Source organism: Calonectris borealis, chromosome 10 (genome assembly GCF_964195595.1).
Source record: "Calonectris borealis chromosome 10, bCalBor7.hap1.2, whole genome shotgun sequence".
NCBI classification, from domain to species: domain Eukaryota; kingdom Metazoa; phylum Chordata; class Aves; order Procellariiformes; family Procellariidae; genus Calonectris; species Calonectris borealis.
The window spans coordinates 6489245-6622336 of NC_134321.1; the positions used below are offsets into that span (position 1 = coordinate 6489245).

Consider the following 133092-nt stretch of genomic DNA (forward strand, 5'->3'; position numbering starts at 1 on the left):
CAGATACTTCTCCATGGTACAACGTTGAAGAGAGACCTGAGTTCAGGACTCGAGACCAGTGCTATCAGTGTTGGAATAGGAATTAAGTTATCCCCAGCTCAGACAGTGCTGTGTACAGTGCAGGTGCACCCTGTGTGATGGTCAGTTCTTCTGTCCAGCATGAGGTTGCCAAACCATAGAAAAGAAAATTCAATTTTGAGATTGGTTCTGAATATGCTTTTGTTCATTTAACTAGGATAAAGATGGAACAAAATTGTGTTCTCCTTTACAGTGCGATTGGTTTTTGACCCAACTCCAAGTCCTCATGCCATACAAATGCCTTGCTAGCTTATTAGCAGTATTTTTCTTCTGTTGTTCAATTACAGAATGAGGAATGATATTACACTTTTTTTTTTTTTTTTTTTTAGTAATAGTTCCTGAACTGATGGGTCAGGAACCCAGTTATGGAATTTTCCTATTCAGTAGAGCAATGATTTTCTAAAATGACTTGAGGAGCAGGCTCCGATAGGTAAAAAATGTTTTCTAACACTGAGTAAAAAGCTTGTCCCATAGCATGGAAGTCACGTGACAAAACAAGATCAAGAAGTTATGTTATAGCTCTTTGGTCTGTGCCTCTCCTCTCCTGTGCAAGTTTTGTTCTTCACTGTTGCCGCAAGAGATTTTCTATGCTAGGGGCAGAATTTTCAACCAATCCCAAGCTGACTGTGCTATCTTTGTACAAAAATGGGAATATCAAAAATGTTACTTTTTAATTTGCTAGTAGTTATCCTACGTACTATCCCGAGACTGACAGATAACACACCACAAGATATTTTGCTATTGACTTGTGTAGTTGATAACACAGGTGCTAAAAATGTGCATTCAGCCCATAATTACATTTCTGGAAGTTTAGTGCTGTATTTATGAAATGCTTTTCATTAGAAACTTTTAACAATTAGCTAATGAGTCCCAAGTGGAACAATTATGCCGTGTACCCAGACAGTTGGGATTCTTCATCAGCCAATGTGCATCCACTGCTCATAAAGCATGTTTGTGTTCTAAAAGCAAAACTAGCTATTCTGTGCTTTCCTCTTGGAGCGTTCCATGAACTGAAACAAAAGCAAAGACCAGATTACATTGGTGACACAGAAATGGACAGACCCTGTTGGAGTCAGGGCCTAATACAGCTTGAGGAAGCATGAGTGGACATGCTGTAACTATTTACTGTGAATGAGGTGTTTTGGGGAATAACAAGAGAATATAGTATTCTAATGCAGTAGAATCAGAAAGAACCAAATTTGGTTGCATAAGGACACTCAGAACCACCAGAAAGATATCTAAATATAGCACAAGCTGACCCTGTCTGCATGAAAAAAAAAATCAATATGTGTAGGAGGTATTTTCAGTTTCTTTCTGCCACAATTTTCCTCCACTAACCTCTGGCTTGATGACTGTCTGTGGTCAGGGTACTGAGGACGACACTGTGAACAGTGACTATTTACCTTGCGTTTACATTGCAGTGCTTTTTTTGCTCCAAGGCATAAAGGAGATATAGTCCTGTTACAGACCCTGAGCAAACATGTAATCCAACCCTATGGATGGAGAAGGAAGCCTTGACCGTCCCATAGGTGTTCAGCCAATTTAAAAAAAAAAACAACTCCATCGAAGCAGGCTCCATGAGTTTCTTGAGCAGCTTGTACCACTGGTTTCCCACACTTAGATATAGAAAGTTTCTCCTCCTTATGCACACACCAAATTATCTTTGCAGGACACTTAATTTATTTTTATGCTATTTGCAGTAGCTACAGAGAGCCACTTCTTTAAATCATGCCCTTCTTTAAAACAAGCCTCTTCAAGGAGGCAGTTAGCATGTCTCCAATAAACTCTCTTTTCTTGACTAAACAAACACAGTTACTTCAACCTTTCTTTACTGCTCGCACTTGTTGAATCTCTTAATTTTCATGTTATTTCCTTGGGATTTCTCTTGTTCTTAATTTGAATGGTCACCCATAGTCAGTGATCATTTGCTTCTTGAATGTGAGGCCTGGGCTGGCCACCAGGCATCCAGAACAGGGCTGGGACCTCCCAGTGCATTATCCAGAGGCATAAACTGACATGAGGCCCCCTCTTCCCTCCCTCCCCCCCTTCCTCCCTCCCCCAAAGTGATCTCTGCAAAATAACCTACCGGCTCACCTGGGTCCCTGGTGAGTGGGAAGAAAGGTGAGTGACCTGCTCTATAGCTATTGGGTTAGTTATCTTTTCCTTCCATGGGAGAAATGAAATTCCTCCATCAATTCAGGGTATAGAAAACAGTGTCTTATTGCTCGAGATAATCTGTGCAACAACTTTGCTGCTTTGCTACCTGACAGGCAAATTTTGCAGTAGGGGAAAATGCGTATTTGCCTTGTCTGAAACATCCTGCTGAAGAGATTTCCTTCAAAGACTTTTCTCTACAAGTTTTTTGGCGTGCTGCCTGCTTTATGTGAGTACTGCTCTGCTTCTGGGAGGTCAGTTGGGAGTGGAGCGGGGCACTGTCTCTGCTCTGCCTCCTCTTTGAACAGGATTGAAGCAATTTCTGTGCTTCCTTGAACAGTCTGCCCATCTCTTAAGTAAGCCATACACCAGAGGGTGGGGAAGATCTTGAGCTGTAGTGAGGGACTGAAAGAACCTGGATAATCACAAAGAAAAATTCTCTCTGATAAATGTAGTTGAGAATTGAAACGCTGGGCTGTAATGAGGAGATATGCTGTGTTGGCTGCCCAAGTTGGGAAGTCTGTTTGTGCAACCTTAAAAATGAAACCTTGATAGCAATACTTAGTTCTTTGGAAGTTTACTTTGGCAGAAGACTTCTTTATAATACTGTATGGAGAAAAGGGTCTATTCTGATTATACTTTACAGCTAGAATAGCTGTACTTTACTCTCTGAGCAGTCCTGTTGGTCTGGGTGGAATTTTTCCTGGAGGGCAGATGTGGACCCAATTTGAGTTGAGAGAGCAGGTTCTAAAACATTTTCCTAAAAATTAATTTTCCAAATGAGATTGTATTTAATTTAGGTGATCCTCTCATACACAGAGATTATACTTTTGAACGGCAAGTGATCAGTTATTTGCACCAGCATAACTATATGCTTCATTTGCAAGACTACTGCTTCTTGCCGTGTAAATACCCTTGAAAGCTGTGAGTTCTGGTGACCACAGGTCCCCAGAATATACACTGAAGTTAGTGTATATGAAGAAGTTACTGTTCCGTTGCCTGGAGGGGGCCTGAACTAGCCCCTGTAGTTTGCATTGCATCAGGTTCTGAATAGACACCTGACTTGTTTTGCCTCAGCAGAGGAGGCAAGAGCTTTGATTTCAAACTCCTCCTTACACTGTGTGAACTTGCAATCTTCTGGCAATCCTTTAGTTCTCACCTTCAGTCCCTTGCTTGAATTTGTTTTCTAATTCTACGCACTGCTGTTACTGTTTCTGTGTGACCTGAGCTCCACGGGATTAAACTTGAAGGCCACAAACTCTCACTTAAAATGAGTCCAACCAAAAAAGGCTTTCCAACAGAGCATCCACCCAACTCACTATTCTCACTCTCGCAGAATTAACTGAGGAAGGTTACAGTGATTGGGGCAGAGAATTGTGGTGGCTTAGGCATATTTTTGCAGTCGTCCCAGCACATCCTCTTAACATGCCCACAAGGGATGGAAGGTTTATTATCATCTCTAAAGAAGACAGTGAAGACAGATATACCCTAGAGAACTCCAAACGCTGGTGAAGACAGACACATTTCCCCCAAAACACATGGCGCATAGGATGTCTGTCTGTGTGTGGATGGTCTGGCTGCTGTTGTGGTCGATACCTCATGCTATGTGGATATAATAGCAGTTCATACTCCCTTCTTAGGAGGCTGTGGATTTTATTTCCTTTAGCTCTCATGGGCGTTGTTTTCTTTTCTTCCCCACCTCCCCCAGCTGCTGTTAAGTAAGGTTTTGAAATATTCCTGTGGAAAGGGCTGACTAGTGGTGACAGACTGAGCTGCCGCCAAAGAGACTGATGTCATAAATGGAATGTGATGTCATAAATGGAATGTGATGTCATGAATGGAATGTGATGTCATAAAAAAGCACTTCAAAAATTACAGGTGAAGTGTGGTGGGAGTCTGCTGGGGTCTGAGAAGTGCTGGGAACTGCCGCAGTTCCCCAGTGATTTTTTTGCTACATGTCTGGCTTTCTTAAAAGCGAGGAAGCACACCTGCAGTTTGCTGCCACCTCGTTTAGCTAATTTTCTTGCTGTCTGATGAACCTTCTCAATTCAGTTTGCCTTATGGAGCTTGATGTTATCGGGCCTCCCTCAGTGGTACCTGTAGGGAAGTAGATGCAGCAGAAAGATTGATGTTTATCCTGGGAGTAAAGGATAGAGGAATTGGGCTCAATAAGTTTTGCTTTCTTGCACTGTGAGAATAGTCTTACGTTACTATGTGCATAACTTTATGTCCTTCCTCGGTTTGCATAGTGCCTTCCTACCTGGTGTAACCAGGTAGGTAGGTAATGATGGCTAGAACGGAGACATTTAAGCACCTTATTTGTCCCCGTGTGATGTGCCAGCTGGGTAGACAAGCAGGGTGTATCAGGAGGGAACATAGAGTACGAGCTGGAAGATTTGTTAGCTCTGTTTGTGGTATTGATAGAGATCATGTCTGGTTACTGTGTCTTCTGAGGTTCACTTCGAAATACTTGATGTTGAGACATTGGCAGCGACGCAGAGAAGAGCTGCGTGATGGATCTGATAGTGCGAAGCCTTCCAAGGAGAGGCTTCCTCCACCTCGCCTGTGTGAAAGTCGGGGTCGTGATGGCGGGCTGAGAGCAGCGAGTGTGGGCAGCGACACCGGGGAGCGGAGGTCGCTTCCATCTGCCAGCAAGAGGCCTAGAAGCAGAAGCTGGACAAATTCAGCTTAGAAATTAGGTGCAGTGTTTCCAGTGAGGTCAATTAACTGTTGGAATAACTTAGCTGTGGTGAATTTACTGCCACTTGGATCTTCAGATCAAGCTACAGTTACCTGACCTGATGCAGAGATTTCTGGGTGAGGGTTGAGGGACTAAATTCGGAATCTAAACCGTGTTATTTCCCTCAGGCTGGCCCATTTCTGTGGGATCTCAGGGGGCCTTGAGGAGACGGGGCCCAGCCTGCGAGCAGTGCGGGAAGCCCGCCGTGCCAGCGCCTCCTCCTGCGGGTGCCCGCAGCCCGGCTCTCCGAGAGGAGGGTGAAGGGAGGAATCCTGTGACAGCAACGTGTTAATATGATTAATGACGAAACTTAATTTGCACGGACAGTTCATTCTCGCACAAAGGAGCGCTCGCAAATTAGAGGCTTTGCGGCAGGCGGGGGCCTCGAGGGGGATCTCTCTGAGGGCCAGGATGGCTCCGGCGGGGAACAACGAGCGGGGTTCGGCGGAGCAATTGGTGCACGTTGTACGGATGAGATTTAATGAGATTTCCGAGTAATGACAAAAGTTGGAAGTCTTTAATAGCTCGCCGCTAAATTATGCATGCTGCCTGGGCCGGGGACAGCTCCATTGTGCCGCGGGCCGCCGGCGGGAGACCGCGGGGCTGGGGGGGGCGGGCGCCGGCGGAGCAGCCGAGGCGGCGGGCGGCCGCCAGGGGGCAGCAGCGCCACGCTGCGGGGCCGGCGTCCGCCCGCCGCCTTCAGGGAGGCGAGGCCCGGCCCTCCCCGCCGCCCCGAGTCCCCTCAAATGCGCTTCAGCAGCAACAAAAATAAAGTCACTGCACGCGGACAAAACGATTTCCCCACTCGCGGCCCTAAAACTGCTGTGGGCTGCCAGGCCGGGCCGAGGAGTGTCACCTTTCAGGTGTCGGCCCTTCCCTGAGGCGCGACGCCCGCCCTCCGGCCTGTGGGACTAGGGCAAATGGCTTCTGTGGGACCCCTTCTTTGGAGGGGTCTTGCTAAATATGTGTCCCGTCTATAGTCGTTTAGCCCTGAAACGGGCGGTCTGCGTTCCTTAGCTGGTGTGTAACAGGTAGAACTGGCCAAGCAGGTGTTCGCTCTTGCTCTTTTCTTGATTTTGTCTCTACTTCCCCTCAAAGTCGAATAGCGGCCTTTCTCAAATACACATGGTGACCAGACTAGGTAGTTTGTTTTGTGTTTTTTTTTTCTTTCCTAAGAAATTGCAGATGTTGCTCTGTTTTTTCTCCGTTCTTTATTCAGTGGGATGTAAGAGTTTAACAGGACTGACGGTGGGGTTAAATTGTCAGGCTGGCAAATCACTCTCTGAAGTATGTGGCGTCCGAACTTGCTTCCTTGTTACCAATTGCTTTACAGAAGAGGAGTCTTTTAAGGGATGCACTATCTTTATTTTAAGTGAGGAGTTGTTGAGAATGGAGAAATTAAGGCCTTTTAAATATTTAATGGATGGAGGTTTTCTAAATTATTTAATAGCTTATTCTAAAAGATGGCATAAAATGGTTTAGTAATTTATTCTTTACAGAAAGTAACTGTAAGAATTATTTTACAACATGTAAATATCGGTAGGAAAAGTATCTAATTTGAAATGCTATCTTATTCCATCTGTCAAAGGAATTATACAGTGCTCATACAATTTCCAAATAACTTTAGACCTTTATTGTTTCTGTTCTTGAAACACTTCTCTGGCATAGGGAAATGCTATTTATACCCATTTTACCCAAGCGCAGAGGCACAGAGACAGACTGTGCTGAGGTGCAGCAGATATGACCATTGCAATTCCCTTTAGATACCAGAACCCGCAGTCTTAGTTCGGGCTCGTGGATGCCCTAAATACTGACACGGGAGACTTGTGTGGCCTGAAGTGGGGTCTGGGGCAACTAATGTGCAAAGCAGGAGTTGTTCATGGCCAGCCCACGTGTAAATGCTGAGAGCAGAGCCCTTCCCTTCTCCCCCTTCCTCCTTCCTTCTTTTCTTTTTCTATAGCTTTGCTAGAAGTGGAGGTAGGGGTTCAGTTGCCTCCTGACTAGAGCTCATTGTATAAAAATGACCCTTTTCTTCATAAGATTGCTTTGCATGGGTAACTTCTGTTCAAATCCCTCTTGTGTAAATTAACCCTGCTGCGGTGAAGTCAAGGACTTCATCCACAAAATTCCAGTTGTTGTCAGACGTATTGGCGCCTCTTGGGAGGTGACGCTGATATTTATTTTCTTTAAAGCAGCGCTCAGTTTGCTCGCAGGTGGCCAGCGGGAGGGTTGATGCCCGCTTGTGGGAGCAGCTGCCCTCACAGGCCATGCTGCCCCAGCAGAGCTCCTGGCGCAGAAGGTCAGGAGCGATTTGCTTGTTTGTGCAGCCTGCAAATAAGCAGCTCTGCTTTCCAAAGTAATGCTGCGCCCTGAGACAAGGCAGGGACCAGCATTAAAACCACCGCTCACAAAATACACACAAAACATGATTTTGCCATGAGAAGCCTGGAATTCCTTTTACGGTTATTAACCAGATGAGCCTCTTGCTTCTGTTTTGATCTCCCACCTTTATCGAAATAAAGCAGCTGAATCTCAGACTTACGATTGCGCTGTAGGAGTTTGCCTTACACTCCCCTCAAACAACCTTATTTTCTTAAGGAATATCACTGCCTGGAAGGCATCAGAAAGCCCCAAGAGATGCTGGTGGCTGTATCATCTGCCGCTTTTGCTGTATCCATTTAGTTAGAATGAGTTAGAATAATCAATGCTTCTTTGTCTTTTACCAGTGTTTAACCTATGTTTACAGAACAGGTTACACTAAAGTTAGTATTTACCTGTAGATGCATCTACACAGGGTTTTTTTCCTCTGTAATAAAAATTGTGGAACAGATAAGCACTAAAACCTGAATTAGTATACTGCAATATTGATTTCTACAAGAGCGTTGTAAGAATATATTTATCTATCTGTCCTATTATGAAATGGGTAAAAATGTATCACACAACCATTTCAGTCATTAAATACTATATTGAAAAACCTGTTGTTTGCTTTTTCTCAATAGGCCTTTTGAGGCACACTGATTTTTTTTTTTTATTTTATGTGTATTTGTGGAAGAAAGGATTAATACAGTATGGTATTGCTTTGTCTTATGTCATCTCTTTGCCCACATTTTGTTTTGTTAAGAACTGCTGCGTTGCGATTTTGGCTTACTCTGAAACCCTTCACATTGGAAAGTGAAGACAGAGTAAAAAGTGATTAATTATAGGTTGCTGGCCTGGTACCTCTTTAATTCCAGCAATTACTCTATTTTCTCATGGTGTTCTGAACAGAAAAGAGCTGAGTGTATTGAGCCAGGGGCTTTCCTGTCCTAAGCTTCTGAAAGGTGTCTGCCTACGTGCTTTTATGGCCCCAGAGATGCTTTGGTCTCCAATGTGATAGTGTAATTTTGTGTTTCTTAAAAGCAAATTTCTAATTGATCAAAGGAAGAGTGAAATGAAAAGAGTGGTGGAAGAAGATGAGAAAAGGTTATTGAGATCACTCCATAAGTGAAGACCACGTTATTATTACTTTCACAAATTGCACTGTGTTGTGTTTTCAATAGCAGAAGGTCAAGTTGAGCCCAGGGATAGAAGTGAGAGAACAAATATAAACAATAAAAGCAAAGAGACTCGAATGTCTATGAAATGGAGTGTTTGAGCTCATTATTCTGTGGAATGTGTGTCAGTACTGCTGCAAAAGTGTCTCCACATAGCGACTTCAAAGTGTTGCTTCTGGGTATAGGTGGGCTGGGTGTGAGATGTGATGCTGGAAGCAAGTAGAGACAAAAGTGTCAAGGGGTGCTATAATGCATTGATCACACAGACATAATCCTATGGATGCGACCCTACAGACCCTCTGCTCCTGTGGCAGCCAGACTCCAAGGGCCTTGGCCAAATCTTTATGAAGACAATGAAAGATTTTCCCCCTGTCTTTAATAATCTCTGGTTCAAATTGTTGGAGGTTTCAAGTACCCATGTTTGCACTATGGTGGTGTCTTAGACCTTACAGCTTTCACAGCGGTTGGGTGGTGAGAGGGCACACGGTTATAAGGACACAGTGAGCTGCACACATCATGTTTGTAACTACTATTATAGCGAACTCTGCCTTTAGTTAATGTTGTGATATTTCAGAGCTGCCTTATCACAGTTTCTCTGTGTTGTTGGAAACAAGTGAAAAGAGCAATATGACTGCTGCCTTTTGCCTCAGATTGCACTGTAGATGGCACTGTGAAACAATGATTTTGGTAACGAAGATCTATTTCACAGCACCGTTCCAGACGTTAATTGCAGTGTAATATGGCTTTCTTTCTAGGTCCCCAAAGTGAAGGAAAAATTCTGAAATGCAGAAAGGCTTATTTGCTGTCGCAAATGGGAATCTGGAATAACTATGAAAAACACACTGAAATAATTGTGTTTGACTGGAACAAAATTCTTGCAAAGTCCCCAAGGTAAGAGCACTTTTTATCTTTCAAATGACACTGAAGATTTGCTGTTCTGGTTAGCAACAATATCCACTTGAATCCAACAGAGAGTGAAGACTTGACATTTCTGAAAGCGGCAGGCCACTGACACTGAAGGGCTCAGCACCCCTTGCTGCATCTGTCTGCCAAATTTAATTTTTTCCCTGTCTTTTTAAAGATCCTCTTGTATTTCTTTATATTAGCGGGCTGAAGACTTGTGTCCTGCCTACCTGCAAGGCAGACTAAAGTTTGCAAATGTTGTATTATTTTAATGGTGCTGGATGCTTTTAACAGCCTTTCGGTTTGGGTGTGACTAAGTTGATGCTTTGTAGTGATACGCTTATTCCTGGACTTGAATATACTTACAAAGGGGTAACGTTACCCTGTTAACCTGATGAAAGTTGGTTTCATATTCCCTGTTTAACAACAGGGCCATGGCTTCAAAAGAGTCTAACTCGTAATCTGGGAAAGCTTTTGGAATTAGGTCAGCACACAACCATTTCCACTGAGACCAGCTTTGCTTGTGCACTGGGAAGGGTGGGAACACCTGGGTTCACTTACATGCTGAAATAGCAGCTGTTGAGCAGCGGTGCATGATTTAGGACTAAATACCTGTCCCTTCCATCAACTCACACCAGAAAGGGCTTGCTCGAAATGTCTGATCTGTGATATGTAATTCCAAGGGTTAAATCCTGCTTTCAGTCACACCTCAGGAAACCTGAAGGAAGGTCCCTGTCTACATTATGATACTACAGAGTGACACCAGAGCTGGGGTCTCCACTGATACTTGGATCAGCTTCCTGTGTTTGCATTTAGAGCAACAGAGGGATGGTATTGCAAGACGAGCAGATGATGACTTCCTATTTAGTGGTACCTGGTGCATGAGGTGTAAGCCATGTGTTTCTCATGGAGAGTGCCGGAAAACTAAGGTTAAATTCAGCACTCTCCTCAAGAAAATGAGGTTCAGTTACCTGGGGAAGATTTGGGTGACTAAAATCTGAAATGCTAGGTTGATTTCAAAGCCTACTAGGCAGTTTCCTTAGACTAATATTGGATCAACAGCAATAATAACTTTTATGCTGGTTTCACAGTAATTCAATCCCATTAGCTGCAGTAGCATTATGTGGTTCAGCTGGGTGCAAGAGGTGAATTAGGTCCATGCTTATTAGCTGAAGTGTAGCTGCTCTGAATTAGCCTGGGAGTGCTCCATAAGAGGATACTTGCAGGGTAAGCAAGGACCAGTGATGTCTTTATCTTCTGGGCTTGATTCATGCTTGCAGAAGACTCCTATACACTGCTGCAAAAGAGCCTCAGTGTGTTTCTTCCTGTACTGGTTCATTTGCATTCAGGGTGGCAACATATTGGGCTCAAAACAGAGCACCTTCTTAACTCAAGGAAAGGTACCTTTTTGCCAAAGCAGTCCTTAAAATGCAACTTATTTACATGTAATTTTTTTTCCCTTAAATTTGTAGGCATGGCGAGTTATTTTTTAGCAATATTTGTGTAGCTTTTTTAAAAAGTTTGTAGGCTGGAGTAAAGTCTACAAGGACAGCTGAAGGTGCTGGGTTTTTCACCAATGTATTTTTTTTCTCAAGTGTAAAGTAGTGTTTGTTGCTAAAATATATTTACATGTGACAGGCTTTTGGTCTCTTAACTTTTTATATTAATAAGTGCATTTGTGATTTGTTTGGGCTTTATCAACATTCCCATTCATACACAACGAGAGAACAAAGTTGTTTTGTGATGTGCGGAAGGGAAAATTATGTGAGTACTTTTAAATGAGAAAACATGGGATCTGTTTTGGTTTCATTTTTGATGGTTATCAAATTTAAAACAGGATCAAAGTGCTTCACCTGGCTTTGCCAGTAAAGCTGTCTAAGGCATGAGTGTTTGTTTGTTTGTTTGTTTTTTTTTTTAAACTATCAGTCTATTCAGCACTTGAATATTGGATTAGCTGAATAGTCTCAGGTATTTTAAAGATATACAGATAAACAAATTATTTAGAAAATACTTGGAAGAATCAGAACTGGAATCTGCAGGGGAAAGAAGTTCTCAAAGGACTTTTTGGTGCAAATAAGTATGCTTATGATAGGCTTGCCCAAATCCCAGCGTGCTGATTAACTGCAGACTAACGTCACTGCTATGAAAGCAGTATTTAGTTCAATTTATGCAAATCTATAAATTGCCTTTAATTAATTTGATGTATGCCTGCTTACAGCATTTGCTGAAAGTGTGGAACATATCTAAGGGTTCAAGTGCATAATGCCCATTTATGTATCGCACGAGTGATAAATCATCATAACTGAGTTTAAGAAAATGATTAGATTACCTTTCTATATGATGAATGGCATAACATAAGCTATTGAGGGATTAAATTGTAGATATTTGCAGCAAAATTACTGAGGATTTGTGGTCTTAGTTCTAAGACTAACATGAATAAGACTAACAACATCCACCTTCTTTAGAGCAACTGTTTTCTGAAATGTGGTTTCTAACACCCTGGCAGAGCAGTAAGTCCTTGCATTTTTGACTGAGGTGCTGGTTTCATGAGTGTTTAACCCTCAGCAAACTTACTGATCTCCAAGAAAGCTGGATGTTGTGTGCTTAGGACATCCAGCCAATTCATGTGCATGGCTACATGGGAGTTGGTAGCTTTAGCAAATATGTCCTGAGAAGTATTAAGTAAAAAGGACATTTTTCTGTGATGTTTCTATGATTTTGAGGCAGGTGCATTTTAAAAATAGTAGTACGACTTATAAATATGTATATTTAAATTTGAGTGTGAATGGATCTTAATCCAAAAAACCCCCAAACCAACTCCTTATCTCATAGAAATTTATTGCACTCATAATATGTTATTATAAATATGTGTTTGTGGGTAATACGATGTGTGATAGCCATCGCATTGCTTCTAATAATAAAACATGCTTAACAAAGAATTGATCCCTACCAAACCATGAATATGATTTTGTCAGTGTTGCCTTGTGATAAGCCATGTTAGTTATTCTTCAGCACCTTTTCAGCTTTTCCTTCCCCGCATCATTTTTATGTTATTCCCTACTCACATTGTTCTTTCACTCACCTGCTTCCTTTTCTGCCTCCAGGATGAGATTCTGTGCCAAATCAATGCTTCTATCTGACTGGCTCTTTCTGGTCTATGTGTTAATGGTCTGCTGTAAATTGTTGTCCGCCTCTAGCCACCATCCCCGGGGGCACACAGGTAGGAGCTTTTAAACTCATTATGTGCTACTGAGACCAATTAATACCACTCGCAGAATGTTAGAGCCCACTTTTTAGCAATGGATGGCTGTTTGACAGCATGTTATAATCAGTGCAATGGGTTAAAAATACAACAACAAGAAAAAATGAGTTATTGTAAATTTTCATGGTTTTTCTCTAGTAATTTTATGCACTGAAGCTCACCAGGCAGTTTTTGGAGTGACTTCATGACTGCTAGGACTTCGGGATTTGTTTGTGTCCTTTTGCTTTATCCTTATCCAAAGATACTCTGAAATGTATCTTTATCTCCTCCCTGTTAATCCAGTTGTTATCAAGAGACTTTACAATGGTATCATTGGCTTTGGTGGGCAATAGATCAAAGCGCTCAGACTTATATGAGCCAGTTCTTTCACTGAGTAACACAAATACTGAACTGTGGTTTAGTTCAGCTTGTAGTATGCTCCTTCTTTTCCTAATCTGCATAGTGAGGAAAACAGAAAGATACTGCATTTAAGAGGATGCACTGTTGTAGTAGGGTGTATCTACTAGGCACAATGTAGTATCTAATTATAAATGACAGAAATAGCTCAGAACAAGCTGGGTTGGCTTCATGAAGAGATATCAGGCTGGATCTTCGAAGCAACATCTCTGTGCTAGGATCATGCAGGCACATCAGCTTGAATGCAGAAAGAAGTATAGATGTACTAATGCTAATGCAAAGATATCAGTGCAAGTCCTAAAACTGGATAGCTGAGTTAGCCCTGTGTCACCTTTGAGCCCAGAAAAGAGAGAGGTAAGTTAACAACGTACCACCTGTGAGCTCTGCTTTTTAGGAGAGATCAAAAGCCTGGCTGCAACATCATGATGAGATGACTGCATTCTCAGTACCGTAGTTAGCTTCATGCTGGCTTGGGGATTTCTGCAAGTGTTGCTAGTGCAGTGTAATCTCATTCTTAAATTAGGTGTAATACCTTAAATACATATGTGATGTTCTTAGCTCTGAGCCAGACTCTTGTGGGGTCCAGGTCTAATGTTAGCATCCACTTCAGCTAGGAAGTGGGGATGCATTTGTTAGAGGCTCCATCCTCCAGATGAGATAACCTATTGATCTCTTTCCTGGCTGCTGCTGGTGATTGTCTAGGTAGGAGCTGAAGGCTCCTCATGTGCTTACCAAAATCTCTTCAGTCCTGGCAAGCAGGACTGACTGACCTCCATATAGCTGCTGTGTCTATCTACGTGCTCATAGCACATCAGCAGCGTGTGTGTCTAAGAGCTACAAACCACCTCCTTGCCTTACCCCATCACCAGCTCTGCGTTCTCTGGTGCTGCAGAGCAGTCATATGTGTTTGCCATAAAATGCAGTCACAGGTTATGGAGAATAACTGACATGTTGCAGCAAAAGCCCATAAAGTGATTCCAGTGAATACAGTGTTAGAGAATGATCCGTATTACTGTTTTGCAGGTAGCTGTTACAGAAACTAGTTGAATCACTTCAAGGAGGAAGGGGGTCTATGCACAATAACAAGTTAATTAGGCCCTCTTGACCTTTCCTGTAAACAGCTGCTGCTTAGCAGAGCATTTCAGAGCTGACTATGCAGCAAAACCTGGAGAATAGCCTTCTGCAGCTTTTGTCATTCAGGGAAGTCTTGTAAAAAGAAATGTTATTTTTGTCTTTTAAAGATGCACTTTGCGTGTGTACCTAAGGGAAATACCTGTAATAAGGCAGTAGTGATCTTGTGTTGTGAGCTTGTATGATGAACACTCATTATGTGTTATGTAAATGATGACAATCTTTTTAACATAACATTTCAGAATGCTTGACTGCATACTTTTAATTGACACTAAGAATTATTTTCCCTGTATCAAAGAGTACTGTAAAACATGATCAAGCTGCTTGACTGTTAAGCAAATTTGTGTGCAGTGCTTTCTCCGGTAGGCTGAAGACACGTTCTGCTCTTCATGAATAGTTTGGTCAGATTATGGAGCTCTTTTTCAAATAGACGCCCTTGAAGCTGGAGCCTTCATGCACCTTTGTAGACTATGGTGTCACATTCTTCCCCAGACATGAGTTTCTTTTATGTGTACACTGAAGTGACCACCATCCCACTTTATGATTCCAGGTAGCAGATGAAACAGTCACCCCATTTTTGATTCTCCAGCTCCCCGTGTCTGTCATATGGTACCATAGAGCATTTAGAGGGCTTGGGAGGCTCTCCTCAAGGGGCCTGCATTTCCCAGCCTCATCTTATCTTTGCTGTTTGATACAACACCTAGATTGACCTTCTAATGTATGATCAGATCTGTGATGGAATCTGATATGTGAGCAAGACAACGCCTTGTTCGTCAGGAAAGCAAATAATTTAGAGCTTTTAGTGTAGCCCGTTTTGTGGAAAGCAAATAATTACCCTCATTTGTTTAATACAAATTAGCATGTTCTTGGATGGCAATTGAGGTAAAATTTTTGCAGTCTATAGACAATGTTAACATTTGTCAAAATAAAATGTCCCGAAGCACATTAGAGGGATGAATTTAAGCTTTGGGTTTGGCAAAGGCTTTGTCCTGTGTCCCTCAGGTCAAGCAGCTGTAACCTGACAGGTACGTACTGAGGTGGGAAATACGTGCTGTTTATGAGGCATGAGGTGCCTCGCCTGGGATACTTTAGGAGGAGCTGGTTTTTAAGAACATGGTGTGTCTGCTCCTGAAAATCAGTGTGTTTCAAGCTATGTACTTGACATCATACTCACTTTTGGAAAAAATGCTTACTTGTTAAAGCTGAGAAAGTTTATTAACCAAGAGCAGACAATAGAATTTAAGATGAAAAGTGGGGATTGACTTTTTTCTTTTCAAAATACTGCCATTTTTAAGGAGCCTAATCTGGGAAAAGACAATTATTGACTTTGGTCATGTTAGATGGTGCCTGAAAGAATGACATTTGACAGCTGTCTCTGCAATATTCAGACAGAAACAGAGACTAGATCTTTAAGGACCCAATAACCATTCCGTTTCTGAAAAGTGGGAGAGAATGCCATTGAGCAATCCCTTTGACAAAAAGGACCTCTTTGCTGTAATAAAGTGTAAGACAGACCTGGTTCTTTCTTTTGTTCTGCAAAATATTCACCGCCATCAAATAACTGCTAGTGGAAAAAGAGACTCTTCAATCTAGCAAGCCAATCCTGCCATTGCTTTGAAGCAGTGTGGATCTTGAGCCCAGCTTGGAGGCCGCAGCCTGTTTTTCATTTGAACGCTGTAATTGCTTTGACTGGTAGAGTTAACTAGGCAAAAGGTAGAGGAGAAATGTTCCTTCTCATTACCATTAGATCACTGAAGATGCTGCTTATGCAGATTATTTCAGCAGCCTTCCTGTACATCTAAGTAGAGAAGACACTTCAGAATATTCATCTGACTTTGTTGCTCTGAATTACCCTTCTGAAGAGTTTGTCTTTTACAGTGACAATAGCTGAGTGAAGCATAAGCACCAGCCTTACTATAGTTATTTCAAATTGGGCAGTATTTCAGGCTCTCAGAGTGCCTAACTGATACCGATATAACTATCAATTCCATGCTGTGCTGAATGCAGAACATACATTTAGTACCAGAAAGATTTGTTTTCACCTCACTGCTATAAGTCCGGATCCACAAATGGTGAAGCACTGAAAAGACACTTCCTTAGGTCACCTCACGTGTGGGCTGGACTTGCAGACCATTAATTGATATAGCCAGCTGTGCAGTTTCTGTCATGAATTCCCAGTGCAGCTTGGCTTTTTTGATGATGCTGTGTTTTATTTTTATGTGATGATGCTCACCTGAAATGCTTCTGGCCTCCTTCTGCTTGCTGAAGGGGTCTAGATTTTTGGAAAGTCCATTATTATTAACGTACCCAGAATCCATATATTTAATAAACATCTGTAGCTTAAAGCAGGGCCAAATTTGTCTCTGAATTGTCTTACACAGTTCACATTTTCTCTTTTCTTTGTGATTTCAAGTGAAGACTTCAGTGGTAGCCCTCGTGGTTTGCTTGCTTACCGCACCTGCAGGATGATGCAGATCATAGGGATGAATCACTGTGTGTGAGTGCACTGGGACAGCTTGGTCTTTTAGCCAACTGGAGGAGTAAATAGCAACTTCTTCTCATGGAGTTTATTCCTTGTTGCACTGCAGGCAGTTTAATTTACAGGGTTATCAGAGGTTAAATGGGAGAAGCCTTGTTAAAAAGCAAATATGCATAACTGTAAAGATTGGGAAGTGGGTTCAGAAGGGAATTATCACCAGCCTCAGCTGTTGAAAACTCTACATCTTTGCTTAGTGAAATGCAGCTGAAAAGTTGTAATTTGCTACCTGGTATCTCAGATGTGATCTCCAGCAACCAGGATGCTGTCCTAGCTGGTTTTCAGAGGATCGGTGATTTCCATCATGTATGAAAGACGAGCTTCTTTTGTAGACTCTGCTGAGCAGGGCCTGAACTTGGACCTGAGATAATTTTCTGGGATTCCACAAGTGTTCTCCTTCGTTCTCCATCTTCTGATTGATGCTTCAACAGGGAGAGACAGATGTATGGAAAGGCTCGGCTTGTGTAGGAGCAATCTGAGTGAATAATGCAGCTCTGCACTTGACACAGAAGGCAAAGGCTCCCTTTCTGCCCTTGCTGTGGCTCATGGAAAGCAGTCTTCTTCAGAACACATCTGTTTCTTCTTTTTTTTTCCTCCTTCTTTGCTTGCTCTCTGAAGAGCTGCTGGTCTAACCTGTCAGTGGGATGGTCAAAGTCACTTGTTTGTCACAGAAACACACCTCCTGCCATTTGGTAGTGACAAGTATTGTACGTACATGGACCTGAGGCAAAGATCTACCCTTGACAGACAGCAAACCAGACTAGCTGAAGGCAGTACAGAGGGTATGTGTTGAACTAGATGTTTAATAATTCTTTTCTGTGTCCCAGACAGCAAAGAGAAGTCAGTACCCTGAAGGAGTGGGAGAATCTCCCCCCAAACCTAGTGACCACTCTAACACACTGTGAAAGTACATGCTTCATTGCCCTCTATTAGGCAGCAAGAGAGGAATAGCAGCCTATGATAGGTAAAACCTTGATGAGTTGTCAGCGTGGGATGCGTTATCAGTAAAGCAGGCATCAAGTGAAGACGAAATGAACATCGCAGTTCATTTGAAGGATGAATAAGGGATTCAGTGATGCTGTTGGGCTGGACTCGGGGGCTGAGTGGCAGGTAGGCTTAAATGGTACTGGGAACATCCCAGCAGAAAGTTGCTCCTTTATGCACAAAATAGCAATTCATGTATTGAGGCATGTATCAGACATTGATTTGGTTTGCAGGACTCTCTGAGCCTGCTTTTTTTTTAACTCTGAATGTGAAATGTCACTGTGAGCTGGAATTCAGACCTGTTAATACCTCTTGATCGTGCTTTTGGTTTCAGGCGGCCTGGTAGCAGGCTGGATTGTTCCACATCAATTGCAGGTTTTCACATCTTTAAGAATTTTGTGGACAGAATCCTGTCCCCATTGGAATGGGAGGAAAAATCCCTCCCTTACACATGCTCTGGGACTACATCTACTTAAGTGAAGGCTGTCTGTCTGAAAAATGTATTAGAAATATTAGAAATACTTGTTCTCCCTTTATTTTTGAGTTGGAGTATCATTCTTCCTAGCAGTGCTGTTGGGTTGCCACAGGCACGGTTCCCAGTTCCACCAGAGGGCCCTGCAAGGCCGCCAAAGGGGCTCCAGCGCACAGCCGCAGACAGGCACTGCACTTGCTTTCTTGTCATTTAAATCATAACTGTGCATTTTACTAATTAGAATTATGAGTCCTTTTGTATTTCAACGGGTCAGACATGGTTAGTGCACAATAAGCTTTAGCCCTTTATTCTATTTAACTCCTTTTATGTCTTAATGTTTTATTCAGTGTGTTATTTATGTGTTTTATTATCCAGCTTCTAAATATAGGGTAGCTACAATATACAGCCTTGGCTGTAATCTCTTCAAGTAATAAGGTAGGGAAAGCAATTCAGCTGAGCAATAGGTTCCCTTTAAGACAAAAAGGAGCAGAGTTCGCTGCATGAAGTTTGCTGATATATTTATTTTTGAGAAGAAAAAAGAGGAAGAAATATTTCTTATCCCCCCCCCCCCCTTAAATAGCAATGAGAACTTTTAATATATATAACAGATTTTGACAACGACTTCAATTTGGATGCATAGCTATATTACCAGTAAGGAGCAATTCAGTGTTAATTTAGTCTTTTATAGGGTAAAATGTAGCTTCTGGTATAGTTTTCCATGAACGCGCATTTTAACTGCATGGAATGTGATTGTATATGAAAAGATTTGTGTATTCCAGGGAGTCGGGGGAAAAAAGATTACAGACGAACTGGTGAATGTGTAGGTTTTGCGTATCATATTTCATCATGTGTCAAAAGGAGGGGGGAAGTTCTATAACAAAAAGAAGATGGAGTCTCATTTCAAACACAAATGGCCAAGTCCAGTGTATAGCAGGAGGCTGAAACCAAGCTCTTTCCTGCAACATCAAAGTGACCTTATTTTAAAGCCATTGGGGAAAGCTTGTGAAAATACTGTCTTTATTTTATTCATTTTACATTGACAGCATCATTTTTTATATAACTGATATCTGCAATAAATGAAAATCTTTACATTCCAGTGACCAAAATTCTAACCAAGAAAGCTTTCTTTGCTCTCTGTTTTTTTTTTAAATCTACTTCTCCCAAGCTTAGAACTTATATTATAAAAATGTTGTTATATTGCAAATGGGTAGGCTTGTGCTAATGTGGGGAGAAAGAAATGGTTGGATAAGTGAAAGTCCACAAATAGGATGGAAAGCATCTTGTCCTCGGTGTTAATTTGGGTCAAGTGATGCAACAAAAAGTGGAACATGTTCTACTCAGGAGCTCTGCTCTGCGTTTACAAGGAGGTCAGCACGCTGAGTCCTTGGGAGGGTGGATGAAGGCAACAGATTGAAATGTAAAGGACTTGCATTGAATTCCTTGCTCTGAAATGATTAAAAGACCTGCCTAAGATGAAGTCCTGACCCCACTGAAGTGGGAGTTTGTGATTCTTCTGTGATTTAGTTTCCAGCCTGCTCTGGATATGTCATTGGTTTTTGGTCCCAGCAGAAAAGTTAGACTTCACAGTTATGATTTTATTAACGCTTAAGCCAGTCATTCTTACAGAATTCATCATTCAGTGTTTTGCAAATCACTGCCATTTTGAGGGATGGAAATTGCTTTAGGGCCTGTTCTGCTATTGATTGACATGTCTGTGCTTACTGCATGGGCTGCATTGCCACAGCCTTGCAATTACATTAATTGTAATAGCAGCACAGAGCCTGTCCCAAACTTAAAGTCCAATTTTAATGTAATTGTAAGGCCTTGTGCTACTGGAGAGTTTCATCCCAAATGAGTGACTGCACAGGCTTGAATAAAAGTCCATGGAAATGGATAGCAGTTTCTGTTGATTTGGTGATTTAGATTTAGTGTCTATTTTTGTCTGTGCTGCCAGGTGAAGGGTGATTCAGAAGCAGGCTAGGACATGCTGACCCTCCATACTGGCTTCCATTTGCCCATGGTTTTGGCTGTAGATGGGTACAAAACATTCACCCTGTATTTAAGAGAAGGAAATTAGTTGTCATACTTGACTGTAGCATCAAACATGCCCCACCTGTGCCTAGTCCACTCAGACTGCATGAAGTGCTCAGCTCTGCTCTCATGCCAATCTTGGTATTTTCCCCGTCCAGAGAGCTGCCCCTTGATGTTAGTTTGAAAGTTTACAGTGTTGATGTCTCTGGTTTCAAGGACATGTTTGAGCAAGCATTTTTTTCTTGCGAACGAGAAAATGTTTAATTAATAATGGAAGAACCTGGAGATGGAATTTTTTTTTTTTAACTAACATTTAAGTGTTTTGTTGGCGGAGCACCTCCAGATTGTTGCCGATAGCCCTTTGCTGCAGCTGTCTGTTTTTCAGTGTTTGGCAGCATTCTTGCATTCCTTCAGGAGAGTGACAACTGGTAGAGGACAATGGATTGTAAATCAGGAGATTAAAGATGTCTTGTAGGGTTCAGCAGGGTAATCTCTCCTCATCAGACTGGAGATGCTATCCATCAGCACAGGAGTGGAGACTACACCTGACATTCATTATCTTTCAGGGTGGCAATCTTTAACAATACCCTGCAAATGACAGAAGTTATGGGTGGAAAATTCTAGGATCAACATTTCTATCGCTTAGTGTTTGGCCTGTCTTTATTTATTTATTTTTTTCTTTCTTTATTTCTACTTTTGTTTCCCTGGTGGACAGCATCTATATGCCTTGTGGTCCAGTGATGGTGACTATTCTTTTTATTTATTTTGTTGTTTAAAGAAATAATGACCAGATAAGTATGAGGCAGGATTTCTCTTAGCATTATTTACTGCTTGCATCTTCCTGATATCAGTTCTTCCATTAGTTTTACACCTGTGTTTCCTTAAAGTAGCATCCTAAGATGCAGCGAATATTTTTGAATAAACAGATTTCTTTTACTGTCTTTTTTGCACAGAGACAAATTGTTGCAAATTAGCTTGGTGTGTTATACTTCTGGGGTGAAATGGCAGGATCTGTGTGTAACAGATCATGATTGTGTTAACAGGTGTTTATAGGGAGTCGCATGATTTTAGTTTCATGTTGGCTGTTGATGCCTGATAGCAAAAATGAAACTGTAAGCAATTGTAAAGTAAAAAATTAAATTATCAAGGTAGTCTTTCCTATGCATCTTATTTTCAGGTTGGGAGAAAAAGCTTAGAGTATCTCTTGTGCTCTTTATATCCTTTCTTCTATAGCTCCCTTTTCCCTTGGGAGATTTCCTTCTACATAGCAGGAAATAAAAGTTGATAGAGAGCATGCTGACCATCCTCCTTTGTGCTGCCCTTGGGTTGTCACTGAATGTCACTGAATGGGACATGAAGATGAGGGGGTTCAAGGGCTCTAAGGTGGCATTAGCCAACTTAGCTAGAGCACAAGTGTCCTTCAGCAACAAACAGTGCAAAAGGGAAGAGAAAAACAGCATGCAAGTCCCTCATTCATAGCTATGACCTTTGTAAGGTACCAGATTGGATCCAGTGCTTTTCGTAATCCAATACACAACACAATGAAAGACAAAATCTCTTGAAAGAGAGCATGAAAATATCTGTTTTCCCTATAAATTACAGCTTTTTTGTACTATCCCACGTGCCATACAATTTGAAAGTATCAAGGCTTTCTGACACATTCCCTTCCCCCCCCATCCCAATGATGTCATTTGCGCAGTCTGGTGATATAATAAAAAGTATATTAAGGCACTGGAAGTTATGGAACGAGATTATTGCATTTAATGAATAAGCAATAATTGTTCAAACACTCTGTGCTCCTCCCCCCCATTTTTTTTTTTTTTTAAATGAGGCACAGTAAATAACTGGTCACCCAAAGGAATGGTGCCTGACCTCCTTATGGTAGGGAATGGTGCCTTATGATTTTGAGGAGATGCCCTCTTCAGAGGAGATCAAACAGGAAGATCTTAGACTGTCACATCACTGATGTTTGTTGCTACTCCTGAGTATTCTTAGATTGTCTTTAGAAAATATAATTTGCTGAAAGTATGAAAATCAAGTCAGAGTATAATTTGAAAATAGTGCAAATTATGTCAGTTGGCATAAATCACCCTAGCAACATGAGTGTCTGGCCCAAATTGTGGATGTGCTAATGATTTCCGTCTATTGAGTCCTTTGAGCAGATGCTGGTATTCTTCCAACTGAAAAAAACAAACCAAAACAAAAAACCCCAAAACTAAATCAACTGAAATTTCTCATGTAAACCAGTTTGAATGTAGAAAGAGGTCCCCACTGTTCTCTAGGTGCACCCTATTAGAGTTAGCACTGTTGGGTCACTGAGGAATTAAAATGCAACTGATGTTTTTATTTTCAGTATTTCTAAATGCATCTTGCTTAAAAAGAAAAAAGAAGCCTGATTGCACTGGAAGTTGCCTTTTAGGACTGACATTTGCTTGACTGTGTGTCCAAATGAGTTGTCTGTTTTTGGGAGTGCCCACTCATAATAGAGTTTAATAATTTTCTTGCATTGAGTTAATTTTTCAGATTTTGTTCTACTTCCAAGGTTTCAGAAATGGGGAGGGAACAACATAGTGGATTTTACTATCATACCTATGCTCATTTTTGTTGTTTGAACTACATAGGAAAAAACACTAGTTTGACATTTAATTTGGAAACACTGTGGCAGGTGTGCTGTTTTTCTCCCCTCGCCATACACTTTTTTTACTGGAAATACAAAAACCCCACAACTTTGTGTCAACATTCTTTAGAAATGGAGTAAAATTGCTGCCCTCAACAAAATGCAATTTACTGCAAGGGATGCCACAGTCCCCAAACAAGGAGTCAAGATAATTAGTCTACAACTGACAAATAAGTCTGCTATGTTAATGTAAAGGAACATCGTTTTTTGAGGCTGTATCATATGGTAATTTGTGCCAAGCTATAGAGAAAAAAGAGTTTACTCTGAAAACATGTCCTCTTCTGGGGGAAAAAATCTAATCCAACAGTGACTATGGGAAGCATTTTCCTGAGCCTTCCCCAGTGTCAAGGGATTTGGATTAACTGAATTCTGGATCAGAACCAAGGTGTGAGTAGGGTTTTTTGCAAAATCATTTACATTTTTCTTTCAACTGTAGCAAGAACTGTGTCAAAACAGTATTAAAAAGAACTATGGCTGCAGAATGACCAGTTTACAAGAGGGATAAAGGTGATCCAGCATTCTCTCTGTATTGGTTCTCAACAAAAGAGAAAGGTCTTTGCCCCAAGTGCTTTAGTCTAAATAAACAGTGATATGCCAGAGTAACTCTACTCTCTGGCAGTCAGACTCCCTGAAATCAAAGCAATACAAGGTGTTTGTCAGTAGAACATGAAGTGCTTTACAAATGAAGTGTGATTATTCTCGTTTAACAGATGGGGGGCTGAAACACACATGTGTGCATGGTGAATGCTTCCAGGTCTTGGGAACAAATTGGACTCAGTTGCAGAACAGTGCCAGAGGTTATATTTAGATTGCCTTGCCTGGACTTGGCGGCTGGGCTGCTATTTATGCAAACAACATAGAGCAGTACTTAAATACCACCATTGCACTGTGCTGGAAGTGCTATACAGTGAAGGTATACGCCTATCAAAGCTGACAAGTGACCATTAAGCTCCTTCCCAAATTTATTTCAATATTTCCTAGTCCAGAGTCCGTTAGGTGAGTTAGTCAAAAGGCCATGCAAAGAAATGGCATTTTAAAATTATTATTAACATTTTGAATTGAATGCTAAATACTTTATTCATATAGTTATTAGGTTTTGCTCAGTATATTTTTTTATGGAGTATGACATGGGCTCTCAGTCGGAGATCTGTTAGATAATAAAGAGTATTAGCAAGGTAATTCCTTGACCAATAAAAAACTGCATGTTGTGAAATGATAAATTCAGTCAGGGGACAAGCAATGGAAAGATGTCTGTTTTGTGGCAGCCTCAGCAGATGGTTGTAATGAGACGATGGATATTGCTAATTGCCACTGCTCTTACGTTAGCATGTTCAATACGAACTGGTTTGCCACTTGCCTGTGAGGATGGGGGAGAGAAGAAGTGGGGTCCTTCTGTCTCAGGTGAGCGAGGTGATAATACAGTCATTGCATACCAATAGGATGATACTCATTTCATGCAGAAGTCAGTGGGAAGCACAGGTAACACTAAGGTAACTGGAGTTGAGAGGCAGTGTGTACTGACCTCCGGCAGAGAAGGGCATGACCACCCCTTCAGCAATGTCATGACGGCTCCTTGCTAAATCACAGACAATGCTAGCTGACTGAGGAGGAGGAGTGGGGGGAGGAAGCATTGTTATGCCCTGCTCGGATCCACTTAGGTGACAAGGCTGTCTCTCCATTCACTATGTAGAAAGCCAGAATGCTAGGGCCCCTCTTAGACTTTGGTCCTCCAGCAGTTGTGATGGCTCAGGTAGCACCCATCTTAGGAGATGCCAACAGCACTTTGGCACTGTCCCATTGAAATGACTGGTTGATAGCATCACTCTTCAGGGCTTGCAGACCTCCGAGCTTCTCCAGGAACAAGGGCAGTACTGTTCCTCACCACCATTTGGCCAACCTCAGTGGTAGAAACCTTAAAAATACAGTCAAGTCCTCAGACAGAACCAAGATGTGTAACGTTCTGGTTCCCACAAAACAATAAGCCATTTTTAGTGAGACACCATTCTTTCCCTGTGAAGTTGGAGTGACTGCTTAGTTGAAGAATGAAATTACAGGCTTAAATGAAAGCAAAGATACTTTTGATCTATACTGGAGATGCCACACAGGGCGAGAACCATGAAAGGAAGATGCTGATCACTGGAGTTATCTGGGTGCTGTGGTGTGTTTAGAGGCCTGTGTTTTAACAGATGAGTTACACTAGCATATGAGTATGTATTTCAGATCTTAATTCCATTTTGTGTTAATGGATTTCTTAAATACCCCTGTCTTTCCATTTCCTTCTTACCTTTTTTCTGTATCTGTTTGAAAATCACTAAGTAGTATTTTTTTTCAAAAAAAGGTAATTTATGTTATAACATGCTGTAAATAAAGTATTAAGCAAAGAACTGATGAATATAAAAAGAAAACAGTATGAAATGCACAGGGATAAACACTGTGCTTCAATAAGAGTGTGTGTAAAGAACAACATCCAATTGCAAAGTGCTCTCTGGGGCAATGAGAGCTATTTGGGTTTTTTTTTTGCATAAATCTGATGACTTAAGCTATCTGCTCTGTGAAAGGAAGATAATGTCAGGCTGATTGATAAAGTGAACAGGACATGACAGTCTTCAAGGAAGAAGAAAGGCAGAAATCACTTTCAGTGGAGACAGGATCTCATGATGTCGTTGAGCACTTGATAAGCCAATTGAAATTCAAAAATCACGTTTAAATTACTGAATGATGAAATGAGAGGGAGGTAAATAGGTCTGCACTAATGATTACATATCCTCTTGACTAGAATCAGAGATTAAATAATATATTGTACATTTTCAGTTAATTCTGCTGTTCTGTATCCAAACAAGTGTTAAAGTTTAAAACATGGTTAAGCAGTAACCTGGTAGAAATGTGCAAAGGCTGAGATTATTCTTTATGTTATGTGCTATGCAAGTCTTGTCTATGCAATGTTTTTATCGGTGTCCGAATTACCAGGGCTTTAATGCTACAGTTAATTTTTTAAAGAGGTAAATAGGCTTTTTGTGCTTTGGTATAGAGGCAAATCAAGGACATCTGTTTACTGACAAAACATAACTACCTTAAATGAATCCTTCTGAAGTAAAGCACTGAGAGGGTCCCGGGCTTGGTGTCTTGCTCGGACAGAGCTGAACTGAACATATAGCAGAAAATAAGGGAAGATATACTTGCAGATTCTTTGTAGAAAGCTGACTTTGTGCTTGGTGCAATGTACAGCAAGTAATCACAGGGCAGCTCTAAGTTTTGCCTGTGACTCCAGTAGAATATTATTTGTAGCACCCAGGACTTGCTGGAGAGTAGAGGGGTTCTGATTGTATCCCTGTTTTTCAAGAAGGTTAACTGTACAAGGAGGACAACGTGTCAGTCTTTCCAACTGCTATACAGATTCCAAGATAATCAAAGAGTTAGGCTGATGCGGGTAAATCCTCAATAGTCAAAACAGATGAAATGTGAATTATGATTCTTCCATTCTGCTGATGGTGTAGTTGAATGTCAGTACTGGTAAATGGTAAAAGGGCCACAGTTCACCTACTTCCTCCCATATACCAAAAAGAAAGCATCATCCCCTTCTTTGTTGACTGCTACACCACTACTGCAGTTTGGGAGACCTCTGTGTAGTGGGATTTGATACTGTGGATTAAATGATAATTTTATATTGCTTGTAGTAATTTTACAGGAAATATTATGAAGGTATGAAAAATATGGACATAGAGAACCAAGAGTCAGTCTCAGCAGGATCTCACAGTCTCACAAAGCAGAGTGCTGATTGTGCAGCTAGGCTGCTGAGGAAAGCTTTGTCTTTTCCCCTCTCCTAGTCCCAAGTCAGTCCACTTTCCCCTGCTTCCCTCCCATTCTCCTTGATTTGCTGGAGGAGTTCTTGCCTATTGATGTCTTGCTGTAGAGTCCTATTAGTATCTTCTTCATAAATTGTGCTGTAGACTGTAGCCTGACAATTTGATTTGGCTTTAAATTGTTGTCACTGCCTCTGCTTCATCATCCACAAGCAATGATGTTGATAATGTAAATGTTATGCTATCATTTACCAATTCTGAGGCCCCCTGTTGTCTATGAGGGGATGCTAAGTAGATAGCAGAGTATCAGAGTCTCATTTTGCTCTACACATCTACATTCTGAGCTCCCAAGTACTGAAACAAGGCAGATATAGGCTTTTAAAGCCAGATTTATCAAGATATTTAGATACCTATCACTGCAGATTAGCAGCCAGTAGGATTTTTCAAATGTGTCTATGCAAGGTACTTGCTGAACTTCCATTTTAACTGCAATGAAATTTGTAGATTGGAAGACTTGGAAGTTGTGATGGTATAAGCTGAGATCCTGTGTGTTACAAAACTCTGTGTAACCATCCCTCTGTCAGCTCCAGCATCTTAAAACAGCTGAACAGCTGCAGGATCGAAGCATATCAACTCCACAGAGTGATTTCACAGGCAGCACCAGGAATGAGCCGGAGCAGCAGTGCCTCTTTTGTCCTTGCGCAGAAGGAGCAGACTGTTACAACAGTTTCTTATTCAGCACCTGTTTTATTTTACTTTCTCTGAAAACTTTTGTCTTGGATGGCATTGACAGCAAGGTGCAGAACAAGCATCAATCTGACAGTGACTCAGACTCAGCCCTTGTTAGCCATCGATCTTTACTCAAGTGCTTTCTACTCAACCTCCCACTGGATGGCAGCAGCAGAACACTTCCACATATTCCCTTTTTTGTCTGAGTAAGTAGTGGGACTGTCCAAGTTAGAACATATTCTCCCAGCTTTCAGGTGACTTCCTCCCTACTTAATCTTCTGTTATTTGCCTCTGTGTATCCAGGAGAGGCACAGCTTGGTCTTCAGTTTCCTCTTTTCAGAGTGTCCAAGAACGCGTGTTGCTGTACTAGACCTTCAAAGAGCTGGGGGGCTGAGTCAGCCAGTGAGTAGGTGATGTGCCCGCGTACCTGGTGTGGGTCAGACTGCAGCAATGACCATCTCAGCTCGCTGAATGTCAGGTAGAACTTTACCTAGAAAGGGAACTGAAACTGAGCATGAGCATTTCCCTTCCAATTTTTATTAGGCTATATCAACAGCAATTAAAACCGGCAGGTATTTACTGCCAGATAGCGCGGACAAATAATTTAATTTCCCACTGCTTAAAAAATGATCCTCATCTTAGCAGGCTTTGTAATTAGATTTGACCTTGAGCAATCCCACATTCATCATGTTACTTGAAGCAGTATCTGAATTTTTGAGCCTCTTTAAAATGTAAATTATGTTACTTAAAATATGTTACAACATCTTGTGTAGCATTGTGCCTTTATAACGTAACATGTTTCTTACCTAAATGTCATGATTTTATGCTGAGTGCTTGGACCTACAATACTTTATATGTGTGCCAGCATTTAAATGGGATCCAGTTCGCCTCCGAGGCTAACAATTCATTAGGATGAAAGTGTGGGCAGTTCACCTCAGTGTCAGTGCTGTATTTTTCAGCTATTCGTGTGCTGAGTCTGTACAGTAAAAGAAAAGAGATTTGTACAGTTAAGGCTCTCTCTGCAGTATGAGAAAGTCCCACAAAAATTAAAATTCTAATGATGTTGACATTTTTGAGTATCTAGGTAGAGACTGAACTTCAGTCAACAAAACAAGAGCTTTTTTTTTTTTGACTTCTGGTCTCTTGCAACTAAATGTTGAGACTTGGTATATTTTTTTTAATTGTTCTTGACTAATTAGTAATACTGTAGCTGAAATGACAGCAAGATACATTTTGGAAAATATCACACCTGCTTTCTTTGGAGGTGGTTCTAAGTTTAAGAGGAAATACTTATATTTACTAGGGGGTGAATATGGTATTAAGCAGGTAGAATAAAGATAGTGCTGTTTGTTGCAAGCAGGAAATAAGAGATCAAAACACAGACTATTTCCCCAGAGCAGCAGGGCCTATAAATGCCATAGCAGTGACACCCAGTGACTGGATTGTTAACAGTAATTCCACAGTAGTTCCTTTTGGATATGTAGAAGAGACTTAATCCCAGCCACAGGTCCTAGTGATGGTGCTAGACAAGAGTGTGGAGATAATAAAGTAAGGAAAATTATTATGTGCGGAAAAATGCAAGCTTGGAGCTGGTACAGGCTTGACCTCTGTTAGGCCCTCAATCTTGGAATGAAACAAGATTTTGGCAACTTGTTCACCTCCTTCTGAACTTGCTTGCAGATACAGTGACACAAACCTGTTTGAAACTTATCAACACAAGCCATGTGCACCGACTGAATGTATTATCTGATGCTGTGCTATGGAAATTGGGGCTGTTTGACTTATGGGACTGTCCCAGCTGTTGAATTTATCTGGTTGGCTTAAAAGCCCAAAGGAAAAATCTCTTTGAAGGAGGATTTTTTAGAAATGAAGAGATCTCTTAATTAGGGTGTCATTCAGAGAAGGTAATTGGTTAGCATTATTAATCTAGCTCTGTGATTGACCCTTTGGGAGTGGTGCTGTGTATGCCCCGGGTGACAGATGTGGAAGATCCACGGAGAGGACAGAACATCTCTAGCTGGCAGACACATGAAATAATCCATACAAAATTGGGGAGTTTAAGGGGAATTTGCAAGTTTTAAGGGCACAGCATAGAAGTGTACTGGGATTCTCTCCTGTACGTTCATTAGGAAATGAAACAGTATAATCAAAAGATGGTTTATGTAGTTGTAATAATTGTGTAAAAAGGCTGCTGTTAAGTAGATACTGATGTTGGTGTCTTGTTCGAAGTATTGGGATTAGCTACAGGTGGCAAGAACAACACTTTGGTTTTTGTCTTGAGCAAGTTTTTTCTTCCTTCTCTTTAGTTAGTCTGTTCCATTTCAGTTTGCTCTTGTGTATTGTGATACTTGTCAATCCAATAGTCCAGCATGTTCTGAATTAATTATGAAATGCTTCGGAGTAAATGGAACTGGGACTGTTGCAGAGAACAAGAGGTGGCTGAGTCTTACTGTGTTTAGTGAGACTGTTTAATTCACAGTGCTTTCCAAAATGGGAACCACGTGTACATCTTGCATTTCAGACGTCTCTTAACCTTGAAGGACTAAAAGGTCCTAAAGGAGCAAGCCATACATAATTTTATAGTCCCTTTACCTGTCACTGACTCCCCAATAACTTTTTGATACTGCTGGGCCAAATCCAACCAAATGAAGATCTTAAATGTGGTAGGGTTTCTAGGAATTTGAAGAAAACCAACAGTGAGGTACATTATTGCCCCCACTAAGAAAAAGCTACAGTGTAATTGTGAGGGTTACCTGCCCTGTGTGGCCTGGCAGCTTGCTGGTTAATACACCTCTATGCTGGAACCAGTGCTTGCCTTGTTGTAGTTAAGGGGCACAGAAGATGCCTGAGCACTGTGAAGTGGATGAGAATGGAAGCCATGGCAGTGATGTGGGATAGGGACAGAAAACAGACATGTGTCATGGATGCAACTTAGTGGAACAGCACAATCAATGAGGGATTATTTCTTACAGTCACCTCAAGAAGCGATGGTCGCCTCTGAAATGGGATTGGGCTTGTTTAATGTCAGGAAGATTGGTTTCTTCTGATGGGAGATGGTGATGATTTGAATGTTGGTTTTTTTGGCATTGCCACCGTGACATGGGCCAGATATAAGATTGTCTGTGGGGCAATTCCATCTAGCCTGCGGTGATAAAGGAGTAGGAGCAGGTATTGCACTTGAAAAATGCAGTAAATGCATACATGGGCAGCTGCTTATGGCTGTGAGCTGTAGCTGTTGTGTCAGTGTGGACCATCATCCCAACATTGAGGTCCATCCCTCCCAGCACAACCATTGCCATTCTCACATGTGAGTGTCCAACTCACACTTGATTTCTGTTCCATTAGATTTTGATTATTAGATATCATCCATTTAAGTTAGTAGCAACAAATGCTGAACGGGAAAGGTCATTGTTTTCAGTGCTCCTGAGTCACCTTTTAGACACTTCTGAAAATCCTATCTGCAAAGTCTGACTTTTATTAGCCACTTTTATTATATGAACAATGTCACTCCTCATCCTCAAATGACAGGGAAACACCAAGGACAGCTTGCCTATTGCATCTCTTTAATCTTGTTTCATGTTCAGTGTCAAAGTTATAAAATGTATTTAGCAGGATCCCATAAATAATTGCAAGCTGAGAACGGAATAATGATGAAAAGTAACTATTTAGTTAGCCAGATCATGTAATTGCAGTGCTATGTGTTGCCAGGAAGAACATACTCCAGGTTGCTTGCAGAGTCGCTGTTCTGTTTTGAACCTCCTTGAAACCTGGAGGAAGTCTAATTTGAGAAATTTTATGGATTTCTTTATGTAATAGTTCTAAAAAGCCTTGCCCCCAGTGACCTAATTATGTCACCTGCATGCCGCACCACTTTGTACTCAAGCAAGACTGCCACAAGGCATGTGAGCTTTGTAGTGAATTTTTTTTGTAAATTGGATTTCATCTTTACTTCCCCCCCCTCCCAGAACAAGCTGCTGACTTCAACATTTTACCTGAGGTTGGAAGCTCCACTGATTTTCGTTTTGTTTTGTTTTGTTTTTTTCCTTTCCAAAAGGCCAAGGATGCAATGATAAAACTCATTTGTCTTTTTAATCTTTACCTTGTAATTAGAGCTAAGAGAGGCTAGAAAGAGATGCCAGGCAAGTAAGCTCTTTTCCTTTAAAAGCTCTCCGGGCACATTACTGAGTCTTGGGAGAGCTTTAAAGGAAAGCAGTAATGAAAATCCTGCAGAAAAGGAAAAATAAGCCAACAAAATTAAGACTTAAGTGTACTATTTTTATTCAGGACTGGGGGTAAAAAAGACTCTGGTACCTCCTGGGTTCATTCTCAGATAAAACATTTGAATGACTAATTATTTTCAAATATTCTTTTTGTATGGATGAGCTTCCCTCTTTGTTTCTGCCCCACTGATTTCCCCAGTACTGAGATTTTAGGTGATTGAAGATGATGTTGATCTTATTTGGGAGTTTTGGAATTGTTTTACCTCAGCTTTGTTTAAAAATCAGGTTGTTTTTACTGTGAGATCAGTGATTTTCATGAAGCTTTGTTTTTCTAGAAAACAAAGACCCAAAACACAAAAGCCAACTTATTTAAATGCTAGAAATCCAGTAACTGCGGAATTTAGGCATCTGGATCTCAGAAAGTGTTTAAAAAGGCCACACCTTTCACTCAGGCAGGGCACTGAGCTAGAAACAAAGCACAGTCACAGCCATCCTTGTTTATAACTGCAAAGAAGGTGATGGTGGTGGTGAGAGAGACGGAATGGCAAAGGGTCAAGGCCCCAGTGCTGGTCTCTGGAGAACTGAAATAGCAGTGTTTATCATGCCTTTGGGCAGGATTCTGCAGTTTTAAGTCAGTAGATCTCCAATGGTTGAGCAACGCAAAGCTGCGTTCGTGCATGGATCTGCTGGTAGGATTGCTCTAGCACAGCAGATTCTTTGTTTTTAGGAGATGCATATGCGAAGTTTTCATTAGTTGTTCCCTTCTGAATGCATCTAGCGTAGTGAACTCCAAAGCCTTTCTTTTGCCAACTGATCCTCTAAGAGTCCCATGACTTCTGCTCTCAGTGGCTTTTTCCTTTATACAACCTTTGTTGTATAAATAATAGTTTGTAAAATCAAAATGATGACTCTGACCATTGCTCTGAAATAGTCAGAGATGTTGCAGAACTAAAGCACATTTTTTGTTGGCACATCATGCTGTGCATGAGACTTACGGTTTTGCATTCCATGTATGAGAAGGAACATAAGCCTCATCTTGTGCTTGCATTCCTGAGGACAAATGAAAACAAATGTTTTTGAACAAGACTTCATAAACCAGATACCCATTTAAAAATGAAACTCAAGCCCTTTTTTACTTATGCAAGACTAGCTTTTAGTCTTTTTAAGGAAGAGTTATCCAGGTGAATACACTGGGCCTTTGCTGGTATTGCTTAAAACTGGATTATTCCCCCGCCCCAGTGGGGCCATGAATGGTTACCTTTCCCTCATTTCTCTCTTTTTTGATTTGATGTGGAAGATTGCAAAAGTGTTTCCCCCCCCCCTGTTGTTTAATAACTATCCTTTGGGGTTTTTGAAGTGAATCATTTTGGGTTTTTTCATTGTTTTCAGTGGCTTAGTGAAGGCTGCTTTCTCCACTGTCTTAGCTGGAGGAAAAGGCTGAAGATCAAAGTGACATGTCGTCCATGGTCTGAAGAGAGAGAAGGACAAATGGCAGTTATGATTTGTGAGCTGAATGGTAAACGATAGGGATTTTTATATTCCTAAAACTGAATTTTGGAAACTAGCAATATCCCCCATCATCAAGGGTGTTCTCAACTATCAACTATGTGCCTAACTTACATGTATTAGTTTTTCCAGTGATGTCAACAAAGTCAATGGGCCTGACTTTTTTATTACCTGTGCCTTCACGCAGTCACTGCCCTGGTATAAATGCTATCATTTGGACGTTAGCAAGCAGCTGTAAACCTCTATTCCTTATTGCTCCCTTGTAACTCTGTGCTATGATGCAGCTCAGCATGTAGATTTTTGAATAAGGAGAGGCAATAGTTTTCAGCATAAACAAGTCCGCTGGGTCACATTAACCTCCTTCAGTCTCTGTGTTAAATAATTAAAATAAACTAGGTAGTGTTTAAATATACGTATTTAGAGGCTTACTGGAGGAGCTTATTAGTTCAATATCCTAACACAGTGTCTTAAACCTTTCTGAGCTCCAGGATCCCTTATTAAATATTTAGTGCATATTGCTGAAAAAGTCAAGATTTACTTTATTTTTTAGAGGCAATTGCTATTCTCAAAATTCTTTTAGCACTTAAAATACTGGCCATCTATAAATAGTACTTTTCTCAAGTTGTCATTTCTTGTCACCAAGAAGTATTTTTCATTTGTACCAATCTTAATAGTACCCTGAGAAATAATACTTGCAGAAGGCTCTGCAATGCATCCTTGCTGTATTCTATAGAACCACCTCAAATACCTTTTTAAGCAATTCATTTGACAGCAGCTCCGTCAGATAGAAAGAAGATGCACGTCAGCTGCTGACTGTGGTTTGGAGACGTCAATATTTCTCCTCTTCTGTTTCAAAAACTGTCAAAATGAAATTAGTTAATTGGCAAGTATTTTTATGTAGTTGCTGTGGGATAGTAATTATTGATGACAAGGGCTGCTGGATGTGCACTAATACAGTGCAGCAAAACCTAAAATTTGAAAATACAAGGCATTATCCTGCACTACTATTATGACTAATCATTTTGCTATAGTCTGACTTGCTATAGATTCAAACCTTCAAGTTCAAGGTCTTCTTGCCAGGAGGGAGAAGATTTTGCTTTGTACATGCCAGACTTCTGTAAGACTTGCCATATAGCTGAGCAAAGGCAGCTTAGTGGATTAAAATAGCATCGGTGATATCTCTTGTCTCTAGGGTAATGAGTTATGAGCAAAGCAAAGACCTCCAGGAAGGGATTTTGTTTCCGTGGAGTCTCTATTAGATGATACTGTATAGTAAACAAATAACAAATTGTTTCACTGAGTCCATTCTCATTTTGCCTAATTGCCTGTCTTCGTTCAGTACTGGTGAAGATAAGACATAAGCCATGTTGTATTTACTTTTACATCCAAGGACTGATTGCTTACTAAAAGAAGCTAGACTATGTGTTTTCTCTCTGCCTGCAGCTGGAAACTGGTCACTCCTTGCTACAGGCTCTTCTTTAAAGATTTTAATTCAGCACTTTCCATGTTGTTCCATGGTCTGAGGTGGCAGCTGAGAGAAAGAGTCCCTGTTCAGCTTCAGTAAAAGCATCAACTTTGTAGTGTGAAGGTATCTGGGCAAGCCATTTACAGAATCCTGCAAACAAAGATGTTTTCCACTTCTAACAGTAAGCCTCCATATATTGTCTGCGTGCCTTGAAACATAAACTATCTAATAATCCACCTCTATCCCAATGCTTAAAATTACTTAAAGGCTGACAGAGGATAATGTGTTGGACTTGGCAGCATGTTGAATCTCTAATATTCATCCCAGTAATTGCCATACACCTCTCGTCTGAAACTTACCTGTTCTTTAAGCAGTGAATCGTGATCAGTCATAACACTATTCTTGCCAATATTAGGAAGGATGTGTGAGAAATTCCTTTAAAGAAGGTATTCCCAGTTTTGACAAGATAATTCATGCACAAATATGTCTGTTTTTTCACCGTAGTGTTTTCATGCTTTACGGGATCTAGATTAACAGACTTTTTCTCTTCTCTGCTGGAATTTTTACTGAATCTTGATGGACATGTAAAAAGTTCATTTAAAAAAAATCCCTTTAGTTTAAACTGACAGGAACATTAAAAGAAATGGAAAGCTATTATCTCTTACCCAATTTCAGTGTTTTTTCAATACAATATATTACTAAAGTTCCTGATAAAATGTCAATGATTTTAAATAAATAAAAAAAAGGTAAAACGAGTTATGATTTTCAAGAGACTGCACCTTTTAATTTCAGAGTACAAAACACATTCCTGCAGGAGATAAATGATGCTATTTTTTCTAGTCCATTGAAAGTAGCTGTCAAGTTTGTCGCCAAATAACATGTCTAATTTCATATCTAATAGTTAGCAAAAGTTAATGAGTACAAACCAAAAAATGGAATAGTTCTCAGTAGGAGGGTAGCCGAGTTCTTTGTTTGACACACCCTGTTGTTCATTTTATTGTAAAAGATACGTTTAGGTGGCCATTCAGTGCTCTCAATGCCTCCTCTCTGTTAAAGAATGAATGTGAAGCCAGGGCACCTTGGAAACGAATCCACCCCAGCTCACAGTCTGAATAGATTTCAAGAGGAGGGAAAACGGGAAGCCTTTGTAGCTAACAAGAGGGCGTTGGTGATCTGAGATTTTTACTATTGATATTTAAGGTACTTGATATTTAAGGTACTTGTACCTAAAGGTCAGGAAGGGAGTGAAATTTATACTAAATGCAGTGATTCAATCCTTCAGGTGCCTAACTGTTGAAGTCAATTTGGAAGCCATACTCGAAAACTTTGAGCTTTTCTGTTGGGAATTGTCTGCCAGCTGGAATCATCAAATCACAGTGTGCTATGGCCTGAGTGGGCTCTGTGGAGAGGCAGCAGAGAAGTCCTTGTGAGAACTATCATACTTTTGTTTGAGTGTCCCGTTCCTGACCAATGCAGAATGCGTGGCTCAGGGACTCTCTCGTGGATGTTATCTTTCTTGCAGTTGTCGTGGTACTTGGCATTTGCCTACATCATTGTGATGGTTCAGTTGTTCAGCTCTTGTCGCTAGGATGTGTTAGAGTTAAAACAGTCCCTGAGGAAAAGGTGATGCTGAAATGTGTCATTTAGCCACCGCATGTGGAACTGTAAGCGCTAGGAGTGGATGTATGTTCTGGTGCTTCCCTGCTTTTCTAGTGAACTTGCATGGCAAATTTCCTTCAGTAAAAGTAGGATATTTTAAGTGAAATGTCAGATGTTTTTAAAGGCCATATCTGAAGGTCTAAGTCACTCTGGTGTTGAGCCTTGTAAACCAACACTTTGTGTAACTTGGAGTTAGGGATACTCTATACATCACCAGATTAAATTCTGAATCTGTGGCTGCCAGCTTGTTGGTCAAGCTTGCTATGCAGTTTTGAGTTGTTGTGATTAAAGATAGATCATTATTTTTCAGCTTCTCAGAGCACAGGATGCTTGGAACTTGATAGTGGAAAACTTGCTTTCCTGTTAATAACTATTTTGGGGTTATGTTGTTGAAGACAGGTATCTTCGCAGCTAAGTGTACATATTTATGATAACTTCAGGCCATCTGCCACCAATTTCAGAATTAATAAAAATACTCATCCTAGATACATCCTTCCTTATCACAGTTGGTGATTCACGGCAGAATGGATGTTTCATTGTATTTTATTGTTTTAAACTCAATAACTATTTTATACTCACTCTAGAATCTTTTCAATCTTCCTTCTCTTTTGCCTCTCCCTTAGCCTTTGCCAAAAATAAAAGGAAATTTTGCCTTAACTTCTGTACTGCCATTTTTACATTCTCAAAAGCAACTTCTTGGAGACCTCAGATAAAATTTCCTCTTATTTCATATGTAATACATGAGTAAAAAGTAAATGATTTGGTTAGAAATATTTAAACAGGAAGCTTGCAGGCAATAAATCACATATAAAGGGACAAAAAGACTTTTGAAAAGCCATTTCTTTGTCAGCATTTTCATGCTGAATAATGCCATACCTGTTGCCTAACAATAAAATTTTGTAATATTTTTAAAGCAAAAGTCATATTTTTATTAATGCAGAAATATAGGTATTTTTACATTACAAAATTCAGACTATTTCATTAAAGAAGTTACGGCATGACAGTCCGGGTGAATCATTTTCCTTCAATGTTCTGTTTGCCAAGGTAGAATTCAACCGGATTAGCCAGGACTGTCAGTGTGGTGACAATTGAGTTCTCTTCATAGAAGTGGTAGTGCAGAAACAAATACATTAATTATATTGCTTAATCTCAAATGGCCAGGTTTGCATGCTCCAAAGGTATATAGTCACTATAAAGAAAGTCTTGTAATTTCTTGTGCTTGAAAGAGGCACTTGTAAATAATTACAAGATGCAATCACATGAGAACGGGAAGCCTCAATGGATTAGTAATGAGATACAGAGCCTTTCACCTCAAGGTCATTGTTTCTAATCCAGATCTGCTTGGTAGTGTTTGGAAGTGCCATCAGACAGGTGGTTAGTGTGAAATTAGTTGGAGATCTCAGGGTTGTTAGTAAGTACATATCCACCTAAGAAAAAGTGCTGTTGCTGTGGTTTTCTTTCTGGCTGTCTCCTTCCCTCTTATCTAGATAGGAGACAGAATTTCTGCTGTTTTCTTGTATTCAGCCAACTGGGTAAGATTAGTGTGATTCTGACCAATTTCACCGCTGCTGAGAACTATCTGCTGGGCAGCGATGATGCTGTCAGACATGAGTCCTCTGTTGTGGGCACCGGAGGGGTGTCAGCAGAGGGAGGCAATAGAGTAGTTCATGTTTAAAGGGGAGGCTAGTCGAAGACCCGTGTGAGGGAGGCACTCCAACCACTCATAGACTCCTAGAAAGCTCTGAAAATAACAAGTTGTCAGGCATGAGCGGAAGGGAAGTCTTTTTCCACGGCCTATTCAGCCAATGTGCAAGTGTGTTGTATAGACTATGAAGGACTTCACAGCTCATTAATGACAGTGGCACTAAAGCAGTTGTTGCTGAATTCTGCTGTTGTGATTCAGCACAGATTAAACTGACCTTCTCTTGGGTTCCCAGGAACTTCAAGGGGTCTTGCAGAGGAATCTGCCTTTATGAAGCTGCTACTGCTCTGTAGAACAGCTATCACGAGCAATGCCTGTTGGTCCTTCCCACTATGTCCCTGGTGGGACACTGAGTTAAAGGAAGTACCAGAAGGACACTATAGATAATCTGATGATGTCCACAGACTTTCAAAGTTAGTTACCATTCTGACATTTATCTTGCCAGCGAGGCAATGCATCTTTTAAGATGAAGAAAAGTCAACCACGTGAGCAGAAACTGTTTTCTAATGAGTTAAAGTCAACACAGTTTTTAAAAGTAAGAAAAATAAGCAGTATACTGTTGATTTGACTTCTTTTTTTTTGGAGAATATGATCAGAAGAAACATTTTAAAAGTTTCCCCTTTGTAATGTGCACACTGCAAGAGGAAAAACCCAACTGTTTTAATTCGAGTACCATCTTTGTGGAAAGATAGTGCAACTAATGACAACTGTACCAGGTCACCTTTAATCTTATTCAGACAGGGGAGATGGTGGAGCATTGCTGTTAAAGTCAATGGCTCTTGGGGGAGTCTAACCAGCATTGTATAAGTTAATGGTGTGCCCTCTCCTGCCACCTATGGCTGCTCCATTATCCTTGAAAGCAGCCGTCAAATTTGCACAGCTTTAACAGGAACATCTGCTTCTCTCCCCTGGTTGTTTCCTTCACATCTGCAGTGGTTGTGACAGGGCACATGCTCTTCTTCATTCACCCTCATTTCTTTGACCTTTCCTGTGGCTCATTTTTTATGCTCTGCCTCCTTAATGACTATTCTAATTCATCTCTGCATTTGCTGATAGTCTCATTAGGGCCAAGGGAAAATTCACCAGGTGAGGAAGCCTGTTGTTTTCTGGTAAGAATAAAAGTTTGTCAAATCTGACAAGCTAGCTGGGATACTTTAGAAAGACAATTTCACTACATTGTTTCCACAACTTGTCCCGTTGTGACAAGTGTTCTGCTAAAAAGGGCAATCTCTCTCTCTGTAGTGAATGAAGTATGTCCCCTTTTCTGGCTGACCCGGGGTTTCTTTTGGCCAAGATCTAGAAAGATATCCAACTGTCTTCCTGCTATTTAAACATCTCATTTCCATTTTTTCAAATAGATTTCATTGCCAACATAAGAACTGGACATCTAAAAGCCCTTGGGAATCTGAGACTTCCCCTTCAATTCTACCTCCTTTGAACCTCCAATCCAAATATGCTTTATCAAATGTCCTAGGACTAAGCCAGTGACTGTCTTGCTATATATAGATGTAGGAAAGTGCTGTTATTGCAGCTGCTGCATCACAATAGTAAATGTGCTCAGTTACCAGGGAGCAAATTTCCATCTCATGGTAGAAAAACCCCTTCCAAATATAATAATCTGCAAGAGTCAAGAGCCTTCTTAATCTGTTGAGTGATGACAGTGAGGCTTGAATATGATTCAAGGATTAAACTGTCGGACTGTCTCCCAGAGTTGTAGTCTCTTTCTGTCAAAGCTAAGACATGGTGTGGAGAGAGACTTTTGATGTTACTCTCCAGTCTGTTCCTGTTGTACAGGTTACAGGATACAGTGGCTTCTGTGCCATTTTAAGATTATATTTTAATTTTTCACTTTAAGCTGAATGGCTTAATTAAAATGGAAAATCTACCTAATCATTGTCAAGGACCGTCCATTTTAGTAAGAATGAAAGAAGAGTTGGGTTCTCGGGTGCTTGGAAGGGGATCTGTAGAACAGGGAAATAATATCTTAACCTCTAGTTCTTCCATTTCTGAGAAAGGTCTGTTAACACTGTATTTTTACTGATTCATATAGCTTTTTCATAGCAACTCACATTGTGAGCCTGGGTGAAATATCTTTATTGTTTCTAGTTGCCAAATGAATGCCAAATGAAAAAAGCCAAATTTGGGTAGAACAAGCAGTATACTGACTGCAAAAAGGCCTTTTGCTGCATAAGATCATATGGTTAATAATATAAGTAACATGGAGGAAATAAGGTGAAAGATCAGCATAGGGTGTGTGTTGTGGCAGCACCCATTTGTGCATGAACCTGGTGATTGAACACAGATCTCCAGATACGGCACTCCGAACTGCACCTCTCTGGGATTTTCTTGGGCTTGTCGCGAATGAGTGGTTTAGAGGCCGCTTAAAGAATCACCGTCAAAGAAATTAGCAGATAGTGATTTTAATAGAGATTTATAAAGGTGCGACCTAATAGAATTCAATGGCAAGGTTCACTCTATTATTTATTACATGGGTGAAACATATAAAGGAAAATAATCTAAGGGTTTGTATTTCAGGGACAGTCTACGTTTCATTCACAATTTAGCAACACTTAATTATCAACTAATCATTAACAAACTTTAGTAATGCTTAATCATTAACTAATTCAATATTTGCAAAGTGAGTTAGTAAGTCTACTACAATCACAACTTAATTACAGATTATGCTTACTATTAGTTCACACACACAGAGAAACATATATATATATAAAAATATACAGAAGGAATACCTGTTAAAAATTCCCCTCGATTTCAGTGAAGAAATATTCACGTTGAATGTCTAGGCATTCCCTCTCAACGGGCAAAGGGTTGAGCTTCTAAAGGGACTCACCCAGGACCCAGCGGTCCTCCAAATATCGCAGGCCTGAAAGATCGCAAGCTCTGAGAGGCGTCCCACTCAGAGGGAGATGCTGGACGCAGCCACTGCGGTCCAGGAGAGCTCAAAGGGCCTCACTTAGGACCACCGTTTATAGGTTCGCAAGGTGGTTGGCTTTAGTCATCTGTAAATTTCCATCCTGGCCACAGTCCCAGATGGTAATTACTAAAAAAATTCTCAAGGTTTCGGTGTTGTTCTGCTGGACACCTGGGCCAGGCAGTAGGAGTATGTTCCCAGCCTCAGCCGTGCAGAGTTTCTGATACAGTCAACTGCCAGACTCAATACACCAAGGCCGAGGTTTCATGGAAATTTCTGAGATCAACAAGCCGCCCAGATCAACAAGTGGCCCAGGGAAGGAAGGGGGGGTATGAATGCACTACCACAGGGCTACAGCCTGCAACTGACATGTCAAAATTTTAGATTTGCACCTTTATTCTTAGGTAAAGAGGATTAAAAAGTGAAAGTCGAGAGGCTCAAGAGATCTGCAGAACCTTGAAAAGAAAAAAAAGTATTAACGGTGAAGCTTTGAAAAAGAGTCATTGGTATGAAATAGCAAATGTACAGACCCTCACAACTTCGGAATTCTGACCTTCTTTTTGATTATTGTTTTATTGTTAGCTGTATAAGGTCAGGGTCATAAGTTACAATGTGGGCCTATGCGAAATTGTTATCAGGTTCTGATTCTCATTTTATTTAATTGTGACTATATTTTATTGTTGTCTCTTTCACTGTTACCGTGTAGCATAAAATGGTGGGCACTCTGTAGGGTTAGTTTTTTCCATATAAGAAAAAAAAACATAATTCAATAATACTGACTAAAAGAAGTCTGTTGGCATTCTGGAACCTCACTTATGCTTTGCACTTATAGATATAGTAGTTAAAATAGCTTGAGTTCAATTACTTGTTCAGCCAGGTTGGATACAGTCTGCACATGCTGAAACCATTTAAAAGTTCTCATGCCACTCAGAGTTAAAAATGCACTTGTGCAATTTAGTTTTATGGCCTGTTATTGCTTAACTGGCAGCTGGATCTTATGCTTGGACTGCTGTGATGCTTTCCTTGTCCATTCCATCAGAATAAAACCAAGATAACCATTACAGCTATATAAAACCTGACATAAAATGAGGCAAACTCTGAAAATAATTAATCAGTGGTGATCAAGACATAGGGACTTTTCCAGGGATTAAAGACCAGCTGAGGAGCTGATGGCCTGGTGCCCAGTGCATTAACCGATCTGATTGCTTGTAACGTTCCTTGAAATTCCATTTGCCTGATTTGCCTATCACATGAAAATTTCATCTCACTTCAGCAATGAAATGTATCATTCAAATTCGCAAATTATCCACTGGTCCTGTTTTTTGCAAAAGACAATTCTTCTAGTAGCAACAAATACTGCTGCATGATTTTAATAAACACAGAGCAATTAGTGGAAAGAGAGATTCACTGCCAAAGTCAGTGTTTTAAATTAAGACTGTCAAACAGGACAACCAGAAAAACTTTCATAAACCATACCATTTAATGACAACAGTTATGTCCGGATCTTTCTTGAGCAGATTCTCAAATGAGGGTTAACTAATGAATAATTATTCATTTGCCTACCTCTAACTGCCGAATTCAGGCACAGTCCTATTACTTTACAGCCCCATAAAAGTAATTTCATTTAAGGAGGGAAATGCACCTTTGCATTTAAAAAATAAAAACCAAAAAAGCAGAAGTTCTTTGTACCTTGTAAATTTGAGCTGGTTTGAGCACTGAAACGGAACAGAGTGCAAGTTTCCTTGGTTGCCCTCCTCAGTTTTACCTATTTCACTTGGACGTGAGAATAAAGATTCAATTTTCACTTGAAATAAAGAAAATGCTTCTTTCCCAAACATCTACTTTGTTTTCTGGCAACTGCCATTTACTTAATCTACAGAGCCTAATGACTTAGATGACAATTGCTGCTTCATATTCTCTAAACAAATATCATTCTTTTCTGATGAATGACCTTGAACTGGGTTAAAAATACCCCTGGTATTTAGTAGATTACAAACATTTGTTTTACACAGCTAAGCCCAAAATGGTCATTTGCTATTTCAGGTGATGGAGGAATGCTCAGAAGGGCACAAGGCCTAAACCTCAAAATTTATTTTGTTGCATACATGAGACAGACTTAAGAGTTTTTCTTTCTTTTTTTCTATTACTTGTGAAATAGTAAGTTGTACAAGCACAGTACTGAGTTTGGGTATGGTGAGCAGCTGCAAATGGCAGCAGGCTGCGGGGGACAGCGAGCTCACCTGGGCCCTGGTGTCTGTTAGGGCTGCATTGATGACGTCCTGGTCAGGATGGCTTCTGCCATCGATGAAGAGCTAGTTATGGATGCGGGTGGGATAGTCCGTCCCAGGTATGCTACTTTTGCTTTCCTATGTCAAAAGTGACCCTGTTTTTCAAGGCCATCAGCCCTCACAATTGGGGCAGAAAATTTAATTTTTGCTTACAAACTCGTGAATAACCATAAGCCTGCCCTATATGGATGTGTGTGTACCTGCTTTCTTCAGGCAAGCAGAGATCTCTCTAGGGAACTAGTTTCGTTCTTTTTCCCATTCTCTCATGATAAATTTGTGAAGGAAGGAACAAAGGAGAGAAAAAGAGTGGTCCACGTGAAATAGCAAGAGTGAATGTTAATGGGACATGTGGGAAATACTTCTATATTACAGAGCACAATGTTGCTCATTTGCTACAAGTTATGATGGAAAACCAAACCTTTCCTTTGTATTTTCTTCTCTGCCTTACCTAAAATAGCCACACAGTAGAAAGTTTCCCGCAGGAAATGATTAGCACCACTTTACTCCAAGGTACTTTATCAAGTTTTATACTCTTAGATTTCATTTGTACAAGTGATATGTGCGCTTGAACCAGGATGAATATTACTGCCTGGCTGAAAGGCAGTCCTTATTGATTAACTTCAGCGTAGCACCCCAGCAGGTAAAGAGGCTCATGTTTTAATTTGTTTTTGCTTCCAGGTCACTCTTCATCCACTTTTCATTTGCAGCAACTTTTCCCTCTTCCCTCCCCCATTTGCAGCACCTACTTTGGTCTCGGCTGTTTTGATTTATCGACCAGTCAGATTTAATGCTTCATTCCTTGGAGAAGTCTCAGTGCTTGTGTCTGATCTAAGGTCACCTATGCTACTTATTCCAGGGGACTTTAATCTCCATATGGATGTGACCTCTGACACTCGCCAAAGAATTCACTGTATTACGTGATTCTCTCCAGCTGTGTCAGCATGTTCCTCCACCTGCACTGAAAGGTTATGCTTTTGATTTCATTAACTTTTTGGGTCTCATTATCAGGGTTTGAGGTCACTCACTTTTTTTTCAAATACACATCTAGATCTAGTGTACCTCAGGTGCCACTCCTTGCCCAAAACAAGTTAAAGTAGTTCAGTGCTGGTTCCCTGGTTATCCAGTTAAAATGCTGATTGTGATTTTGCACATGCTGTACCACGGCTTCCACAACCGATGAAGCACAGATGTCTTGACTGGAACAAAGGCTGTAACTTTATGGGCTGTGATAAACTCTCTGGTTTGAAACCTGCACATTGTGTGAGCATCAACCTCAATTCCTTCATCTGGGAGATTGTTGTATCTTTGCTTGCTTGTTTTGTTACAGATGTTAGCTCTAGTAATCACAATACCGCTATGTATTTGAGGAATGTGAGAGTAATTGGATAGCAAACTGGATTCCTTGCTCCCTTTTTTTCATGTGTATGCTACATCTGACTTTGCCTATTATCATGGGCAGGGAAGATATTTCTTGTCTATTCATCCGTAGAGCAGTTGGACTGGCCTTTTGTGGCAGTTCTGGACTATCTCTGACCAGTGCCTTACTGCCAACAAGTGAAAAGGTAAACTTTACAAGTGAAACTGAACTGAATTGTATATGCAGAGACAATTTATGAGAAAGTGTATATATATAAATATTGTATATCCTTGAGGAAGGACAGCATCTAAGTCGGGACCTTGACATGCATGTGAAATTATTATGAAAAAATCCAGTGGCAGATGGAATGGTAGTAGGAAAAGCTGTGCTGAAATTCTCAGTTTAGAAGATGGTGTATTAATTTTACATTCCAAATGACTTTTAGCTGCTTCTCTTGAGAAGAGGTGTCATCTTTAGAAACACCCCGTCTCCCTTTTCCCCCCAAAACACACCCCATGAGCTGGAGAGGTTCTCATAAATATGTTTGGTAAAAAAATGTGAAAAATAACAAATGTTATTTCCTTTAATACATGTGCTTTTCTAAGAATGTTTGCCTCTTGGGGTGTGCTTCTGTGTGTTCATATCTTTGTAAGCAAAAGCCAGCATGAGATGAAGGTGGAACAGATGATGAACTGGCACCAACCTTTTTAGAGTGCTTTCCTCTTCCAAACAGCATCAGTGCTGACTTCTAAACTCACTTGTTTCTCTTACTGTTGCCTGCAATATTAGGTTCCATAGCCATTCATCTCCCTATTGACAGACATCCTCTTACCCTTTAAATAAATGATGCAGTTGATTATGTGCAGACCAAGCTTGCTGGTTTTGAGGCTGGCTGGTGCTGAGCTAGGGTCATATTGTCCTACTGTCTAGATGTGCTGTTCTCCACAGTACTAGTTGCTTTCCTCATCAAAGAGGGCAGCTTATGAAACAGAGATAAAAACCCCTTTTAAATGTGTCTTTTCCCTATGTTTCTTAGCTAAGAAATTAGAAAAAGAGGAGGTTATTCAGGATTTTTGATAAGGCATGATGCCTGCATATATATTGCATTGAAAGAGTACTCCTTGCCAGTGATTAGAATTAGTCACAAAGATTAAACGGATGTGGACAGAATTGGCTGTTGCTACCTTCTGAAAGCCTTCCTCTTTCTTTGATGTTTTCCTTGTAGTTTTGAAGTACATCACTGTGATGTTTGATATTTTATTAACAATAATTGTATTTCCCTCTTCTCATTTGAGGATTTCAAAGAGTTTTAGAAGCATTAATTGCATATCTGCCCCCTGACTTCTATGAAGAAAGTGAAAATAAGGTCTTGTCAAATAAGTTAGTTGAAAAAAGGTATTAAACTGAGAATAAACAGTTCAGTGGTGATTATTCAGCCAACTCTATTCACAACACTTGTGCTGGCTTGTAATGTGCAAGCCTAATAACTTCCTAGTTTGTACTTTCTTGTTCTTCAGAGATGATGACTGCCTTCTCTGAAAACTGTGAAGGCTGCCTAGCAGCTCTACACAGTCTGCCATGTTCCGGACTGGAAAGCCCACAGATAACAAAGGAATGGTCACAGAGCCTTTGTGTGGCCAGTCCATGAGGTTATTAGGAGGCATTCTGGACGTGGGCACCTGAAGGCTGTTATTATCTGTAGGTATCTCATTATGAAAGGCAGCACAGTTCAGAGCAGGGAGTGTCCTGGAGGTTGCTTCCATTAGCGAGCCCTATCCCGTTATGTCTGTGCCGTGTATGGAGGGATAGGGAAAACGTCCTTGGTGAACTTGAATAGCGTTGGTATTTCTAGAGAAGCTAAGCTGTAAAGAAATTTGGGATATGGAGAGAAACACATGTGCCAAACTCCTGATCAGAGGTAACCCAGAACCCCGTAGTTTTCAACATTCATCCTCTGTCCTTCGCAGTGCCTGGCTGGCAAACATCCCCTCTTCGGTATGCAGAAGGTGTTCTATGACAGAAACCTTTCTCTGGTACTGTTGCTGATAAAATGTATCTTTCCTTGGAGAGTTTTCTTATTTAAATGTGAAGATGTAACTGAATTTCAAGTGCAAATATTGACAGCCCTTAGGTTGCAGATCTGAATAGGTTTACAGGTGAAGAGATAGGAATTTATGGGCTTTTTATAAGTGAGCCCAAAGGGGCTTTGCTCTCCAGAGCCTGGCTTACTCCCTGTCTCTCATTGCAGTTCTCCCTGAAATGGCTTTCCTGATGTGTCTGGCATAGAATTCACTTACTGTGATCTTCACACTTTAAAAATTCTTCAGTCCCTGCTCCTCTAATGCCTTGGCTTTCTGAGAATCCGTTGATTATAAAATACTTTAAAGCTGTTCTTGGGTTTTTCTGTCATTATGCTTTCAGCTGTACCTTAAATGTACTTTAAACCTGAGATGAAGGTTTATCTAGTGCAAGATGGAGATTAAAATGTGCAGAACAGTGTTCTTATATTCTTTTTTTTCACTGCCTTTGGGCACCTGAATGTAGATACAACTGGTTTCAGTAGATCTAGATAGAGAATAGACTGAGTTGATGGTTAGTTTTTAAGATATTCTGTGAATTTTCCTAAATCTGAAAGCCGCTCTGCAAACTGAGCGCTTGTCTTCTAGATTGCTGAACACTGACAAAAGCAGGACAGAAGGCGAGCATGTTAACACTTAGCATTTGTTCAGCACGTGTTCACAGATGTGTCTGAATATTAAGAAGAAATGCCTATGGTGTTCAACAGAATAAAAAGTGTTAAGATGTGCGTGAACAAGCAGGAGGAAATATAGATGTGAATATGTAGGAGGGGAAAGACTATTACAAGGGCAATCCAATTAATGCAAATGATGCATGCAGATGTCTTTGGCTTTTTAGTACCTTTTACTGTTATACTGCTTAAGAGCTGCGCACTAGGGACAAGGGAGGAGATCGCTCTCTTCCTGTGCATGGCAGCAGTACTTTCAAACCTTAGCATCCTACCCCTGCCAGCAGATGAGGAGGGGACACTTTCTCTTACCCACTTGTGTAGCTGCGAAGCGTGAGTAAGTGTACAGTAAAAGAGCTACTAAACCAAAGGATGCATTCATGAGGTTACTTAATTTTGCCTTCCGCAAACATCTGTGTGCCTGTTGACTCCTGGCACTTCAGGGGAGCACTGTCACTGCTTTAAAATTCAAACAAGATAATTGAAAGCGAGCCCCAGGTTTTTTGGGCTGTATGCTCAGGGCCAACCTGTTTGATTTATTTTGGTATTGACTTAACAGGACTGTTCACCTAGAGGAAGCGGGATTTGAGCTTGAAAATAGACATACTTTCAGCTACATATTGATTGTTGGAGCTGGATCTAGTCCATCCTCATGATGTACCTTCTGAAAAAATGGCTTCTACTCTTATCTTGGCGTCTGATGTCTGGTGAATAATGACTTTAATTAAAAAGAAGACCTGGCCACTTGGTCTTTCAGATGAGATACATGGCAAATTCAAGTTTGTGGCCTGAGCAGTTCCAAATTTTTGCTTTTTTTCCCCTCCCTTATAAAATCTCCTTCTCAAAAGACAGTCCAGACTGTGACCTTGCTCTCCTGAAGTCAATAGAAATTTTGTTGTTAACTCCAGTGAATGCAGACCACCACTGTAAGCACTGTAGGAAACCAATGGAAATTTTCCCTGTTTACTCCAAAGGGTTTTGACTCAGGCTGTAGATCTAATAAATAAATAACTCTCTTAAATTAACAACCTCATTTATAAAATCTTTTCTGTCAGAACCCCTGGCCATCTGCTTATTATCTCCAAACATTGTCATGAGAGGTGTTTTGTAGAACAATACTTTGGAATGAAGTGGCATGACCAATTTAATTTCTCTATTTGTGTATTTATTTTCCATATTGACTTACAGAGAAGCTACTGTCCTACAAACTGGTAGCTGTTTTCATTTTTTTCATGTTTATTATGATATGGGTATTAGGTACTTGCATGAAAATTCACAGTCTGCCAATAAACTTATTACAGTAGCTATGTAAGATACTTTTACGCTGTCTTCAACATTTTTCCAACTTTCTGTAAAATACATTATGCATTTTTCTGCTGTAGCATATTTTGCTTAAAAGTACAGTGTAGCTTTTTCCTCAGAAAAAAAACAGAGAACATCTCTGTATATATAATTTCTTTTTACATGTTGAGTGCACAAATAGAAGACTAAATTTACTTTCCAGGATTGCATATACGTAGTTTCTTGTCCATTGGGGTTGTTGTGAATACAAATTTGGCACAAAAGTCAGCGGTTTAGCTGTGCTTGAAATACTTGTGAAATCAAAACACACGCAGCAGAGGAATGTTGCCAAGCAAACCTTTTAAAAAGTTACATATATATTTGAATAGTCTCCTTTTTTTGGAAAACCCCCTTAGAAGCCTAAATTGCATTGCTAACTCTTTTGAAGGTTAAGATTTCCCACTTAATCAACTCTTAAAAATTTCTGCCCAAAAAGTACAGTGATCTTAATCACTCAATACGATTTCATCTATAAGGATGTAAGCCTGGCCATATTGCATCAGACCACGGTGTTCTCTATCTCAAAATCCTATGTCTGGTATTAGTTAGTAACAGATACTGTAAAAAAAAAAAACAACCAAAAAACAACAACAACAAAAAAAAAACCAAAAAAAGCCCCCCAAAAACCAAAAAAACCATCCCAAACAACCAGGGCAAGCATGGAGTGAGTAGGAAACAGGCTTGCCACCTGGAGGATTGTCTGTTTCTGAAGATTGCTTCCCCCTTCACCTTCCTTTCTTTAGTCTGCTGTGCCTACACTAATATCTGTACCGTAGTCTCTCCTCATATAAGAAGCCTGTACTGCTTTGATAGTGAATATTTTTATTATTCTCAGCATTGCTTCTTTGTCTAGCTCACTTATTAAAAACCTCACCCTGTTCTGTAGTGCTGTTAATTTACAGGGTGCTTTACAAACACAGCTAAGAGTCATCCAAGGCTCTACTCTAAGTAAGATGAGGCAAATGCAAGATGAAGCACTTAAAGGCTCTTCAGGAAAGTACGGACATGGAAATGACTTATGCAAACAGGAGAGGGGTTTTGTAAAGTGGGGTTTCTGAGAAAGGGTTTTAGGCAGGGCAGGGAGTAAGTTTGACATTAAGTTTGGAAAATGGTCAGATGCAAGCAGCAGTGGAGCTAAGATGTGAAGGCAGGAACGAGGAAAGGAGAGGAAGGGAAGAATAAACTCAGAGAAATAGGGGACAGTGAATTGAGAGGAAAGCAATAGGATAGAATATTTACCACAGGTTTCTTCAAAATGGGCTGGGAGGGAACTCAAGAAATCCATATACTTTGGTGTTTTGGTTTTTTTTTTCCTGACAAAACTTGACTATCTATGACAGCTTTTCAGCCTACCTTGTACTTAGCCTACCTGCAATGATAGGCATAGCAAGCAGTGCTTAAAATTATGTTATTATGTTAAAAAGTTTCCCTACTATTTAGGATAAGTTTCCCTTGTATTAAATATTATCCTGTCCATTGTATCTATTTATGAAGGGAAAGAATGAAATATAAAACCTAATGCAGGACTGGAAGCCAAAGGAAGAAGGAGTGTGCTCTGTCTCTGCATGTCTTCTTGTCTAATCCATCAAGGTGACTACTCCAATCTCCTTTTCTCCCTATGGCTTTGTGAGGGACAGGGAAGTTAGATTGAAAAATTGACTTGTTATGATGAACTAGTCTTTATTAGTAAGAACAGAGTAAGCCAGATACTACAAGGTGCTTTGCCCCTTCGTCTTCCTGGGGTTTAAACTGGTGGTCAAGAGATTCAGTATCTTGTAAGACTGTACAAACCGGTTTTATCTTTATGCACTGATGTTTTGTTTTGCTCTCCATCACTTATCTCTGCAATTATTAGGTCAGCACCAAGTCAAGCAAGGGACATGTGAAGTTGTGGCAGTGCATCGTTGCTGCAATAAGAACCGGATTGAAGAACGATCGCAAACAGTCAAGTGCTCCTGCTTCCCAGGGCAGGTGGCTGGTACGACAAGGGCTCAGCCCTCATGCGTGGAAGGTAAGCAGTCTCCCGCTCGCTCATGGTTCATTAAGATTGTTTGAGAAGTTTAGTCTCCTTGATTGTTTGACTTCCCACTGCCTCAAAAGCATAATCCTTCCATTTGTTAATTTTGGAAACATCTCTGTGCATTGATGATAATGAGTCTGTGCATAAATCTGGGTGTAATTAATCCTCTTAATATATGTACTCGTCCATTTCATGTCTGTGCCAATAAAACTTCTTAGTTGTTTTCATGGAAGAATTCTCCTTTAAAACTAGTCTGAAAACAGCATAAGCCAAGAAATTCAAGTTTATGATATTAACCCTTCCAGTTGTTTTTAGACTCGGTAGCTTGGCTAAAAAGTCACTGGATAATAAATGCCGCCCTAAGACTGGGCATGCAGATAGTAGCTGGGACATCTGATTTTGGGAGCTGTTCTCTAGACGGATGTTTTACCATTTTATGTGCCTAATGGTCTCGTATGCTGGACATCAGTGCTATAATGATGCCCCATGTCTATTCAGTTTCATGTGGTGTAACCGCAAATACGTTAGAGTTTGGAGAGCAGAGCAAGCATACTGCTGCACAGGGGACAGTCTCTGAGCTAGGTCACCTACCTGATGAAGGAAAAATGTGGTACAGTTGCCTTAGTCCATCACCTTCATGGGCAGAGGTTGAAATCCTCACAGAGCTCAACGTTGCTATCCTTACGCTTTTAGCAGTACAATTTATTCAAAATTAAATTGATTATATACACTAAAGCTAAAATCTTACCTTGATTGTAATGTTGACCAGGCATTCTGAGGCTATATAAAACTTGCCTCCCTGAGGTTCACTCTGCACCTCACCCCCACCATTTTCCTCTCTGGCTTACCAGCAGTTCAAAACTGTGGGTTACCCTTGTTCCTTTTCCCACCAGCAGAGTCTATTCCCTGGAGAGGCTGCTGCTTTTGTTGTTAACTTAGTAAACAGTTATTCCAAGACAGATTTTTTTTTTTTTTTTAGAAAAAGTCTAAAAGTTATCAGATCCCCCATTTCATTAATTCGTAAGCAAGACCCTTCTGTTTTTGTTCTTTTTCACACAAAATTGCAACCATTACAAGTTAAATATAAACCAAAAGCTTCACAATCCAATTTTTAATCTAACATTCAGAGATATTTAGTTTTAAACATAAAACTCTAAATGCATGCAACGTCTGATTTTTTTTTTTTAACCTACTATCTGTCTATCTGCTTAAGAAAGCAGTTTTTTTTTTTTTTAGTTTTTTTTTTTTTAAGATGCGTAGTCTTTTCATGCCTTGTAATTCAGGAACACAAACCACTTTAACTGTGCAATTTGTTAAGTAGTTTTCTTGTCAAATCAGAAGTACCTTCTGTATTTTTAGGTGACACGTCAAACAGCAGAAATACTTTTACATGCAACAGACAATAAAAGTCAGGCATTGCTTTAAACTCACTTAAGGATTGCAAAGGTACACTGTCTTTCCATGACAGAAAGGTATAAATGCACAATTCCTTAGAAGCTTAATTCAGTTTGTCAATCCAAATAGTTGCTGAAAGAATTTAGTAGCTGTTTTTTCTTCAAGTATAGTTGAAATTAAATACGGCAAAATATTATGAATACAAGATTTTGGTTTCTAAAGTGGAAGCCTTTGATTCCCCCTCACCCCTTAGGGTAATGCTTTAACATGCTTCACTTATTTTTGCAAGCATATGGGACTACAGTCAGTATTATTCAGTTGCTGTAGCACAGAAACTATAACTATCTTTCCTTAGCCTCAGGATTAGATGTGTTTTCTCCCACTCTATACATATCCTTTAGTAGGCTTCTACACTGTGGAAGCCAGAAACAGTTTGTCTTGAATTTGCATATTTCAGTCTGATACAGACATTTCATTTTCTTTTCCAGCACCTTTTTACTGAATGCAGGGCTGTTTAATTTGCCTATATTTTGCCCTGAGCTTAAAGGGAAGGACATGCCCAAAGCACAGTTAGTTTTCTAACCAAAAGAAAAGGTTTTATAGAGCAATTGGCTTGTAGTAGTGTTTTAAAGTATTTTCTTTGAACTTCAGACCTTATCCAGTAGTAGGTATCATTTACATTAGGGCAGCAATTATCTCTCTGCTGTTGATCATGCATGACATGCACATGGCGGTTGGTACCTGTAGTACCTACCTCGAATCATAGAATCATAGAATCTCTCAAGCTGGAAGGGACCCATAAGGATCATCGAGTCCAACTCCCTGCTCCTCGCAGGACTACCTAAAACTAAATCATAGGACTAAGAGCGTCGTCCAGATGCTCCTTGAACTCTGACAGTCTCGGTGTTGTGAGCACTTCCCTGGGGACCCTGTTCCAGTGGCTGACCACCCTCAAATTGCTAAACTGGGTGTGGGCAAAATGAGAAAACAATGTAGTTCACATTCATTGAGTGTGTGTCCAGAAAGTACCACCCACCTGTTGTGTCAGACTATACAATTTTTAGTCATACACAGAGAGTTGCTTTTACCTATTGGAATTCTTGGTAAAAGTAGGCTAGTGCTTAGTAGTTTTTATAGCAGTTCTGTTTGGAATTAGAAAATATGTTTGGCAAATTCTGTTTGGATTATAGCCTCTTCTGCATACACTCAAAAGGAACATATCTCTGTACAAGTCATGCTGGAAAACAATAGTAAATAGGGTGAAATCAGTTGCCTGTGAACTTTTCAGGGTTTGCATGTTTCAGTTGTTCTTGGGCAGCCCCAAAAAGGCCACTGGAGCAGAGTAAATGGGATCGTATTTCACGTTCTATGCAGAGTAGGAGCCTTTATAAAGCTATTGGAATGTAATAATGTTTTCCTTTCTTGACCAAACAACGGATGGTTATACAATTAAATAATTACAACTAATTTTGTCAAGATCTGCATGATGATTTTACAGAAGTCTGCTTCTCCTTGCTATTTTAAAATGAATGTCTGATTACTGGTTTAGCATTAACAATCCAGGAGACCAAGAGTTGATTCTAGCTTTTCTTTAGGCCAGGCAACCATATCACTGGTCATAGATTGTAGATGCTTCATGAGAAATTAAGACGACTGCAAGAAATAGATTCTCACAGAATATGGAAGACTGCAAAGGTCTGGGACTTTAGCAAAGTCTAGACAAACTGTACTTACCATTCTGTTCTGGACTTGAACTTGACATTTGAGCAGCTTTCTGCTATAAGCTATTTGGATTTTTTTTCCCAGTAAATTGTAACCAAATTAAAATAAGCCTTTCTCATTTGAAATTTATACATCTGGTTTTAGTGTTTAACAGGTTTTTAATTTAGTTGGGTATTTTTCCTTAGTTTTCTCAGTCTTGCAACATATGGGTTTCCTGACCTAGATCCCACTGGAGTTCAGTGACAGCTTGTTTGTTAATTTGGGTGGGGGTAGAGCCTAGTTCATCGAACAGAGCTCCTTGTTGATGAGTATTGGGCATTGAGCCCTTTTGTATATATAGGCTCATAAAGGCTATAAAGCCCATCATCATGTTTTTTAGGATACAGTCACAGGCCAGCTGGATATTTACATTTTGAAATAGGTTGACAGATGCTAAAGAATTTCACACAAGGTCAGATTTAAAGCAGCAGTTTATTGGAGCAGCACTATATGTTAAGGCTAAGCCCTGCTCAAAGAGGTAGTGATTCCATGTACCAATATTCACAGCTACCCAAATTTCAGGAAGGCCCCCTATTTGAGCCAAGTCAGAATGGATGTTTGCATAATTACATTCACGCATACACCTACACATAGAAGTGCCATTTTTTCTGATGATATCTACTAAGGACGAAGCTAAGTACTTTGGTGTTACAGAAGAAATGATAGATACCCAGGTGAGTTCCAAGGAAAAGGTGTTGAAGTGGTGCAGAAAGAAAAGTAAAAGCAAGTTAAATCTTGCAAATACATAAAGTGAAAGTCTTAAGTGCCTTGATTGCTACAAATCAGTCCTTTTCCAGTAATACTTACTGTATTGTGGGGCCTAACTAACATTTATAGAGTGCTTTGCATTTCTACAGTGTCTTTTATCTCGCAAACTTTAAATATTGGTAGTAGGAGAAGTCAAAGTACTTCACTTAAAAAGAAGGATATGAAGGTGAAAATCAATGTTTGCTATAGACTGAGATCCTCCTAGCATTTTTACAAGTGTAGTAAAATCACTTATCATAGCCTAGATGAGAGTACAGGGCAAGAACTCTCTGGGTCAGGATATTTTTTTATCCTTTGCCCATGATAACACACTTACTTAGGTAATTGCATTTTGGATGCATCCAACAAGAAACTGTCATTTGTGTATTTGAACTTAGTTGTGAAAGGTATTGACAAGCATTGGCAAACAAAAAAAACAAGGCTAGTTCTTCTGTACATGTGCACACCTCATTTTCCTGGAGGTTATTTGAGCTTCCAAGCACAGACCCATCTGATACTTTGAGAAATGTTGCTGTAGATAAATTGAGCCACTAAACTCAGAAAAAAGCAGAGCATATGAAAGAAAGTATTTAAATATGCAGAGAGGACATACCACACAGCATGTATACCCTACCTTGAGTTGTCGCTATACTACTTGACTGCAGCTATAGAAAATTTTGCTTAGCAAAGGTCAATCCATTCTTCTGTCAATGACTAAATTACATTTAAAGTAGTCATGAGATTTTATTTATACCTATTTTCTTTATGGAAATAAACATCCTTGAGTAAGTACCTCCAGCTTGTCTTAACAGCTACTGCCAAGAAGATAAAACATTAATAACTTTTGTCTGTAGAGTAGCTATCTTAGCTAAGTGCATTAAATGACTCTAAGTAAATCATCACTAGCCAAATCATCTTCCATCCAGGCAATTCTGTTAGTCTGAGAATTTATGAGGAGGAAACACTCAGATTGGAAAAAATGTGAATGGGACTAAAGAATTGTTTAAGAATTTTCTGTAGGACCAAAAAGCCAAATGAAGAAAAAGGACAATTTTGGCTGAAAGCCCATCTGGGTTCCAGACTGAAGGGAAGAAAGTATATAGAATCAAGAAAACAAAAAATCAATACATAAGAAATGTATGGCAGGGGAGTTGGACTAGATGACCTTTAAAGGTCCCTTCCAACCCAAACTATTTTATGATTCTAAGAAATAGATAAAAGAAGAAATAGCTGAGAAGATTTCCCTCCCACTGTTTTTGAATGGATTTCAGAAGACTTGAGAATTCAAAAGAATGCTAATGCTGTGTCAGTATTCAAAGAAAAAAAGGAAATATACAGTAGAATGAATAGTGTACTGAAAACTTACATGGAAGAAAGCTTAACCCAGTAGAGTAGGAAAGACATCTGTATTTGTCCAGACTAAAGACAATATGAATTTGCTTGTTCAAGTAGAACACACAGAAATCCATAAAAAAAAATATTGGCCCATAATGCGTGAAATACTGACATTGTTAATGCTGAGGTGGATCAGTATCACAGTTCTCCTTTTGGTAAGAAACAGGATGGGGAGGTACTTTCTAACTTATTGTTAACGGAAGAAGGTGCTAACCAACATCTACTGGGATTAAACATTTTTTTTTTTTTTTTTTTTAAATTCTGACCCTGGGTAGTTTAGAGTCTTAACAAGCTGGCTAATAAATCTCTGGTCAGTTGTTGTAATTCAAAATGTATTTCAGAATACTTGGGGTATTCTAGAAAAGCACTAGTATTGTGTCAATTTTGAGAGGGTAGGGAGCATGCTCTACATACTTAAGGACAACTGAGGCTGATTTCAGTCCTGTGCGAATAACTGAGAAGCTGATATGGTATCCAATTAGCAAGGAATTCCTGGGGCACAAGTCACAAGAGTTTATGTGGCTTTCTGAAAAGAGATTTGCCAGACACAACTGATTTCATTTCCTGACGAGTTTCCAAGACTAATGGAGGTAGCTTCTGCGTGTAAGCCCAGGTTTTCCAAGTTACCTTGGAAGATAACGTATAATTTATTCAACTAAAGATTTGGTTACTAAATACATTTGAGGATTTAAGTCTTTTTTTTTTAAGCTATTTAATTTTGAACCATATGCCATTGTGTGGACCCCTCAGTGTCAGTTACCTAGCATACCTCAAAAACACATCTCTCTGCAGAGTCATCAGTAGGAAGTGGTAGTCAAATGGCACATACCTGGGATTTCACAGTGCTTAGCTCTACACCTGACACTCTGCAACATTTTCAGCAGTGACCCGAAAGCAAATACAGAATCTCTCCTGAGAAAAACATGTATGAATTTCATCCAGTGGGGCAAAGGAGTAATTAATGACAAGCCCAAGGCAGTCACATGGCATAGTCCTACTCCCAGGAAGTTGAAGCTGTTTGAAAGAACTGTGTTAATAAAGACAAATGCATTGTGGTGCGAAACTGAAGAAGTTCAATCAGCTCAGCTTATCAGGCAGAAGGTTGAAAAGTTACTGGATTGCAGCATGTTCAATACCTTCACAGGGAGGAAATGGTGATTGCTAGCAGGTACTGTAATGTGGGAGAAGAGAGCACAACAGAAGAGGCGGGAAGAGGAAGAAAACTAAGGCTGAGTGTTTCATGGTGAAGATTGTTTAACTGCCAGAAAAAATGACAAGGGAGAAGTTTCTGTCTTCACCTGTTCCAGATTGGTTTGGAAGACATTGTGTAGCCAAACACAACTCGGGGCACAACACAGTGAATTGTGTGAGACAAGATGAGATGACGTATTGACGCCTTTTGGCTTTATTATCTGTGAGCCTACTGTTTCCATGGAGTCAGGTTATCTAGGGCGCGATGTCAGCAGAAGATTTATTTCTGGCAGGGTTTCTGGCTGGTTTCTGGCTGATTTCCAGCAAATCAGCTGGCTAATGTCAAACCAAAGCAGTCTCCTTTCCCGTCATGAGGGTGATTGTGTATGAGAGTGACATAGCTGCTCTCATTTCTTAGAAAAGTCATCTGCTGAAACCCTTCCAAGAGTGCCTCAATCTGAAAAGAAGAGGAAGCCCTTATATCCTCCAGCAATTCGCACAGTTACAGGGACAACGATAGTTAAAGAACTCTAATCTCAGGGGTGTGTTTGACACAAACAGCTACAGCCACTTAGGACGTACAGATCAGCAGAGTGGACATTACAACTACAAAGAAATTGGACATAAAATGGATGTAAGAATTAGTGGATTGCTACAGCGAAGAATCGGGGATTTGCTGGAAGCTAATGGAATGAGATCTGTATTAAGTATTTCAAAGCGTGGCCATTACTCTGAGGAGAGGTATCTGCACAGAATAGAAATCAGTCAACAGAAGGGTAGGAGTCACTTTCTATGAAAGTATCTAAACAGGAGATGAATAGAAGGTGAAATATGCAGTCTATTAAAGAACTTGTGGATCTTGTTCAGGTTACAGATTGACTCAGCAATGTTTCCCATTCACATCTGTGCTTGTTTTAATGGAAGATGGTAGTGCTGGAGATGATGGGCCAGTTTCACTTATCTTCAGTTCCACATGGTCCACATGGATCAGAAAGTTGCATCGACACAATTGGTCAAGAATGCTGTGTGAACCCACTCCTGTGCTGCACTTTTGGCCAGTCAACTAATGCCTTTTTTTTCTTTAATCAGGTGTTAGGAGCAGGTTGACACAGGTGTATAGATAAATAAAAACTGCCATGTATAGATAAATAAAAACTGCGTTTTCTGTGGTCTCAAAACATATTGCACCCAAACCAATATGAAAAAGGTTGGATCTAAGGAGTTTTCAGAGTAACTGAGGCACAAGGGATTCTAGGTACCTGCAGGTGAGTGAGAGATGGTTTTCAAGGTCTGAAGTTGAACTTATGTTTTTAGGGTAGCACTAAATATGTGAAAGCATGTTTACATGTCAGAATGCAGATGAAGTTTCAGATGTCACCGCATCCACACTCACAACAGCACTCTGCAGAGCTGTGTAATGCGGTAGCCAGGCCTCCCAGGAGGACTCACTGGCTTTGAAGCAGAGCTCTGAAGACACAGCTAGCTTGCTACCAGGCTCTCCTGCTTGCTTAGGGACCTCTGCACATGCCCTCAGTCTTCTTGAATCTGGCCTTCTAGCCTTGCTTGTGTTTACCTGAAATAAATTTGGTATAGAATTGAAACAAATTTAGGATGTAGCAGAGATAAAATAGATAAAATAGATGACTGGACCATATGTCTGGAGTGGAAATGATCCCTCACCTCCTAGGAAGTACAGTCAAGTTGCACCCATTTTGTCAACAATCAATCAGCATCAATGCACATGATCTAAGATCCAAATGACTGGTGAAAGGAATCATACATTTATTTTATAATTTTATGAGATTGAAAGAATAGTTTATAAAAGCCGATCTGGTGTTCCAGAAGTATATTTTTCATAGTGCTTTTCATATAGGCTTAGAGTGAAAGTGCAAAACAAAAGTAATTGAATGAACATTTCAGCAATATCTTGATGTCGGCTTGCCTGCTTGTTGCTCTAATTTGAAGGTTGCAGAAGTATGAATCTAACTTGAAATTAAAAGGAAAACAAGTGCTTTACAAGAAAAAGACTAAATTGTTTTTGTTCATCTCTTTTGGATGTGGTATCTTTTAAAGCATGTAATTCAATATTTTTTGCACATAGTAGCATAATGTAGACTAACTAAATCAACATTTTAAGCCATATTTTATTTTGAAATCCAATTTAGATTATGTAAGATTGTGAACTGATATATTTCATAATAATTTTCTGGGATTTGATGAATACCATGAACAATGCAAAACTGAGAAGTGCATGCAGATGTTTGCAGCTATTTGTGGGAAAGTATATCTGTTGTTAACTGCACAATTATGAAGTCATGACTATATTTGTAAAAATAACAAGTATGGTCTTATTAATGGAAATTGGCTTAAGGGTATAAAATTAATAAATTTGCACAGTTAAGGTGTACTACTGTAGTCTTCCAAATCATACTGCAAGTTTAACTGCAAGTAGATTTTTAGTTAATAATCTAATGCTTTCCAGTAGTTTCCACATTCTTATCTGCACTATTTGCTGACAAACCTCACATGCTTACATCTCTGTGCAATTCTATTTTCTCACCCAGTGAAGGGAGAAACCAGCATTTCTTCGTCCAGTCTCGCATATACATATCCGGGTTAAACAAGAAGCCTTAGTTTCATTCCACTTTATAGCAGGTGCTTGACTGAAGCATGTAAATGAAGGATGCAAGTCATCAAGTAGTCAGTGGAGACAGAAAGGCACTTCTAGAGGTCAGTTCAAATGTTGGAGTCAGTCTCTGGCAGTGCGTGCCTGTCTTCACCATTTGCACATGGCATTTACCCTTCTGTGTGTTGGTGAAGTTTTTTAGCCACATTTTTAGCTCCAACACAATCAGTGTGATAAGCTATTAAACCAGTAACTGTTGATTCTACCTTTTGTGATCAAACAACTGAACATCACACAGAATCTCCCTACTAAAACAACAATAATAAAAAAAAAGATTGTATTCTATTTCTCTTTCCTATTTCTTTTTCTAGCTTCCATTGTCCTACAGAAGTGGTGGTGTCATATGAACCCCTGTTTGGATGGAGAGGACTGTAAAGTACTACCAGACTATTCAGGTTGGTCTTGCAGCAGTGGAAATAAAGTCAAAACCACAAAGGCAAGTACAGAGATCACCTGTATTTAAAGGTGGCAGTCTGCTGATAGCACTTGCTTATTGCATTGCATCTGCGGGTGTGAGCACCAGTACTGGACTCCTCAATGTTTTGGAAAGTGATGATTAATACAATGGTTCTCAGAGAGGGTAATGTTGGGTCAGAACTGCCCTTTCACTGCCAGCCTAGTTAAGTTATTGGGTGCTCTGGAGGCAAACTGAAGAAGGCCCTGCTTCAGTCTTCAGTGATCAAAGAAACTATTCAGATGTGACCAGTGCTAGAGGGATAATCATGTTCCAGGATCAATTCGTCAATTTGCAGACTGAGTACATGGATCCAAACTCTTTATCACTGTCGCCTAAAGTTAGATTCTTGTGCTACTGGAAAGCCCTTTTAGCTTTTGAAAGAAGTAGCCTGTCTTAGGAGTTGTTGATAATCTGCACTGACGTCAGTGGGAACTGTGGGACATTGAGCACCACTGGAAATCAGGCTGGTTCAGATCATTTCTAATTACAGGCCATCCTGTAGTCTGCCTGTTTTAAAAAAAAAAAAATTTTGCTATGCCATCCTATTTTTTAATTAATGGTCAGCAGAGAGAAAATATCATGTTCTCTGTCTGCTTAGCAATCTAAAATGAGTTCAGTGCACTGAAGTTCAACAAGTCATAGTGAACTGCATATCTAAATATATTATAGAACAGGAGTCTTTAGCAGGCAATAGCAAGGGAAGCCCTATGCTTAGCTTTTCCCTTTACAGCCTCTTCTAGCTGGGAATGAATGTTGTTGATTAGGTTACAGTCTGAGTTAATAAGTAAATACTGACACCAAACGTTGTTTAATAATGGCAGTTTTAAGGAGTAAAATCTGTACTGATTTCTGGATGAAAGAGAGAAAATTAAATGGTTTGGGCAGCTGTGGTGTGATATCGGTGGTCTAAAGCCCAGTTACAGACATTGCACAGTGGCAGGTTTGCTGGAAAAATCTGACCAAACCAACCAATCTGAAAAACCCTACTCCTGTGTTTAAGATCAGAGAAATTGTTGGAAATCAATGTTATTTATCAAATGCTAAAGATGTAGTCTATGGTGTGCCTAGGCCCAGCTGTTCTCCTGTGACGGATGCTACACCCAAAAGTTGACCTGCACACTCTAGAGTCAGTATGGGTAACTGGCAGTCAGTTATTGAAAGGTATAGACTACCCTCAGCATTTAATTTTTTTCACAGGCACTTACTTTTAACTACTCACCTATAGATAAAGGGTAGCGTTGTAGCATCACGCGGAAGGGTGAGACTGGCAAAGTAGGAGTTTTAGATATTGAATAAGACAACTTCATCTCTGGACATACCAGAAGAGAGCTGGCACTTTATGCCAAAAGGACCTTGTTGGAAAAGAATAAGCCAGGGTTAAAAACCCCTGATGCCTTCAATAGATACTAGAGGGATGAAGGGTAGAAGAAAAAGCTTTATGTTGGCATTGATGACTGAAGGCCTGAGGCGTCAAGTCCTCATTCATGCAGCTGTCTCTTCATTCCTATGAACAGTTGCCTTTTAGTTCATTGAGGTCAACTGACCACATGAGTCATATAGCCTGTGTTCATGACTCTTGCTCTTAAACAGTGAAAAGAGGCAGCCTGAGTCAGTGGGATTTTACTAATAGAAGGGAAAATTTGGCATGTATCATTTATTTTATTATCCATGACAAATATTGCAATCAGCAAACTACAGAATATGGTAATGCATTCTGATGGGTTTAGGAATGTCTTTATAAAACCAGAATGGGACAAATCATCCTGCCTGCAGTTAGACCTGTGCAAATTCATCAACTCCAGTGAGTTTGTGTGGGTCTAACAGAGGGCAGAGTGTAGCAATGAGTGTAAATGTTGTTTCATTAAACTCTTCCTCTACTTTGCTGGGATGTGGAGTAATGCATTTTGCATTGATTTTTATCACCATAGGAGATTTCTTTGAGGGGCGTTTAATTGGAAGGATAAGCAAACAACTGGCACTTGTGCTTAGATGTGAATCATTCCACTGTATTACTGACATGAGAACTGTTCATTTTCCTTGCATGGTTTTGTTTTTCTTTCTCTGCCCTGTGTTGGTTTCGATTTGAACGTGTTAAGGTAGGACTGTATTTTCTTGCGCATGTGGTTAGCAACAGCATAAGGGAGATCATGATTCTGATTGGGGTCTTGGAGTACTGCAACAGTATAAATGTAGATATGAATAACGAAGTTAGTGGTTAAACATTATATTGAAATGAACAAGAGAACCCTAATGTTTAACTAGTGGTTTGCCATGTTAAAGAAGGGAACAGGTAGACTTCCTTAAAGGGCAGATCCCTTAAAAAGGTGTCTCAGTCCCTCCCTTTTTAATTACTCTTTGCTAGAAATTCTTCCATTGTTTGCTGTATGTGCTTTATGTGTGGATACTTCAGGGAAATAATTACTTTCATGCTTTTAAATACTTTGGGTTTGACCCATAAAAGCTTTTTCCATGCATTTATCTGTGTTGTTAGTAAGTGAACCCTGAAGAGTTACTTTTGGAAGCTGAGATTTAACATAGCTATATCCTCAGTACTAGTGACGTTTCTAAAAGCTGAGGACTTGTTGTACTCCTATAGTTAGCTTTTAGTATTGTACCTTTTGAGAATCAGTCTGAAATCATGAAGTTTGTCTTCTTTATTGGTCCAAGTAAGGACGGACATGATTTGTCCAAGGTTTCGTGGGTGGGATTCATTGTGCCAAGCTGCAGGCATGTTTCCATCCAAGCTGAGTTGTTTAGGATTCTCCAAAGTCACGTGGGGAGAAATGGACGATCTCACAGCATGACTGTGCCCATCCACAAGAGTGTTCCCACGAGTACTTCCTTCTGTCTGCTGTACCTTAAGGAAGCTCTGGATGACAAGCTTACATGTAGATGTCTGCTTGCTAGACAGCAAAAGCTGTGCTACAGAATCTGTCCTGGCATCCATATTTCCTCTGTAGGTATTTTGCTTGTTTTCTGGATAGTTTTCTCCGTCTACCAAGATATAGTTGTTGCACAAATATAGTGAGTAATGGTAAGTCCAGATTTTGAACAGAAGGTTGTGGCACAGGCAATATTGAACTGCAAGGAAAATAGAATGGAAAGAAAATTTCCCTTGTTATAGGGAAAAGGAAAGTATGATATAACTTATTTTTTTATTTTAAAAATGAACCAATGATTTGTCCAAACTCAGCTCAATCAACAAAATATGTATTAAGTGCATTATTAAAACTTTACACAACGAATGTATGGACTGTCAGAGCAGTAGTCCAAACCGTATAGCAGCCTGTGTGTCTCAGTGCTGGGATACATAAATCAGAAAGACACAGCAAAACCCTTGTGGACAATTATGGAAAATGTACACATAGATGAAATTCTTCTAATTTAATATTTCGCTTATATCTAAAACACGAGAATTGAGATCCATTCCATATTAATTATTTTTCTATGTTATGTAGCAAAGATGATCTCATTACCATTTAAATTTCTAATCAGTTTTTAAAGCTTGCTAAGACCTGGGATCAGTGCTAGTTGGGACAATGACTTCCACAGGTTAATTATACACTGAAAGAGGAAATGCTATTTAATCAATTTTTAGTCCTCTATCTTTTAATTTTGTGAAAGTATTAGAGTAACTTGAAGTATATGAAGCACAGGAGACTCCTGACATTACTCAGTATTTAGATGAATAGTTAGTAGCTGGATGGGACAGTTAAAAAGTGAAAAGCTGAAGAGCTCTTATCTGACATCAGTTACCTCAGGGAAGGAAATAAAAACTTCCCTATGCTGAGCATCTGTTTAGTTTTGTAACACGTCTAGACACTGCAGAGCAGAGCTGACAAAGCTTTCTTCCTTGCAGGCTGCCTATTCTCATCCATTTGCAGGATGGGAAATCTGACGTGACCCCTCCGCACTGTGAAGCCAAACCCACCGGGTTTGCACAGCGCTGTGTGTGTGCATTAAGGCTTGCACATACATCCCTGAAGCACCTGGCTGAGTGTGCGCATGGTTGTTAGGGGAGGAGAGCGCAGGGTCCTGTGGGAGAAGTGCTATCTGGGAGTGGCTTCTCCTGCAAGAACGATTCATCCCCTCTGCAGACCATGTTCTGTCTGATCCCCAGTTCCCTCCCGTATGATGGACCACTGGGAATGGGTAGCAGTCTGCATGAATGGTCCTTTGGGATGTAAGTCATACACTTGTGCTGTAGGCATTGGTGTTGAAAATGATGCTAAGCAAAATAAAACAGAAGGAAATTTCCATGAGATGTTGATGGCAAATTTAATAGTAGATGGCCATTTTTTTTTGTCTGCAAATCTCCCTTATACTATTGAATAACAGTGTAATTAACATTTGCATATAGATTCTGTTTCTGTGCAAGGTATGTAAGTATGGCTAGGGCAAGTTCATGATGTATTCATGTGTACAGTTCTTTTGCAGCAACAAAGCATGTGCTATCATCCTTGTTCGATCGATGCTGTGTAGGTAACACTTTCCTCTTCTTTTATAGGTAACACGGTAGCAAAGAATAAACCTGTGGGTCACTACCAGAACAATGGCAAGTGCAACTGTTGCTTGGCTGTTACACAGAGACCCTTTTTTGTGAAGATGCTATTGACTTAATTCGTTGAACTTGCAAAATTAGTCAGCAAAAACGACAGTACTCCTTTCAACTGTGGCTGCATTTCCTGAACTTGGATTTTGCTCTACAGAATGGTACATTTTAATTGCACAAGAAAAAGCAAGGAGATTTGGTTCTACCTTGGATTCCCAAGGATCTGACACCTGGCAGAAATTTGGGGAAGCACACACCTGAACTTCTGCAGTGCTTCAAGGATAAGACTTTCTTATTGGCACTAAGATATGTAAAATTGTTTTAAATGAGTTTAGATCATGAATGTAACCTTGTGGGTCATAGAAAGAAAATGCTTATGTTAGAACTGATATGGATGATCTTAAAGGTCTTTTCCAATCTAAAAGATTCTATGGATTGGTCTGAGGTAACTTCTCACATACAGTACAACATAAAAATACAACGCTGATCTCAATGCTAAGCGAGTTGACAGGACAGTGTTAGTAAATTATGTCTTACAGTAATATACTATTTTCAACTGTGATTTAGTAACTATCAAGGTTGTATGAAGGTGAAAAGATGGAACTTATAAATCAGTAGCAATTATTGTAGGGCATACTTTGGTTATATCTGTGCAATTAGATTTATTTCCTTAGATAGTTCTAGGTAGTTTAACTTTTGCATTCAAAAGTGATGGCAGGAAAGCATAAGGAAGACACAAAATTTGAAAGTAGACATCGTTTTTCTTGTCCTAAAATAAATCCATTCTCTAGGGGAATAGCAAAGTATATGTAATCCTTGCCTCTTTGAATCTAGATATGGAAAATAATTTAGCCAGTAGCTAGAAATATTCATTCAGATGCCTCAAAAAAAGGAGAGCATGCTTCTACTGCATAAGGAAGTCTTACTGGAAGGAGCGTAATTTGTTTGGATTTTCACAGCTTTGGTTCATAAATTCATAAGCAAAATTCTAGATGAAAGTGAATCTTCACTTCTTGTTTAGAATGATTATAATGATTAAATGTCCAGTTCCTTGACAGACTGAATTTCCAAGTGGTTACATTTTGTGACACATAATTGTTCCATATTATTGTAGATGCATTTCATACTGTTTTTCTTATTTGCCTGTTACAGTTTTTTGTCATCAGTCTTCATATATAGAACAGTAAGTGGAGGTGAAGCTGTAGCCAGTCTGTTCCCCATTACATCATTTTGTGACTGAAGATGCATTGAAACAGACTAAAATGCAACAATGCAGATGGCTACCATGCAGATGAACTGCTGCTGACCCAGCTACTGAATTCATTGTTATGCTTTATGTAAATATTAGGGTAACAATGTATATCTAATTTTTATATAGACAGAAAAGCCAAAAAAAAAAAACCTGAATGTGTTCTACTAATTTAGGTCATTGTGCATAAGCTTTCTAGTTTACGGGAAAGACAGCATCAGCAGTGTGAAGCTGTTCAGAGTAGTAATTGTTAGCTTTTGATTTGCTGGAGTGAGTGGGAGTATTCAGCCAGGTAATTCCACTGAAGTCAGTGGTGGGAAGATCTGGCCTTGTGTTTTTTGGTTTTGATTTCTCTGGTTTAGTTCACTTTCAATTATGTATTTGATTACAGCTGGGATCATAGTGGTCATTGTACTCGGTGATAAGTAAACAAGAGATTTTCTGCTCTATGCTTGGACAGCTGAACAGTTAATAGACTCTGCTTGCTCTAATGAGCTCTACATTCCTAATATTTTTCCATTGTTTCGATTTTCCGATTAAATTTTAAAATTACCTTACTATTTGTACGGTTTCTGTGCATATGAATTCAACAATATCATTAGTGAAGATCGTTCTTATTTACTATTTGTACAATGTTGACCCATAACTGGTATGTATTTATTTATTTATATTGCTAAGTGCTCTACAAAGGCATAGTAAAAACCATTGCTGAGATGCTCTAAGTGGACAAACAAGAGTTTTAGAGAAAAGTTATTATTTTTCTCTTTTCTGAAGATAAATACACTGGATTTATGGTGGAATTGAGAACAGAACCAAAACTTCTTACGTCTAATTAAGTCTTTCCCATTCAAGGCATGTAACATACCCAAAAAGGGGTACAGTATGTTACATGCCTTGCAATAGCCACCTGGAAGGTGCTTTCGCTGCCACTGAGGAAGGGGAAAACTACAACATGAGATTATGAAATACAGCCCAAATGAATGACTTGCCTTCCTAGATCCTCAGCCCATGACAGCAATTTTTATATTCCTAAAGCAGCTTCGTTCCAGAGGATCTTGGGTTGATTTACAGCTTTTTCTGACTCATTGCACAAATGCTGTAATATATGCCTGTCTCTTTCTGGAGGATTGCTGCTTCTTCTAATGCTGTTGTCTGGCATCTGACACCAGCATTGCCCTTCTGCTGAGCGATAGCAAAATTAAAGTTTTTGCCAGCAGCTCTGTTAACAGAAGAGATCAGCGTCCCAGATTCTTGGTGTGTTCTCTGTATAAATGGCTTGGTTTATGTTTATCTACTTGTGCTAAAAGAGCGGTTTTTGTAAGCAGCATATTTGCAATCTCTTAGAAACCTCAGTTTGCATCCCACTGTTAAGCTTCCATGGGTCTAAAATCCCTGGGTCATCATGTACAGGCTTTTGTTTGGGCAGGCACTGTCTCCTACAGTCTGGCTCAGAAAGTAATCTTCTTTGTCTTAAAGTGGCAATGTTTTGCCGTACAATTTCTAACAAAGATTGTTGCAGACACTCCTCTGATGAGATATTATTCTAATATCCAAGCCAAACTGATTCATGTCCTGATTATACCTATATCTTACTTCTTAACTGTGTTTTTTTCTCCCCTCATTAGGATGACCCTGATGTATTTTCCTTCACTCAGGTGACATTTCAGTAGGCATAAAATAACCATGGCCTCTTCACCTCCTTTTTTTCTCTGCCTTTGTAGCCCTCTTTGCATCCCTTGCAATTTAGGTGAATCTTTTTTTGAACAAGGATTGCCAGAATTATGCACTTGATTTGACATCTGCCATTGCCAGTTTTCTAGAGTGTCGTTAGCACTTCCCCTCCTCCGCTGCAAATACTTCACTTTCTACAGCCTATGTTGCTTTTGCCTTTTTCCTAGCTGCATCACGCTAGCAACTGACAGTCAGCAAGTGTTTGACTAATATTCTAGGCTTGCTTTTTTCAGCTCATGCCTCCTTGCTGATAGTGTATTTTCTTACGGATTCTACCTCGGAGAAAGGCCTTGAAGTTTGTGCTGCTGAATGTCACCCACTGTTACTCTCCCAGGCTGAGGTTATGAGGCGCTGCCTGTTCCCTGTGCTGAGGTTTTCCGTGTGCCTCTTTGCAAGGCCTTGGTTGAACACTACCAAGACTGACTGGTGAGGAACTCCATCCTATCTCGTTTTGAACAGAAAATGCCATTGTTCACTCTTTAGCCAGTTCCTTACCACGGTCCTAATCTTCTCCAATTAGATAAGGAAATATCTGTGGTATCAAAATAAATGCTTTGATATATAAACTAGATCGATGGAATTTTCTTTATCTAGAAAATAAATTATCTCAATAGAAATCCCTGCAAAGTTTCTCTTGCATGCTACAACTCTGTTAAATCCGTGATAGATTTTATTCCATTTTCCATTTACCAATAAGTCTGTTATCTTCAAGGATTTGTGTTAGAATTTGTACCTAAAGAGAGTGAATAAAATTTTTACATTTGCTGTAAATTTTCTCAGGGGTTAGTTCATAACAAGCATACAACAATAGAAAATGTCTTTGAAGACTAACAATTTGCTTGCAGACTGAACAGACCCTGAGGTAAGAGACAGTTAAGACTTCCGTCATAACAATAGACGCTTCTGTATCTATTGAAATATAGATGATCCTGTAAGAAACTTTTAACTATTTAGGATAAATAAATGCCTCTAAACTGTAGTAATGTTATTTAAAGGATTGCTTTTCACAGCACAGTGTCCCCAAGCACTGCATTGTGATAATAATTCTGGGCAGACTCAGAATGGATCTGCTCACCTTGGAATTTGGAATATGCTGGTTATGTTGAGTTCATGAGGATGTTTTTTTGAAGCTTTTGGCTGCAGGGATTCTCACTGCATGGAAATGAGACTCCTACACATGAAGACGTGGAGTATGTACTATTTTCCACTTCAGTTACCGTAGTGTTTAGTTGAGCAACTAGATCCCCTTTGCAAAAGCAGGATTATCTAGACAATGATAAAAGGTGGAGGTTTTTTCCAAATGATGACTTTGCCTTGATGAATAAGCAACACATCTCCCATTGATTTTCTTTGTGTCTTTTGCTTGTTAAAGAGTTACTCTTTAAAAAAAACCACCACCACTACCAAAAAACCAAACCAAAACCCCCCACCCAAAACCATGCCTAGGCAGTGTTTTCAGCTTGTACTTTAAAGTCTAGAACCTTGTATGGGTATGTCTCAGTTACCAGATTTTTCTCATTTGAATGAAAATTCACAACGGTAGTCAGTTAAAATAACAGCCTGTTCTAACCTTCAAGAGACCTTTTGCATTTTATAAAGTACTGTAGCTTTATTATTGTTATGAGGACAAAGTCACCCACCAGGCAAAATTAATGTTGCTGTTAGAACACTTCAGGGGCCATTCTACTCTGCTTTGTGTGTGCGTGTGACATTCCCATCAATACTAGTAGAAATTACGTGCACCCAAAAGAAGAGCAGTTTTGGGAGCATAGATAAAAAGTTTGTTTGTTACGATCATTTATACAAAAGGATAGTCAACGAAATTTTGCCAGAAAAATGACTACATGCTACACTGAACCTGGCGGCTCAAGCCTGTGAAATGCCACTGTTGCATTTTACCAGCCCAAGATGGGTCCTGGAAATGATTATGGCTTTCTGGTCCTTTGAGATATAATGCCTTGTAAAAGGTGCAGACGTAAGGGAGACTAAGTGGAAAGTCAACTCTGGCTTCATTCTTCTTGCCCATACCATACAATGAAGAAAGAAGGTTGTGTATTCAGTCTTTGTACGCCTTTCTGGGACTTTCTGGGAAGTTCTGAGACTTACAAATCTCTTCTAGGCAATATAAGTTTTTCTTTTTGGAAGATATCTAAGGGCATGGTCAGATCACAAGTGATTAAGTGGTGCATCTTAAAAAGATACTGGTCTTTAGTTGAGATACAGGTACCATACATACTTGTGGTCTATGGAGATATGAAGTAAAGTGCAGTAGCTTAAGCCGCTATGAAGGCTGCAGCTGGGGGGCAGTGACTTTTAAAGATATATTAACTCTCTGATTTATAGTCGTCTGCCTCAGTCATAACCTGCATTGTATCTGAAGTAGTGGTTATTTAGGAATATTGGATGATCCAGCGCTAGCAGTGACTTCTTCGTTTAGGGTATAAAAGGGTTTTATATTTATAAGTGAAATTTTGCAGAACTGACTCTTTCCATGTAGGTCTTGGTATTTAGTCATTGAAGACTTCTCAGCAGAGGAATAGGAACACAAATATTTTGCCCACTCACAGGAGTTATGTTTCACTTCATGACAATCTGTACTGACACGAGGTTGCACAGATTGGTAAGGGCATTTACGCAAAAATGTATAAATTGTAGGAATCCAGTATGCCTTCTGCTTTTTAATGTATGCACTGGGTGAAGGTTTGGTAATCCTACTCACGGCTCTTGGCTATAGAGTCCTTATTTGTGTTCTCTGTAATTCAAGGTTGTGGGTGGATGCACTTTCTTCACTTTTTTTTTTTTTTTTTAAAATTTGAATCATCAGGGAGGTTTTTCACAGAAATGCCTTCCAGTCAGGAAGCTTCTCGCTGAGTCTTCTGAGTAAAGGGAAAGTTTGGTTCAGACATGAAAAGAAAGCTAAGAGGGACAAGGTTCATCCAATCCTACAAATGATCTCTACAGGGAGCCAGAAAAGTAACAAGGTAACATTGGTAAGACAACTCTACCTCAAAATACTCCATATTATTTATATAAAGGGTTATTCAATAGACTTTTCAAGGACAGTCGGCCTGTAGCCTTTGTGTGCCTGAGACCTCAGAGAGCCACAATAAATGGAAAAATAATTTTCATGCACCTTAAAGGAACATCTACAATGCCATCCATCAGCCACCATGAGAAAGAGATGAGGAATATTGCAAAAGTGGAAAAGTAGCCTAAAAGATGATAACAAAAAATTAGGTACAGAATCTGTTTGTCTGCTGTATAGTAGTATGCAGATCCACCCAAGCTCATGCCTTGAATGATTTTTCCAGTTTACAGAAACACCATAATTTTTTCTTTACCACATTTTTCGACAAATATGCCCATTGCTTAAAATTCACTAGAACAAGTGATTTGCAAGCAAAACTGTCAGCTGTTTGCTTACCCTTTAAATTAAATGGCCCACAAAGTAATCTACTACAGTGGTAAAATCAATGTAAAATGCATTACTCTCCCAACAAAATAAAATAGGTGCTTTGTAAAACAGTACTGGTATTTGCAGGACTAAACTCTGCTGTCACTTGGATTCATATGAAAGTCCTGGAGTTGATGAGTTCACGCAGGTCCAGATGAATGCACAATGATGTTCTCTAGTCTGTCTTTTGAAGATGTGCCTGCAGACAGCAGGAGGTATTAGCAAATCCATGAGGAATATTGCTGGAAGAGTACAGAAATGGTACTGCTACTTTCAAAAAGTTTTACACAGTCTTTGGAAAGTAATGGGAAAACGGCTTCATTCTACTTTAGACCATGGCTTTCACAGCCTATGGATTAGGCCCTACCCCTATAGAGAGCAAAAGTGTCTAACAGTGGTTAGCAGTGAGCTGATGGCTTGCTGGCAGTGGTTAATGCACATTTATTTGACAGAGACTGTGCAAGTTGTAATGTGACTGTGCTGAGTGTCTAAATATGTATTTCAGGTCCTGTAAAGAAGAGGCCATGGGGGTACTCTGCACCCTTAGCAGCCCAGATTGGTTGGGGGGCGTGTGAAGGAATTGAGCTTTCTCTCCACATGGTGCTGTGTCCCTAGACATTTTCTCTGTACGTGTGCTATGAATTTGTTCCAATCTTCTGACAGTAGGAAAATACAAACAATTGTGAAGGGGGTGTGAATTCTTGCAGCAAGGGCTAAAAAGAACATTTTTTGTCACTTAAAGTAAAGCAGACAAGGTAGTATATCCCACGGGACACTAATGAGCCACCTGATAACACCAAGTGCACACCTGACCTCTTGACACATGAAGCGAAGATGACAGATGTACTGTCAAAATACAAATCTATCAACTTCATCATGTAAATCTACCCACAGATGCTTTACAGTAGAGATCTGAGGGGAAACAAACATTTTAACTTACAGAGTAACCTTGTAAACAGGAACTTTTTACAAAAGACTCCTGTTAATAATTTATGAATTGTAACAGTGTCATGAGAAAAGGATACTAAGCACTAAGATTTTTGGCATTGAATGACAAAGAAAATCCCCCAGTTTCCACAATAATGATGCACTCACTGTTCTAGTGTAGGGGTGTATTGATATTCATAATGCATTTGCATAAAATCCTGTCTCTCATCTTTTATATTATTCATTTTGTGCTCTTCATCTCTTTCCCAAATGTCTTGAGTTGCTCCCTTAAACACACAGACTTCTATTCTGCAAGTGGAAGCATCTCAGAGTCACTTCAGGGCAATGATTTTTGCTCTTTAATTAGGTTTGTAAAGAGTTTGGTACTTAGAGCAGGAATTAATTTTTTTTTTCTTGTTTATAAGTAATTTATCGTGACCTCTCCAAATGATAGCACTTGCCCTGTGTGAAGACAGTTAATTTTCCAAGATGTGACAAGCATAGTTTTTAATTAGATTGGGTAATCATGTCAAAAAAGGAACTTTCTTTTATGAAGCACACGGATATTTGCATTCTTATAGCAAAAGCTTTCCCCCCCCCCCCCCCATGATTGAAAATTAAGCCTAGCAACAAAACAGAACTGGAGTGCTGGAGTTTATACAAGAGGAAAAATTTTGAGCTGTTTATAATATCTTTCGGGACTGTTCACAGATCTGCATTTGTGGTACAATATGTTTATCTATGATGAATGTATCAATATTTTAGCTTCCATTTTAGAAAGGTTCTATTCAAATATCTGCTGAGAAGCCCTCAAAATGTGGGTTGGGTATAGCTCTGATTGTCACTGTTGTGTCTTTTCTCCCTTGTGCCCTTGCCCTTTCTCCATTTACTCAACCACCAGGTTATCCTCCTCACCACAACAGGTTGTCTTCCATAAAGACCTCCGTAAAGGTCCTTAATAAAGTCCTTCCTAAAGTTCTTCATCCTAGGTTCCTTTCCTGACAAGCAATGATGAGGATGGAGATCTGTGTATCAGCAGGGGGCAAATGACTGTCTGCTGAGACAGAAGTCTTTTTAGTGCAACTGCCGCGGCCCCCAGCACACCAAGGTGAGTTCGGCACATTGATTGCTCACGGGTCTGGTCAATCCTCCTTTCCCAAGGTTTTGCCTCCCAAGCTTTGTCCCTCCGCCCCACCACCAAGAACATCACGCATTGGCTAGGGCAGAGGAGAGAAGAGCAGTCAGTGTTTGGAAGGGCAGGGGGAACAGGAGAAGCTGCAGAAATTGATGGGCTTGAACTGGATGAAAATGGAAAGCTGTAGCTGTTGGTCTTTCCTCTTGGCTCAGGATAGAGGCATGGCCACATCAAAACCAGCTGCCCACCACATCAGAGCAAGGCTCTGGTGTTGAGCAATGATGTGACAAGTTCGGTCCCTTTTGGACATCCTCCCTTTGGGAAAAGGCCCTGATGGTCATGAATTGGGAAGGCTGGCTGGGCTGTGTGGGGAGGTTGTGCTGTGTTGTGTTGACATGATTTCATGAATGAAAGATTGGTTTATCCATTCAAGCACCCCGTTGGAGTTCTGTAGCCATGGCAGGTAAAAGGAGTGGGGTTTTCAACACGATCTAAAACCCCCATAAACACCTTTGAAGATATTTTAGTTAACAGTTCAGATGAGGCTACTTCAGTCTGTCAAATCAAATCAGACTTTGCTCCTCCTTTAGAGAGATGTACATCTGTAGACGTACGCTTTAATGGACTGATGGCAATTTTAGAGATGCTACAGTCTGCTGAATTGCTACAGGTGCATTGATGGGTTAGACCCTGTAGGCCTATTCCAAGCCATTAATGTTCACCATGTCAAGAATATTTCAACAGAGTTATGTTCCTGGGTCATTGATCTGGTGATCCATAGGTATATAGAATTACGTTCTGTCAGACAGACTCTGAAACTGAGGCAGGAACATTTTCTGTACTCTCCAACAATATTTTTTTTACCTTAGAATAGTCTCAATTCAAGGATTGCTTTGGATATTCCGGAGGTTTTTTTAATGAAGGAATGACATTATTGAGCCTGCCAAAGGTGTTCTCCCTGCTCGATAAGTAGCTATATAAACGAATAAGTAGCCTCTGAAATTATAAACTAAATTCTTTCCTTTCTTAATGTTTTCTACCACAGCACAGTACTTTCTGGGGTATGATTCATTGCATCCTCAAATCTAGGAAAAATCAATATTTGATGAATAACAAAGTCAATCCTTTATTTCTTTTTTTCTCTGTCAAGTCCATAAATGTCCTGATTTGCAACATGGGGATCAGCCCTCAGTTGATTTCAGGGAGTGGCCAGGCAGGAGACTACGAGAAAGGGTCACTTGCTCGAGAGAAATGCTGGATTTGGTGCTGCCTTTAATCAGAGTCCTGCAATGGAGGTTGTATTTGAGATCCAGTTGCAGGCCGTTACATACAAAGAATGACAAGATGGTTGGATAAATGCAGATAGTCTTTTAAATGCAGTGGTTATGCTAGTGTGCATGTTTATCAATAGAAATTCTGCATGAATGGCGGAGCCCAAAGGTTTTCAATCCATGTCTGAAAGCAGTTGCATCCCTCTCTGCTTTATTGCTTATGACAGCGAGGGCTAGGAAGCGTAGGCTGTTCCCATTCTGTCCCCGACGCACAGGTCCAAGGGAGAAGCCAGACCGCAGTGTTTGCCCAGTGTGGATTCCTGTAGCCCGCCTGCCTACAACTCTCAGTCTGCTGTGTAGTAAGTAGGTAATGTAAGATGTAAGAAGCTTTGCCAACTTGTCTGTCAAATATTGACTGTGTGCAGCTACCGTGAGGCATTACAGGATATGCAGTGGAAAACTTGGCTGGGTGGTAAAAGCTACATCTATACTCATTCCACCCACGATGTAGATCCAAATTTTCCTCACTTCTGTTCTCCTTTCCCTTCCCTTTCTTATGTCCAAACTGTGTATAAACACATATTCAAAAGGCAATAGAGAGATATTCGTTAAAGCCTCCTGCACTGCTGTTGCATGGACAGAATCTGATGAGAGCCCTTTTTCCTTTCAAAATAGCATATTTTGTTCATCAAGAACATTTACAGTATTGTGCAGCGGGGGAAGCTCTTCATAGCAGCATTTGGTTCTTACAGACAGGTGCTGCAGCATGGTTTCCCATAAAGGACGCGCTTAAGGTTTGCCAGCTGCTCCACAGCTGCAACCAGATGCCATATTGACACAACATAGCCATCCTGAGAGCGTATGGGAAGCTGTTAGCTTGCTGGTGCTGCTCTCATTTACCTGTGACTGTAGAGATCACATCAAGTCACTGTGGAAATCCGTAAAAGGATTTCCTTTTATGAAGCTGGAAAGGCTTTTACCTTCTAACACTGTAGCGTGCGTGGCACAGCATAACTTGCGTTATCACTTCTGCTGTTTGCCTTGTTTATAGCTCCTGTTGGGACTTGGATCTGTGGTAAATGTGTGCTGAAGGCAGGCAGACTGGCGTATAATGGTGAGCCCAGTGTCAGGAGGGAGACAGAGGTGGAGATTTTCCAATGGCGGAGTGATCAGCTGTTGGCTTTAATCAGTCTCCAGCACTGGCTTAGCCAGTTGGATGCTGCGAAGGAACAAGGAGTATCCCGTATTTACCAGTACTTTGTTCGTCTGCGTGGCAGGGGAGTGCTGAGTGCACAACGTTGTGCTGCCATCAGGTCGCAGTAAGGAAGAGACAGACAATGCCAGATGAGAAGCCGTGAATCTAAATGCTCCTTATTTCTTTTATCCCCCTCCCCCAGGTTTCTAAATTAGCTTGATCTTCAGTGGTATGTTGAAGTTGTGTTACCTGAAGGCAAAATGTCATATTGCGTTACATATTATGAGCAGAAGCAACCCTTTTATTTTCATTTCTTTACTAAATAAAATGTTAGATTTGCAGAGGTGTTACTTTGAGACATATTACTGAAAATCTGAAATTCATTTACTTAGCTTTATAGGCCAACATGAACTTTTCTTACTTTGTTTTTTGTTTCTGCAGCCCAAGGAGACTGTCTTCTGTGGCCCTGCAGATGTCTCTGCAAATCTTAATAAATCCTCAAACTTCAGTTAATGTCTTATGTATATTAGTCACATGTGAATTTAATCACCATTATGGGAGCCTACCATGGGTCATGGTCGCAAAAACCATTTCCCTTGGAAATAATTACCCTCAGCTGCAGTATAATGTGTTAATAGAATTACTTTAAAGCAGGAGAGCAGCCCTATTAACACTTGTCACTGCTCTGTGTATTTTCAGTATGCCTTTCTCTTCTATTGTGTACCATTAGAATGGAAATGGCTTGGATGCAGTAAATAGTCTGGTACACACTGGCAGCTGTGAGCAGCGAACTGACAAGTGATTTATTCAAAAGGAGACATCTAACACTCCAAAGGCGGTTGTTTCCTAGACATACGTGGTCCAGCTCTGCAGCCCTGCTGCTGAGAATGCTCAGGTGAAGTGGTCTGTTTAACTGCTCTTTTGCTGGCTGCTGCTTGGTGTTTGTAAGAGCTGCTGAACCAGGCTGTATAACTGAACGTGCCAATAATAGTCTATGGTGAGCTTTTCTTAGTTAAAATGACCTCAAAACCAGAAAATGGAACAGAAGTGTGAGCAGGAGATTTCTCAAACCCGTAGGAGAGTGTGCAGGTGCTTCTCTGTCTCCGTCTGCCCCAGTAATCCTGGATATGCCTAAGCAATGTGGAGCTGCTTCAGCTGGTTGGAGTGAGGGTGTCCTTCCCATACCTACACCAAACGGCAAAGGTGTGTGCTGGTGAGCTTTGGGTTGAACTCCTTCGGATGGAGAAAGCGATTGACCCCCATGACCCACATCCTGTGAAAGAAGTGAGCAATGAGCAGTATGAGAGGTTGAAGCAAAGGGGAGAATTTGCAAATCATCTGACTGGGTGATGGTTACACTCAGAAACGGCATTTATTTTCCATGGTATCAACAACCTTCCTTCACAAAACACTCTGTTCATTATATTAAATTTGAAACAATTGTAGAAAATATGTGACTGTAGTTCGGTATATTTTTGCATTGCTTCGCTTTGCAATTAACTTGTTGGCATAAAAGTCATTATCTGATGACACCTGGGAACAAAAAAAATATGTTGTCTGGGGCAAAGGAATTCTGCCATTTGAAACAGCCATTAAGACAAACACTTATCTGATTTTGTGCAAACAACCTGATCACTTTTTTGGCAATTTAAATCGGCTGGCATCATCACCGTGCTTCGGACTGCATCCCAACGCCAAAGGTTGATAAGTAATAAATGTTCAAGTCAAACCTGACCTAATGCAGGCCTCCCAGAGCTTAGAAAAAGCTCACAATATTTCAGCCACAGCAGGTGCATTCTGTAATCCTTTATTAAAAACTCCTGCCACACACCCCCCCAACATGTGATGGGGTCTTATGCAGATTAAATTTGACATGCTATGAAGTCACTACAACCTTTTCCTTACTCCTAATTAAAGGAAAGAAAGCCAAAAAAAGGATGAAGCACTTCTAAACAGAAATGTGAGGCAGGTGGGCAGAAATGATTGTGTCGTGTTTGGCAATCACGAGGCCTGAAGTTCACAAGACGGGGAAGGTGCTTGACCTACTGTTCTTCCTGTGTGTGCGTTTAAATTAAATCGTAGGCTTTCTGTGAAAGGTAACTGACATTGTTTAATTAAAAGCCTCTCTTCTGTTCTACCTGGACTTTTAATGTGTGGGCACACGGTGCTTTGTCTTCTCAGGGTATAATTAGACTTAGTAATGCAGCTGTCCTGTTTACAGTGTAAATCCCCCTAATGATAAATGGAGCAGACTTACGGAGAAACCCTGACGGTACTTCAGACAGGGAGAGTAGATGATCTTTGCAAATAGCTGGTGGGTAGAAAGTAAATCATTATCTGCTAATAAGCCTCTGATTGCTGGGTGTTTTATACTGGGGAAGATTAGAAAACTTGACTTTGCTTTATATTAGTCCCGGCTGCAGAGCTGGAGCACGAACAGGGACTAACTGGTTTGTTTATAGGCGAGATTCTGACCTTGCGTCTTGAGAATCTCTTTGAGAATTCTTGCTATGTTAGAAGCTTTGGGTGACAAAACAGCTTTAGAAATGGCTAGTCACAAGTAATATGGGGAGCAGGTTTAGCTATCTCTGTTTTGACACCAGCCAGCGACCTCAATCAGATGCAAGGCACTGCCTAAGTGCTCCATAGCCAAAGAACAGGAGACCTCTGTGTCCCCAAAAGCCCACAGAATCAGGAGACGGAGTAGATCAAGGCTGGGAATGAGGACACGCCTGTACCCTCGTTGGCAGGTGTGGATCTGGTTCCTGAGGAGGGCAGAGCACGCCAACTGCAGTCACTGACTTCTGCTGAGACAGAGCTGGGGGCCGAGGAGGGGGAGGTCATTTCAGCTGTCAGATTTCAGAGACCAGAGACTGCTCAGCGGGGAAGAGATGAGGAACATATGGTGTGGTGGGAGGAGGTGACAGTGGTTCTGAAGAGCAAGAAATATAATGAGAAGTAAACTTTTGGTAGGGTGCCGACTTTAGGAAATGCTGTGGCAGGGGGCAGGAACTGGTGAGAGCGTGGCTGTGTGTGCAAAGGAGAAGCAAAGCATGTAAGGGTGGGAACTGTGAACAGGGGTGAGTCTTGGGAGAGAGATTAGCTTCTGTCATGCGTGTGCTTCTCATGGCATAGGTCAGCCTGGAGGCCACTGGAGTTACGATGTGAATTAGAGGAGCATTTTGAAAGATGGACTGTCTAAGCCCATATGTTGCTCTCCAGAGAAATAAAACTGGGTGCCTTTGCTGATCACTCTCTAGCTCTGATTTTGATGGGACAGGAGCTATTTGTCTGGCACACATGATTGTGAACATACAGTCCTGGAAGGAGGGACAGGCCACGGGAGGAGGTGTGTCACCAGCCCTCATGCCTGGGGGGGCTCACTGGGGCCATAGGGGTGAGACAGGCACGGCTCCAGGAGAAGCGCGAATGGGGAGGACGCAACCGGTGAGGAGTTCCTTCAACAGAACTGAATCCCGTTTCTCCTTGCTCCATGCTGCTTCAGCAATCCGTTGGATTGTGTTACCTTTGTTTTGTAGTTACACCATATTGTCATTGTCACTGGTGCAGCTGTTGCACAAAAGAAATTTCTCTGCAATGTCTGAGGCTGATCCCGGGTGTGTTTAGCTCACCAAGGAGACAACTTGAGAAACTGTTTATCAGCACGTTCCCTGACGATGGTTAAGAACTTCTGGACACCCAAAGATCTGCTAAAGGAATTGTTCCAAGTGGTTTAGGGTTTCTTGTAGAGCTTGTGTGTTTGTTACAGCTCAATGGGGATTGTTTTCCTAATCTATGAGAAATTCAAGATTTGAAAAATATTTTTGTCTCAAATTAAGGCCGAAAAGCAAAATCTCAACAATTTTCATTCATCAGCTGGGGGAATTTCAAAGGAGGGAACTGGTTCTGTTGAAAAAATGTGTTTCAGTAAATTGCAATTACTGCAGTTTGAGTTCAGACTTTTTTAAATTTAAAAGAAGTATTTGCTGATCATTATAAATTTCAAAGGAAGAAAGTGGTTCTATATGAAATGCAGTCTGTTTCAAGTAAGAACGTATATTAAAAAGTAGTTCAGGTCAGAAATCGGTTTTTCTTAAGTAACAAATTTTTGAACCATTTTTTATCTACAGAATGTTTTGATTTAGGTGAAATGGCATTTTCTGATATGTTTCCTCAAAAAATTCCCAGCCTGTTGTCCTCATGATCTAACTCTTCAGTGGCTTTTTGCCAATACATTGTTTTACATATAATTATACCGGAATTATGTTAAAAGAAAGAAGTTTTTTCATAATGAAAATAACCAGAGGGATAAAAATGGATATAGAGTTGTAAATGAAACGCTCTGCAAAAAGTGAAAGTTGCACTGCAAGTAAATCCATGCTCCACTTTCAGTTCTGAGATGGTAATAAATTGAACACAGAGCGTTACCCAGACAGCGTCAGATATAAAATATATTAATCTTGTCAGAGAGTGTACTAACTCTCCCAGATTTATGATCAGGTGCACTTAAGTGCTGTTCTTCTCATTAATCTTGATTTACAAACAGTAGCCTTCAGAACAAGGGGTCAGAAGAGACAAGAGAATCATAGATGTGTCACTTGGATAACTCACCTTCCCCAGCTACCCTGTACCTTTCAATGACATCCTTCCATCTTTAATTACTGAAAGGTCTTTAATCTTGTCTGCGTAAGGGCAGAATATGATGGATGTGAGGGGTTGCCTGTGCTACTCCGAGTGTGTTTTAACAACTGATGCCATGGACGTTGGTGGGAACACCAAGATAATCGCATCTACCGCTAGCAGGACTCAAGGCTGAAAAAGTTCAGCGGGAGAGGGATGTTCTGGGAAGGGGAACAAAATAGGAGGAGAATGGTTGAGGCTAGTGAAAGCAACTTTGTGAAAAGTTGAAGTCGGCTTAACACACATACCATGTGTCCATCTGCAAAAGACTGTCCCTTTGTAATTCTTAAAAATATTGGGAGCTGGAAAACCAAACTTTTTTCAATGCAAATAAACCTGGTACTTCCACTAGTCGATACTGGACACAAATCAGTCTTCCTGCACGCTGGTGTACTAGGTAGGATAACATCTCCCTGGACACTTGTCATGGTGGTTGACCTGGAGGAGGAGTAAATAACAAGCTTCTCGAATCTACTTGTAATTCATAAGAGGAGTGAACAAAAGAATTCCCATGAGGAAGCTGGAAAAAACCTCCAGATGTGGGAAGGTAGGTGTATACCAAATGAAAATCGTTTTTAACTTCCTCTCTGATATGGTATGTCATAAAAAAAGATTGTCAAGGATGGATTAAAGCACAGACTAAATTGCGTTCAGCACATTCTTTCTGCTCTTGCTTTTCCATACTTTCTCTAAGGGTATTAAACTGCTGAACATCTGTACATTATGGGCAAGTTCAGTGGCAGTGTTAAGTGTCTAATGGACTTTGTAGAGCCTCTTCCAGTTCTTCACAAAGGGAGTAGAAACTCATGACAGTTGATATGATGAGGAAGTTGGGAAGAGTTTTGGAATGAAACAGTTATCTGAGTTGTACATTCAAGTTAAGAAGTAAATCCACCTTGGAGAAATTATGCCTGAAGTGTATTAGAATCTGGACTTGCCTGATCTCCACTAGAAAAATATTCCATAGCTATTGATAAAAAGGGCCTGTTTTCTTCACAGCTCTCCTAGATGCTTTGTTCTGAGCTTTAAGACCTCTCAAAGGAGAACAGTTGCCATGGGGGTTCATGGATGAAAATTCAGACCCTGATGTAGTTGGGTCTTGAGACACTAATTGCTTTGAAAAATAGGACTGGGGCCTTAAGTTGGCATCAGATGCTGACGGGGAGCTATGGGAAAGACTTGAGCACAAACCAGATATGCCCTTGGTAACATAAGCTGTAGAAAAAGCAGTTGTTCTCCATTCCCACCCAGCTGGAGCTGGTATACAGTTCTTCCCACACTGAGCTTCAAAACACGTTGGGTTATTATAATCCAGCCCAGAGTTGACAAATTCATGGATTACTGATGCCACCTAAGCAGCCAGACTTTGCAAGGTGTCAGACCCAAGACGCAGCTTTGACAAATGTGGGCAGTGTGCTTTTCCACAGAGGGGGAGACGATGTTTCCATAAGCTGTTTAAAGAAATCCTCCTTCTCATCCTGCATTTTGGCTGTGCTTGGATTCATTCACTTCAGCCTTGCTTGGATTCAGTTCAAGCCATCTGCTCCTCTCCAAGAGCTATTTTCCTGGAGGTGTTCTGGCGTGCTGTTAGTGTCAATGGTCGTATCTGTGGAGAATGAGGGCACTGGCTGTCATCAGCAGATTGTTGGTAACCAAGCCTGCAGCACCTCTCCATCTCTCCCAGTCATCTTGTGTAATTAATGGAGAGAAGGAAAGATTATGTGGATACCTATGGGCTGTTCAAGGAAGGGACAACAGAACTCGTCTCCACTCTTAGGTTTGCTGAACACCAGTGATAGCAACAATGTTGAGGATGAAACGTCTACTTCTGGTACATATTGTTATTAATAGTTTCTTCAATCTTTGTATCAAAGGCTGCAGACTGATTCAGGAGGGTAAGGATGGTGTGTCCACAAGGATATCTTTAGGTGTCAGCAGAGCTGTCTGTGTTGTTTCATGGGTTATATCCCTCTGTGCCATACACAGGATGTTGGCCAACGTGATACTGTTGGCAGGTAGCAGGGAGGCGGTAAGAGAAGAACGCATGTGTGAATCTTCAAGGTCAAGGATCAGCTTTTGAAAAGCTTGAAGAAACTATTGATTGTTGAAAGAAGTGCTTTGAAGACTTGCTTATTTGAATATTTATTTTGAATCCTGGCTTTTTTTGAAGAAGGTGTTGTTTACTTCTGTTTATAATAGGGCATTTTTATTCTTCACTGACTTTTATCATGCAGGAAGGTCATCAATCTCTTTCACATATAATGACTCTAATTTTTATTTTACTTTTTTCAGAACTTGTAATGACCTGGCATGTGTGATGGGCTGAACTTAGCTGGAGCAGAGAAACATAAACATCAGTTTGCTTGTAGGTGAAAGTTTCTTTTCCAGGAAGAGCCATATGTACATGATTAATAAGCTGATACTTCTTCACAACTATTTGTTTTGCTGGCTTACAGATTCATAGAGTGACCTCTTGGTAGGTACAAAGGGAATAGATGGGGTGAGGCTACCTAAACTGTAGCAGATAATATGTAACGAATTTCTCTCTGGCTGGTTTGCTTGCCTAGGACAAGTTGAGGCTTCTCTGCAAGGCAAACTAGTTTCAGTTGTTCTCAACCGTGCTGGTGTGTAGTTTAACCTCTGATCTCTGTTCGCATTAGTTATTAGTTATTCCAGTGGAGTGCTACATTTGAGGTGCTTCCAGAATACAAGATTTCTGATTTCGTATTGAAAATATGATGCAAAATAAGTCTGCCTCATAAGAAAATCCAGATAATAACACGGTTTTCAAAATAAGAATGAGTTTATGCATTTTCCTATAGCTGAATGTCTCTATGTGAAGTTTCCACATGGTGGTAGGCAATGATCTGTAATTTCTTTGAGAGTCAGAAGGCTTTCTATTTGGAGGAGAATATGCTGTTAATAATCTTATTTTCCAGCTTGTTGTCTGTTTGGATTTTTTTTGGTTTTTATTTTTAATTCTGCTTATTCAATGCAGGAATGCTTTCTGCATCTGAAACTGAAAAACAGCTAACCTCTCCCCTTCATTTGTCTGGTACATACTAAAATATATCCTGGAGAGTGAATTAAGACTTTTTGATGAGAAGGAGCAAAGGTGAAAGAGCTATCTTTTCAAGAGTCAAAAGCATCATTGAATCGTGTCTCAATGATGCAATCACGACTAAATACAACAACCAAACTGAAATCCTGTCTAGTCTGACTGGTTTTGTTGGCATCTGATCTTGCAGTCAGCTGCTAGAGCATTAGGCTTTTTTTGTCCCCCCTTCTCTTTTGTTTAATGGTGTAGCAGAATGAGTAACTGGCTTCAGAACTGATTCAACATATGGTGCAGTTGGAAGAAATATTTTCTGCGGATTGAGAAGGTTTAGGGCAATGGTATTCCAGATACTTCATCCTGATGGTTTCCAGTTCCTGAGGCCTGGAGGGGCTGCCTTGTCTCTGCTCTACTGGACTCTATATAAGGAGATTTGTATTTGTTCCTTAGCTGGGTGCAACTGGTTTAATGAAAAAGAATGCTTCAAAGGGTTGGATGTTCTTGTAAGGTGACACAGCCAAATGCCCTAAGACCTTCCTCCCACTGATGTCACTGAGGCCAGAGTTGTGGTTGGGAAGGAGATGGCCATCTGTGGTTAGAAAAAAAGTTATTCAGCGAAGCGCCATCCCACGCTAAACTAGCAAGTGTTGGTAGTAACTGCAAATGCACCATCCTTGGTGCTTAGATCTACCAGTGTTTCTCTGCGTATTGCATGAGTGACACTCATAATGAGATGTAATAGCAGGTTTTCAAGTCACAAATTTACTGTTTTTTAAAATATGTAAAGCATAAATTAACACATATAATGAAAAGCTGAATGATTTTTATCCTTGAGAACCACTGCTCAGAATGTTTCTTTGTTTTGTCAGGTTGGAAAGGCATCAAATTGTTTTATTCATTATTTCTCCCCATAGGATACTTTCCAACTTCGTGCGTGTTTTGCGTTGTATAGTTTGGAATCTTTTCAGACTGGAAAGTGCAGACAAAGAGACTCCCAATTTGTTTTGACATTGTCTTGTGTATTTTACACACTGGCTTAATGCAAACACCACCCCCACCACCCCCAAATAATAATGATCTTTAATTTGATTCACTCCGTGGAGCTAGAATTTATATAAAAACCTGTGCAAGCCATGCAAATAATTAAAAAAATCATGTCTAAATACAAGTGCAGCAGGATTCACTCCTGGAAATTCTCAGAGTAGTTTAAACAAGATTTTTCATGAATAGTTATGGTCCTCTGTTGGAATTGGGGGAATAGGCTGGGTAACCTGTTTCAGTCCCACTGTGGGTCTGTCTTCTGTAATTCTGTAATTCAATGCTTTAAATTTATTTCCAAATAAGGAAGGATTGGTTTTATAAGAAAAGCTTAGTAACACTACAGCTTACTTGGTCAGAGAAGCATGAAGACAGGATAAAAAGAAATACACCTAGGGCCAGAGGTTTCCCAGGAGTTTCAGCAGGACCTGGGTTAGGCTCAATATGGAGAAGGATCAATGGGACACAAAGACTGAGCTGGATTTATGGGTATAGTTATCTAACAGTAGCTTTTGCCTCTCAAAGTCAGCCCCCATGAAGTGTATGTATATAGTGATGTTATAGAGGAATAAGCTATAAAACCATGAAAAGTACCGCAGAGTGAGGAGAAGTCAGGTGGATTATTACTTTGACAGACTCATGAGACCAAAGCACAGGCGCAGCCTAACAGCAGCCGATAAAATAAGTGCTGACTGCTAATGAGGGCTCCCAAAGTGCAGAACTGCTAATACTCCAAGGAGACCACTCCTTGGGTAGAAGCCGTTCCTTCTTGCTACCTTGCAAGGCTAAGAACAGGCTAAGACACTCCTAAATGGTGGATAAACCTGCTAATCCAAAAGCTGCGTGCTCTCTCTATCCTTGCGAAGCTGTGCGATTTCCACCGGAGCTACGTAATCCTTAGTGTGAGCGAGCATACGTTATGAAATGTTGGAAAGGCTGAGGATAACATCCCGTACGACGGCAGTCTTGGCGAGCTGTAACCATCAGTGCTGGGAAATCCCATGCTCCCATGGGCAGAAAGCAGAATGGGGAGAGGAGAAGGTGCGGTGGGATTTTGGTTTGTGTCTTGCTATCCATTGGGAAAAAGGAGTGGGTGTGTTGAATGCTCACCACCATCCTTTGCACCTGGAGGTGGATAGGAGGAAGCCAAGTGGTGTTCCTGATTCACGTGTCAGATGAAGGTGGTGTACGCTGAGCATTTTCCTGCACCTTTTGTTCCTCCCCCCTTGGAAGAACTGGTTGAGTTTGTCAAATAGAAAATATGACACTGGGAGACGGCTTTTACTGTCTTCGGTAGTTCCTAGGTATAGGTTTTACTGGCAGTGAAAACGTTGTGTACCTTGCTGACTAATTTGGTGGAATGAGCTTTGCGAAAACAGATTAAACTATTTTCCGTTCGTCTAAGGAAAGGATAATTAGCTGGGAACAGAACAGACAGGAACAAGTAACAAATACTCTGCTATCAGACGCTGCCTTTGATGGTGTTAATCCAAGGTCTGCAGTCACAAATTAGGACGTTCTATTTGCAGTAGATGGGTCTTTGCGCACACTGTGCTCAGAACTGCACTTTTCCTTGATTTCCTCTTCAAATCCCCTCTGGTGCAGAGATTTCCAGGCTACTCTGGACTCAGAGAAATGGTGCTATCTCCAAAAGGAGTTCACAGAGGAAACGGCAGCTTTCCCAATCTCCAGGAACACAAGATTTGCCTTCACGGAGTTTGAAATAAAAAAACAGGCTCTCCGTTGTGCCTCATGGAGCTTACCCAGAACCAAAATTAATTATTTAATCCTCTGTTTGTTGAGGCCTGTCTCTGTTCTACATATTAAATGTCCCTTCTACAGGGCTATGACAGGCCCCGTGGCTAGCGAATGTCTAATAAAAATAGAAAATGTAATTGTGCTTAGCAAATACACTCGGTTACCATAGCTGTGAGTGGTGGGCTGCAGCCGGGAGTCCTGGTGGACCTCTGAACCAGACAAACTTACTGATCAGTCTTGTGTGTTTTGGTCCAAGTCCTCAATCAGTGGGGTTAGGAAAACCTCCATTTCTCTCCTTTCTCCTGCTCTGTCCTCCTGTTCTGCCTGGGGTAGTCTGTGCTCTTCGTGGGGGGGCTGATCTCCAAAGGCTATTGCTGAGTTTTGTGTTTGTGCCCCCCCTTCTCCCACTCAGTAAATACCAGTGTTTGCTCTTCAGATTTGCTGTGCGTGGTGATGGGGAACTGTTTTCAGAAAAAAGGTGTACGTCCTCAGAAAAAGGTCCTCATGACAAATGCAATGAGTCCAGTACAGGAGTGAAAAATAGCCAAATTCCTTTTATATTATCAGAGATAGAAAGGAGGAAAGTAAAGGAGAGACTCTAGGGCTGCTTTATCCTATTGCTTTTGAAACTGTGAGGGAAACCCCTTTACATGCCAGGATGGAGGAACAACTCCTCTGTTAAGTCTGAGCCTGCCAGCTCCTCTGTTATCAAGTCTCTTGCAACTCAGTCTGATGTCTCGGTTCCCTGGTGAGGGCCCTGGAGGGAAATGAAGCTGCTTGAAGGCTCCTCGCAAAATCTCGAGGAAAACATGGTTAGGCTGTCACAGGATGGAAGTCCCCACAGCCCTTGCGAGAACGCTCAAATAAATGATTCAAAAGGAAATTTCAAAGGAAATCAAAGGCAGGAGGCCTTCAAGTATCAGGAGAAGGTGGAGGAGAATGCTTGTAATGCTTCGTCAGTCTGGCGTATGGAAAATTTCCCGCTGGGACCAATGTGGGAGAGGCTTGGGTTTGAAGTAAACCCATCTATAGGGCTCAGCTCAAGCTGCGGGCATTTCTCTTTCAGTGCTGGATGTGCTGTGTCAGTGGCAGGTAGGTCAGCCAGGAGGATGACCGTCATGTTTCCTCCAGAAAATTACTGATGCCTGCATAGTGAGTGTGCCCCAAGCACAGGTCATTTCTACAGCCAGGTCACCCCTTAGATGTGAAGATTCCCCAGAATGTTAATTTGGTTTGAAATAGTGGAAACTTTCTGTCCAAAAACCTAGGATCTGCTTTTATAAAAATTAGATCCAGGCATTTAGGCCTTAGCAACATAAAAATATCTCCTCTAGGTACAGGTGTACAGGTGTGATAGAGTTCTTCATGGAATTTGTCATTTCACATTATTGATGGAAAACAAAGAGACAGATTGCATTGAAACCATGGGGAGACGCTGATGAAAGCAGTTTGTGCTGCAGAAGAGTGGGCTACATCTGATGAAAGTGAGAGAGATGTAGGTTGGAGCAGCAGGTGTGAGGTACACGGCAGATGCAGGTCTTTTTCTTGACTACTTGTACCCGTGAGATGCTGGAAGGAGCAGTGGGGCAGCTGTTCGTTTGTGCAATCTTCCATGAATGAACCCCAGCCCTCAGTCTCTCATCCCTCTCCTGGAAGACACAGAAAGCTTCGGGTGCCCTCTGTATATGGGGTTTTTCAGAAGTACCCCCACCTTCCCGTGCTATGCCTTGCTTGTCCATCTTCAAGACAGCACCTCTTTGGGTGGCCAAACCCCTGAAGAGGAACGGGGCCTATGGCGGTAGGTTGACTTTGTATCATTTTCCATTCTTCTTGCCTCATTACAATGACAAAGCTTGTATTAGAAGCTGAGCAGCTCATAAATTCTGAGAGTTATAGCTGTAGGCAGTTCATGAAGGGGAAATTGGGATGGAGTAGGGTTTGAAATTTGCATAGACACCACACCCACTGCTATTTAATTTGCATTTGATTTGCATACATCATGGTTAAATAATAACAGTGCAGTATTTTTAAGGGGTAAGGATTGTATCAGTTTGTCTATGATTTATATAATTTTTACTTTAAGTGTAATTTTATAGAGTAGTTTGGAGAGCATGCAGTATGAACTTAAATTTAATTTCGTGAAAATGATCAAATAACACTTATCAGCCATAAATATCCAGTTCTCTGAAAATAAACGTTGTTTTCATAAAGATGCTAGATTAACAGCACTGCAGGCTGAAGTCTGCTGTTTATCAACTGAAAAATCGTGATACAATACAATTACAAACTTCCCCACACGTTGCAATGGTAATGGCATCTGCCCTGGACTGGGTGGGTATTCAGGAGACATGTCCGTACAGTGGTACGTGACTTCTCCTCCTTTAGGGACTGTGAGTTTGAACAGTGGCTTAAAGTATGTTCTTTCCTTGTTTGCTTTACATTAATGATCTGTCCAGGGTGAATGCAGGAGCAGAGTGACTGTGTCTGTCCATCCCACGATAGCAAATGATTATAACGTAATTATTAGATAATTGTGGCTAGTGTCCCATGTGGGAAGAGAGAGACCAAAGTTATTTCAAAACGCTTTTCGCATTGTCGTGGTTTTTTATTTTTTTAATGTGAACTTGTCACAAATTCAAATGTAGAAAGTAAAACCACCTGCTACTGTTTATTTTGTGCCTGTCCTGATGGCTCAGAAATTGCACCATCCTATTTAAATTTTTTTTTTTCCTTTTTAGTTTTGTAACTGTTCTTTAGCATAAAGACCAATTCTGCCAAGGCATTTCTGCATCTTTAAGATGCAGACAGCACCGAAGCAGAGAGGTGCTGTAGTCCTATCATTATGTTTCCGTTGACTGGGAGGACTTGGAAATTCCGCTAAGCCCCACCCAGGAAAAGCTTTCTTCCTCAGGGATCTTGGCCCATGTGCTTCTCTGCATTTTTAGGCACCTAAACATCTTTTAGTTCTAAGTACATCTTTGGTCATGCATTAAAACCCTTGGAGTACCATGTAATGCCTTCTCCTCCTCCTCCGCACACACTCAGAAATCTCACACTGTAACCACCCTCTCTCTAATGAAAAGGAGCAAAGGCAGCTTTTCCCTGGCAGCCCAGCAATAAATCTGCTCTGAGATAGAGAATATTTTTGTATGGCAAGACAGAGATCTTTGTGTCCCTTTGGTGACAGTGGCCTACAACCGTGCAGTGGTCTCAGGTCCTGCTGTCCGCAAACACGAGCCCCTGCCCATCGCTGCATGCTGTGCTACCCATAGGCTGCCTGCAAGGTTGAAGTGTGCCTTGAATAATCTCTCAGCTAACAAATAACAACGTGTCACTCTGGAAACCTGAGCTTAAATTGGTTTGAGTCAGTAAGAAATGCTCTGCGTTTCTCTCTAACCTCCTGCACCAACAATATCTCAGTTCAGAACGTGCAGCTTGTTATTACTGTAAGCTTTTGACACAGGGATGCGAAACCTCCTCTTAACCTGGCTGAACCTTTGCCAGCGTGATGGACATCGAGAAGGTCTGCTCTATTTTGATCAGCATCAGTGTACTTGGGAGCATATCCATAAGCGGTCGCTTTTGTCAGTGTCTGAGCGTTTCAGCAAGGCTTCAGGAACTGGTGGGGGATGTCTCACCTGACCTCTCCTTTTCTCTCTAACCCCAGACGTGTACAAACGCTACCTGGAGTGGAGGCTGGAGAATTGCTGTTACACGGGTTGCAGATACTGTAATTAGCAAAATGGGCCAAGCTCGGTTTTGTGTACTTGAAATCCAAGAGCGTTTCTTAGAACTTTATATACTTTTTATTGCTTTATAGGATTCAAAAGGAATTTCTTCCAAAGTCCCGAGTGTTAGTTTATCCTGGTGGTATATTGCCTTCTGATCCTTAAGAGAGTCTTCCAGCTTTGCTGTTTTGTTTCTGTGCTCATGTGTAGCATCAAAAGCAGTGTACTTGCTGCTTCTCTTTGTCCAAGTTGCTCAGATGGCCTCCAGCTCCTCTTTGCAAATTAGAAATGGGTGTCAGTCTTCTCTCAGCTTGCATTTTATTGATGGGGAAATAAGTGTGTTCATGTAAGCTCAGAACAAACCCTTTAAGTCTGTCTATCCTATATGATCTGGGTTTGCGCTTGAATGGCTTTTATTAAATTCAAGACATGAATGATCAAAGGTGTGGAAGAACACAAGCGTGGGTTTGCCTAGCGGACTGCTGAGCAGGATTTCTGAATAAAACCTTAGTGACTTAGGAGCCTAAAAGCACCTTTGAAGATCTGAGCCCTCGGAAACAATGGTATGGAACGCATTGAAAACAGTAGCACAGCACTGAATGCATTGCCCTGTGCCTTTCTACCCTTCTGCTAACAGTGGTGTTGAGATGTTATGCTATGAGAGGACAGAAACAGGAGGATGGGCTGGTTTGTCCTCTCTCACAGCCCTGGTCTGGCAGCCCTTGAAGGTATAAAGTGTCCCTTGCTGGCTGTGGAATTTCTGAGCTTACTCAGGTGTTGCTACAACCTTAAAATCCCCTTATTTACCTGCAAGTGTCCTTGGTGTCATCAGCTGCTGTCTAGTGCCCTGATGTGCTCATGAGCCCACAGCGATGGAGTTAAGTTGCTTTCTGCCTCCATCTGTCTTTTCACATGGCTGAGGCTGTGGCTGCCTATGCGTGGGAGTGTGTGTGAGGCTTAGAAAGCAATCTGAAAGAAAGCCAGTCACTTGGTGTTTGCAAAGCAACAGGAACGTGCCATAAACATGTACCCTTCCCAAGTTTGAATAAGATAGAGCAAGACACGAGGTCAAGCAGGAGACATGTGCGGCAGAAGGGGAAGTGAGAAAGAAATCTATAAATATTCAATGAAGGAAGTGGGAAAACACATTCTGATTACAACTCTGGCTCTAATGTATGCAAATGTAATAGTTTCCTCCCCTACTAAGGAATCATGTATTACATACATTACATGATGTACTACTGTGTAGCAACATAGTTTATGACTCCTAGGAGAAGAAAATCATAATTCACAGCCATTAACAAAAATAATAGTGCTTTCACCCAGAGGAGCTTTCCTTAGAAAGCCTCTACAGATTCTATCTAACCTAATTTAAGCAATGTCATGAGTTGGAACAGATCGCTATCAAGTCTGTCATGCTTGTCATAACATGGCACTTGAATAGAAGACATCCCTTCCCAGGAGAAATCCCTGTGAAGGAACTGTATTATTTAATGGAGTTTAAGATTCCTTTTAAGTTTCAGAGCTTGTTTATTTGAAAATTGTTCCAGTAAGAAGCAACCATTAGCCAGGTTTCATTTAAAGAGAAGTGAGTTTCCATGTACGTGATTATAGGCTGCTATTCCTCAAAGTTATAATTAACCGGGGGCTGCAAAGGGGAAGCCGCTGCAGAGAGTGGAGCACGTATGACGTGCTTTGCATCTGGCGTATGTTTTCTCTGGGACAAGGTTTTCTGGAGCCTGTGAATGGATACCAGCATTTACGCGGAGAGATGTTCCCCCATGACAGCCACCTGGCTCTGTCACACCTTCCCTCATCCCTCCTCCATTTTGTGCAAGCAGCTAATTAACTCCCAGCTTTTAGTGCGTAACGAGGCAGAAAGCCTAAGAAGGAAATGAGAGACTATGGTCTCACCCCCCCCCCCCCCCCCCAAATACATGGTGTCAAACGGCATCTTAATGAGTTTAAACCCTTGGATGGTCACAGGCTCAGGCCTGCAACTGCTCATTTAATTTCTGATTTAAAGCAGCAACAATGACTGTTATGAGATGTAAAAGTTCACATTAGTTACTCTTGCAGGAGCCTGAGTGCTGCTCCCATTGCCAGGCGTTTCCATACGCCATTTGTCCATTAATTTCTGGAGTGCCTCGCGCGGGTGACAAGGGAGGCAGATTGCGGGCGCTCCGCGCGGCACCACGCTCGCTTCATTAGGAGCACGTGCGGGCTGTCCTCATTTATTGTGGCTGCTCAGGAACCTCCTGTTTGCAGAAACTTTGTCGGCTTGTCACAGCATGTCAGGGTCTGCTCATCTCCCCGGATAGCAGTTTATGCATAATGCAATAAATAGAGACGGGGAGAATTGCGTTACTTACGTTTAGCTGATTTCAGACTACGTGGAAAAGGAGTTAAGCTAATGCCTTTCTGTCAACCTCTCAAAACATTTAATCATCTTTTGGCGTTTACTTTCTTCACTCCCCTCTTTTTTATTTGTTTATTTGTACAAGATCTTTTAGTTTTACATCTCTCCTTTAAAAATGAGTCGATACCTTTTTCTTTTCGGATCCTTTAGGAGATGTTAGGGAATACTTGAAAAACAAATATAATGGGAGCGACAGTGAGAAAGGTGTTTAAGGAAGTGGAAGTGGGGGGAAAAAACCCCTTCCTTTCTTCTCCCTTGTCCCCCTGCCTGTTTGCAGACTTCTGTGACCAGGTCACATGGTGGCCTTTGGAAACTTTGGTGTCCAACTCTTAAAATGTGTCCACAGCAAAGCCTGCCCTGTCCTGTGGCAATGCGTAGGGCTGATCAAACCCCACTGAAGTCAATGGAAAGGCTTTCAGTAAAGGCAGTGGGCTTTGGCTCAGATTGATAAAAGCATTATCATCACTCTCGGGCTGATCCTCTTGATACCAGTTCTCTCATCAAACCCTCTGACAGAAAAAGAGAGAAAATCCAGTCCCCGCTGGTTAGAACAGCAGCTAAACACAGTTTTGACGGATCTAAACCACCGCTATGGAGAGTTTTTTGGTATAGAGATACATAAACACAACTGCTCGAAACTCCCCCGATCTTCAAAGCAGCCTGTGAACCCTGAATTTCCTAACGTGCGGCTTTTTCATGACCAGGAACGGTGGTAAAAGCTGAAGGGGGTTGCCTTGCATCTTGCCCGGCCCGTGGCAGGGTGCCGGGGAGCACCACCGTGGGCACGGGGCTCTCGCTCGGGGGGCTGGGGGGAGCGTGGGGACGTGCCGTGGCTGGGAACAGGGCTCCGGTGGCGGAGGTTGAAAGATGGGGCAGCGGAGAGAGGTACTGGGGTATCAGCTTGAGTCTTGCGCTGGGAGAGGGGAAGACTGAGAGCTGGCAAGCCATGCCAGAGGTGGGGCAGGGAAGCTGAGTTCATAGCCTGAAAGGAAGGGATATTTAATGAATATTCAAAACAAAAAAATGCTGTGAATAATCAGATTTGGTCTAATTTCTAGTCCTGGCATCTTGATACTAAAGGAAAATGTAGCAGAGAGAACATGAATCCTGACTTTTCTTCCTATTTTTACTGCAAAGTCTCAGTTCACAGGTTCAGTCTTCAGTAATGAAGAGCCAACAGTCGGGTGGTGGACACAGGGGCACAAACCCCAGCTGCAAGTTTTAAGCAGCTTCTAACTTAAACAAGAAGAGAGCGCTAAACAAATCCCTCTTGATTCAATCAAATACCTCCTTCCAGCCAGCAAGAGTAACAGACTTTGGGTATTACATGGCCGGCCTGAGTGGATTAATAACTTGCTTTATATTATCAGCCGAGTTTCATCTAGAAATAAATCCTTTCTGATCTCTGTGAACGCGACACGAGATTATTCCAGCAAGAGCGAAGGTTGAGATTTTCGCATTGCAACCGGGCGGTGAGCAGGGCTGCGGAGGCAGGCTGGGAGAGGGGCTGTGCAGGGGGCTCTGCGCTGGGTCGGGGTTTCAGGGACAGGGACAGGGCTGCAAAGGTGCCCTCTGCTCCGGACCTGAGCAGAAACCAAGCGCACGATGTACCCCTGGGATAAATTGCCCTGCGGCTGCTGGGCAATTAATTGTAGCCCAAACTGAGCCTTGGTACATCCATGGTAAATTTACCGTGGAAAGGAGTAGATCACCCACAGTTGTCCCATCCTGTGTCCCCAGATTGCCTTATCCTGAATTAACGGACTTGAGGTGCTTACAGCCCTGGTTGGTGCAGCCTAGGGGTACGGGCGCAGTCCTCTGCTCGGCTCGTTTGGGTTTTGGCTCCGGGATGGGCAGCGGCGTGGTGAGGGGGTGGGGGAAGCTGGGGTGAGACAGGATGGTGGAAAGAAGTGTGGGAGAGAATTTCATCTCAGGTTGCATCCTGCCCCTCTCTCAGGCTCATGCCAAAAGGCTCAATTTCCATGATTCCTCCCATGGGAAATTCTGCACAGTGTTTTAATTAGCAATAGAAAGACATTTAAAGATGCTTGAGGCTGCTTTCTCCTTACCCATGCTTTACTCAACCACTTCATGCACCTCACTTAGCCTTTCATTCTTGGTCTACATTTGCAGTTTCTGTTGGTTTTTTTTCCCCTCCTGCTTTGAAACAAAGAAATGTAGAGCAAAATTGTAAATTATTTGGTTAAAGAAATGCACTTGGGTTTTCAGCTAATTTTTATATTAACTTTTCTGTATGTTTGTATGGCAGTGGCACCTAGTTCTAAGTGTTAAGCCTCGTGTGATTCCCAGGCAGAGCTCATTTAGAGCCTGCAGCAACGGCAGGCCAAATCCATGCTGATGCTGTGGCGTTCCATGGGATTTTGGAGGGCAGGTTCTGCCATCGCTGAATGTCAGCAGCAGGACTTGATGTGCTGAGCCTGTACTGGACCCGTATGAAAAGGTTTGCTTCCAGGTACTGACAGGACGGCTGAGGTGAGTGACAGCCCTTAGTCTGCAGAACAGGCTTTTTATTTATTTTTTATCCCCCATCCCCAAATCAATATGAGACAAAAATATATAAAAATACTCTCCTTTTTCCTGAATCAAAAAAATATGGATTTTTCCACACCGAAGGACTTTCCCCTCCCACAGCAGCAAGCTGCTCTCCGATTTGGAAGTGCTTTCACAGCCATCGGTTAAGTTAAAATGTCAGAGGCTTTTGATCTGATCTGGGCCCTCCGAAGGATACCTGTGTTTGTTCTTAATGTGTCTCTTGCCTTGTTTCCCTTTGTCTTCTTGGAACTGGTCTGTTGAGCCCTCCAGCAGAAACGGGTTGAAAACTCTGTCTTTTGGTCTCTTATCCGATCTGGCTTGATGGTGTTTTTGACTGTCAGGACTGTTGCTGTCGTTACCTCCAAACCCACCCGTTCAAAGCTATCGGTGATGCTGGAGGTGCACTGACCCGGCGTCATCCCTCAGCCCCTTGCAGCAGGAGCTGAGAAAAGGCGGGAGGAGGAACATTGCTCAACATAAGGTGGAAGAGGAGGTGGGAGGTAATGGGAGGTAACGGGAGACTGTGAGAAGGGAGCCGTAAAGGGAGCAAGATGGGCAAAATAAAAATGAGAATGAAAAATAAATGGGTGACCCAGCCCAGCTTCAGTGGCACTGGTAGCGGTGAGGATGCAGGTGGACCTGTGCGGGTCACTGTAAGCATCCAGCTGGCCTTGGTCAGGGCGTGCTTCTGCACCAAGGAAAAAACAGAGTTTTGGGAAAATTAGTGCAATGGTACAAGCAAATAAAGCTCAGTAAGCTTTTCCCAGAATTGTGATCCTCAGGTTGGCAAAACCTCAAGCTTTCCTTGATTTGACCAGCAAACCTGATCAGCATTACACAGCAGGATTTACTTTATTTTTTCTTGGGTTTTTTTTTTTTTTCCTTTCCAGATGGAAAAATATCATTTTGTGTTTGTCCAAATAGAACGGGTGATTTTCTTGTCAGTCTTTAAATTGGCCTCCTTGGGAACGTGCTCTGAGACGGTGATGTCTACATTACAGAATAGAGACAACTCTCGCCTTGCCAAAAAGGAGAAGAAAAGAAAAATGGTGGTTAATGGAATAAAAACTCTGTTCAAAAGATATTATAACAAAATCCTTCAGGCAGAGAGCTTTCAGACTGTGCCTTTCCTTAGGGTCTCGGCTATGAGTTCTTCAGGGACTCTCAAGTCAGATTAAACCCCTAGGGAGATTTATATGTATTTATATGTATTTATATGTGTTTTTATATATATATAAAACACATCAGCCTGTAAAAAATCCATAAGAATCTCTCTATTGACTTCAAAGGCATTTAAATCCATGCTAGTAATGCAACTATATATTTGTAACTGATTTGAGGATTTAGGGAATCTCTCTCTGAACAACTTATGAAGGCTGTTTGAGATTATAGCATTACTCCAGGTAGCTCTATTAAATTACAAACCCTGCTCTGATTGCAGTCCTAGACTGCCTGTGCTGCAGTCTTTTTATTTCTGTCTTGGACTGGAAGTCCCAGACATAGTGATGCAGGATTAATAATGGATCACACTGCTCCTGGAGCAAGACTTGTTTACTGCCCAGAGGAACCAGGGGGTTGGGAAGTAACAGGTCATGTTGAGGAGCGGGAGTTAAAAGGTCATGTAGTGTGGTTTGTCACTTGCCCAAGGGAGCTGGAAGGTAACCCAGAGTCTTGAGGACCATTTCTAAGAGTGGAGAAGTGATGAGTCAGGTATTGTGGTGGAGGGGGAAGAGCCAGGAGATTCAATAGCAATGTAGTTTTAATGGTTCAACATATGGAAAGTATTTGCATTGCTTCCTGCTAACACGTAGGTTTTGAAGCATTCACAAGTAAATTAACACGTGGAATGCTAGTTAGGCAAAAGGTGAGGATGATTTCTGGAAAAAATATGTTTTCTGTTAGAAATCTGCTTACCAAAAAGGACAAGCAAAGGTACTAGCTATTCTCCTTGTTTGAAAGATCTTTGTGACTCTGATCAAGTCAGATGACAACAGAATCTCCCATAGTCATAGTTTGTTGTTATAAATGCACCTGAAATTAAAGTACTGTAAGAAAACAGCCAAATGAACAATAGGTGCATTTTCAGTATTTGCAGTTCAATAAATACAGGTGTAGGAACATTTATGAATAATAGGAAATAGGGCACTATTTGGGCTCTTATCTTGTATTATTCAGGCCAATGTGACTTCTGTCACTGTCGTCCCTGGGCAGGGGCAGCTACACTCTATTCAAGACATCTAAGACCTGTGCTTTATGACTGTGCCTTATTTGAAATGAAATGCAGCCTGTGAAGCTGAAGCATCCCATATGCATCTGACCCTCATCAAACTAGCTGGAATACATAATAAATTTTCAAGCTGGGGCGAAGGTAATGAAAAGAGATGCACTAACTCATATTTTGAGTATGCTTTAAATTATACTGTACAAGGGAGAAAGAAAAAGGAGATTAGTGGAACTACTGTACTTGATGGTACGTGTGGGCCGATCTGTGGATGAAGTGTCTATTCCTGAGACGTGAATATTTAATAAGCACTTTTCTGAGTACAGGATGGACATTATTAGTGGGTAGGAAAGCGTATGATGGTGCAATGGAAGGAGAGAGAGGATGAATTGTATATAGTGCCTTATGACGCGGTTGAACTCCTTGGTTGTACGACACTGGTTGTAAGAGTAGCAATGAGGCCCTTCCCAGAGAAGAAGAAAGGCTCTGAGTCTCACAGACAGCATCTTTGGAGCAGTTGGTGTTGGGCACTGACATAACCTTGAGGATCAGAACCAGAATAAGTAACAGAAGCAAAGACTGACTCTGGCCAAAACCAAGCTTGAGGGGAAAGTATACGTTTGTAGTATCAATAGCTCTAACTTCGTGGTATAACACTGGTACAATGCTTTGACATTCAAGGAACATTGAAGTGTGATGATGCAGAAACCAGGAATTTGAATGGAATGGTCACAGCTAGTCGGTATCTTTAAAAAAATGTTTTTCCTCACTTATTTTCCCAAGTTCAATTAAAGCTTAGAGCTATTTAGCTGTGTAGCAGCATAGTGGAGATAACAGGTAATTGAACAGCATCTGAAAACTTGGAGCCAGTTCTGTGCTGACACAAGTCCATGATAGATAGTGGCAGCTCACAGGGTCCCCTTGCCAGGCTGGGGCAGATAGCTGGTGCTACCGCAGCCGCACAGAAATGAACCCTCACTGCGTTTACGTAAGACTGAAGTTGCATGCGTGTTCCTTCTGCAAATCATCATTTTTTCACCCGTCATATGGGTGAACATATTCATAAGAGCTCTCCAATATTAACGGTTTTGCCTGAGCATCTGTAAAATGAGCTCCACAGGATTAAAACCTTGTAAGTCAACACAAGGAATCATTAGATGGTCTGCATCATTTTTGCCCTGGTACGCTGTTTGGCAGGAAGAAGGTTTCCTTGTCTGTCTTTCCGAGCTTAGTTTTAAACAGATTTTATAAAATAGAGCAGGCTCCTGAGCCTTTTGTAATCTCACCATGTTAGATATTGAAGTATTGCTGAATCCTGTTATGCAATTGCAGGCAAAACAAAACAAAACAAAAACCTAAAACCAAAAGAAAAATAAATCCCTTCAGGGATTTCACCTGCTTCTTCTGCTTATAGCGAGTGGTACTGTGAGACAGGACTGTTTTTCTGGGGGACAGTCTTGAACCTGAATGGCTAATGTATGTGCTAATCATAGCCATATAGGCTACACGTTGCACCTAAATCACTAGATCAGGTCTTGTTTTCTGCGGGGGATTTTTCCATTCTACTGAGCTCTTAATTTTTTTTTCTATTAGCTGATTTATGCCTTTCAACCTGAGCTATATCAAAGTCAGCATTTAGCACTGTGTATTTACTTTGGTTTGCATGCAATTTGCAAATGATATACTGTACTTTTATATAGTTAATTTGTTTATTCCAGTATATAATGCATCCATGAACTTTCTGAATTTTGAGCTGAAAATATGATAAGTGGGTTATATTATGCAGTGAAGGAGTTGTTATAGGAAAACACTTCCATATCATCAATTATGTACTAGCTTAATACAAAATGATATTAATACATAAATCAATGAAGGAGGTTGTATAATAGGATTCTCATGAGAACATGAAGCTGATGTTTATTAAAGATGTAAGTTCCACGTTAAGAAGGAATACTTTGTTTTATTCATTTATTTGATAAGCAGCTCAGCTGCTCTGAATGGAACAATTTCATTGTATATTCACAAGGAACTCTCACATGTGTTTCTCATATTTCTCACAGAGTTCAGAAATTTGATAAGCAGGATAGATATCATAAAACCCAACTACTGGTTTACGGTCCACAGTATTGCTTCCTTTGAGCAAAGAGAAACTCGGCGGCTTTGGAAATGACTCCTCAGGCTGCTGCTCACTTGTATGTAAGCTGGGCTGCCCCAGGGGTGCAGGCTGGTAGAGCTGGGTGGGATTCCACCCTGGTAGAGCTGGGTGGGGTGCTGGTGGGATCCAGGGTGGGATCCCACCCCTCGACCCGAGCCTCTTGTGCTTCTGCACAGCGTGGTCCAAGCAGCCTCAGCAATATTTTTGCCAGGCTGCTCTTCAGCTTATTTCACCTGGATCCCAAATTGTAAATGTTGCACCACCCCTCCACCTCTAAACTGTATTTCAGAGCAGGCTGCAGACCCAAAGCTGCTAGGGATAAAAATAGAAGGGGGGGTATCTGGAGGCAAGAGTGTCCTTGAAGGTGCGCGACATGTCTGGGTTGAGTGTTTGGGGTCAGCTGCAATGTTTTGTGTTGAGATGGATGTATCTCCTTATCTATTAGCATAGAATAGAACAATAGAATAGAATAGAATAAAAAGGAATAGAATAGACAAGAATAGAATAGAATAGAATAGGAGTAGTTCAGTTGGAAGGGACCTACAATGATCATCTAGTCCAACTGCAAAAATACCCAATATAAAAACACAGCACACCCAGAGAGCAGGGGATGAGCTTGCCCTGGGAAAACCACCTGACTGCTCATGGTGTCTCCCCTGCCAGGTCGGTATTATAGAATATTGGATAGAAGCACAAGTCAAAACAGGTTTTAAGATTGGAGGAAAATGGGGGCTTAATTCTACATGTTTATACTAAGAAGTTAACGCCTCTATTACACCAAGGCACAGACTTTCCTTTAAAAGCACCTGATGGGTAGGCATTAGAGTCTGAGCTTCTCTAAGAATCATCAGTAGTCAAGAGCTAACTCTGCCAGCAGTGCCCATAGTTCCCATTCATCTCAGTTTTACCAATACTAGAAACCAGAATTAACACGCCTTGAGATGAATGGGAGCCATTGCACACTGCCTTTGTTCTCATTTGATTCAAATCCAATAGTTTTTTGAGTATTACATTTGATGAGAGAGTGTTTATTATTGTTTTTAACAAACATTTAGATGCTCTGGTGATTTACAGGCTGGCACAACCACGTTGTCCTGGGTCCCTGTCTGCAGCTGACAACTGTCTTTGTTTCTCTCATCATTGCAAGATGCTACAGGCACCTGAGTACCAAGAAGAACCACAGATATTTTAGAAGGAAACCCTACACTGCTGGAGGAGCTAAGAAAAGAAATTCTGCAAGGGAACAGCATGAAATACTGCACAGACAGCCATAGCAAGAAAGCACAACACTGAAAGAATTAGAGGGAGCTTCAGATAAACAGCACGTTACAAAGATTTTGTAGCACAGATTCGATCGAGAAGAGTAATTTACTGAACAGCAGTGGGATAATACAAAGAAAAGCTTGTACAATACCTAAAACAGGATAAGAGAAAAGATTGAAGACTATATGATGACATAAAGAGGGAAAGAAGAATGGTAATCAATATTAAGAACTGCACCCAGTTTGTTGAGAAAAATCATATACAGGAAAACATAAGCAGGGTGATGGAAGCATGGAAGACCTGATGAAAGAGCCCATGGGAGTCAGAGGGAATCTCTCCTCTCCCTTGCTAGGCATTTGGTAAGAGGGACCCTGCAGAGAGCTCCCAGGCTATCAGTCTGGCAGTTTGTTTGCTTAATATGGCACAGAAATTAAATTATAATTCTGTTAAAAAAAACCATTCCTGGTCCTCCCAGGAACCTTAGATGTAGTCGCTGTGGGGCAGTTGAAATGGAAGTCACTCTGAGGCTGTTTTGCAGAGGTACAAAGCAAGAAAGACAGTTGCATAATTATTCATTTCCATCCCCTGCCTTGCCAGCTTCCAGCCCCCCAAATTGAGGACCACTGCAGGGGTGGAGTGGGCATAACAGCTCAGGAGAGTATGTCCTGCTCCTCCAGTGACGGCCCAGAGGATATCACCCGGCAACTGGGGACACAGGAGTACGTCCAGCACCAGCGCTGAGCTGCCCAACCCCATTTCCCAGCTGTGCTAAAGCTGGAGGCAGGGACTGGTCCCAACAGTGTCACCAGAGCAAAAGTTACCGAAAATACCATCCTCCACGCAGTCCTTGAAGCAGGCATGAGGAGTGGCCGAGTTGGTAGGAAATCTCAGTTCTTTGTGCAAGTTTATGTCCAATTTCTCGTCCCCAGCATGCCACAGTGTGATGGATAAGCATCCAAACCACAGAAAAACCTGAAACAGGGGAGCACTCCTATCACTAATGAAGATGCATCGTCACTGGGCTTGGTTCAAAGACCATTAAAGTTTCCAAGTGGTTCCAATGGGAACTAGAACAACCCTTTTCCTGAAGAAATAGAGGCATATATTAAATCTTAATTGGGAACAGTCTCCACAAGGTTTTCCCCTCTGAGGAAAAGGAGCTTTTTGCAGATATAATTGTTTTGGAGGGAGTAATTATTCCATGGATGCTTCCTGAGGTGAGTGATGACTCTTTTTATTTTTGTTTCCTGAAAGTGGAAGAGCTGTAACAGTCTTATCAAGGACCAGTGGCATTACCTGGCAAGCAGGGGCCAGGCTGCTGTTTCAACATATATACACAGCAGTAGGAAGAATTTTTGTACAGTTTGGCTGAATATTTCTCCATTATTCTTTACCCTGCAGCACAACACAGTTTGCAGAAATTGATTGACTTAGCTGGACAGTGAGATAAAAAAACTACACATAAGACCGGTTGGAAGCTGTTCTTCTGCTGTGATTAGATGTAAAACAGCCACAGCTAGAGCCATGTTTTGCCTGGGGTCAGATCAACAGACCACAGATTCTGGGGTTTTTACGTGTTAATTTTTACTCAATTTCAGGACGGCTGGAAATCACCCTGAAAAACCCTTCAAGTGATGGAGCGTGAGTGTCAGTGTGAGCATCAGTGAGAGCTACAGAATAATCACTTTTTCCTCCCAATTGGGAAGATGTTGCAGGGAGATGATATGCAGGAGGGAGAGGCTGACTAAGATAGGAAAGAAAAAGGGACATAAATCTGTGATGGGACAGAAAGAATGAGGCGAAACATAGCAGGGAGGAAGATAGATCCCTGGAAAGAGAGCTGTCATCTGCAAACTGCTCAGTGGTCAGGTCCTGCATGCTGTTTCAAGCAACGTATGTGAAATCCTAAAGGTCCCCCCCATCTCTTGCTGAGGAAAGCTGCCATTGAGAGATTGCCTGAATAAGGAATGAGTCAAGGCTGATCATTCCTTAGCATAATCCAGCCCTCCTGAACAGTTACTGCAAGATGCGGCGGAGGCGAAAGACACTTGAAACGAAATAGCTTAAAACCATTTTGTAACTAATTTGCAGCAAAGTTTTCTTTCATCATTTCCCTCTTTTCTGCCCCAGCCTCTCTATTTGTCTTATCAAATCTTGGCAGAGATATTTGCCTTGAATAGGGAGCTGCTGTTGAGAAACTGTGGTTTCAGCGCTGTAATAAAGCAGTCTTACCGCAATGAATTTTAAAGGCTGTTTTGGCTGCCTCGAGAAATGCTGATTTATGACTTGAATGTGTCATGTTTTTTGCAATTAGCAGGACACAGTCTAGAAGTTATAGAGCATCTTAGGCAGAAATAGACAATTGTCTTTTTTTCAAGTTATTTTTCTAAAACTTTTCCTTTCATTCAACCAGCAAGTTAAATATTCTCCATTAATAAAGCGGCTTCTGCATTCAGGCTAGGAAAATTTTGCTAGATTTTTCTTCAGAGTTGATAGTATTATCAAGCATTGCTCCCTGCAAAAAGTTAAACTCATGGGCAGGTTGGTCGATTTGTTTGTATCATCTGTACTACCCCCTTGGGCAAATCCGTGAGCCTCATCCTGAGACCTAGGGAAATTCAGTTGCGTTACTTGCTAATATAGCGATTGCAAGAATAGTGGTGTCAAATGTTACGTTACTGTAGATGTGAGTAGCTATCTATGTCACATAGCATTATTAGATACAGTGGCAGACAATGAGATTGGCTTGAATGCCACACAATTCATTAAGCAAAATAGTTTTCATCTCAAGGCATTCAGACCTGTCACATTTCTTTTAATGAAACCCTGAATTTTTTTAATAAAAATGCTCAGTCAAAATAGAATTTCAATAATGAATCTGATAACATATTCAAGCAGATATCAATTAAAATTTTCATTATAAGGGACAGTTTTTCTTGAATTTTTCACAAGATGTTCAATTTTTAATCAGTTATTTCTGGGGAAAAAAGGTTTTTTTTTAAAATAACTTTGAAAAGTTTAGACAACAGCCACGTATAAAACCTGAATCATGATAAAGAAAACATGCTTATGAGATTTTTATGATCTAAAGGACATCCAAAAGGTTACACATCTTTGTGCCAGCATTTTTCACAGAATGTAAAGAACATTTCTATCTCTATTTTTATTTTCTTGAAGGGTAAAGAGTTGATGGTTTAGTATAAACTGCTAGTTTAATGTTTTGATGCCTGTTTCATCTTCAGGTACATGTGGTTTCCAGAGAACCATTTCTTGAAAGAGAAAACCCGCATCCAAACCCAGGTGATTTCTTCAGGGGATGGAAAACTCCAGGTGAAACAGGTGATTTTGTGGCAGATCAGCCTCAAGCCTGGAGGACCTGCTGGGTGAGTCATGGGGAAATACAATGGGTGTTACAGAGACCCCCAGTAAAACCAAGATAATTTCCCACAGAACACTCCAGTCTGTGTGTGGTGAGAGCCACATGTCCTCTGTGCAACACAGAGAGACATAACCTGGCTATTCGTGCTGGCCTTTGCAGGAGACATGAAACTTCACCTCCCGTGAGGCAGCGAGGGTAGCTCTTGCACCAACCTACAGTATTTTGTTCCTGAAAGGAGGTTGAAACTTTATGTTCAAAAATTCAGTTTTTGAAGATGTCTTCCACCCCATTTCGGAATGGGAAAGAGGGAAAAAGCTTTTTATTTTCCCAAGGGCAGAAATTCTGAATTAATATAATTGCATTTTATTGAATGTCATAAAAAGAGAAAATCAAGGTTACAACAAGCACTTGATACATTGTGAGCACATTTACCACAAATCCATCAGAATCATCCAGCTCCTGTTACAGGCAAGTTTTCCTGAATTTGCTATTAAAACACTTCCATTAATGCTTGGTGCTTGCATTACTTGGAGATACCACTGGAGGAGAAGAAAGGCATGGAGTGAAAGACTAAGCAATGAAAAGGATGTTTGCTTGAAATGTGACATTTGGAAAATGGTGAGTATGGAGGAAGCAGGTGTGCTGTGCAAGGCTAACATGAGCATGAAGTCATTTGCTTGTGCTCCATCCTAGTGTCAATTATTGCAGATACATAAAGAAGAATATGCTTCCTGGCCCCTTAAAGTTATGGAATGGAAATATTGCCCATTTTGGCATTTGAAATAAGCACATTATCCTTTGCTTTCCTATATGGAGTCGTGGCTATTTATAATAGGAATCATTCATAGTTATTACAATAGCATTTCTCCTTGCCACGTCCTGATTGGCTAAGGTACCTTTTGGTTTACTGTTAATGCACATTGCCTCAATGAATAACTTCATGAGGTAGGAATAAATGAAAGCCCAGCGTTAAACTAGCAACCGCATTCAAAAGCGTTTGGTTTATCAGACTCCTGCTGCGTTTATTATGTGCAGATTTTGATGTAGGCAAGTGTAGTAATGTAAAATGTGGAACATGCAAGCCTTAATGATGGCTCTGGCTCAGCATTCACTATATTTACAGCAGCAAAAAATCCCATTTTAAAAGCAAAATATGACCTCAGGAAATGTAAGGTTTATATTCCTGCCAATTCCTATTGCACTTTCCCAGAGAGGTGTTAAACCCATTATCAGTCATCATGGACAAAATCAGCACTTCCACCTTTCAATACCGTTTGATTGAACGTATAGAGTGAATGACAGGCTTGAAGTAAAAAATGGGTACTTTGCACTTCTGTCCACATGTACACGGAGCCCATTGGGATGAAAGGCTCAGCCTAAGCTCCCACATATTATTAATCATGCAGGATTGCTCCATAAAGCTGATTTTCCTTTGCTTCTTTGAAAGCCTCCTGTAATTGCGGCTTCTACTCTTTTCTTCCTAGGTCTATAATACATATAGAGAAAGACAAATTAGGATGTTGAAAAATGATGACTTTCTAAATTTTCCAACAATTTTATGACAGAAATAAAGCAAGCAAATGTCATAATCATTTTGGTTAAATCAGTTAGATATGGAGCGGTGTCTTTCGGCATTTCTTGTATATACGGATTTTATTATTTGGCCATTTCATGATTGCATTGGTTGGAAACCTTGGTAGAGGGTACATTGTCTTTCTGTTGTTTTCATAGAAATGGGACATTATACAGCAGACTATGGTCTACTCACCTCTGCCAGAGAGACTCCATTGCTACGTTTTTTTTTTCTAAAGCCTCTGCTGCCTGGGGCATGTGCAGCTTTGAGACAGGTAAATAAGTTTTGAGACTAAAGAAGTCGGACAGTGGCTGGCACAACAGTCTGGCAGGGCCGCCACGCTGTGAAGCTCACGTGTGGGATTTGCAGCAGACTTCAACGAGACTGAGCAATGAGTGTCAATGTTAAAGTGCTTTTTTGAGAGAAATCAAAGCCCGGTGGAAGTGTTGGTTGATAACACCACTCGTCGCTCTTTGAGGTAGGCAAGAAACATTCTGTTACCACCTGACACGTAGATACATCGAAGTGCACTTACACTTGTACTTTAAAGACTCTGTAAGCCAGAGGGGTACAAAGAAGTCCTAGCATCAGAGAATTAAGCCCTGAGGCACAAAGGCCAGATCTGTACTTGAAAAGGCTCCTTTGTGTTGCTGTGCTGGCAAACCCTCCTAGAAGCATACGTCATGCCACACAGAGTGGGAAGAGAGTTTTTATATAGGTATAACCAGCTTTGTATGCCAGGACTGATGAGGATAATACAGAGGGTTCACAAAAGATGTTAGGGTCACTGAGTAACCTTGCTGTGCAGGCAAAAATTTCCGAGTGGCTTAGCAGAGGCAGGTGTAGCAAAGCGAGCTCCTGCCAGCTTTGGCAGCGGGGCTGAGACCTCGCTGCCGTTGGTGGAGATGCACCGAAGGACCCTCTCAACAGCAACCTGTGGCACAACATCATCTGCTCCGATGAGGCGCTTGTTCTTATTCCTACACTGCTTTTCATATTCTCCCCAGGGATGTGAATCTTCTGGGTCCTTTGTTGGATCGAAAATTTTCCTGTTTCTTTCTTCTCTTTGTTCTTTCATGTCTCTATGCCAAATGGCTGTGCTTCAATCCTTTCCTACTAGGTAAGATTCAAAGTTGTTCTGCTGACTAAGAACCAGCAATCTTATTGGGCCTTAGTCTGCGTAACCACGTGGTCGTGCCTCCGTTTTCTCCTTACACAGCTGGAGTGCCAGACAGTCCTTCAGAGCAGAAGCTGTCTCGAAGGATAGGTTTCTTGAGGAAAAGGAGGTGACTAAGGATATTTCCTTTCGAGTATCTGTGCAAGTTCCTGTCTGCTTTTCAGAACCACAATTCAGCAGAAACAAAGGAGGAACCAAACTGGTGACAAACAAGTCAGAGTGTACGGCTGCTCATTTTATGCAGAGCTCAGAGCTTTCGGGTTTGTGCCTGCAGAGTCACCGTATTTTAAAAATGGTAATTTCTGAGACCAATCTAAAAGGGCTAATTGTTGCTGTTACTGATCTGCTTTAAAAGCCATGATTAAAACCAAAGAGAACAGTCACAATTCCTGCCAGCTGCGGGAAGCTTTGCGGCTGCCTTGTCCCAATTACAGGGTTTTTTGTAGTGAGCACACTGTACTAGCATAGCTGCAGCTCCCTTTTAACAACAAGTAATCATGAGAAACATTTAATGGCAGGCTTTGGACCATGTCTTTCTTTCTTTTTTTTTGTATAATGTTAGGAGTGAGGATTTCTGGTGCTCCTAAAACATTTTTTTCCCCCAGTTTAATAACAGCTTTGGAAAAGGAGAGTCAAGGTTCAAGTTTATGTATTCACTATATTTATTCCTTTTTCCAAAAAGAAGTAGCTGTCTCAAGGTTTAGGTGGTAGGTTCCATTTGTACATGTCAAGTGGCATCACCCACTGCTTTTACATGGAGGGCAGAGGAGCAGAGAGGAGAACTTGCCTAGGAAGTGCTCAGAAAAACCCTCTGGCTCTCCACTCTCCTGAGGCCCCACCCAGAGACTTTAAGAGGCGGGAAACAACTGTGAGCAAATGTGGTTAATAACACCCAAGCTTGATAGATCGCAGCAAAAGGAAGATTGGACTAGACCAGACTGTCTCCTCCCTGTCCAGCACTTGTCTTCAACAGCCAATGACTCAAGAAACTACCTTCAAAAACCAGCCAACCGATCCCCCCAGTAGCCCAGGCTCTCTGTTAGAAAGCTGTTCATTACCAACACTGTTGTCATGGGCAAAGGAGTCTTCTAGGAACATGTTGCAGTAACATTATCTAGTTCAGTCATATTCTTCCTGGGATTTGATCCACTGAGGTCAATCAGAACCTCCCACTGACTTTATAATGGCTTAAGCCCTGTTTAGTGGAGCTACTAATCCAATTTCCACAGCCAGTGCTACTATCTGTGCTGATACATAAAATCTAGCTTGCTGCCAGCAGTAGCATCGTTACGGTTCCTGCTGGTCTCAGCTCTCTCTGAAGCAAATATGTTCACATATCTGCAGCCACAGAAACTTGGCCAGAAGTCTTGCAAGGTAAGCTAATTTGGGCCTTGTCCATTGTGAATGGAAGACCTCCAAGAACAGCCTGGGATATGGGTAAAATCGACCATAATAATTAAATAAAATGGCACTCTTTTGCTCAGTGCTAGTCCAATGGCTCAGGGTAGGTTCCTCTGCTTTGAGAGATGTTATCTCTAGGAAGTTATATGAAAATAAGTCAGTAGAGACCATTGAACACCTTTTCCAAACCAAGGACCATTACTAACCAGGTTTGTTATCAATTTCTTCAGTTCTTTGAACAGAGAGAACTGAAAGCTCTTTTAGTAGTCGATGGTGTAGTATTTAACAGCCTCTTAGGGATCTTGCACCAGTCCATGGGCAGATGCAGCCTTTTCCCCAGAGACCTTACGAGAGTACACTTACCTGTGCTGGAGGCCAAGAATGTATGACATGTTGATGAGTTTCTCAAGTTAATTCCTGGTTTAGACATAGTTTTATCTTGTGGTCTGACTGAAAGCATTTGAAATCTCTTCTCCCTTCTTTTGACTACAATTATCCTCAGGAGCCCCCCAGCTGGGTGCACAACTCTATGGCTCAATAGCTAGTGTTTTTCTCACTTAAAATGCCCTCCCTGCAAGCATTTAAGGTGTGAGCTTGATCCTTTCAGTGTTCATGAAGTGTCAAAACATGTAGGGACTCAGCAGAACTGAAAAGAAATTTATTTAGAGACCCAGGCTAATATTGAAGAATTGTTTGATTCAGATGCAATGTCCAGCTAGATGTGAGATGGAGTACACCAGTGTTTACTTCTTGCTTTCCAGACCAGCTGTGCAGAACCACAATGATGGGGTTTCCCGGAGGTAGCACTTAGCATATGTGCTGGTTTTGGCTGGGGTAGAGTTAATTTTCTTCACAGTAGCTGGTATGGGGCTATGTCTTGGATTTGTGCTGGAAACAGTGTTGATAACACAGGGATGTTTTCGTCACTGCTGAGCAGGGCTTACACAGGGTCAAGGCCTTTTCTGCTCCTCGCCCCACCCCACCAGCGAGCAGGCTGGGGGTGCGCAAGGAGTTGGGAGGGGACACAGCCGGGACAGCTGACCCCAACTGACCAACGGGGTATTCTATACCATATGACATCATGTTCAGCATATAGAGCTGGGGGAAGAAGAAGGGAGGGGGGGACGTTCAGAGTGATGGCGTTTGTCTTCCCAAGTAACGGTTACGCGTGATGGAGCCCTGCTGTCCTGGAGGTGGCTGAACCCCTGCCTGCCGGTGGGAAGTGGTGAATGAATTCCCTGTTCTGCTCTGCTTGTGTGTGCAGCTTTTGCTTTACCTGTTAAACGGTCTTTATCTCAACCCACGAGTTTTCTCACTTTTACTCTTTCGATTCTCTCTCCCGTCCCACCAGGGGGGAGTGAGCGAGAGGCTGTGTGGTGCTTAGTTGCCAGCCGGGGTTAAACCACACTGCATACTTTAGAGATCCTTGGAAATGGAAAGGTCTTTATGACTGGAAATCAATATCATTCAAAAAAAGGGTATCGCTTCCATAGCAAAATGGCCATTGAGCTGTGTAGTGTCCTTTAAGTTACTGTTGAAGTTACTTGTGTTTCAAGATTTCCTAAGTTTCTTTTATTTTCCAAGAAACTGGAGATGAAACAGCCGCTATAAATCCTGTAAATCCAAAAGTGCCAGGTGTGTAACAGCAAGTAGTTTATCAACTTCTGTTTATCTGGAATTTCTTAAAACTTGTCAGATACAATGATGATCAGCACTGACTTCCTACCAAACAGGTCAATAGAGGCTTCAGTCTCTGATTCAGATGCCAGACGAGTCGTCCATGAAACATCCATTAGGACACAGACCTCAGGTGCGAAAAAAGACAACAAACAATTACAGAGACTTTCTGGAGTAAAAGTAATTTAAGCCATGATTACCTGCTTGCTCAGAACTAACTGATAAAATCGGTGATATGATTTCTTGTGATGGCCTGCCTGTTTTGTGTCAGGAAGATGCGGCCTTGCAATGTCTGATTGAATGTGTTTAACCCTGTAGCATCATGCTAACAGAGAACAGTTTTAACAAGAGTGTTGTGCCATCCGTTTTCAGGGTAGGAGTGAAATGCTGACCCCTGAATGGTGCTGGGAAGGATGCCGTGCGTGGCACGGAGAGGAAATTTTTCTCTCGAGGAAATCTGCATCTGGGCCATGCAGAAGGTGATGGGTGGTCCTCAAGAGTAGTTGTACCCTGTGCTGCACACCCAGGAGGTTCAGAGTAGCAGTGGGATAAACTAATACCATAGTCTGAAATGTAGACTGTCTATTGAGTCATCTATTATGTTGTTAAAATGTGATAATTAGAATCCATGCATTACCAAGGAAAAAAGACAATAATTAAAGCCCAGACACAAAGGGGAGTTAATTCTCCAAAACCATTTGGTGCAGAGGTATTTGAGGGTTTCAGGAAAGTAACTCCTTCTGTTTCCTTATGAAAACCCCTGCTCTACAATGCATCTTCCGAACTCTCTGGAAAATAATCTAATTATAGTTAACACTGTTATGTTCTTTGGTGCTTTGAATAGAGCTGTGGGTAGTATTATGATTACTCCAAAGCAAATAGCTATGTGGTTCAATCTGACATTTCATATTGATAAAAACACAAACATTTTATTAAAAACAATGGATAAGGGAATTTATTCATTTTCTAGGTAATGTAACAAAAGAGGGAAAAACACCATTGTTTTCTCAACAACAGGAGAAATATGCTTTGCCAGACTCTGTTCTATAAATACATTTAATTAAAACATTGTATTCCTCTTCTCATGCACTCTAGGAGAAAGCAGGTGAAATCTAACTTTCTCTTTCCTGAAATCTTCCCATACACCTTCCAAGATAAATGAGTATCTTAAGAGTAAGACATTCTGATCACTTGAAGGCTTATAACCACACCTGAAAAAGAAAGATTAAATATGAAAGAATGGTATAAAGTCTGAAAATGTGCATTTAAATCTTCTAGTTCAATCTCAAACAGACAGACCATGGTTGTATTTTTATTTTTTTTTTGTTTAATAAAGCCCCAACTGGAAGCCAATGAAGTTGGAAATGTATTGACTTTGTTTCATTTCTGGTATAATTAGTCATGTATTGTTGAATACTGACGTTAGATGGCACAATACCCACCATCAGCCTCTCTACAGAATTGAAAATGCAACTGAAATTTGCTGCTGTCTCTGAAGCTGGTTTTGTTGAATCTGTTTTATTTTCACAGCAATCCTGTTGCTAAATGTTCTTGGACTAGGGAGGTAACCTGATGTAAGTATAACCCACGTTCACTTCGGCATGGCTGCACAGACAGTTCTTCTGTACTTTGAGTCACAAGCCAACATCTTTTGGTAGTTATGATAGAAGATATGTGTCAGGGAACAGGGCTAAGGGTGCTTAACAATCCCCTTTCTTCCCTGTGGGACAGCATGGAGATGGTATCAAGGTGGAGGGGAAAACCCTCCGAGGGCATCCTCTGCAGCCCTTGCTGGTCCATAGCTCCACGGGCAACCACAGCCACAACACAGCAGCCTCATGCATGGCTCATGATCTGCTCATCGTGGATGTGCTCTTCCTGGGCCACGTCTGCCATCACAGCCCCTTTTTTAATTGCAATCCTGCCCACCCTCCCCTGGCTGACCCATTCCACTTGCAGCAGGAGGATCTGCAAAGGGGGGCTTCTTGGAGGTGTTTGCGCAGAGCCCGGGCTCACGCACTGTGAAATGTGTGATAGAGTAAAACCAGACTTCGCTGAAACCGCGTTTGAGTGGAAGCAAGCCTGTCTGCTATTTGACTAGATGACTGACACATTATATCTCCCCCCGAGAAAGCAAATATTTTTCCTGTCAAAATGTCTGTAATACAATCCATTCTCACTCTTTCCTTGGTGTAGAAGCAAAAGCTTCTATGATTTTAATCAGTGCTGGATTTTGTGCTCCCGTTAGTATTAAAAATCCAAGAACATACAAGGCTGTACTCTGGAGACAACTGGAGCTATTCTTTTTTAAGGTCACAGCAAATGTAATAATGCCAGCAGCTCATAGCGCTCTTCATTAGGCTCTGTAGCTTTCCAAAGCATCAATCACTCAGCGGAGAGTGTTTACTTACTTTCTTTAACAGGGTGACTGTTTTTTTTAATTGGTAACCTAGTTTAAATTCTCCTTTGTGGGACAGACACGGCTAACCCTGTTGCAGTTGGGAATTCGGTGATGCAGAGCACAGAGGCAGCGGTGGGAGGTCACTACCCCGAGGAGGTAAAGCCAGCCAGGTACCCAGAGCACCACGCATCCCCCATCCCTCCCTTTCACCTGGCGCTTTCACCACCCTTGGCATTGGAGTGGATGATAACTGAATAGGTGGAATTTTCGCTTGAAAATGTCTTCTCCTCTTTTTGCACAGGTCAGTCCTATACTGAGCCTCAGCTGCACCCCAGGAGTCCCTGAAACTTTGGAAAGAAGGTTTTGGTCTGTTGTAAACCCTGCTATGGTATTGAGGTTAACTAGATACCTGACACTGTAACACTGGAGTAGATAAGGCAGGCTGGATTCTGTTAGCAAGCCTAAATTGCCACTCATTTGGTACTTACAACCAAAAAAATCTTTGGAACCGCATCTGCCGTTGGCTCTGAAGGATGTAGCTCAGGCCCCAGGTTCAGCTCCCCGCGGCTGTCTCACGCTCAGTGGACAGAGGCTCAGGCTCTCCCCGTGGGCTGGGTAAAACTTCTGGGGGGAGTTAGCAAAAAGTCGGTCAAGCAGATGAGCAGCAGCCCGTTAGCTGCAGGTGAGGATGAGCATTGGGTATTGTTGCTCCAGTCTCTGTCTCCTTCTGAGTTGTTCTGCATTTGGTTGCCTTCTCCAGCCCCAAATAGCCGTTCCTGCGGGAGCTCCTCTTCCCATCTCCTGGCTGAGGATGCTCTTGCAGTCACGCTCCAGCTGGGGCTTCCCAGCACAGACGCTCTGCCCACCTTCCAGGTGCCTTTGCATGCAGCAGTTTACATTAGGCACTTTAGTGTTATTTAATCAGAAATTTGGGCTTGGGGGTTTGTTTTGGGTTTCTTTGCCCTTGTTTTCTTAGTATTAGTAGCTAGCTCCTGGGAGCTCGCTGCAGACAGCTGCACTGACAGCTCTGGGCTTTGGTGTGGTGCTGGTGCTCACTGAGGCTCCCTGCTCATTCCTTCCTTAATTGAAGGTTGGGGTGAGGATAAGGCTTGGCTCACACCCCTTTTGAGACCTCACGTGCAGAGAGAGCTGTGCATGATAAGAAGGCAAAAAGAGCAGACCCCTGCCTGTGGTTTGGCTTTTTTTCCCCAATGCCTTCTTGGGAAGTGGGGAAGATGTAAAGGTGCTCTACGAGCAGCAGGAGGGGAGACCTAGCTGCTTCCCAGTGTCGGAATTATATATTAATACATCAGGCTTCAACAGCTTCTGGTTACACAAAACCACACACACACACAAAGCAACAGAGGGGCTGGGAAAAACATCAGGTCTCAACACAGAGGTCTGTGATCCTCTGGCAGCACCACACATGTCCCCGCTTGCACACGTGGGACACTTGGAGAAGCAGCCGCGGGGTCAGGGAGAAAGAAGAAAGGAAACCGAAGCGCTCAGATGCATGTCATGGCAGCAAGAGCCACCACGTCGCTGCAAGCCGAGGAGCGTCCCTTCCCACTGCAACGCGTGGTGCCGTATACGTGGAGGGCAGGTAGGAGCAAGTGGAAGCGGCTGGAGAAACTTGGTGGGAGGTGGTCCCCGGCAGACCTGCCCCACCAGTTTGTATGGTGAAGTAGTCAAAGCTCTGCGGTTGTGCTGGACAGTCTCCTGAGAAACAGCACTAAGCCAGGAAGCTTTCTAACCTGCTCTGTAACCATTCACAAGCTGTTCTCATCTTTTATCAAATGTGTAAAGCAGATGTATTGAACTGAATTAGTGCCCGGTGTGAATCCACTCAGGATACATTAATTTGGTCTGGTTTGGTCACACTGGAAGTGAGAAAAGTTATTGTGGGCTAATGGATAGCTGGCAATTATATGAATGCTCTCAAGCAGAGGCAAAGAAAATGTCATTTGGTTTTATTTAGCCTTCACTGGCCAGGTTAAGTTTATTTATAGGCTAAGAGCGTGCACACAAATGCTTACACTATTGGGCCAATTTTAGGGCTCGCTAAGTGTGCTCACACAGAGATTTTAATGCAGCTTCACTAGCCTATTTCTCCTAACTTTTATTATTTTGGGAGAGTTTCTGGTAGCGGACGTGGTATGTGGCTGTCGCACAGGAGCCACACCACCCCCAGCCTCCTGTTGGCTGCAGCCCGGCGTGCACCCCGTGCTCGGGGGACCCCCCTCTCCGCTACCTGAGAGAGAGCACTGAGAGGCAGATGGGAAGTGTTTGCATACTAATCAGGGGGAAAGAGGAGACCAAAAAGACTGTTAACATTAAAAAGAAGTTAAGTGGTGCGCTGGAGGAAATCTCTAGCAAAGGTTGGAAACACTTAGCCCTGTTCCTGGTTTACAAGACCATCTCTTCTTTTTCAGAGGTGCTTTGTGATGCTCACACATCTGCCCAGACAAGTTTTTGTGGGAAAGCTCACCCTGTCTGCCTGTCCACTCTTTCATTGCTGGTCACTCCAGATTAGTGCCCGTTCTCAGCTGTGGCACAAAATTGTTGAAATCCTTGAACACCCAAGCATCAGACCTTGGCCACCAATACTCCTACTGTTTATGGGTGAGTAAACTAGCTGGGGGGCGTGTTTATTCTGTGCTGAATGTATCAGAGATGACGCATAAGGAAAGAGAGAGAGCAGGAGTTTCTTGCAGTAGATAGCTGGCCTTGCTGTGAAAGCTCTGGGTAGACCCTGCTGCCAAGAATGCAGGAGCGACTGACCAAAGCTGGGCACTTTTTGGTGGTGCTGGTGGTTTTTTAAGTTGCCACTTCCCTATTATGGGATTTGTTTTACCCACCCTGGTGTCAGCTTTCCAGTCTTCCAGTTCTACAAATGCTGATGAGGCTGACAGGCTTTTCAGTTTAATGAAGAAAATGGCTGCAATACTGTTTCCCCCTCCCTTTCAATTTTACTAATATGAAAGTTATTGAAAAATGCAGAGAGAGGGAGCAGAAGCTGGGGCTGAGGCTGCAAGGGGCTGAGAGGCATCGGTTGACCCGAGATGTTGGCACAGAAAGGATCAGCCGTGGCAGCCTGGCAGGTGCTGGGCTCCTACAAGTGAACGTATTCCTCCAGAAATCAGTGTAGGAAAAAAATGTACATGCTTTATTTCAGCAAAAGTGGGCTCAGAATGTACTGAGTTGTCTGAACTTGGTGGAGAACAAAGCGAAGGAGAGGGATAAGGCAGGAGGATGACAAAATGGTTGTGCTTCAACGTGCATGGCTTTCTGCTTCTGAATGGCACATGGTCATGCTCGGTGCCAGCGGGCTCTTCTCGCTGGCCCAGCTCGCAGGAGAGCAGCACGTGCTTCTTGGGGACAAACAGATGGGAAAAGGTTTCTTCAGGAGCACGGGCTGGGTCTCTTCCTGGGATGGCAGAAGATGCTCATTTGCGCAGGCTGATAACAAAAGGAGCCGCATGTTGTGTAGATCCACTCTGCAGAGCTCTGCTTAATACAATAGCACTCGTGGGTATGCGGCTGGGATGGCGGGCTGCCCCGGTATCGTGCCTATTGTCTTACAAGTGTGGCAGGCATCCATACAGCAGCTGGCCAAGCAAAGAGAAGAGCAATTTTCTGAATGCCTTCTGCTGAGTAGATGCAGGGCTACAATACAGAACAAGCACTCCATCTACCTGAAGTGTAGACCCACTGCTGCCAATAGATTAGCCTTAACGCCCTTGGAAGTTTTAATTCAGATAAGCAACCATGTTTCTGGCTGTATTTGTGAAGCATCTCTTTGTGGTGGAAATCATCTTTTTTTGGGAGATTATGTCTGTGGATGCCAGAAGGTGCTTGGCAATAAGTGCCTTCTGCTTCTGGCTCCCTGTACAGTCTCCACTCACTGCCTGAAGATGGTCTTTAGCTGCAAAATTCAGATCCCCATCTTAAAGCACTTTGCTGTCCTGGCACTCTCAATTCCAGAAGTTTAGGTTTATCTGCTCAGTTTTTTTCCACCTTGGGAATTTGGTTTGGGACTAGCTGTTAATAAATTAAATAGTTTAGCACATTTTTTTTTGGTAATGCTTTTGCAGCAAAGGCCCATCAGGGAATATGGAGATAATCAGCTTGAAAAAAATCCCGAGAAACCTGTCTGCACCTCTCCAAATAGGTCACCCGCCAGGCAGCATCCCTGAAAATTGTATGGGGTGCCTCTGAGATAGCCTCCAGATTATTTATGGTGTTATAATTCAATTAAGTGGTGGCAGGGGATCAGTGAGGGTGGCTGTGAGATCCTCATGTGCTAGATATTTTTGGAACCTACAGAGGAAGAAATGAGAGTATTTAGGATTGAGTAATTACAAGGGTTAGGATTTAATAGGGAATTTATACTGCAATCTGTGGATATTAGTCTAGCTGAGTAGCTTCATACGGAGGCATAATAATGAAAGCACTCATCAAACAGGTAACTAGGATGCTGCCTATAAATAATGAGTAAATGATCTATGGGAAAAGAGAGCGGACATGCTTGGACAATGTTTTATGACCATCCCTAAATTATGGAGATAGATGCTCTAAAATGTGAGTCTGCCTTATAGGCAGCAGCCTTTTAGGTCAGTAAAGCCCAAAAAGGTTATGGGTTAAAACCAGATGGATTCCTTTTTGCAACAGACTAACAGCAGATTTTCCTTGAGTCATTTAAAGGAAATGGGGAAAAAATGTGTAGCTGAGAGAATAACGTGTGCTTTAATGTGAGGGACTGAAATGCTAGCAAAGCACTTTCCTAGGGAAAGAGCATTAACTCTCGGGATCAGAACTGTCCTTCTGGAGGTGCAGATGAAACATGACTGAGCTGAAAAAATGAGCAACTTGTTGTTTCGGTTCAGCTACAACAGCAAAATACTGACAGACTTGTAATATTAGTCCTCTTACGTGCTGGCCAAGTTTAAGACACCTCTTCCAGAGGCATTACTAGTCTTTCAAACTTTCATCTTGGTGCAAGCCACCTTAGAGTAATAATAAACATTCCTCATTTGCTTAAACCATAAGGTTTCACTAATCAGGGCTTTCTAACTGGTTTGTGAGAGCTCAGCCTGCATTTCCTCATAAGCAATCAAAAAATTACAGCTCATTAAAAGGTTACTGTCTTCTCCTCGCCTCTACCAGTTCCAAGTGAATAGAAATCATTTCCATCTGTTAATCTGCTTGGTGAGGAGAGAGGGATAGCATGGATGGCACTTCTGTGTTTGGCTGCGATGGGATTTCTCTATGTGGCTGCAGAGGACGCTCTTACTGACCTTATCAGACGCTTTCGAATTAAATCACGACTCATCAAACTCTCAAGTCATTCGGTCGGTCCCACAAAAGAGTGGTTGTGTGGTTTTAGTCTGAATTATGTGCATACAGTTGAGCAGAGCCCTCTTCCCAGTGCTGTTCAGGAAGCCCTGCTACGTGCTCAGCCTCTGACAAGTCGGCAGTGCCTCCTTTCGCCTTGCCTGCAGAAGGTACCGGCAACATCTGTTTCCTATTTAAATTCAAGGGTATTACTTTGATAAATGGTCGAATGCAATCCTGGAGGTGGGGGGACGTCTTACTGTCCTACCAGGGCTCTGCTGTCGTGGTATCTGTTATTGTCTGTGTGAGAAATTCACATTTCTAAGCCCTGCCAGCCATCAGCAGTGAACAGCAAATCTAATTTATCTCTTGGAAAGCTGTGAGCGGACATGCTTTGGAATGGAAAACGATATTTAGCGGTTGAAGTCCTGCACTGAGATGCAGTTAATCTGGGTTCAGTTCCTGCCTCTATCACAGGTGTCCTGCAGCCAGGGCAGGATTCAGAACCAGGATGCAACCCCCAAGGATGGGACTGCAGAAGTATTTAGGACACTTCACTCCCCTGCGGTGCTCATTTAGGTACCATATAGCCATAAAGGCCACTGTTTTCCATGTCAGATTGCAGAAAAGGGGACGGGAGACCAGCTCACTCTCCTGTTGGGACACTGTGGAGTTAAGAGAGAAAATCAATGGGGTCAGGAAAAGGGAACAGGCAAGACGGAGCCTGACTTTTCAACCTAGGGAGGAAGGGACCTCCAGGCTCTTCTCTCAGCTCCTGGGAAATTTATGTTTTTTCCTGAAAATATACAGGGAAATTTCAAGACTTCCTGTAAAGGCACTTCAGTTTTTGCGTGGTTACGCTTATTCTCCTGCGTTCCTCACTGCACCACGGCTCAGCTTCAGCAGGAAGATGGAGGTCGACAGCAGCACCTCAAGAAACCGGCTGTACGTTCAACCTGTCATGGTGGGACAGCCTCGGGACATGCTTCCTAGGGGAGACCTAACCATGTCGGAGCTACAGCACAAGGCAGGTCCATCTCCTGTTCTTCAGACTGGGCAGGTAAGTGCCAGCAGCTCACCTCAAACCAGTGCGCTCCTGAGATGTGCTGAGCCTTGGGCACCTCTGAAACATGGTGGTGCCAACTGGACACTCAGGTTGAACATCGGCTTGTGTTGACATGGTCTAGACATGTCTCAGAGTGGGAAGGGCCCCAAGTCTATGACTTGGACTTGAAAATAACCCTTATTTTTAATGGAAGCAGTCATTCCTGGAAACCACAAACCTAATAGACAATGACAGAACTGAATGGCAATTTATGAAGAGACCTTGTGAGATAGTGAGGATCCCTCTAAAATGGAAAGTTGTGCTGTATTAGTGGTATAATAAAGCAGCTTTATTAGAAACTATCCATGAACTAGCTGTTCTCTGGATAATCGAATCATCCCACTGCCTACTCACACTGCTTTTGTCAGGCTGGAATACTTCAGCGCACAAGTAAATAAATATAATGAAAAAATAACCCTGATGTGCTCATTTGTCTATCCTGTCACCAGTGCTCTATATTTTTGAGAATATCCTGAGATGAATGGCTGCAAGAAGACCCTGATTGTGTTATGAAAAGCACAGGCTGTCCTTTTAAGCAAGATGATAGATTTATCTGAAGGCCAAGTGTCCCTCAAGTATTAATTCCTATCTGTTTTTAGGAAAAATAAGAGCTGTTTCTGGTTTCTTCATAGTGTCTCTATGATAAAGAAAATATATCCAGAGTTAAGGCTATCCAGCACCATTATGTATATACAGAGATGTGCGTATACACACACCTGCATGTTCCAATCCCTGGTGCACTGCCACAGCATAGGCAGCTATAGGTAGCCTGTAAACAGCTGTAGGTTGCTTACAGACAGCCATAAGTAGCCTGCGGACAGACAAAGGTTGCCCACAGACCAGCACATTAGGTATGTTCTGCTTTTGAGAGCTTTATCTACTCACCATGTGTTGCAGCAGCTCCAAATCTGCTCTAAACTGCAAAGCAAAATAAGTCTCAAGCCCAGGCAGGCAACACCTATTTTTTTTACAGTCCTGCATTAAAAAGGCAGTGGGCCCAGATGAGAACTGTGAAGGTGAAAATCTGACTTTGTATTATCACGAGCAGAAAGAAAAAAACGAATGTATATCTGGACCCAAATCTCCAAAGATCTACCAGCATATTTGGATTTCTCCAGTGGTGATAACTTCTGTATCAACAGAAGAAACTAGAAGAAGAACAGCAGTATCCTGGTATAAACCAGGAAATTTTGTTGTTTAATACTTACTGCGGCAGGGACATATAGCTCTGCCATGCTTCAAACACACACTGCCAAGAGAAGTCACTCCTGTTCCTCATTTCCTCCCTCTGACTATCTTTGGTCACTATTAATCATTAGGCAATTATACTCTTTAAGATAAATCACCACAAGTTTCTCTTCTGTAAACAGACAAACAGCTTTTCTTTGTGAAGATTGATTCAGTTGCCCTGCAATTTCCTGTTTAATTAAACAGGATCAGTCTGACAAATGAAGGTTTTTAAGTACTTTGTTTCTAGCTTTATTTCCTTGTCCTAGGAATATACAAAGGATGGACTTATTTTTCATGGCATTGAGAGGGTAACTAGGTTAATACCAGTCACTTTGCCCTTGGGCATCGATTAATATCAGGTATGTCAGATAACCTCATATAAGGGAACTGCCAAAGTGATTCCCCGCCATCCTTTGTAGCCCTCAGCTGATACAAAATGAGTGTCAGACCTTCCTGAGCCAGAAGATGTGTTTTGTCCAGATGTGGGGCATCTTTGCTCTCCTTTCTCCTCAGCTGCATTGAGCCCTGCTCAAAGGGATGGAAACTTCGTTGATGCGTATCACAGATCTGCATGTTGGGTAGGTAAAAAGAGGCTCTGGGGCTGCATCTTCTTCAGGGAGGTAAAGGGTCTCCTGAGATCCGGTAGGAGCTGAGAAATCTGCGGGCACAAAGCAGAGGATTATCCTTAGACGAGTTTTGGACTGGTGGCTTAAAACAAATATGTCCCAGGACACAGCAGCAAATCGAGAGTCTGGGCTGGGAGCCCTCAGTTTGGAGAGAAGATGACTGAGGGGGACATGGCCATGGAGAGTAGGAGATGCAGCCAATGTGGAGCTGTTCATCATGTCATCCAAAATCAGGGTAGGGGCACCCGGTGAATGAGCAGGAGACTGACTTTTAAAGGAAATTTCTTTGCACAGTGGGCAGTGAGGTGCTGCGGATGGCACCAGTGGGTCCAGAAAGGGATCAGCCAAACTGACAAGTCAAGGGGGATAACGGGGACAGCGGGGAGGAGAAGAGGCTGGGGCAGTTGGATGGACGATGCAGCAGAACTGCTGGGTGTTATTACCTGGGGAACCGCACGGCGGGTGGACGAGGAGCAGGAGCAGGGGCAGGCAGCCGCGGGAGAGCGTCTGCCATAAGGGCGGTGCTGCTCTCCTGGTGCCCACTGCTGTGCTAAAAAGGAGGTGTGCCCTTCTACGTCGATTATTGTCTTATCTCAAAACAGTCATCAAGATGAAGTTATATGGCCTGGGAAAACAGTAGACTGTCACATTTTTATTGGCTTTCAGATAAATGTTCCCTGACACTGGAGCCATCTGCAGATTCAGTCCTGCCACTCCTTTTATTCATGCCTCTGTTTAAATGATTTCTTGAAAGGAGAAATCCAAAGGATCGTTTATCCCCTTTCAGCCTCTTCCTTTGCATCCACTTGGGAATATCACTGACCACCCAATAAACAATTAGCACTCAACCTTCCCATATACTTAGTACCATTACATTACACCAACAAGAAAAAAGTGTTATGTTCCTGCTGCTTGTTCCTGAAATGGTAACAAGAGCAGGGTTTTTTCTGGAAGACATTTTCTTAAATTTTCCCTTTGGGGTTTTAAAATGATACTACCTAGCTGTTGTGCCTATTGTGACCTGAGATAACCTTACCTTGTGTTACAAGCTGCTTGTCTTTTGTTATTAGCTCTGTTCCAGAGTAAACAGTTTGAAATGTCCTACAGGTTCATATTAATCCCATTTGACATTTGGGCTGTGGTTGTAAGGTGTGCCAGAGTAATTCCTGACATAGAGATGTACATGGAATAAAGGGTGTTTTGGGGGTTTGGCAGAAAATGGTGGTAAAACTTCTTGCAGAGATGTAGGCTGCACTCTCCCAGATGCCTTTTGCCTTTTGCGATGCAAAGGCAAAAGCCAAAATGTGCGTGAATGTTCTGCAAACACATGCTGCCATGTGCGATGGGAGTAACAGCAATAGGACGGGTATCGGTGCTGGCACATCTATGGCATCACTGCCTTCCAGCTGCAGCTCTGGTCTGCAAAACATTATAGTCGCACCAGCTTGTAGTGCCCTCTCCTCGCTTCCTGCAAGGACCTCAGGTCTACCAACATATGAGTACTCCCTAATCTGTGTCAGACAAATTGTGCCAGAGGAACGCCAGCATGTCAGGGAGGAGGATCGTCTTTGGCAGGGCGGCGGTGATAACCCCCAGGTATGGTAACATCGTCTCCTGGCACAGTGGGGTATGGAGGATGTCTGACCACAGCGTAGCACTGACAAAAGTGACTCTTATCTTCCCAAGGGTTCAATCTCTCTGCATGAAAGCAAAGGTGAAGAGGTGACGCAGCGGGAGCTATCAGGCTGTGCAGGAATTTAGCAGGCTGTGGAGAGCTGGCCTTCAAGGCTGCGGCAGCTGGAGCTGAAAGGGAGCGTCACCCGTCTCTTTGAGGCTTTCCTTGCTGCTTACCCTGCTGAAACATCTTCTCCCTCAGGCTAAGTGGTTCATGGCTCTTGGCTCATTGCTATTACAAGACATTTATGTTTCACGGCAGATGGCTTACTGCACAACTTGTTCTTTTTTTTAACTAAGGTAGATCAGCAGGCAGCGGTTCAGTCTTGGGCAGCTCCGGGTTGAGATTTCGGTATTATCCCACATTTCTTTAAAGCAAGTGAAAGAAAAAAAAGGGGTTGGGAGAGAAATATTTTCATACTCACGGGATTTGTCAGTTTTAAAGTATATTTGGCACATATTTTGTGAAGGCCAAAATACCATGTCACAGGCATATTTAGAAAACCATTAAAATACAAAATAATGAGTAACCACTACAATGCTTTGTGACTGAATGTATGAAAATGCACTGACTTTAAGCTAAGCTGCATGGAATTTGACCTTGGCACAAATGATGGCATTTCTCCACCTCTTTTCTGACCTATGCCTTTTCAGACAATTTGTAGATTTAATTTACAATGCATTTCTATATACAAAGGAAAAGTGCTACTACTTTATATGTCCGTGGAGTCCCAGCAGTCTCAGCTTACCAGATGTTCCTTACTCATTTAAGCAGTGCATTGAACTTTGCTTAGTATGATAATTTTGAAATGCAAAGAATATGGGGACACATAATGAAGAGTTAGAGGTAGTGGCTATAAGGGTAAAATGTTTCAAGGAAAAGATCTATTGCCATGTGTCCAGCTGCATTACCATAACTGTGGGTATTAATTGTTGTGCAAACACCTACAGGTCACTCTGAGTATAAATTATGTTTTGATTTCTTTTCTTAAGGCCAGAAACTTGATCAATAACCTTCATTTAAAAGTAGGACCTTGCTGGAGGCAAAGTCTTTATTTTGACTCAAAGCCTTGTGATTACCAGGCTGGTTTTGCTGCAGCAGTGATTGTAACTGGCTCTGTGGTGAGAAGAAGGTTTGTCACCCATTGCACCAACCCATACCAGGGCTGGTGGGAGTCACTGCCCCGACCACCAACATTACCTCGGAGCACAAAGCTGCCAGGCTTATTGCTGGGGGACAAAATTTTGCTTGCTGCAGATGAGGGAGGGTGTGAAGAACAGTTTTTGCAGGCATACCTTCCAACCCCTAGGAGCAGGGACAACTGACCTGGTTTTCCAGGGACTGCCTCTTTTTTGTAGCATTCTGGTTTTCACTCTATTTGTGTCCAGCCCTTGCTCCCTGCAGCAGCCCAGCCCAGGCCAGGCATTACCCTTGAAGCAGCTAAATGCAGCGCTACCTCCAGGAGCTCTGTAAGGGGCTCTGGTGTGTGCCGTGCAGCGGAGCAGGGATTTAGGGAGTTGTACTACCTACAGGTTGAGAAGCAATCACTGATGAGGGCTCACACACCCCCTTTCCTCATCAGAGAGGCTTGCAGCCCCTTGCAGTGTGAAGGCGGAGGGAGAGTATTCACAGTTACCCTGCAGAGACCTCACCTTAGAGGCTTCACCGTGAGCTTCCACTCCAAGTCCAAGAAATAAAATGGAGACAGAGTTTTACCTTTAGGGCAATAGCTCATGGTGTGATAGGACCCTCCAAGGGACATGGAGAGGTTGAGGGACACCAACAATGGCTACTGAAAGGTGACATTAACAAGCTGAATGATGCTCGTGTCACTCCAAGGTGTGTGCCATGCACTGACCAGGCATGACCATGCTCTACTTTGCTTCAAAACAGACCGTACGGGCACAGCCTAGAGTCGGGCAATGGATGGAAGGAGAGTTTTCAAAGGTAAGAGCATTGACAACCCCTGGCCAGCCTTCTTGAAAAAGAACAAGCTCAGTGAAAAAAAGAAATTTCATTTTCACCCAGTTTAGAGACAAAAAAAATCAGGTTTTCCACAAGCTTTTCACCAGCAAACCCGGAGTTCATATTACCTAAAGAAGTTGAGATCTAAGACTCCACATATAGTTAGATGAGTATTTTCCCCTTAAGGAATGTTGGATATCTTTATTGGGATTCAGGTTTCTTAAAATTTAAAATACGTTCACCTTCCCTCCAATAACTTGCTGAAACAGTAAAAAATTCTCAATCTTATTCAAGTTCGCAGTAAATTATTTTTGCTATATATTTACAACCACGTCAATTTTTTCTCCCTGAATTTTCTTGCTTATAATTCATTTGAATGGGGTGGCTTCTATGTCATCTTTAATCTTCTAAATGCATCTTATGTCCAAATTATAAATCCTAGAAAGGAGTGACCTATAATGAATTCTTAACCACAACTTTATGGCAGAACAAATACACTTCTTGAATATGCAAACTGTTAAATGTTTTCTTATCATACTAAAAGTGTGAATTAAATTATAATATGATGAAAAAGTAGTAGTTTGCAGTAATTCCAAATGTAGCAAATCTTCAGTAGTGCATAAAATTATTCAGTGAACTGTGGAAAACATCAGAGCAATTCTAGCCTTAAAGCTCTTCTTCCAACAACCAAAAAGTGCCAAAAACAAGCAAGCATAGCTAAGCATTTCATCTTGGAAGCAGCTTATTGAATTAATAAGACAAGTCAATTAATGTAATGCTCTGTTGCTTCAGGATAAAACATGAAAAGGAAAAATATGGAGCTGTTTACTGTAGTGAGATCAAGCAACCATGAAGTCTGTAAAGCTAAAGTTGCACATTTCTCTAAATCCTAAGGGAATGATCAGCATAGCTATTGTATATACGCTCTTTAGATGTAAGTCATCTATGAGATGTGGATCTTCTGCTGTCCAGACACTGGTTTTAATATCAATTTGCTCGTGTTATGAGTCTGCTTTGCCTCTATACTGCATAAACTTGAAACCGAATAGCCGGTACCGTTCACACTGGTGAATGTTGGGTTATATTTGATGGGCTCACCTGTGTCTCAGGGCATCTCAGTGCTAACTGGTGAGGAAAGTTACCACTGAGGTGTGCAGGGTATTTTGCATGGGTACGGTTTTACACTCAGTTTAGCCTGTGCGTTGTAGAGCAGTGAAGAAAATCGACAGCTGCAGGTAGAAACTGTCTGTATTTCAGCAGAGCAGCCTGTGTTTAAATCATGGCAAGGTTCCGACAAATTGAAAGTTAAGGTTGGTAATCTTTTCTTTCAGGTCAGTTCTTCAATTTTCATTTAACTTAATGCTAGGCTTGTATGTGCTCAGAAATCCTGATTCTAGGTGTCTGTGAAAAAGTGTCTAAGAAGGATGGAGTCAATTAGTGATGAACAACTGGTTTTCCTGGGTAATAGAACATATCTTCCCAGAAACCCTCATTATGCAAACTTTGGGTTTGATTTGAAAAAATAATAATAATCCTGATCAAGAACTTTACCTGCTGTGAACTCCTGTTTTCTTCTACCCTAACCACTGCCTTTGATTGCAAGGGACTAATTAGATCAGTTTAAATAGGGCTGCTGTGGGTTAATGAGGACTACAGAAAGCAACTGGCTGTTGGTAGAGGCGAATGCCTCAATTATTCAGGCATAAGATGACTTTCATGTCTCACAGCAATTTGTGGAGACCAACTCTCTCATAGCTATTCTGGTCAAATTCCAGTGGGAACATAAGGGCAGCAGTTGAAAGGGAAACTGGAGACAGCGCCGCACTGACCAGGTCTACAGTCACTTCATGTGGTGTGGTTGGCTTTTGGGACTCCTTTGCAAGTGTCAAAGCTTCAAATGGTATAGCTACAGGAGATGCTTCAAGGTGGAGTTACTGTAGGCTCCAGGTAGATGTGTGGAGTATATTAAGGCAGGAGAGCATGGACTAGAATCAATGACAACTATGTGCTAAACCATTTTTAAAGTTCTGGGCTGCTCTTCCTTATTTTGCCGCCAGATCTTGAACAGCACTGACTGTAAGAAATCCTGTCATCTTTATTTTCCTTTGCAGCTTTATTCCGTGGTGGAGAAGGGGATGTATTGTGATCCCATCATAAGTATTTTTTGTAGGTTGTTGCTAGGTGCACAGTCAAGATGTTATTGTTGAGAAAAGCCACTGTGGCACATTTGAGAGCTTTTGAGGACCATCTTTAACTCCAAGGTCTCATAGATCAATGTAACAAGCAGTCCCAAAAGCCAGAATACAAATAATTATTGGGGGAAAAAAAAGACATTTTTAACTCAGCAGTGGGGCCGCAAAGCAACGTTATGAACCAGCAAATACTTTGGGTCAAATCCACTTATGAAGGAAACTGATGTACTTTGGCAGAAAACAGGTGTCGACCCTTACTATTGAGTCCTCTGGGGTGAATTCAGTAACTTCAGTCTAGACAATCTTTCTAGGCAGCAGGTAAATCTATATGTGTAGGTAACTCTTTCCTATTTTGCGCCTGTCCCTGTCTTTCTCCTAATCCTGCTGGACCTTGGTGAAATTTTGCTGTACCCTCCGTTGAGGTCAGTGACTAAAGGATAGCTATTAGCATTAAATATTAAACCTTCTAACATGCACTCTAATTTGTAAAATATGTGAATGCCTGGACTATCAACTCAGAGTTGGCTGTTTCAGTTTCTATTGCCTAGGGATGATGTTGACTGTAACAAGATGCTGCTAGAAAGAGCATTGCAAGGTGGAAGTAGCAGGTTATATGGACACAACATCTATAGGGAAAAATGGTAGGACTGAGCCCATCATTTTGAAATCTCCATTCAATTCTGCTTAAATCAGAGAATTAGAAATGGGTTACAGGAGCTATAGCTGTAAACAAATCAAAGTTGCCTGACATTAAAAAGAAAAAAGACGGGATATAAAAAGGTGTTTCAGTTATGGGGGTAGGTTGGAATACTGTTTATAATCCCACGATGAAGAAAGAGATGAGATTAGCTTTGCTGAATAAGACCAACGGGCTCTTATCATCTGTCTTGTTTTGTATGTCAAGTAAAAGAATAGGCTTTTGTGTAAGCAGAATATCATTTTCTCTGCCTAGGACAAAGGCAGGGTGGAGATGGGCTGAAAGGGAGATAGACTATAATAATATTTAGAAATTAGGTGCTGAGAAAGTAGAAAAGCTAACATGATATGCTTATAATAATCACATCTCAGCACAGCTGGGCAGAAAAGGCCACTGTAGGTTTGTAACATTTTTAGGGCTTTGGGTGCCAGAATTCTCCCCTGCCCTTGCCTTTCTCCTATGCCAGCTCAGGAGAAAGCAGTGCAAGGGCATACCGGCTAGGGCTAGGGCTACTGTGATTTTTCCCCTTTTCTTCCATCTAGTCATTGTTTGTGCTGCTTTGAGTCCATCAGTTCTTAGAAGTTAAGGTCAGAAGAAAATGAAGCCAAATGAATGAAGCATTCATGGAAGCTGCCTCTTGAAGGTACACATCCGGACTGTGATACTTCTTTGTTGCACTAGCAGTTGCTACTTAGCTTACATGTCTTTGAGACTCTGGTGGCCAAACAGAATGGGGGAAAATAGCCAAGCTGCTTAGCGAAAAGCATTGTAGCCTGATTGTTCCTCTTGAGCAGCTTTGAACATATACGCCACCAAACTCTGCTAAAAAAGCAGGTAATTATAATGAGGTTGTATGCCTTCTTCAGTAGGAAAGCTTTATTTGGATTGTCGTACTGTGTTGCAAAGTCAGAAGTGCCATTATCACACACACCCATCAGTCAAATTCAAGCTAGACTTAGATCAGTGAAAGTAGGTGGAGATGATACAAATCTACTTACAGTGGATCCAGTGCAGCCCCTTTGGTAGTAGGCATTTGGTGCTAAAAGCTAAACCTGCCATTGGCAGAATTGAAGAAAAGCTGGAGGTAGCACTGAGAGGCAGCGATGCCTTTGTGACAGGTCTCCTTCCCTGCTTACTTTCATTACTAAGACTCAAATGGGTCTCAAGGTGACCCATCGGTATTCCAGAAGCAAAGGTCATGGAAGATTTGACTAAGGGCTTGAATTCAAGAGCCAAATGCATTTTGTCTTTTAGGATTTTTAGCTGATCTTCAGCATTAATTCAGTGTTGAGGTTCTTCATGTTGTGGAATGCTTTGAAGGTTGATGTTTTGTGTCAAAGATACTTGCAGGGAAGATTTCTTTGAAGCAGAGGAAGGACACAGAAACCATTCTCGTCAGCCTGTAACATTTCCTAACTGTTTCTATGCTTTACATCTGTATCCATGAGATACTAGTAGGGCTTTAGGGACTTCAGTAAAAACTCTGGACCACTTTATGTGAGATACCATGTAGGCTTTACAAGTCTAGATAGCAGAGTCTTTCAGAAAGAAAATGTAATTGAAAGAGCACCAGGAAAAAACGAGCCCAGAAAAAACCTAATGTGTCTGTGCTTGGATCCCACATTGTGCACTTAACAGCAACTTGGCCTGTTCTTCACACTCTATTTCAAGTCCAAGAAAAGTCTGATCAAATCAATAGTGATAAATTTTCCTCTTGCAGAGGCATGAACTAATGGCAAGCCCTCAATAGTCAGTGTGTCGAGTTCTCGGTTCTGGTCAAGGTATACGAGACTGTAGGAGAAGCAACAAACAGGATAGGTTCAGTGAAGGTGAGGAGCTGACAATTAACTCCTCTGCTGCAAATCAAGTACCAGCAGCATCTGCTTTGCACACTGGGACACACCTGGGATGGACCCTGTGGCCCTGAGCTGGGGATTGCTGGTCTGGGCAGTGCAAATACGGGGAGCTGCTGGCACAGCAGCTGCAGCGAGGTTGGGATCTCGCCCTCCAAAGTACACAGGAAAAAGGAAAAGAAAGAAGATCACATAAATCACTGCTGTTGGGGGGAACAGCTCCCTGAATTGGGTCTTGACAGCACAGCTGCTTTTCTTTAGTCTGTGGGGCAGTAGTGGTGATAAAAGACTAATAGAGATGGATGAAAATAATTAAGTGATGTGAAAGAGAGGAGATGAGATGAAATGAAAATGAAATGAAATAGGAAATGAAGAGGAATGGCAGGTGGGAGGAAGAAATTGCACATTCCCCTGAGCAATATTTTAGGTTATGGGTAGTTTGCTTCAAATCTAGGTGGGCCTCTAGCCCTATTTCTAACTAAATCAAGGACAGCCGTCTGACAAAGAAAGCAGATGAGAAATAATGGGAAGCGGGTCAGTAACCCGATGCTCAAACATGTATATTGTTTGTGGTCATACAAATTTGACCATATTGCCACATGGTGGGAAAACAAAAACAATCCGACAATGAGCGTTAGATGAAAAGATGTCATACCCAGGCCTGTCAGGTGGGAAAGACCTCTGTACATTTCTGAGCTGCAGTCAGAAATTAGAGGTACTTGTCAAGCAACAGCAAAAGGTTTTATCAAAGATCTGCCAAGTGTGCCAACAGAGGAATATTTGTCCAAAATAAAGTGATTTTTTTTTTTTTTCCCCTGTGACTTAGTTACTCTGTGCAGTATCCCCTTCCCTGGCAGTGGTGCTCACCTTTTTCAGTTGAGAACAAGTTACTTCTGCTTCTTGTTGGCTGGTTCAGGCACTTTTTGGTGTGAGAGAATGTGTGCTTTCTCTGCTCAAAGTCAACTTTTACGTGAAAATCATTCTATCTGATGGGCACCTCTGAGAAATCGTGACCTCCAGAAGAAGGACTGTTGGCTACGCCTGTTTCTCAGCCCATCGGGGTTAAGCACAGCCATTTCTGTGCTTTTTTCCATCTCTGCTCTGATCTGAAAGGTTTGAAGCAGCTTCTACTAAGGAGCCATGAAACCAAACTATGGCAGGACTGTGTCACTGGGTCCCTGTGGGAGCAGAAGATGTTGGAGTAGGTCTAGTCATGGTCTTCCATGCATCAGTGATTTGAAAATCCCAGCTAAAGGGAGGAGAACAAGCTCTGAGCAGTTGGTGCTTGCAGACGATTGTCCACACTTGACTGCAGGCACCCTAATTCTGCTCTCTGTGACCCGAGCTAAAAGCAAGGGTCTGCTGTCAGTGAAATTTCACTGATGTGAACTGTAGATGAACCATCTGCGATGATGACCTAAAATCCAGGAGTCCTCAGTTCTACTGCTGGCTCTGCTGTAGTTTTTTAGCATAACTTTGGGCAGGTCTCAAGGTTTCCTACCTGCAAAACAGAGGATTCAGTTTCTTCTCCTCAGAGGGGCATAGTTTTATAAAGTATAAATATTTGTGAAAAGTGTTTTGACTGTGTGAGCATTTCAGAGAAGAAACCATAAATATGTGTCAGGCCTATGATCTGGATTCTAACTGGTGAATTAGAAAAAGGGTTGACAGCCTTAAACCAACTGCCCTATACACACATCTCCTTCTACCTGAAAGATTATTTGTGGAATGTGTTTCTATTTTTCTCTGATAAAAAACAGAATACCAAGCAAAGAAGCATGACCCATTTCTTTGCCAGGCAAGCTCTAAATCCTGCTTACTGGGATGCGACTGAGGTATTGATAAAAGAGAAGCTCATTTTAGGCCACGGTATTCATCCTGCCACTGAAGAAGAAACAAAAACTGCCACATTCAGATGAAATGGATGTGCTTTCCAAGCCAAGGTATGTTTATCTCCTCCATGACTTCTCTATGATCTGTAATTATATTTGGACTATGCAGTGAAACAGAAAAGTGACAAATGAGGAGAGTTAGGAACGTAACTAATAATTTTATACTAGGAAAATATACAAGCAATACACCACTGAAAGTATCTGCAAACTCTGTTAATGGTTGATCAATAGGTCTGATAAAAGCATAACTCATCATAAACTCATCATAAACTCATCATAACTCATCATAAAAATTACCTTCAGTAACTTTTTTTGGTTCTTTCTCTGTGTAATGCCAGGTTTGGGTGCATATCATGCTGTTCATAATTGTTGGCCACAGGAGTGGACTTTCTCCATGGGTCTTTTTTCTTCAAATATAGCATGTAGCATATTCAAAGCAATATCAAGTCATACCACACTGAGCTCTTTATTACCCGAGATTTTTGGACAGAAACACAGAATCTAGATTTTTCTGAACCAATAGGCAGATGGTAGCTACCTTTTTTTTTTCAGTATTTTTTCCAACTTGTACATTTTAGATTTACATAACTTGGTTTCACTCATCTGAAGAAGAAACGCTGACATAAATCTAAGTTTTTCTTCGATGCATTTACAAATATTTTTCTTTTTTCCCTACATGCCTCTGTCTAGACTTCTGCCAGAAAGCAGAAACTTTAACTTTCTCTTCTGTTGATGTAAATATACCTTTTAACATTGTGCAGAGAATGGCATGACTCTCCCTTTCTCGTGAGGATGTGGGACCCATTCACTCCACCACTGAAATGCATTGGCTTTCCGCTGGCCAAGGTAAGCAGCTCTGACATCTTCCCGCTACACGCTGTGTTACTGTGCATATCACTGAAATACATGATCGTTGTGACTCCAGGCTGGTTGAATTTTTTTATTATTGTTTTCAATTTGGTTTACTGAAACAATGAAGGTTAGCTGCATCCGGCTCTTAATTTGACTTCACGTTTTATTAGTCATTATTTTTGCAAAGGCTTTAATTCCCCTCTAAAACATCTTAATTAAAACAGCAATTTCTCAGTGCCGCACTTTGTGAGCAGATTTTGCAGCAATTTCAAAGAGACGCAGATGTTTACTGAATTTGGTGTGGTGATATTTGAGGCTGCCTACTGGCAAAGAAAAATTCATAAACATCTCTAGAAACTTTGCTGTGGTAATAACAACATTTCCTTCTTATATTTTAGCAAGTCTAATATTTCCCAATCTCAACAGGCATATTTCATAGACACAGGCATAAGCATTGTTACGTACTCACAGTCTGAGCCATGTCGGATACACCGCTATGGGGTAAACGCCTCTCAATGGTGATACCTCGGGCTTTGGCAAAGGGTACAAGAGGCCATGGGATAGTTTGCTGTGTGTGGGTCATTTTAGAGAGTATCAGCAGACTGGGCGTAAGGAAACCGAAGTTCAGTTTCTGCTCGATTTTCCATAGCCCTCCGATGTGATTTTGAGTGGCCATTTAGCTTTGTGTGCCTCAGTTCCTACTGGTAAAGGGATGATAATGTATCCTGGCTTTTAATCGATGTATCTCCTGGTGGCAGGGTCTATCTCCTAGTGCACCAAGGGCTTCCTAGTTCTAGAGGGTCCTGGGGTTTTTAAAGTGCTGTTCTAGTAAAATTAAGAAATGCTAAGGATTTATTTTGGAGGAGTTTCTCCTTACTTGTGGCAGGTGAGCCTGGAGCTGGTCTGATGATCTCATTTTGGGCCCACACCTATCTGTGGGTTACCAGGGAGGCAGTGGTCCTCTCCAATTTGAGATGATGTGACTAGGGACACATGGCCATGGCAGACCGTATCTAAAACATATACTAGGGTCCAGGTATCTTCTGTGGTTTAGGCAGGTGGCTGTGGCCAGAAAATACATGGCAAGTCCAGCTGGGCCACCAGTGAGGCTGGTCTCCATGTGCTATGACCTACAACTGGCTCATGCTTCTATTTAGTCTTTCTGTGCACAGACGAGAAACAAGTTTCTTCCCTGGACACTTTTCGCTCTCATATCTCTTTGAAGGGGAAATAATAGAAGTACTTGGAAACAGCATATCCATTTCCACTGTGAGCATCAGGCAAGGACCAGCACGGAAAACCGGCATGGAGTATGGCGTGACACGTCGTGTAGCTGCTTTAATATACAGTGTAATTACAGTGACAAATTTCTGCCTCTTGAAGCATCA

General features: G+C 41.5%; 1 protein-coding gene across 1 annotated transcript; it reads left to right on the top strand.

Moving 5' to 3' along the window:
* The first annotated feature begins 9316 nt into the window (after positions 1 to 9316).
* Positions 9317 to 60297, top strand: TAFA4 (TAFA chemokine like family member 4). The gene is made up of 4 exons (XM_075158446.1): positions 9317 to 9396; positions 12513 to 12628; positions 50495 to 50650; positions 60146 to 60297. The coding sequence occupies exons 1-4, from the start codon at positions 9317 to 9319 to the stop codon at positions 60295 to 60297; spliced, it is 504 nt and encodes a 167-aa protein (XP_075014547.1).
* The last annotated feature ends 72795 nt before the right edge of the window (positions 60298 to 133092 follow it).

Coding starts and splice junctions, on each gene's coding strand:
- TAFA4 (XM_075158446.1), top strand. CDS start 9,317: ATGGGAATCTGGAATAACTATGAAAAACACACTGAAATAATTGTGTTT. Junction 9,397..12,512: donor ATTCTTGCAAAGTCCCCAAG/GTAAGAGCACTT, acceptor TTCTGCCTCCAG/GATGAGATTCTGTGCCAAAT. Junction 12,629..50,494: donor CCATCCCCGGGGGCACACAG/GTAGGAGCTTTT, acceptor TGCAATTATTAG/GTCAGCACCAAGTCAAGCAA.